Raw genomic sequence first — 121,896 nt, forward strand, 5'->3', positions numbered from 1 at the left:
ACTCCGTAAGGTTCTTGTTAGCCCACTCCTCAAGCCTATCCAGATCTTCCTGCAGAGTGGCTCTCCCTTCTGGAGTGTCTACTTTCCCCAATCATTTTGGTGTCATCTGCAAACTTCATCAGGCTGCACTTGATGCCGTTATCCAGACCACTTATAAAGATATAGAATAACATTGGGCCCAATATCGATCCCTGGGGGACTCCACTTGTGACAGGTTGCCACTTGGAAAAGGAGCCATTTATCACCGCCCTTCGGGTGCGGCCTGTCAGCCAGCTCCCCACCCACTGCACAGACCACTTGTCAAGGCTATAATGCATTAATTTCTCCAGGAGGAGACTGTGGGGACCATATCAAAGGCCTCAAAGAAGTCAGGTAGACAATGTCCACCACCCACCCCGTATCAACCAGGCAAGTCACTTTGTCATAGAAGGCCACCAGGTTTGTCAAGCACGATCTGCCTTTAGTGAAGCCATGTTGGCATTTCCCAATCACGTGCTTCATTTGACTTGTGATAGCCCCCAGGAAGATTCATTCCATAACTTTCCCAGGGATTGAAGTAAGGCTGATGGGCCTATAGTTCCCTGATCCTCCCTCGAGCCTTTCTTGTGGATAGGGGTAACATTTGCCTTCCTCCAGTCCTCTGGGACATCCCCCATTCTCTGTGACTTCTTGAAAATTATGGAGAGTGGCCTTGTGATGATGTCAGCCAGCTCTCTCAACACCCTTGGGTGGATGGTGTCAGGGCCCATTGATTTGTAGGGGTCAAGCTCCTGTAGTAATTCATGTACTAACTCTTCCTTCATTGATGGTGGGTCAGTGTTTGGATCAACCAGCAATTTCATTGCCAAAGCCTGGGACCCAACAGTGTTGGTAAAGACAGAGGTGAAGAAGGTGTTGAGGACCTCTGCCTTTTCAGCATCATTGGTGATTGACTCTCCTTTCCCGTGTAACAGTGGGCCTATGTTTTCCTTCTTTTTCTGTTTATGGTTGACATGTCTGAAGAAACCTTTCTTGTTATTTTTCACATCTGCAGCCAGTTTCAATTCAAGTTGGGCTTTTGCTTTTCTAACTGCATCTCTGCACACTCTGGCAATGCCCTTGTAGCTCTCAATGGATAATCCTCCACTTCTCCATCTCTGGTATGTTTTCCTTTTGGGTTTGAATAGACCCAGGAGGTTATGGTTGAGCCATGGGGGCCTCTTGCTCCTCTTACTTCCCTTTCCTTTGTAGGGGATAAATTGGCTTTGTGCTTTCAATAGAGTTCTTGAAGAATTCCCAGCTCTCACTAGCTCCTTTGTCTCCCCTGGAATCTTCCCATTGAATCCCTCCCAACTGAGCCCTGAGTGAACTGAAGTTTGCTCTTCTAAAGCCTAGAATCCTTGTCTTAGAGCTGACCTTCAGCACACTCAGCAGGATCCTGAACTCCACAATATTATGGTCACTGCAGCCAAGGCTGTCACTAACCAAGACGTTACAAAGCAGGCTTTCTCAGTTTGTGAATAGCAAGTCCAGCAGCGCCTCCTTCCTGGTTAGCACATCTCACATTTGTATCAGGAAACAGTCCTCTTACACATTCCAGGAACTTGGTGGATGACATGCAAGCTGCCGTATTGTTCTTCCAGCAGATGTCTGGGTAGTTGAAGTCACCCATCAGGACCAGGTTCTGTTGGCCAGAAGCTTGCTGGCCACTTTTATTATCTACACGAAGATTCTGTTTCAGTCTCCTGATTCCCTAAGAGAAACTTTTAATTTTAGTTCAGAAAATTATCATCAAGTAAGTTCTTGAGCAAGTTGTCAAGCTTACTTGTTAAATCTGAGCTTTCTAGGGTCGTCTTTTCTTGTACTCTGGGCTGGCAGGTTGTTGGAGTACTATAATAATGAATTATCCTTCATTTACAGCTATCTAATTATGTAAGTCACCGTTACATTTCAGATTCCTGACTCACAACTGCTTCAACACAAACTGTGTATTCTACTATCTAAAATAACATTGTGGAGAAAGTATATCTTATATATAAGGAAAACAGAAGAAGCACTCAGCAAACGGAAGGGAGATGGCTACAAAACAGCTATTTTAGGGCTGTGGTTCTTTAAGTTCTGTGAAATGTAAAGGGCTAAACTAATCAAAGTAGACTGAGAAAAATTTGTCAAAGAAGGGCAGTCCTGTACTTAGGAGAGTTAACAGAGCCCATAAAACAGCAGTTCGGTGGTTGCAATAATCACTACAATGTTCCAGCAACCATTTCCAAAGTGGTGCGTTGGAGTGAACTTGGCTGAAGCATTTACCCTTTTCTGGTTAATTCCAGCTCTTTGAAAAGTTCTTGAGGAACTTCATCAGAAAAGAGATTTTAAAAAGCGGTTAAGACAAGAGTCACAAAGTTTCCTTTTCAAAGGACTGCTTTTATAAAAAAGGACAGCAAATAGGATATTAGGCCCATTTCATGGGCTTCCAAAATTACGTTCCATACCATCAAAGGCCAGAAATCATCACAATTCCATGCAAAATCTGTCGCAGTGTACACCAGTTATAGCCCTTCAAGTCAGTGGAAAATCATAAGCAATATCTCTACTAAGATATGATCTGCACTATGGAAGAAATTGTATTTTCATTCTACTTCATCACCGTCTTCCTCTTTCTTTCAGACGGTGTCATATCCTCTCCAATCAACAGCTCTCCAAAGTTTGCTTGGCTGGTTTATTTTCCATCCTCCTAATCTTTCTTCCATTACTGACATCTACCTTAAGGTATGTTATAGTGACTAAAAGATAGGAGGAAATGACATAAAGACCCCCACTAATGCCAGCAATTTCACCTTCAGAAGGCGTAGCCCTTGTGGTTTCTTAAACTGGGAGGTTAAGCTTGAGGAACATATATGGGGAAGCCTGAGCGGCTGCTGAGTGAGCTAGATGGTGCAGCACTGAGGGGTGCATACATGGGTGGGCAGTTATCCTCGTGTCGCTTTCCAAATGCTTTCGCTGGGTTCCCCAGCCTGCTACTGAACAGAAAGCATCAAAAAGTGCATATTGAGCCATACAGAGAAGTTACTCAGAAATAAAAACACCTATGACAATTTACACCAGCTGAAAGATTTTGGTTTTTTTTAGTCTAGACTCACAAATGCAAGTTCAGAATTTGATATATATGTTAACGACATAGTATCTGATAAATTATTAATATATCTAATAAATTATTAGGTGCTTTTATGTAAGGTTATTCACAGTTATTTTTATACATGCACAAGATTGTTATGCCACATAAACCACCCTATTTTAGCAATTATGTATCTTAATATTTCCACGTACAAACCAGACGCTACATGGCACTATAATAAAAGATAATGCAACAAGGTCACAAAAATATTTAGAACTTCTACCTGGTTGGAAAAAAATAAAACAAAACAAAAAATGAATAGATATTTCTACTCTCAGAAACATTTATCTTAACAAAATTTAAGTCACTGCAGCACAAAGATGGTCACCTTAAATTTAAAAAAGAAATGTTCTGATGTTTTTCTAATAGCAAGAAGAAACACCCTCTGATCTCTGACTATTTAAATCTGTTAAATTCTGAGACGTCAAACAGTTCAAGAATTTACATGATAATGATTTGGTCAATGAAACAAGAGAAGGACTACATGTCGTACTAAAATGAATATTAAAAGTTAACCTACTATCCAAAATTCTGTGTACCTGGGCTTGATCACTCAATATTCACAATGACAGTGCTCCGGATTATTTAGATCCATAATTTTGTTCTATTATGAAAAAAGCAAATAATCCTCATCTGGTTTCAGACTTACAACATCCTTGCAACAAAATGCAAGTAAGGGACTGAGGCATAAAGGTTAACTGAGATTAATAGGAACCAAACACTGAAATACATCTGAAAATATGGGCCAGAGGAATGTGGCCCATATGGGCTTATGGGAATTTTCAAAATCAGCCCAGTAGCTTAACTGCCATCACAGTGGCTAAATTTGAACTTTTAAAAATGTCACCTTAACTGATTAGTCTCCATAGTAAAAGTAGTAGCAGAGCAGGGAACTAAACCTGGACCTTACTTTTCTGCAAAATGAGTATGAAACTTGGCTTTTGCCTGGTCTGCCTCTGATATTTACTAATGACTCAAATGAAGAGTTGATCAAAGTAGCTAAATTTGACAATGGTTTGATTTAAAATGATTGTTAGTTGTGGGAATTTTCAGTTCTGACTCTGAAAGGGAAAGTAAAGAGGAGATGAAGCTTGGCAAGCTGACGGCTGCTGGCCAAAACAAATTTACGTTCACACACTGATGGTCCATGAATGTGGTCCTTGGACAACAGATACTGTTGAAACCTCTGAGGAAGATGCTGGGGAATTGATCTGAATGCTATAATGAGTACATCTGCCCAGTTCCCTCAGCAGTAAAAATAAAGTTAGAAGAAGGACCAATTGAGAAACTTTAATGATAATGTAAGACAATGGTTTATGTTCAGTTTTGGTTTTGTCAGTTAAAGAGTTGGGAAAAAAAAAAGAATCAAGTAGGACAAATTATAGCAGGTGAACATAAAATAAATCTTCCATTTAAACATTATTTGTTTTTTCTTCAGATATATTTCTTGCTCAAAATTATTTTCCCAATAATTCTGGCAAATCTTGATCTCTAGATTACTCACAATGAGAAGTCAAAGGACACAAAGGCCAGATTTTCACACCATCAACTTTACGATTTGCTGTTCAAGAATATTTTCTATTATTCACTTATGTTTTGCTGTTTCCATAAAATTTCTGGTCAGCAAACGAATGGAGTCATGGGGATATTTATTGAATGCTAGCACAGACAAAGTGAAGTTTAAAAAACCTAATTAAAAAGTTGGGGAAGGATGAGTAAGGTACACAAAATTCACACAATTACAATGTGCAAATCAGCCTCCTCACTATCCCTCCTCCCCTCAATACTCAGAAGGACTTCTAGGACCACTCGGAATGTCAGAGCAATCAAAATGAATCAAATATAAAATACTGTTTTGCAGTCATACTTAGCAGTTGAAAATTACTGGCACAAGAATCAAGTGTTACGGCTGCATTTAAAGCGATGTTTGATGATGTTACAGCTGCTAACAGTGCACTCAGAGCTTTTTGTAAATTTTCTTGACTCTATTTGTATGGTCTTAGTTCTGCATTAAGCTCATATGGACCTAATAGAGCTGGCAAGAATTCCACAGGTTGAACTGTTCAGATGAGGTCATTTGCTCAAGATGGTTCATATTTTGCAAGAACAGATGATCTTATGAGATGATTCCATTACAGAGGTTAAAAGTCTCATGAGAAGGACAATAGGAAATACCTTTCTTTCTTTGTCCCCAAAATGCCATGCAGAAAGTACGCAATAATGTGAAGGAAGTCAAGGCAAGGAAAAGATAAGCAGAAGAACTTGCCTTCCCTTTCATTTCTCCCCCCACCTCTTATGCTTGCTATGTAACACTGCTGCAATTTCTCAATGGAAAGGCTTAATCTTTCTTTATAAATTGCTTTGGAATTCTGGTGGTATTAAAAAAATACACAAGGAGTCTGTAAGGGGGGGAGCATATGGAACAGGGTGGGTTGCAGCTCATGGGACGGCGGTTCCATGTGTACATTGTGCTTTACAGAGAATGGCACCAAACCTGTTTTGATTTTGAGGATGAGTTAAAACCTGAATCCAGTCAGCTCCCAGAACTGAGGTTTCCAGCACTATCTACAGAGGGAAAAAGAAAACTTTTTCTGTCCAGGTTAATAAATCAATCAATTTATACGTTATATATATGCGCAGAAAAGAGGCGGAAGGCATTTTATTTTCTTCTGAATGATCAAAGTGTTGGCCAATGTTATGGCCAGAGGCCAAAATAGACTGAAGATGGTTTGCTCCATTTTGCCTACTGCTGCATTCTTATCTTGGAATGACAGCAATTACTCTATGTATTTTTAACTGTACTCTTCCATTATGGCAATAAATGGTTATTTAAATGCCATCAGTTTCAAATTACTGCACTGGAAATACATCAGGGAAAAGTATCAAAGACAAAGAACTTTTAAATAAATCTCATCTCCCCACCTGCCATATGAAGCAATTTCTATGCCAGGTGGCAGATGTTTATGATGGTGCTTAAAAGAAGTAAAAATTAAATGGATCTCAAAACTTAATTGTTTTTTAGTGTAAAGGGCTCTCAATTAAAGGAATTTTATTTTATTTTATTTTATTGGTTAGAGATCCTATCAGAAATGACCTGAAAACTCAAAGATGTTTAACATAAAAGAGATGATAGAGAGATCAGAATCTCAAGCATTAAAGGAGAATCTTCTTTCCTCAACACAATTTGCTATATAATATCTCATAATCAGGCTATCATGACAGAGAACTCTTCATCCCTTCAATATAACACTTAGACAGCACATGTGGAATTTTCTTGATGTATGACATTTTATATAGGATAAAGATCAATCAGACATGTCTTTCTCAGATTTTCTGCAAGAAATATATTAGTAGAACACCATATTCAAAAATCCCTTTTGAAAACTGAGTATGTATCCGATTATCAATTTTAAAAGTGATCTTATAGATTATAAAGTACTTAAGTCCTCTTCGAATTAGAATAATTTCTTACCTGAAGAACTGTAATCTCCACAAGACAATTTTCACTGAACATTTTTCTTGCTGATGTCTCCTATGTAAAGATCAGCTATGTCTTTTTTTAGGGTATCTTACATTTGTAAACATGTTGCTATACTTGAAAGTGACCATTCACATTAAGCCTTTTATGAATCAATGCCGTATCTTACATTGGTCTGTGTCTGCTCTACTTCAGAAGCTGGTACAGAAATTATATGTAAGTAGCATGTATTTTTGTTCCACATGAATTCCCCAGGATAACAACACTGCCTCAGTTGAAGAAATGACAAAGGATTTATGTATTGTTCTTTTATTCATCCTCTGCATGAGCTTCTATAAAGTAGGTGTGGGCCTGAGTAAGAACCCCACATAAACCATATCAATAGATCTGCTGAATGAGAGAGGAATTCCAAGAGCTGGGTTACGGTACACATGCATTAATCTGAATCCTTGAGAAACCAAGATCTAGGGAAAAACAGTTTACCACCTCAGTAAGGGCGTGGCATACAGTAGCAGAAACCTGGAGAAAATAAATTCCTGAGAAGACAGCAAAAATATCCTGAAGTACTTTTACACCTGTAGGACAAGACAAAATACTTGTTTATGTTGTTGTAGCTCCAAAGAACTGGACAAACTGTCCTACACTAAAAAACAGCTCATATCAAAATTCAGGAGTGTATTCCTAGAAAAGGGCTGTATGTGACCTTCACTATAGGATGCCTATACCCTTTAGAATGCCTGGCCTCACTGATCTGAAGTATATGTTCTAGACTACAAAAGCTGATCTCCTGCTAAATTTTAAGCAATAAGCCTTTATTGCAAATACAGTTGTGACAGTTCTGCATAGGCAGAATGTTAGGCATTTTGACTGTGGAATGTTTATAAGACCACAAACTCTGTAGTACTAGGGTGCTGAAATTATAGTTTCTGTTCTGCAAGGGATATTCAAGTCAAGGAGTGCTTAAGGGTGGCACTGGTAACCCAGCACTACTGCTCTCAATGCTGCCAGGTAACATCATGGTCAGAGTTGATGGCATTACCCCTTTTCAAAAGCATGTGAATCCTTTCACTAGGAGAGACATCTTTTGCTCCTGAAAAGTCATTATATCTAACAGCAGTGGTTTTCACCAGTGTGTAAACTAGGCCCAGTATGCTGCTAGTGCCTTTCATTTCTTCATGAATGAGTTGCAGGTAGGCTTGTCTTGGATAGTATGAAATAAACAGCTCCTTAGGTAGCAAAGAGGTATAAATGTAAATAATTTATGAACATAAAATGTTATCATTATGGCTCTTCTATTATCATTTTGATGAATACAAAGATGGCACTTTTCCCAAGTTTCCTCAATTAAAACTACTCGATTAGCACCATACCACTGCTAATCAAGTCAACCAATATTGGTTCATTGCTCATTTAAAACCTAGTATGGAGGGAAGGGAGACAGGCTGTACTGTAGCTAGGGCTTCGAGGTACTACAGTAAAGGCACCTGCAATATGTTGCACTAAAAAAAATGGCAAACTAAGACACAGATATAGTGAAAGAAGAAATAAAGCACAAAGGGATACATGAGAGATTTAGTCAAAGATATTTCTGTGTTTCCAGCCATGCCATACTTCAAATGGTCCAGTTTGTGCATTGTCTTTCCAAAATTTTGAGTCACTTTTTTTTGAGCCACAGGAAGAAAATGTTTCACACAATCCAGAAAGGTCTATTATCCATCTTACAAAGCCATTCTGTGTTGTTTTTACTGCCTATTTTATGTAAGAAAAACCAGCCTTTCTCTGGTCTCTGTTCTAATATCTTCAGCAATGCCACAGAGGTGCGGGAAACTTGGAAGGGGGAGGGTTTTTAGGAGGTTGACCACTACACTCCACTTGGAAGTTCCAAATATATATAAATAACAAACTCACTATGTGTCTGTGTTCTTGTCTGAGACATGACCTTTTGTCTGAAACCCACTAATAGTGAACATATGTCACAGTAGAAAACTCTTTGGCACCCAAGTTATTTCAGTGCATCACAGTTAACAAATTGTAATTCCAGCTACATAGTTCCTCTGCTCATAATAAAGCAAATCTGTCAGAGAAAAAATAATCTTTCTTTCCCATAAAAAGACTCATAGTTAAAGCATATAAGATTATCATTATGCAAGCTCATTAGGCATACACAAGCTATAGTTCTCCCCGTACAACAGAAATTCATTGATAAAACAATGAAGTGAGCTAACACCCCCCCTAAATAAAGTTTCACCAGTAGCACTGTATGTTAATGGAGCTATTTCATTGTTAATGTGACTGACTGCTTATTGATTCTTGCAGTAATCCAGCAAGGGCTTCAGAGTACAATTTAGTTTGGAGAGCTACGGGTCCAACATCTATGCTCAATTACAACTTTCAGAAGGGTAGATCAATAAAATTTAAATTGCTTATGGTAATCACAACTTCAAATCATTGCGATCAGCATAAGCAATCTGCTGACCCCAGCCAAGCTCCTAAATTGAAACTTGTAATGAGTGGTCATTTAGTTTGGGTCCATTCATATTATTTTGGAGGCAGGTGATGAACAATTAAAGATCAGTCAGCACCTTCCTTACCCAGCATTCCCGTCTGAATTCCCAAAGTACTAATATGTAGTAACCCTAGGGTATAGGCCTTTGCACTTCTTTAATGGGTATTCTGTATGAATAAGCAATTATATTTTCTATTAAACAATTTCAGTGTAATTGAATTAGCAGTTATAATATTGCTCGGGCAAGCAGAAGCTTTCCTAGGGAAAAATTAAGTGATATTGGGTAATTCAAATTAATTTATAAGACTGAAAAATATAACCATTAAATGGAATTGTTCACCCTCCCAAAAAAATTACAATTAATGAGCATATTGTTTCAATGCATAAGTTTCCTAACAATTTGTTTTTTGGTCATAATAGCTTTTTCCCAGTTCATTATAAAAACCTGTCTATTATAATGAAAATTTCATAGGCTGTTTTCTTTGACAAAGCGGGTTGCAAGTTTAAACAAAGATAGCCTGCAGATTACTTTCACGATAAGGAGTCACCTTAGAATTACATTTTAATAAATCATTGACAATAAATCTTCTGCATTACAGCACTAGGGTTTAGAGAAGGAGGAAAAAAGGCAAATACAGAGAAAACGATCAATGAAAATCCCCTTCCGCCAATATGAGAATAGATTGACCAACTCTAATGTAAAGTTTGCTACACACAAAAATAAAAGCTCAAAAAGCTTTATTTTAAAAAGATGCAAAGCAAACAGCAATAAAGTCTGTACACAGACGCAGATTTAATTAACATATTAATTTATTAATACTCACCTAACAGCTTTTTGTAAATGGTCTGTATTCAGGGTAGAAGTCACTGAATATTTAAACTAGCTAACAGACACTGATTTTGGAATATTTTAATTAATAAAGTGCCGAACACACATGATTCTAGTTCATGAGATTACATGTTATTCACAAGCATTTGAAAAACTGATGTGCGTTTCTATTTGAGATGCACAAAACGTTACATGGGTTTTAGCACAAACAGTGCATTGCTTGAAGACTGTTTAAACTGGTTTAGTCATCCAACCAGGGAGGAATAACAATTCCCATATTTTTATTTAGAAGAAGAGGTCTTAAGACCAGGAGCATCTGGCCTTATCTCTTAATATGGCAAAATATCTCTTGCCATATTAACCAACAGTGCAAAATACACCTTAGCTATGCCAGTTTTTACACAGCTATACAGACAAAAATTTCAGTGGCGCATATTTTGGCAGGGGTGGAGAGATGAAATCTAAGATAAACTACTCAGACAGAAGACTTCTGTATGTGTTATGCAACACTTGGATGGTTTTCTGGGTCAAATCTACAAAAAAATTCTTCTGATCACAGACAAAGTCTAGCAATGTCCCTCACTAGCTTTCATAATCACAGTACCATGAAAGTAAAAGGCAAAAACTAGACACAGTAAGTTTGGAGTTCATGATTAAGCAGAATCCAGAATAAAAACCATGCCTCTGCGCGTGAGTCTGCGTGTTTGTTACACCAGAGAGGGCTTCTTCCCTCTGCCTGGCCTGTCATTTTATATGTAATGTAATGCTTCTTAAGAATATCAGTCTTCTTAAAAAGTATACTGATGTTTTATAGCCGCTCTTGTTTTGCAATACAAATGATATAATTACTTGTTTCTCGCTGGAAGGGGTCCAGTTCTTTTAGTTCATTTTTTAAATGCAAATCTTATTAAGCATTTTATCCTAAAATGGCTACTGCAAAGAGGGCCGTATGATCTCAGACAAAGATGGACAACACACCTCCAAAAATAAATACTAGGCAAGGAATGAAACCTGAATTAAAGCAGCATACCAAAAACTGAATTGATTACTTACTGAAATATGTTAACATGATGTAATGGGTAACTACTAAAATCAGATGTACAGTAATATTCCATGAATCACTGCTAGCTAGCCCAGAACGAACAAAGACATAATAAAGAGCTCTGTTCACCAAAAATCTCAAATTTTATAATAGCTCTGAAATGTTCTGTTTATATAGTATAACAAATTTCTCACCACCTACAGCTTCACATTTGTTACTGTGGACAGACTGCAAACTTTCTTACAGTGGTGAGCAAAGCTTTAACTCATTCCTGTGAGTAACTGCTCACTCGTTTGAGCTCACTAATGACACCCTACTCTTGAGCTGGAGACCACAACCACTCAGAAATTCCTGGCAGCAACTGAGCTTGAAATTAGATTCTCCTGACCCAAAAGCACAAGTCCTTACTATTTAACTTAGAGCAGATTCGCCATGACTTGTGCCCTATGAGACATGACAAATGACTGAACAGTTCTGATTCCATCCGTAAGAGGTCAGTAGTACTTGTAAGCTAGCCAACTCATTATGGAACTGCAGAAACGGGATTAATTAGTGTCCTAGCTTAGCTTCAATTATGGAACAATCCATATTCAAATTGCCTGCTGAATACGGTGGCCACTGCATGAGAATTCTGGAAATTTAAAGGTAATGACAGCATTGCATTTAGGAGAAGAAAAAAATGCAGCCCAATGACATTGCCAATGTAGGAACTGAAGTCCATCCTGTGCCCCTCACATAAATGCTTGCAGGTCAGGATGATGTCCATAGCCTCTCCAGCTCCACTGCTGGGAGAGGCAGGTTTACCCCTCTGTGAAAGAGAACTGGGCCGATGTTGTCCTGTTTGTTCCAGCACATGAAGTGCTCTTTCTGCAGTCCTGGAAATGTTGAAAGGAGAAAGTCCTTTCTCCCCTACTTCTCCTAATGTGTGAAGAGCACAGTGACAAGCAAGAGAGATATGAATAGGTAACAGAAGATTCATACATAGACAGGTCTGTCCAAAATGGATCAAAAAGGCAGAATTTTCAGCCTATATAACTAGCTCATAAATTAGTCTATAATTAGCCAAGGCTCATTGTCACCACACTAACAAACTCCTAACCTGTAAACTTACTTTGATTTTTTATGTCCTTCAGAAATCACAGCTGTCTTTCTCTTCCTGTAATTAGTAGATTTAAATATTTGAAGTCAAGATATATAGGGAATTCATAAATAATATGCATCCTTTCACTAGGTAGATCTTTAGGACTTTTTAAAATATACAAGCAATATGGCATTTTAAAGGTTTGTGAATTTCTTGAAAGGTGGCTGCAGAATTGGCCTGACAAATCCTTAATCCATTTATCCACAGAGTTAAAATGTAACATTTCTGTTTGAAAAGAATAGCAGAAATTACCTATTCCCTATGCGAGTACAGTGGAGAAACAAGCAGAATATTCAAGGCTGGGTTCTGATCCAAGTTGCATAGCTATATACCTGGGGTAGACTGATTCTAATAGTTATTTCAGATTTTCTGTAAAGAAAATTTTGATGACAGCTTTAGGCTTCCTATCAGCATTGTGTCTAAAAGGATCGATTTTCATGATATTTTTTATTTGCATACTTCCTTGTACTTGTTCACTTGTCAAGAATCCTGCAGTAACATCAGCATAACAGAATTCTTGAAGCAATTACCTACGAGTTGAAAGCCTTACATCATAACTAAAGACAGTGCACCTAAACCAGGTCTTAACCAACCAGGTTAAAAGGACAGTGTCATTACAACAATGTAAGAACATAATTTATTGTGTTTAGGGAACATCTGACAGTGAAAGATACAACTTGTGGTTCTGGCGCTATTGCAAAAATAAACATGTAATAGGATTGGCAGCTTATCAGAAATTCTTGTGGTTTGAATTAGGATGTCAGAAGAATATGAGCCTATTGACACCATATTCTGTTCTCCTGTACAGGTGGAAGAAAATGAAGGGAAGCAATAGACAAACCAAGAGACAGAATTTGGCCCCCTCTGTAAGGCTTAACCCTGAATCATGTGATTACTGTTAGCATGAATTAGCTGACCCATAATAGCTGTGAATTTGCATACTCTTGACCTGTGCAAAACTCAGAGAAATATTATTTCTCTTAAAATTCCCTCACTGAAATTTAAATTATTGTCACACTACTTTACATTTGCTTATAGGACAAATTTTCTCCAAAATATAACTATCAGGCTCAGCTGAAAACAGTAACCCTTTAAGAATGCAAGATCTGATTTGAATGGTTTAGCCTTAAAATTTGCTTTTTTACAAAGCTCTTCATTTCAGCAGAAACTTATGGATAATAAGGAGATGGTGAACAAAGAACTACCAGCTGATTGCCATAGAACAGGAACACTGCTAAACGTACATCAGTATCACTGGACCAAGTGGCATCTGCTAAATCCCCTGCAGCATGCAACCGGCTCCTGTGACATTGTCTTGCAGTTTGTGGTACTTAGTGTTCTACCTTAAGTCATCTTGGAGTCATCTGCATAATTAACAAAAAATTAAAAGGGAGGATCTTGTGCTCTCAGTTATAGAAAATAACTTGAAAGGACTGAAAAACTGGAGAAAAAAATATCCCATGTTGTGACCTTCCCACCCCCCTACCCCCACCCCCCTTTAAAGAAGTATGACATTGAAAATAGCAGAAATCTTTGGGTCACGCCAGTTTTTTTGTGGACAGAGGCTGGATTTCAGCCTCAAGACACTGCATCTGATAGCCCATCCCCTTGTATCTGCTCTATTAAAAACTACCCCATGGACAAATCATGATCCTAAGAGTTAGTTAAAAGTAACCTCAAACCTTTCACCCTTTCTGTACTCACAAAGTAATCTAAACCCAGCACATTAAGAGAGACATCAAAGAGTCCCCACTGGTTTTTGTAGGTGCAACTTCTGAGTCTCTCACTTCCTACTTTAAAGATAAGCCATGCAAAGACTTCATTCTGGCCTTTTGCCCCCAAAAGAGTTTTTACTGAAATGCGTGTTGCAGTAGAAAGATAAATAGTCAGAGTTACAGAAATCAATACAGCAAAATTCAATAAATAACAACAAACATCTACTGGACACGACCTAAACTTTTACTGTGAAAGAAGTTGTTTTACTTTCCTACACTTGTACAATACAGACACTTCTTTTGTACGTTTGCGTTCATAAAGAATATAACATCTTTCTGATTTTAAAGACTTGGGAAAAATGTGATGCATACATTCCATTGCCTTCTTCAGAAGCTCCTCAGATCACTGTCTAAGAGCTCTTTGGAACCAGAACCAGAAACTCAAACGATATTAAACTGCATCACACATATAAATTTAGATCTCAAATTCACTTTAAACTATGGATGCAAGCTACAAAATACAGATCCAGATCTCATTAGCCTCAAGGTCTGCAGCTATCTGAATCTGACATTTTGACTTGGAGCTGTTTCTACTAGGAGTCAGAAAAAAAAAATCTCATTTTCCATTTAGTCATTCCCAGCATGTTTTGCTTATGATTTTTTTCTTCACTCTGTCCCTGCACTAAGAAGCCATTGAACCATCTGTAGTATTCAGATAACAATTTTCTTTTAGCTGTAACTATATAATTCCACTAATGAGGGCTACCGGAGAGTCTGCTATCTTCCATTTCCAAAGACATTATTATAGTTTGATCTTTTGCATATGCAGGCATCACTCCACCTTATAGATGTGGTTAAACGTGTAAGAGACCATTTCTTAAAGAAACACTGTACTGGAGCAATGTATATAAACACCAAATGGCGTAACTACTGAGAAATACCATTTTAGAGAGTTTGAAACTGTTTACCAGATGACAGAATTTAGACAGCAGTTTTGGCTATAAGAAAATAATTTTAAAACAGTCTGGAAAAGTTAAAAAATATTTTGCTTTAAAATTTTTCAACCTACTGTTTAAACATTGTTTTCGCTTTAAAATCCACCAACATTTATTATTTCGTTTAAGAAATGAAGGAGTTAAACTCCATCTAAAAGAAATAGTACAGCTTACATGTCCCTTTAATTTCTCCTTTATAGTAGAAAACCCCAGATAAAATTCCTTTTGGTAATTAACCAACATTTGTTCCCATTTTTGAACTGAGATTATGAACCAAAAGACCACCTTTAGATCACACCCATCCAAAAAGGCCAAAAAGGCAGCATTACTAATCACAGCAATAGTTCAGACTCTCCAAAGGGCCAGACCTCAGACTTAGTTTAGGGAAGTCCCTAAGAACTTAATATGATCAAGATAATTGCTCAGCTAGTAGCTGGACAACCTTCAGACGGCCTTTTCAGGATTTGCACAGTGCTCCCTCTGCAGAAAGAAGGTGATGCAGGAACCTGCTTTGTAGCCTTCGCATAAGGGTCCTTGTGCCAGCACTCTACACTGAGTTCATGCTCACCTTCTTCTCAAATAATAATTATATGTTACATGTAAGAGATTCCTGATAACTCTTCATAATATGACCTGTCTGTGCCCTTTATAAGCAGGCAGCCTCTGCTGTCAGCCTCTGCTGGCACAATAGTCTCTCCATTCATGTCTGAAGTCCTCCAGCACAGAAGTGCCTTCTTAAATGGAGAGAGCATTTTGAAAATGCATTCCTCAGTTTGATGATGAAAAATGAATATGAAAATAAAAGAATTCCTGTCGTTTCCTTGTGTACAAGGCTCTCCTTGCAAAAATCAATCCGTGCCATTTTGGAACAGTATCACTAATGAAATTACCATAATCAAGAACTGCAACGGCATCGATCACTAAACGCAAAGGTAGTAACAGCCTTGAATGAGATTCTGATGCCACCGAAAACTTACAGAACCTGGCCAGGATTTCTCTCTCTATCATCAAATAATCCCACTGAAAAGCTAAACATCTCAAACTATAAGCAGGTCATAAATCCAAGGTCATGGTTCTACAAGACACTGGCCCCTAATAATGTAATAAAAATGTTATGCTATCCAGACCCAAAAAGAACTTGTCTTGCCAGTTCAGATTCATTCAAAAATTCATCCCAGTATACTTCCTGCCAGATCATCTATTCTCTACCCTACAACCAGAACAAAGCACAAAGCTGGCAGCAAATTGTGTGTTCTCATTATTTTGACAGAAATAGCACTAATCATAGCTTTGTGATGGATCCAGACCAAATTTTTAAAGACAGACGATTCAAAGATGCGCAGAGCCAGTATGGATGAAGTTGGAACTATGACCTCATTGACTTCGCTGAGACGATGTGTGATGTTAAACACAAAAAAATCTTACTTGGATTATGCCCAAACCACTCTGTAACTTCATCCATGAAGGAACATGAATCAATGATCCTTCTACACAGTTCGGTCATGCAACTGTGGATAAATTTGTACTAAATTTTCATATGCATCTCCTAGATTCACCTGTCAGGTGCCAGAGAGCTTAAATTGTGCAGTGTCAGTAAATGTGCATGTAATTATAGATGCAATGTTTTTGTCCAGCACACTTAAAAGCTTCACAGATTCAACCTGTCTCATTGTTCTTGGGAATTCCGGATGTCCAAACTTCCTAATTAATCATTCCATAGTTTTCACATATTTTCACTGTGTGAACCCATAATGACTTGCATAGCTGAGGCCCCTCAAACCCACATCTCAAGGTTATGCAGTAAGAGCTGTACCCCAGTTACCCTGATTTAAAGACAATGTGTGTGGATTCACTTGAAGGACCAGGACCAGATTGGGCAAAGCAAATAAAATGGAATAAGTAATTAAGAGAAGGATGTATCAAATGAGACCCTACAGGTATTTTCCATCTCCAAAGGCTAAAAGTCACACTCTTTATTCCCCCAATAAGATCTGAGGCAACAAAAAGCCTCCAAAGACCTCACTCTTTCGCTAATGTCCAAAATGGTCTTTGTTTGCGTAGAAACAACGTAGAAAGAAAGATATAAAAATAGGTTTAAATTAGCATATTGCCAAATTGGTCTACTGTAACAAGTGCTTTGAAGTCTGGCGTGCTGACTGATTCCCCACAGGAAGTTGAGTACTCTGAAAACAATTAAGAACAAAAAAGGGGCGGGGGGGAGGAGAGAGGGAGCAGGCAAGTACAGTAGTTAAATTAAGCAAAGTGAGCCTTGGAATAGTCAAGGGACTAAACAAGCCATCGAATCACTTAATAATAGCACTTCTTTAGCAGTGGAGATAGAAAACACCAACTGGATTTTTAGAAACTGAGACATTAAGGCTTGAAAAAGCAGAATGACAGAAGTTTAAATTAAATAAATGAAAATTACTTCAGAATATAATAGAAGGTAATAAGGCACCAAAACTGCCAGTAGTTATACTAGCTAATCCTGGTTTCTAAAACTGATCCTAATGTAAAAGCATTGTGCAATTTAAAAGTAATAAACATAATAATCCCTGCCATTTTACATAATAAATAAATCTTAACTACGTTTCCCATTTGTATAAAGCCTTGTGAAATGACACATTTGGTTGTTAAAAAAATCCAAATGTTTGTTTCGCAAGGACATTATGGTGATGCAGTGGAATATTTCTTGAGGGGGAAGGTTAAAATACATTTTATAGGCAGTACTGAGTAAACATAACTATATCTGAAAAACCGCACATGCCACACAAAGAAAGACCTTTCAGATTATACAATAAACATTTTACACTGTGGAATACCTTCTCTATAACGTTTTGTCTACACTGAAATGCCTAACTGCATGCTGAAAGATGGTTACTATTGCTATTATTATTAATGTTACAGTAGCAGGCAGGGGAACTACTCTATGATTAGCAATGGTACCTGTCCCAAAAAGCCTGTGATGTAGATAAGCAAAACAGGTAAAGGTTTCACCATCTGTGTTTTACCAAATAGGAATGAGGTGCAGGGAAGATTAAAGGCTTACTCCAATTAAGCAGTGAATCTCCAAGTAACTGATGGTTTCCAGATCAGGTGCCAAATTACTGGTCTAAGGGAACAGAAGGCTATGGTTCAGCTGGGACCTGAACCTACATCCTAGTCTTCCCTGTGCATGGCTTAGCGCAAACTAATCAGAAACGAATTCTGTTCCTTTGGACCCTCTCTTTACAAGCCTGTCCTACAGGCGCTCCCGTACCTCCAAGGTGTGGCACTCGAGAGGCATTACAGTAACGTAGCTCTCCATCTCACAGGAAGATACATCTCAAATGTGCACGACAGGGCCTTAAGCCTCAAGAACTTCACTGGCTTTTCCCCTGCTAACTTCTGCCCCGCAGAAGGTGCCTCTCTATTTTGGTCATCTTCACTACAAGAGTTAGGACACAGTTATACTAATTTTTAAAAACTTTGGTAACTAACTTTCAATAACAAGACTTCAGTAACTAACCTTTTTTGTTGCCAAGAAAAGTTGTGGAATCTCCACCTTAGGAGGTGTTCAAGACTCAGCTGGACAAGGCCCTGAGCTAGCTGACCTAACTGGATGTGCTCTGAGCAGGGGTGTTGGATGAGATGACGTCAGAGGTCCCTTCCAGTCTACATTACTTTACCATTCTTAATCGTTATGTATTTTTACTTCAGGTGTCTTCCTTGACATGCTAAAAGAGTAATTTCTTTCATACCCCACCCAACATATCCTACAGAAAAGAGTCCACATGTCCTCCAAGGTACAGAGGATTACTATAAAAGTGAACTCGATATTTCTACAAAGTACGTCTGCTGATAACATGTAAGTCTGTATCCCTTCTAAGTCTTTCTGAAGTCCTAAAGAGAGATAGGCATTTATTCTTTGTTCTCTTGCAACTCAAAGCCCGTACAGTATGCGAGAACTCTAAACACTGAGGTTGTAGGACAAGCCAGGAGACCTCAACAGCCTAAAGAATCACCTTTATTGTACAGTAACTGTTCTTTGAGAATGTGTTATTATGGATGCCACTATAGAAGATCAGTAAGCATTATCCTGTCAGAATAGCAGCTTTGAGAAAATCCAGCTGCCTTGAATACTGATTTGTGTTACTGTATTCCCAGATTTAGTAAGGAGAAGCTGGAGAGCTTAATACTGACATTCACACTTCTGGCCAAAGTAACATGTGTCAGAAAGAATAATTTGAAGTGGGAGATCTACAGAACTCTCGCAGAAGGGACTTCTGCACAGGTCTTGCTATCTTTTGGTTCCTCTCTGGACTATCTAACCACTACACAGACTTTAAAACAGCAATACTGTAAAATGAAAGAAAAACCAAGTAGTACTTCTCTGTAAGCAAAAAACTTTTCTAGACATAATCTAGAAAAGCTAAGTGAGAGGGAAACCTGTTCAAGATGAGGTTGGAGAGACTGTGGAGATTAAGTCTTGTTTTATGGATGAGACTCCATTCAAACTTTTCTTGGCTGCCTCTATCAAGAACCTTCTTCATTTTGAAAAGTACCTTCTAATTTTCATGTCTTATCTCAAGACTTCCTGGTCATCTCGGAACAACATTTTTGTAAAGAGCTCCAGTTTTTATCACAGACAATTATCAGGTGAGGAGAAAGGAGCAGGGTGTGATCTAGCCAGGGCTCTGTGAGGTTTGGTGGAAGAGATCTGAAAACAGAGTAGGAATCTAACACGCTTGCACTACTCAGTTCAAAAGCCACCACATGAATGCCACCATATCACCTTCAAGCTTGAAAATCACCTCAGCTGGAACTCTCCTTAGACCATATGAAATATGAGCATTTGTTTGCTACCATTCCTTTTATTGATTGTTCTCACCTTTTTATTATTTCCTCTTCTTTCTTTAATATTATGTATTAATATTGCAGTACCATCTATAGCAACAAATTAAAATTGCAGCCACCATCAGAAATATAATCCTGTTACACTAGGTTCTGTACAAATCTCACCAGTAATAAGATACAGTCCCCTGCTCAAAGTGGCAAAAAATATAGGTGGCGGAACAAAATCAAAGCAAAAAGAGGTAGCCCAGCTCATGTCACACATCAAAAGTAGAATAGGTTTCCTAATTCCAAGTCCAAGGTACCACATGACTTTAATTTTTTCTTTGGCACTTTGCATTTTGTCTCTGTCTCTTCTTCTCCTACCTTACAGCTGACCATTTATGCCTGTGAGTGTATGAGAGTGGCATGTGTGACTTACAACTCCAGTTGCAGTTATAAAACTTAGTTTTAATGAGCAAAGCAAGCAATTGCTACTCTTGGTCAGAGCTACCTGTAATCAGATTCTCACACTAACAAGTCCTTGCTAATGAAGGCCTATCTGACAGTTTTTGGTGCCTCCCTAATATAACTACATAAAACAGGCCCAGGAGTGGGCCAAGTGAGCCCACATGCCTGCAAAGAAACATCAAGTCCCACTGGATAAGGCTTCTTCGTTTACTAGAGTCAGTTACTGTCCTGATAGAGGGGGGAAAAAAAAAATAAATCAAGAGAGTTTCACTTTGGATGCATTCCTGGTCAGCACTAAACATCTTCCTGGGTAGCAAGTGAGAATATAGGAGACTTTAAATGCTTTCTTTGAAAGTAGAAAAATATATCTTTTAAGCAATCAAGCGTTAACTGTGAGAATTAAAAATATCTGTTCCATATGTTCAAGTCCCAAGTAAAGTAATATTAAGTATGTACAAGAAAGTTCAGGTAGGAAGAGCAAATGATTAAAATAAAAGTCCCTTGGGTGGAAACGCAAGAGTAGTGGACATAGATAAAGTACCAGGGAGAGGAGATGAAATACAAACAGGATGTGCTGTGGTGTCCAAATGAGACACATTACTAAAAAAAGTGTTGCATCATTAACCACTCCATCAACTGGCTCTGCCAGGACTGCAGTGGGCTTTCTATTGCCGACACCAAGTCCACTGACAGCACAGAGACCTTGGAGAATACGAGGATCTCAGATCAGCCTCTGGTATGTTTGATAGTCTCAATACTTCAAAACAGAGGAGGGAGAAAATTAATAATCAAAGAGAAACAGCAGTTATACTAGCAGCTGAAAAACAATTTCAGTTGCGTGATGGGTCTCTCAATACATGACTGAGGTTGGTATCTTCTGTACTGGTATCTCAATGGCCAGTTAGCCCCCAGTCTTCAGTGGATGTGATTTGTGTTGTCCACAAGTTGCATTGCTTCTGATGCTGGTGCAGGTCTCTAGAAGTCACCTAGTACTCTCAACAGAAAACATCCCAAGAGCCTTTCAATATCCCAGATCAATAGTTCTGACCAGAACCTGTACACTCAGACTAGAGTGCTGAATGCCACCAGTTTGCCCTGCAGCCCCTGCAAGCTGATCATCTTCAATGGCTCTAGCATCAGTCCCCTAATGATGAGCCCTGTCTGGCATCTATGGCATTCTTCAGTACACAGGCCACTGTGTGACCAATCACGGACTTTCTTGAGTAGCTCCAGGCTCCAGTTTTAAGCACTGTTGGAACTATTAATTCAGAGGGGGTGGTTCTAGATAAAAGAGAAGTTTGTATATGCCTAGTTAAATGTTATCTGTAGGTAAGTGCACAGAAAATCCATTGGGTCCATTTTAAAAAGAATTAATTGTAGCATTTTACGAAACAAAATATTTTGATTTCTCCAATCAGAGCAATTTTTTTTTAGTTTGTTTCAAAAAGTATTTTAAAAATATTTATTCAGATCTAAAAAAATTATTCAATTTTTAAATTACTGGTTTTAAAGGTTGCTGTAGAAAACACACAAGTTTTTCTATTCCACTGCAAAGCTCATCCATGTAAATTGTCAGACAAAATTCTTAGTAACTGAAAGAGTTAAAGTAAAAATACCTTTTAGCCTTACTTTGTGGATTACACAAACACAAATGTGGATTATTTACTTTGTGTGTTTTGGGTTTAGTCATATTCACTCTTTCATTTCCATGTCAGTGAAGTAGCCAATACCTCCTTTAGCATGGTTTATGCTTTCACACACAGAAAAAGCCACCAATGAGAATGAGAAAATCATGGTTAAAAATAGGATACTCTTGATTGCAATCCCACAGAGACTGGCAAAAGAACTTGGGGACACGATGCTCCTATTAGCCTGTTTGTTTTTAATTGACTAGATTTCAAGTTGACAGTGTCCCTTTTAGCAGCGTACAGAACAAAACAGCACCACATGGCCAGCAGGATCCATTTTAAAGCGGTGCTCTCTTATGTCCCCTGCTGAGGATTGCACCATATGAGCCATCAGTAACGCCAAGTCAAAGGCCAACCATCAATAAAGCTCTTGCTGCGATCAAGAATATGTAAACAATGGACCAGCCACTTCTAGTGGTAGTTACAGCAGAGTTAAAGCTGAAGTAGGGTGGCAACTACCTGACAGTTTTTTTTCCTCTGAGATTTTACAAAATATAATATTTTATCTGGACACTCTTGCTTGTAGTAAATATTTTAGTGCAGACTGTATTCTGCACGTACTTAATTAAACAAATAGAATATGATGGAGACTACTTGTCTAGATACAAAGCCTATGAAAGTCAGTGGGAACTTTTCCATTCAAATCACTGGTCTCTGAATTAGGTCTATAGTCAATACATTGTAACCCAGACACCATAGCGATGAGAACTAAATAAATAACATACAGATGTGTCCTCTCTCATTAAATACACTCTTAAAAGTACACTTTTATTAGCACAGTTCAACACATCTGGGCTAAGCTTCTCCTTGTAGATGTACATGTGCCTGGAGCTAAAAGTTCCTGCAATGGAAGTTCACTGACAACAGGTTATTATTTCAGAAGGGAAAGACCCATAGAATTTAACAGGGGTTGTTGCTTTTCTTCATCCTTCTTACATTCCTGCTATAGGATCGATTAAGCTTTCTGTTGGAAGGATTTACTTCTATGTATCCTGGAACAGTTTCCCTAAATCCTGTTAGCTTCATTTTGCAGGGTGGGTTTCTCCATAATTTGTGCACCTATAAGACTTAACTGGACAAATTAAGAAAATCATATAAACCCCTTTGCAAGGACATACTTTCTCTGACCTTAACCAACTGTTTGTTGCCACCCGTCCCTGTACATGACTCATCCCATTCTGTCACATTACTATTGACAAGGACATATAAAGCCACAAAAGAAGCTGATGGACATCCGCTCCAGAGCATTAGCTACCTTGCTCCATGCTTCTGAGATCTGACTGTGCCTTTTGACAGCTCTCTACGCACATTTCCCCATTTCTAGAATGAAACTGAACCTTTGCACTTTATTATTATTATTATTGTTCTCTTTCAGCAAAAAGGTAATTGGGCATGAAAAGTTCAAATCCATTAAATAAAAACTCAATTTAAAATATTTTCCAACCACCAAGCAAGGTCCTATTCATTATGCTGACACTGTACTCCACCTCTGTGCCAAGTGGATCACTCAGAGATGCCCCCCACCACTTTCCTGGCATTTTGTGTGACAAGTAAATCTGCTGTGCACACATTGCTTTATAGGGCATCCCAGTTTTATGTAAACACAAGCAACATTTTTTTACAGCACCTTTAAATTCCCAAGTTGAATTCTGTAACTATTAAGATACTTTCAAGTAAACTATTCATACTGTGTCTTTCCTCTGTATACTGTGGCAGACAGGCACAGCTTCTGAGTTTTATTTCTGCTTCTTTACTCACTTTAGCTTTTTGAACAGCCTCAGTCCTGTTCAGATTACCCTACTGCTAAATACAAACCATCAAATGTATTTACTTATCAAAAACAATAGCGGACAATTAAAATATAAATTGCATAGTTCTCTAGGAACCTCAGCAGAAGAATTCAGATGTCGCAGTTACCCGGTGCCTTATTAATTTAAAAAAGCAAAACAAAACATTCTAACGCTTCAGCCACGGGTTAAATACTCTGTTTTCACAAAGGCCACTTTTTCCATAAAGTTTAATTTTAGTACAATTTTACTGCACAGAGATGCTATTTTGCCTTAATATCCATTATAAATTTCTTCTTTAAAGCTAGCAAAATATTTTTCCCCTACCACTCAATCTGCCAGAGATGCAGAGCACAGCTATTTTATTCTTCACAGGCCCAGTCCTGAAACCTAATAAAAAAGCCAAAGAGGGACATCTAGTGGTACCATGCACGAAAGAAGGAAAAACCTACTGCCATGCCTATGGACCTGAGAGAATCGCTCGTTTCTCACCAGGAATGAAGAAAGGTTGAAGGGAAGACCAAAACTAAAGAACGGGAAAAGTCTGACCATTTTAATGTTTTCTAACACATAAGCACTTACACTGGTAATATACTTAACACTAAACTCCATTGGGCAACACAGAAAGATGAAGCAAAACAAAAGGAGAGCTAACAGTCATTCTTTTAAGTAAGTCCGATTCATCTGAAGAGTTGGATTCCGCAAAATGAACTGGCTCTAAACAAAAGAGACATAAACAAATGATGCTGCCACAGAACTCCAGACACAAAGAATGAAACTGCACCCTGGCTTTCACTTGCAGAACAATCCCAAGGAAAACCAAGAGGACCCGCGGAATTAATTTCATTTACCTTGAAAGTACACGGCTATATCATACTCCAACCGAGGGTTAAGCATCAACAGGAACTAAATCCCAGTTTGACAAAACCTCCAAATACTCACCCAATATAGGCAAATGATAAGATTTAGTGCTTGTCACTTGTATTAGTAGTGAACATTTCAGAATAATCATTATGAAGTCCTCGTGAAATATTAGTGGAATAAGCCAACTGCCAGCTAACAAGGCAGATCAGCAGCACTGGACACTTCTCCCAGCTGAAGACAAGGAGAGATTGACAGCAAACTCCAAACTGCAGGAGAGAGAACAGAAGAGCTGAGTAGCAGAAGCCATGTGGTCCCAGCTAACTTTAGTACCACAGAGTGTCTGTATTTGTAAAAAACTGCGTCTTTCTTATGAAAACACCCCTTAAGAGTACAGAAGGGACACCCACATGAAGAGTACTAAGTTGCCAGCCCTGCTCTCAGAAATGCAGCCTGTAAGACGGACCACACCTGCTCACAGGTTTGATGTGAAAATCGCATTGTAAACAACTTTGTGTTGTATAGCTACCTGGTATTAAATAAATGAGGCAGCCAGGCACGCTAGAACATAACTACAGGCTCGTTAAGGAAAACTGAGTTTTTAGTGTCACTTTCTATCAAAAGCGGAAGCAGATGAAGTTCTACCTTTATAGCAATTATATAGATGTCTCTTAGACACCTAGAAATTAACAATTTTAACCTACCTTGAGCACTTCTGTAGCAATTCCACATACACCAATCCCTACAGCTCCTCTGTAAAGTGAAGGTTAAAGAGACCTCAGATATTCTTCCAAGAAATGTGGGACAACCTACAGAGCTGAATCCTTTCTGCCCAGCTCCAGGCAAACTCACCCTTGCTCTGAAGGTCCTTTCTAATTTCCATGAACGTATTGCAGTGAAAAGGGATACTTTTTCACAAATTTGAAAACAAGTGTCATATATGATTTTCCATGCAAAAAAAAAAAACAAACATCCTCCCCAGTGCTGTAGGTGTTATGCCATTTTAGGGCAGTTTCATAGGCTGTTCTTCGTAGTCACACAATGTCACTCCTACTTCCCACAGCAGTGGCCTGTGTGCCACAGGTGCCGTAAGAGGCGACTGATTAAACAGAATTAGCTACCAATTGACTCAGCCCATGGGTCATCTCCATTCTGATTTGAGGTATTTATAATCCTATTTGCAGATATTTAATGACTGGATGGACGAGGAAAAACATTCTTAAAAATGAATTTATTTTAAATAGAGATAGTAAAGTGGGCTCATAAAATAAAACCATAGAAGCAGAAAGCTACCTGCCTCTCATAACGCTTCATCTACTAGTCTTCATCTAGTTTGCTGCTTGATGCTGTGCTAAGCTGTCATTAAAGTATTTCCCTCCTTTCAGTCCTCCCTTTCTGTTTTTTTCTTCCTTATTGTTTCTGCAGGACTGACACTACCTTCTGAATTTATTCCCCCTCACTGGACAACCAGTACCCATGAGACAAACACTCTTCCTTTTTTCTTTTATTTTTTTTAAAGACAGGTTTCTTGGAACTTCCTCTTCTTAAGCTCTCTCAGAAGTCCACCAGCACATATGAGATGTAAAATAAAAGAAAGATGCTGTCAGTGGCGATGCACCCAGGGATCTACCAGCAAAGAAGAACTAGATATAAAAGCATTCAGTTGTGAAGATTATGTAGCCACTGCTAAAATAATGTTGTTTAATGCATAAAAATAAATTACTTTTAAATGTGTTTCTATGAAAAAAGCAGCCACCTGGCATGCAGGTCAGTACTTGGAAATGCTGTGTCAAGAAATGGAGGGTGACTAGTTAATAGGACCCAGCCACCATTCCCCTGCCCATATTACAACTCAGTAGGCTTTGAAGAAAACGTGCTGGAGTTGTCATTTTCCACTCTTCTATAAACATTCACTTCAAGATGCTTCACTCCAGGCTAGCAAGGGATGCCCTACATAACTGTAGCACTACTTATAAATTTTATGACATAGGATCATGGTTACAACCTCATACATTGCAAGCATTTGTGCAGAATACAGTCCCACGTGTGCATATTCACATAACATATATTTCTAAGAATGCTTAATTAGCACTATTATGCAGAAAAAAACTTCAGGCATTATACCTCATATTTCTCACGCCTACTTTTAAAACAGAAGAGTAGTTATTTTTTTACATGTGGAAAGTGGCTTTAAATTTTTGGTTTTTCCAAGAGCGTACAGGAGTAAAGAGAAGAGTGCTTTGTAGGAGGAAAGCACTGTTTAAAATATTTCATATTCCTCCTTGCACTGCAATAATTTAATAACTGCCTCGATTAGAAAAAAAAAAAACAACGAACAAATCCAACAAAAAGAACCTCTGCTGTTCTTAAAGACTACATTTAGTGTGCATATATTCCAGAGAGAAACAATGTCACAGAAAGGAGTGAATCAATGCCTGTCTCCAAAAGTCTCTGAATGAAGATCACGCGTCTTCCCGGAAGTCATGCTGTGATTAAACTAACCTCAGCAGAAGGGCAGCCACTCCATGGCACATTTTCCACTAGAGGTCAGGCTGAAGGAGCTAATGATCTATGTTAGCCTTCAAAATCTATGAGTGGGAGTTACTAATCAAGATTTGGAAGTGTGAAAATCAGTATTTAATTAATACTGCTTTGCTTCACTTAAAGTGAATCACAGAGACGTATATTTCTAAGTGTCCAACAGCTGGAGGTATTTAGTCATGAGAGTATTTTAACGCATGTCAATACAACCTTTCACAGAGCACCTGATGTGCCATCTCAGTCAGCAGGACATGGTTTGGAAAAGAGAAAGGTTCTTCCTAAACTTCAGCCTTGAAATGAAAAACGTTAGTTTGAGTAATAACAGACAACATTCTAGTTACTTTTAAAATTTAGCTTTTAGAAAGGACATACAAGCATTTTACACCAAAAATCTAGACTGAATTTATCTCTGTAAATAACTAGAAAGAGGCACAGCTAAGCATAGCGTACCTGACCACAACAGGCTTGAAGCGACTAGAAAATTTTTCAAAACCCCAGAGTGATTTGAATCGGGAGCCTAAGCTTTTCTTTTCTTGTACTTTGGTGACTTATGCAATTCTATCACTTTCAGAAACTTCTTGAAATAAATACCTTGGAGGCAGTGAAGTTCAGATATATGCTTGCTTCTGAAAATTCAAGGAAACATTTAATGTATCATTTACAGTTTTAAACACCTGCTTTGTTGTGACAGGACACAAAGTCACGCTCAAATGGCAAGTCCTAGCTCAGAGCTCTTTGCCAGACACCAGCCCTCTTAACAACTCGCTGCCTTCAGTGCATCTCTCTGCAGCCGGGACAAAGTACTTTAGCCAAAGCCACGTACCTAGAGTTGAAAACTAAACTGAGGAATTGCTCACATGTTTACGCCTCTGAAAATGAAGCAGTCCATGAAATTCACTCAGAGATGAAATCAGCTAACTGGGTCAAACTATGTCAGCTAGCATTTTAAAGTACGTCATGGTCAACTATTAGGGATACTTCAAAGGTACACAAAGTACCTTGGAGAACTAAGAATATAAAACACCAGGAATAATTGGCAGAGAGAAGAAAACTTGTAGCTTCTCCAGTCACCTAAGATTAGTGGTGGGAATAACAGGCATAAAGAACAGAAATGAAGCCTAGATGTTGGTTTGACCTCTTTTTCTATGTCTCCCATTGACTAGCCTTTTCTGTACTTTCACCAGGTCAAAAGCAGCATACCTGCTGATAACTGCCAGTCGTTTCATCAGAGTTATAGACTTTGTTTAATCATTTTGAAACAGAACCTGATAATAGCAGTCCAGAATCCACATGTGCGTGTTTTAAAAGGTGAAAATTCAGTTTAGCCCAGTAATACTCTCAGCTAATGCACTCTTCTTCCTTTACTAGTTATCCTGAAAATAAGTTAACCTTTTAAAATTTACAGCTGTACAACAGGTACAGTATAGCTCTTTAAGGCATGGCCTGGAGAAATGCAAGACCACTCCAACACACTCGCACAGGGCTGGCAGCTGCAGTTTGACTGAAGCTGGTAAGGCAGATTTCCCAGACTGAGCACGTACCCCACTCAGATGCACAGATGGTATTTGTGGGAGCAAAGGAAAATAAAATATAGGTTTAAAATAAGCGCAGGAGAAAGACAGAATAATATTGAATCACTCCAGGTATTTCTAAGGGTTTACATTTTTCTGCTTCTCAGCACATGCGAGCGTATGTTCAGGGCTTTGAAACTACGGAACAAATGGAAGGGATTTAAAACTAGTTTTGTTTCAAATGTAAGATCACAGAAATAAAGACAGGCTCTGGGTATTTCTCTTCAGAATGTGCTTGCTGTACAGAAGCTTGATGCAAAAGGAGTTAAAAATGCTGTTCCTGAATATGCCTGGCAATGACAACTAGGCTTGACAAAAGAGCCTTTTTGGTGCTGAAGGACTCGCTCTGCTGCTGAATTTCAGATGGGTCCCTCTGCATGGTGGCTACTGTCGCATTGGTTTAAACGGACAGAAAGACACACAGCTGGAAAGAAGAGGCAAGCCACAAAGAAGTGAGGGAAATACAGCTTTAGATGCTGGTGTAACGATATAAGGAGGCAGAGTAGCCACAGTCAGATCAACCTGATTTGGCAACTTGACTCTGACGATTGGTTGGGGCCCCAAGCTCAAGGCCCCAGTCTGGCCCCTTCTCCCTCCATCACTAGTCCTTCTCAAGCTAGGAGGAGCTGATGGCCAATCTTACCTTATTAAAATTATACCATCCAAGTTAGCTGGTCTCAAGACTCCATGAAAAGCTAGCAGAGAAGGAACAGGAGGAAAACAGCACAGGTAGGAAGTGGTGTAGAAAGGTGTGAGGAGAAGAAACACAAAAGCCCATGTTTCCCATTGGAGACCCTGCTAACCCAGAGCTTGTGCTTACTCTGTCATCTCAGGAACTGAAGCTCCACAATGCTCTACTTTTAATTGTCCTCTCCTGAGCACCCTCCTCCTAGACGACCCAGCTATGCATTATTTTACTTGCTTGTTAGATTTAATTTCTGGTAAATCAACGTTAACTTCTTGATTTCAGGTCTCACCCTTGTTTAGTAGACATGACTTAAACACTATCCTTTAACTGCAATAAAAATCTCCCTTCTTTAGATTAAAGCAGTCTGTCTGTACCTTCCTGACTCCTCCTGCTACCCTTCTCAGTTACAGCCTAATATAACACTGCATGGACTTCCACTGGCTCATTCGCAACTATAAGTAGATAGGTAGGCCCTCCTGTGGTATGCCTTGTGGTACTACATTCACTTCTCCCATGCAAAAAGAAGAGAAAAACAGAACCTTTGGCATACAGACGCAACAGAGAGAAGTCTCCAGTTCCTCTCTGGGCTATCTCTCAGCAGCACAGCTTCTACGGTAGGAAAGTAAACCAAATGTGTTGCACTCTGACTTCTGCCATTAAAACTTAACAACAACCAGCACGTTGAATATAAAGACTCTTCTTGGTGATTTTTTTATCTTGAAATCTTGTGCTATTATTTAAGCCACACCTACAAAAGCAAGCAAACAAACCAAAAAAGACCAGGAAGAGTCTTTAAAGAAAATATTTCAAACTAACACATCATATAAAGATATAAACAAAGAGCAAAACTTTCTAACAGCAACATCTTTATGAAAGTATGCAAACTAATTATATATTCACATCTGAATTACTTGATATATACATTTGCAAGTGTCACTCATTTTATGCTGAATTTATTAAAAAATTTAAAAAACTTCTACAGAGAGTCTACACTTAAATTCAGTCACAAAACCTATGTTTGGAGTAACTTCAACACAAATAATTACTTCAAATTTTCACCAGTGTCACTAAACAGAGTCGAGCCCAAATACTTTTTTTTTCTTTTTAATCTAGTCAACTGAGAGTAATGGAGCTGCAACGGTTTGGGTTTTTTAATCCCGAAGTGGATTATACAAAGAACAATTTCATCAAAGATTTTTTACAACAAGCCTAGCGTTACTGGTTACATCTTATTATTAAGGTAAGCATTCTTCAAAGAACTGTATGATTGGAATCTCTTCCAGATACATAGTGACACGCTATTTGCTGGCTGCAGTGAGAAGAGTCAAAATGAAAACAAAAAATACAAACGTGCTTTTTTCCCCTCATCTTTATTGATTTAGACTCGAGCTACAGCCAAAAATAGTGCATCTGTAGAAAATTACCACACATGCTATCAATACAGCATCATCGCACGTTTAGAATCATAAGCACTTGACAAATCGCAAAGGGAACATTCAATCTAACATTTTGACAACGCAGCCCATGAATAGCAAATACAGGAAGAAGGATTTTTTTCCTGCAAAAAGAAATATTTCTGAACAGGAATGAAAAGCCTCTGTTAAAAAATGAATTCCAGTCAGCATGGAAAACTCATGCTGGCTCATTCAAGACATCAACATACACGGCTGGGAACTTTGTGTGGAATGTCACATGGTACACAGAAGCTACAACTCTGCTACAGGTACAACGCCGTCTTCAGCACTTTGTACGCCATCGAGATGGTCACTGCATACCCAACTGCCCAAGACAAACCTCTGCCAGGCTGGGGAAGCGGGATCAAGTATGCAAAGGTGTGAGCAATCCTAGCCCCGGCGAAGATCCTGAAATGCAGCAAGGCTGTGTACAGCTCAGGGCCACTGAGAGCATACAGCAGTCCAATGCCAAGAAACGGGACAATATTTTCAAGGTCATTCAGGTGGCCTCTGAGAAAACAAGCAAAGTTGTTTTACGGTGTTAGATTTTGTTGAATAAACCACTTCAAGCATCATTATTTTTCAGCACCTTCAGATCACGCTACTGCTAAGGCCCTAGCACAACTGCTGGCTTCCTCTGCAGTGGGGACTTGATTCAGCTACTGAAATTATTTCGGCATGTTCACCTGACATCACTCTAGTCTCTCCTGCCGCACCCACATTTTTAAGCTTCTGATCTGCTGTATGAAAGGTCTTAGTTTTTCCACAGCATCTTGGTAATATTAGGGACTTACATGAGGTATATGAGTGCACCTAGGTGTGCAAGAGCGCAAGGAAAGGCAGGGAAGAAGACAGATAGCAGCTGGAATTTTCTTGTTGCTTCTCTCAACTGAACATCAATTCACTGGATGACTATGGCTGCAACTACTAGACTTCATGGCCCAGATGGTCTATTCCAATCCCATAAACTCAGTTTGCAGTCTCCATAAAGAAAATATGAAATATCATATATATGAAACATTCTATCAAATCTTCATGAAGTTCAATTATCCTGAAGAATGTTATTTTTGAGCATCTAACAGGTATGACAGTTACACTTTTAGTTCATTTTCTTCTCTACTAAGTACTCAAATAGCTGAAAAATGTTTGAAATTTTGAAACCATAATATAATTTACTAAAAATGTGTTGAGACTGAACTCCAGATCTTGAAGTATTCTTTCATGCCTCTTCCTAAACCTTCCCTGCTCCCTTTACCTCTTTAAATAAATTACACTTCCAGCCAAATTTACTGATTGAAAAAATGTCCTAAGCCTTACTAATTATGTCAAATTTCACAGCCAACTAGAATCAAAACATGGTGCTGTTTTGCAGCTGTTTTCTGAACTCATTAATCATTACATATCCTCCAGCTTTTTTTCCCCCAAAGTAGTACATTGAAGAAAGTAATGTCTTTTCTATACCCACAAACCTAACAAATTCCAATCACTTATATAGAAGAGAATACATTCTGAATACATTCTTTTTATATAGCAGAATCTATGTGGCGTTATCTGCTGCCATGAAGCTTGCAAAAGTGTTGTAGTTTAACCCCAGCTGGCAACTAAGCCCAACAGAGCCGCTCATTCACTCCCCCCTGGTGGGATGGGGGAGCGAATCAGAAGAGTAAAAGTGAGAAAACTCCTAGGTTGAGATAGAGACAGTTTAATAGGTAAAGCAAAAGTCATGCATGCAAGCAAAGCAAAACAATTAATTCCTTCACTCCTTCCCATCAGCAGGCAGGTGTTCAGCCATCTCCAGGAAAGCAGGGCTCCATCACGTGTAACAGTTACTTGGGAAGACTAAGTGCTATAACTCTGAATGCTCCCGCCCCTCCCCTTCTTCTCCTGCCAGCTTCAGATGCTGAGCATGATGTCATATGGTGTGGAATATCCCTTTGGTCAGTTGGGGTCAGCTGTCTTGGCTGTGTGCCCTCCCCGCTTCTTGTGCACCCCCAGCCCACTTGCTGGTGGGGTGGCGTGAGGAGCAGAAAAGGCCTTGACTGTGTGTAAGCGCTGCTCAGCAGTAACTAAAACATCCCTGTGTTATTGACACTGTTTTCAGCACAAATCCAAAACACAGCCCCACACCAGCTACTCTGAAGAAAATTAACTCTACCCCAGCACAAAAAGAAAATACAGTAAACTTCCATTAAGAACCGTTGTTGGGAGGAAAAAATGGATGCTGCAACCCCAGTGGAGTACCTGGAACCAAGCTGACTTACTAGGTCTCAGGAAGTCTGAACAACTCTGCAAAACAGCGGCACAGGATTTATAATTCAGTGTTTTAAAAAACTAATCTGAGTAAATGACTCAGTGAGGTAGCTGTCATTTCTCTAATGTAGTAATTTGAGTTAAAAGGGCATCTGGTCGTGAAGTTAGTATTGACTTAGTTATCCTCTTAGAATTTACAAATAGAAATGAATTACTCCTCACCAGAAAGTGCCCATTTTTATATAACAACCAGCAAATCAAAAAAACTAACAACTCCCTGTACCACTCAGGGGAAGAAAAGGAAAGTTCAGAGCATCTTTACAGCCCACTGAGATTAGACTCTTCTTTCTGAGATTTTAATCCAGGAGAGACATACAGAAATATACTAGTCTTCATGGAACCAGAGTCATCTACATTTGCAAGGACGCACTGTTCTGAAATCAGAGCTGATACTTATTTTCAAGATCTTCCCTATTGGTTTAAATGAAAACAGTTCGTTCACATTCAAGCTTCTGGTACGAAAATCTATATAGCAAATAAACTGTTAGCTTCATTAAGGAATAATGATATGGAAAGCATTCCATTAAAGCTTTGCTTGTTAGCACAGGTGTATCAAATCTCTAAAGTTATGATTTTGGTAACTGAAAATTTTGTCATCAGATAAATAAAATTAAATAAGCTGCAACATTTAGCCCACGGAAATACAGCTTACATTCTGCAAAACAAAATACATGCACCACAGTTTGCACGCTGCCATACTGTTAATAGCATTCTTCCAGAAGGCTGGTCAACTTCCCTGTACAATTGACTCATCAGTGAGTAACCCTGATTCAATCCAGCAAAAAGAGCACAGGCTTTGACTCCCATTCGGTAAGATTTGCCACGTTAATGCCCTCATTACAACTCCAGAGTTCTAGGACTTCAGCATGGTGTTACTCCTCTTCCCTGTTATTTCCTCTACACTTTAGGAAAAGGTGCAACTATTGCAACTGGTGATCAAATTATATAGAAAGCTGATTTACACTTAATGTACACTGCTTCATACTAAATCAACGTATGGTCATATTTTACAACCTTCTCACCACTTCCCCCACGCATACAGGATACTATCCAAGAGTTCACTATTATAACCAGACAATGACTTACTTTTAGTACGCATGCTGACAATTTGAATGTGGAATGGTTTGTTCATTTAGACGAATTAATCTATTAGATTATTACATAAAGCAAGATACACACAGGCTTGCCAAAAAGGATGGGGTGAAATTAATTCCTTGATTTAGTATTATTCTGCTATTTAAAATACTTTTTAAAGGCTCCTATGCATTACCTGCGTACACGTTCGACATCCGGATCAGTCCGCAGATATTTTTTAGCATTCTCACCTTTACCAAATGATGCTGTATCTTCTGCGTTGGCAAATGCCTATTTCAAATATAAACACACAAGAGACATTAGAAGCTAGGATGTTTCTTCTAGTCGAGGCAGCGTGCTATAAAGGTCAGTCTTTTTACTAATACCTCTATAACTTCACATAACTTACCCGAAGTCAGATGCACAGGGAATAATATATTGTTCACTGCATTACCATTTTCTTGAGTCTACCCTGTATGTAGCTTGTGTGCTGACAACTTAATGTACTTTACACAGGTAGATAAAGCCTTCTTGTAAGATGGACAAGCATGGCAGATGACTGACACTCAGTCTGAAGTAATGCCAGTGGGCTGAAGGAACGTTAAGGACCTGGAAGGTAGAACTACTCTCTGTACTGCCTAAGTCTCTTTTTTACCATTCTTGACAAATTACCTGAAAGCCCTTTTGGAACCCTTCCTTCCTTCCTTCTTCAGAAGTCTACATAGCAACAGCATCTAAGAAACTCATCCCATCCCCATTTATGACCAAATAAGTTTCTCCCTTTCCTCTTATGTACAAATTTTTCCACTTACATGACCTGTTATTACCTCCAAATACTTTTTGAAAACAACATTTAACTCTTAGCGCAGACTGTAGTAGATCTCTCCGTGCTGACACATGGCAACACATGTGTAGGGGAATAGACAGGGATCGGCGACCGGAAGATCACGGGATGTGACGGAAAGATAGACTCCTCCCCATAGGAGTGGCAGGAACAGGAAGCGCAAGAGCTATATAAGCGTGTGACGCAGCTAAATAAACGGACATTTTGTATCCATCATATTGATGTCTGTGCATCACTGTCCCCAGGGTGGGTAGAGCCCTGTGTCCCGGAGATATGCGGCCCAAGATAAGTTCTCCCATAGAAGCGTACAGCTACACACATGCATTCTGTGGGCTGTTCAGGCTATGCAGGCTTAAGTCAAGAAAACATTTTGATTTTAGGAGAGCTACACGATTGCTTTCTTAGGCAGCCTTGATCCCTTTCCGTGAAATATCCTTGGCCTAAAAATTCTGGAGACACGTTAACAGTATCAGCATCAGCAACACTTTATCTTCTCTTGCTCTACCACCTGCTTTCCTCCATGTTTTCTTAATATTTTAAAGACTTTTTTTATATTAAATAGGAAATAAAAATTACTTTACTAATTTGTCTGTTGATAATATTACTGTCCATCGTAAGAAAACCAAGGACTCCAAATTAATGAAAAGTCTATCATCACCTGCACACATATGGATCATAATATGGGATGTGCATCAATACAGGACTCCATTGGATCTACATATAGGACCAATACAGCTGACACGGTTTCACAAGAGCAAAAGGATGTAAGGTTACAACACAGGCACCTGGGTCCTATTTTGAACGTACAAGACAGGCTGTGTGTTCTACTATACTCAATTTTCAGCTGTGCCAAAGACCTAGGAGCTATCAGAAACCAGCAGTAGCTCAAATGTGGTGCTATTAGGAGTTCAGGAGCAACAAAACAGTTCAGCTGGGTTCTCTTGCACCCAGCAGGAACTAAAAGCAGCAATTCAATTAAGGGACTGCAGCAAAATCCTTGAAGCATACACCATCTTGCAGAAGCAGATCTCACAAGAATAGCCATATGGGGCAAACTCAGGGCTCTTTCAGCCCAAGACCAAGTGTTACCAACAGTGGCCATGAGCAGATGCCTAGAGAAGACCAAGAACAGGTCAAACATAACATGATGCTTCCCATGAGCACGCTCTCCTAAGCTAGATGCAGCTTCTGCAGTATTTAGTAAACCTCAATGGTTTCTTGTGTGAGAAAAAATGACTGATGAAGTGGATCTTTCACATACTTTTCTAGCCTACACATCAATCCATATAAATTTGCAGCCTCTCATTCTAGAAAAAAAAAATTTTTTTTTAGATAATGACCTACCTGCAATGGGAAGGGTAAAATAATTAGGGAGTGTAAAGAGCTTTAGTATTACTGGATGAAAGGGTTATAGCTGCACAGAAATCCACTTCATATCCCCTATTCTGACCCTACTAGTTGGTTATTCATATAACATGGCTCCATATCACATTTTACTTACTTTATAAATTGGGTACCATAGACACCAGCTTTCTGCAGAAGACAGTGGAAATTACAGTTATTAAAAACTCTTATTTAAAAATAATAGAAATGTTTTAGAAGGGTAAGGTAAGTCAAATGCAACTGTAGGACACAGTCTCATAATTAGGTTAAAGATGTCATCCATTTAGAGATCAACAAAGCACCAACGTGCCAAACTCAGGATACTGTTAGAGGAGCAAGGAGGAAGAAAAGGAACGGCACCAGCATTTGAAAGCTAAAAAGAAAAGAAACACCTGCGATAGCTCTGTATTTCAATATGAATTTCGATCTATTCTACCAGACAGTATTCCCAGTTTCTTACCTTTCTTGTGATTCTGAAGTATGCTGTTATAAGGCTCATTAGCATCATTTTCAGAAGAACAATGGTTGCATAAGTAGCATAAGCCCGGAAGGCTTCATTGTCAATTAACTGGGTCAATTTAGCCATTTCTTCACTTCTCACTGACGACCTTTAACAAAACATTAAAGTTAGGCTAAAATCACCGCAATTCAAAGTTCTGTCAAAAAGATTGTCAGAAAAGCCTTTTTTTAAGCATCACTGCAATGACAGCACAATTTTACCACTCTGAAAAGTTTATTTTCAAACAAATTTATTTTCATTTAATATTTCACTTCCATTATATCTGCTTATTAAACTGTCAAAAATATAAACCACCAAAATATTTAATGTAATTGCAGAAACAAAATTTAGTCACAGAATCAGTACACTTTTAAAATAACACAAGTAGTTAGACCATTTTTAGACCAATTTATCTGAACTTGTGAATTTCCCTAAGTAGTTACCAGGATAAAAAGAGTTTGATCACATACTATACCTGCTATAGTGTTTAAAGAGGAAAGTTAGTATTGCCTACCTTTTTTTTTTTTTTCTGGTAAAATGACACAATTGTAATTGCAGTTCAGCTTTCAAACTAACCAGTATCTTCCCACCCAGCAATAACTTGTCATCAAACTGAGTTAAACACGCATTTTTCTCCTTTGAGACCTTGCTCTTAAAAATTGCTTTTAGCATGATTCACGGGCAAAGATTAAGTTGGAATGACAAAAAGCAGAAAACTATTTATGCTTTTATCATGGGAGGTTTAAGCTAATGAACTCTCTCTCCAATGAGACCATATCAAACCCACAATGCTATGGAGGTGGTACCTGTTATCAACACCATGAAGTTAAGAATGTGATGAGGACTGAATGCACATAAAACAAAAAGCATATCCCCGTGCACATTCAATTTGTGCTCTGCATGGAGCAAGGCTTTTGCCTCATCAAGTGTTTCAATCGTGCAGTTAGTGGGTAGGAATGCATAAAACTAGTATGTCTTAGCTTCACTCAAGACTGAAATAGATGTATTTTTTGTTATAGTTAACTTCGTTATTTCCTATTATATCGTTTTAACAACAGTAATAAAAAGTCAATAACAACTTGATTACAGCTCTAACAATCTCTCATCTTGCTTTCAGCACAGAGTCATTGACAGCTATAGCCACACAAAGGCAACTGGACTAGATGAGAGCAGTAGACGACTATTGCTCTGAAGGCACATCCTTGGTGGGGAGGTGGGCAGGATGGAGGTAAGCAGCCGTTTGCTCACTGAAACAGATGTAGCCTTGTCTGGACCTGTCTGGCTGCGGTAATGGGATTTTGCTCTCTCTTTTATCCTTTCCAAAACAGTACTTGGCTCACCAGGCCAAGCACTGGGTCTGTGGATTACAGGAAATTCAGTGTAACTTTCCTTCCTCTCACTTCACAGTAAAGCAGTTCTCAAGATAATCAGCAATTTAGCAAAGATTTTTCTCAGCAGTTTCACACAACAAAAAGAAAGGAAATCTGTGGCTTTAGAGCATTTTTCCTTACTGGGTTTTAAAATAATTTAATATATATATATTTATATATATTAGAAAATATATCCAAGAACTATGCAAAGTCATGAGACACTGTTCACCAGTGTCCCTGTGTGCCTCCCGCTGGAACTACACCACGTTTATCTATTTTCCCAACTAGCAGCGTTGGCCTTCACAAACTCTCATAAAGCCCAGGTCTCGCCTTCACCACGAAAAGGAAAGATCAAAACCTTAACGAAGAATTCATAGTTTTAACACCAGCAGAAAAGCCAAAATAAACCCCACATACTAGAAGAGCACTAGAAGAGCTTGGAGGGATATAAGACTACAAACAGTCTGATCTGCAAATGTCATACCTCTCCGTGGCGGGAATGCGAGACCCGGGCCTGGTAAGTGCGCAAGTCTAGATACCGCGTGAAGGGCCTTAAAAGGAAAATGGGTAAAGACAGGTCAGCCGCTGCGCCCCGGGCGGGAGCACAGCCACGCTCACGTCCCCACGCCGCCCGACCGTGCAGCTGCCATCAGCAGTATCAGCACCGGGACCGGCTTTTTGTCCTTCGTGTGTTACAACGAGACTTTTCAAAGCACGCTTAAACCACTGCCGACCGCCCGGCGAGGCCCCGCGGCCCGCCGCAAACTCCGCTTCCGAACGAGCGGGTCCAGCAGCCGGGTGCGGCCGCCACCGCCGCTCCCTCGCCCGGGCCCCGCGCTGATGGGGGCGGCGCGGCCCGCCCGCACGCCGCCCTCCCTTCACGCTTCCCGGTGGGGGCGGACGGACCCGCGCAGCAGGAGAGCCCCGGCCCCGGGGGGCGCTGCCCCCGCCGCGGGCACCGCGCCGCCACACCCCCCTCACCCCACCCGGCAGCCCGGAGGGAAACCCCGCCGCGTCCCGCGGAGCGGCCCCGGCCCCGGCCCCGCGGCCCCCTCACCGCTCCCCGCCGAGGGTTTCGCGCCCCGGAAGGCGGCGAGGGGTGACGGGGCGGGGGAAGGCGGGAGAAGGGGCCCGTCCGCTCCCGCCCGTCCGCGGGGGCTGCCATGCCGCAGCGCCCACGCACCTCGCCCGCTTCCCCTCGGAGCGCGCACACCGCGGCCGGCCCCGCTCCTCCCGGCCGGTCGCGGCGCCTCCGGGCCGCCCGCCCCGGGGCCTGGCCCCGCCTCGCCTCGCCTCGCCCCCTCGGGCGCGGAGGCGGGCCCGGCCCGGCTCGCCGCCGGGGATGGCGGCCTCTACCCCACTCGCGGGGCCGATGTTCCCCGCGGGCCGCCGCCTTCGGGGCCGGTGTCCTGGTGGGCCGAGCGCCGGTTGGGCCGCGGTGGCTCAGCTGGGGCAGGCAGGGTGCGGGGCCAGGCCCCAGCAAGCGTTACCTGGGAGGAGAAGAAAGAAAACCAGGGAAAAGAACAAGCAAGAAAAAGCCCTCCTGTCTGAACACCCCTGGACTTTGAGACAGAGGGAAACCGGAGATTGTGACCGAGCCACGCTTCGTTAGGGACACCCCGTGTCCAGCGATTGCACACACTACCAAGTGGGCTCAAAGCTTACCTGAAAAACTATGTAAAGCACCTAAAGCCTCAGTGCTTTGGGATCCTACATTGTTTTGGTGGATCTGAACTTTTACCAAAGGAAAAAAAATACAAAACGCCTGCATTGCCAGGCCATCAGTGCTGTTCCAGTCAATATGCATCATGTTGCTTTGCAAAGCATAACAGAAAATAAAGGAACTTCAGCGCTGGCCACAGACTTCTACTGGCGTGCTAGGAGGTGGTGAAAGGAGGAAACCTGCTGCCACTGCTTCTTCAGAGAAAATTATGCTATTCCCACAGCACTCCTCACAACTCTGGAGCAATGCTTGTGACTAAGCAGCTCACGATAAACAAGGCTGAAGAAACCAGAGATAACTCTACTCAGGTGCCCAGTAAAGATTTCAGAAATAATCCTAAAGATGCGTACAAATTCAGAAAGGGATACCATTTTTAAAGCTGCATCATTATGGAAAAGCTAGTCTTAGGGTACATATATTCAGCGTTCATTGATGTTACTTCTGTGCTTCATGTCACGTTAAATACCTGTGTGTGCAGACCTGTGTGACTCATTAACTATCAAACACAGCAAAACTTGTTTGAGCAAGGCCTGCAGTATCAGAACTGAGAACTGTTCTTAAACAAGGGTAGAAGCTGGGTTCAACAACCTTTGTTGTCGTTAAGGACACAGCAAATACTCGCATGAACATGGATGCATCCAGGGAATGGATTTATTTTTAAAAAATGGAGGCATTTCTGCAGCTCATAATTACTTCCAGGCAGGAATTTCATCTTCATAAATTTTTTGTACAACATCTAACATGTAACATGACCAAACCACATAGTGTAATTAGGACTATTGCAATAAAACTATAATTATTTTCTATTACTTTTTTTTTTTTTTTGCTTGGCATACTAATCTTTAAACAAAGCCCATTTAAAAGAAGGTAAACCTATTAAGTTAACAGAGTTAAACTAAACCTACATTATTATACTTGAGAGGAACAGCTGGTAATTGATTTATATGCAGTTCTCAGAACTAGACCTGGAAACACCAGAAAGCCATTTTCATTAGTTGTAGGTAGGATATAAAGAGAAGCAGAAATGCAGCTAGAAATTATACAAAAATCACCCTTTACTTTGGATTTCGCATTCCTGTTTTACAGATTCTGGAAATTTAGATTGATTTATGTGATCTTAAAAAACACTTATGAAACTGGGAAAACTTACACGTTCCCAGTCTGAATTCTGAGGCCAACATCTTATTAATTTTTTCCCACCATCATTGAATTCCCCTAATTCTAAGGAAGGCACAGAAAGAAGATATGAGGAAGGGAGGGAAAAGAGGAGGGAAAGATGAAAGATAAAGAAAAAAGAAAAAGTGAAAGAAAAAAAAAAGAAGAGGAAGGGGAAAGGAAATTAAAAACAAAAGGAAAAATTGAAAGAAAATAAGGGAAGAGAAAAGACAAAAATAAAAAAGGAATTAAGAGAAATGATAAAAAGAAAACAAAATTAGAAAGGAAAGACAGAAGTGAAAGAAAGGGAAAGAAAAAGAAAAGAAACAAGAAGAGAAGCCAATATTTCTTGCAGACCCTGAACCACTTTAGAGTGGGAAGGAGTCTAAATAGAGTGCAAGACCAGGGCCATAGTCAGTAAAGCAGAAGTAAACTTGAGCTCAAGGTCTATTTTCTTCTCAAAGTTCAGTAGCAGCATAAAGTGCCTGTACAACATTTGAAAACTGCTGTGATCTAAGTGAGGTTAGATACATAACTGTGGTGATAGTTGCTCCTGAGGGGCCCATTCTCACAGTCCTTACTCATGTGAATTGTCCCTTTGATGCTAATAGGATTACTCTTGTAAATCAGGGACGCCATATCAGTCCGATGCCCAGGGTTATACTGATCATGAAGGGCTTGATCTTGCAAACCTCATTCATGTGAGCAACCCTTTTTCATGACAATTTTCCCATTGACTTGAAGAACTATCCATATAGCCAGAGACAGTAGAATCAGGACACAAATTTAGGGTCAGCATAAAAGTAGGAATGCAAGAGTTTTTCATTTAACCTCCAGCAAGGAATAGATACTCCCGAAGAAGGCCAGATAAGTGCAATCATTCTCTTTTGACTGCAGGGAAGGCAAGGGAGAGGCATATATTGATCAGCCTTGTTCCATCCTGTCTCCTCCTATGGCTCCATTTATCCACCATAATTAGAGTGGTGAAGAAGGCACCAACAATACATTCTCACCACACCTGAAGCTTCTGTTCACCACCCCCTTGCTAACATAAATGAGTTGTTTCCTCAAATAGCTCTTCTGTAAAATCGACAAATTGTGCCTCCTGCATTAAATCAACCAAGGATTTACAGAGTAAAAAAAAATCATGAACACTGAGTTTCAGTTCATATTTTAACTTAAATTCTGAAATACTGTTTGCATGCCAAAAGAAGAGTGTTACAAAAATGTTTAGTGTAACGGACCAGAGTCAGTTTTTGTGCTACTCCATTAAAACCTACACCCTCTGGTTAGAAAGCACTTCTGCTGTATTAGATGTTGACACCTATGTAATCTCGCTGTGATTCACATGCTTCTGCTTCAGAGGATTTCAAGCTGCTGTCTTCTTTCTCTGGGAAACTGCTTCAAAAACAGCAAGAAAGGATCTTTCTTCAGTTAGGAATGCTTCCTGCTGGGTATAGCTCAGTGAAGGGTTCCCTGGCATAAGCTGCCATTTGGTTGAGCTTCTAACTCCAAAACAGCTGTGTCCACCTGTCCGTCTCTTTTATTCAGGCCACTGTTTGGAGGAAGACAGTTCTCAGTAGTGGAATGTAGGTTGTTTGAAAAATTCCAGTTCCTCGCTTATGAGGCGGAAACGATAGTATGTAATTTTAAGTGACCAGTCACATTGGGTGGTGATGAACAAGCAGTGAGAGAAGGTGAAAGGAGATAGTCTCCACACAGCACAAGAATGGTCATATCTGCTGATTGTCTGCTCAGTTATACATCATTAATACATGATTCAAAAATCGCACAAAGCTCATTTGCTGGTCATTTAAAGAGACAATGAGTAAGGTTATTCTCTAAAGTTGCTTACTGTCTTCCATCAAGTAGCACCATTGCTACAAGGCATATGCACGGGGGGGGATCAAAAGCTGTGATGTGGACATATCATAAGAAATACTTCAACACATGAAAAATGTCTGTAAACTCTTGCCCTGCACAGCTTGATATTCCAGTTGAGGCACAACTCAGAAAGGGATCGGCGGGCACCTAGGTAAACCTTTTCAGTAGGTCTGTGTATGAGCACATCATGAACCATTTTTCGCCTTGATTCCTCTTTCAGTGCACATGAATACTCCAGCAGTGGTCTCGCTTCTGAAAATACATCTGCAGCACAGAACCAGCTTTGCAGCTGAAAGTAACGCATATGCGGTGAGGTGTTTAAAGTCCTGTGCAGTACTGAAGGGAAAAGGGCATTAACCTCAGCTTTTATGGTGCTATTTGATCTGTACAATTGTTTTGATTAGGAAAGCAAGATATTGTGTGTCATTAAAGGCCCTGAGAGAGTCAATGTCATTATAATGCTCAGATGTACTAATAAAACAGATTTTGCCAACACCATAGTAAGTTACTTTTAAACTAATCCAGTGAGAAGAGTTATTTGTTAAGCATTATCAAATACAGCTTGCAGAACAAAATCTGATCCTTTAAAATAACACTAAAGTAGCAGACAGAGAAAAATATTCATTATAAAAGCAGAGAGGTTATCAAGTTTCATTTCACAGATTGAACAGAAAGGAGACAAAGAATAGAGAGCAAAATGAGTTTTAAGACATTGAGGTTTCAACCATTAATAGAAGAGTCAGTAAAGTTTTCCTTGTTATACTACTGCTCTGATCTAGTGGCACAAGAAAATCACAAAGCTGGAAACCAAACTGGAAAGTTTCTTGCTACAGTGCCACTCCAAATGCACATAGAAGGCTTACAGTCAATTTAAGTGAGCGACTGAGGAGAGACAGAGATGATTAGAAGTATCTAGCAAGAAGTTACCAAGGTATCTCTGCAGACAAGAGATTCCTAGAAGTAAACAAGCAAAAGCTTTACGGATACTGGAGATACCTGTAGACATACAGACCTGGTATGTCTATAGACAAATAGGTAAAGTTATAAAGTTAACTTTTAAAGTGCTCCCAAATCATACCGTGAGGTTTTTGTACTTGTGTAGATGTAGGTATTTATGTAAGGCAGTGAAGGAGCTAGGCCCTGTGGATTGAAGCAAGCTCATTTTCCCATGGGGGTACTAAACTGCTCTGTGATGTTCTGAACCTTTGGTCACTGTTAATCTTAACTGGATTCATTTAACAGTTGAATGTCAGTAGGCTAAATGGTCCTGTCGCTCATTATTGGTCATCTAAAATTGGAGTTTCTTAACACATAGTATATATATCACTGGTGGGATGTGAGCCATGTTTCGCTAATAGAGCAGCTTCTCTGGCAGTTTGGAGATGCTTATGAGAGCTGAAAGCAGACAAGGAGAGGTGTACTCCTGCGCAGGTGGTTATTTTTGAGGAACAACCATCTGGAAGAAAGAACCTAAGTGTTGCATGTAAGCAAGATATTGATCAGTAGTAATCACCTGTCCTGTCAACTGGCATTTGTCACTGATCCAGGTGGGTGGGATTCTGTAGAAGTGCTAGATCGGAGGATGTAGGGAGAGGAAACAAATGCCCCAGCTTTTGGGTGTCTGTTGTCATCCTGCAGGAAACGAAGGCTGGAGATTCCTGCCTTCAGCAATTCATCTGTCTGCAACTCACAGCTTGGAAGAAGTTGTGTAATGAATGCAGAGCGAGTACATTCTGTTCCTTGAGGAATGAGTGCCCAAAGTGTGCTTGTCTGGGAGTTAAATTTGTGTGTGAGTTGTTATGTAAGGGTTAAGAGGCAAACTGTGTAGTCAGTGTGAGGCAAACATCGTTGTTTTAAAAATCAATTATCTGCAATTATAGGGCCTACTCCAACAGTACCATTGCAGTATGCAGAGCCCTGCCAGGTAGCACAGCTATTTTTATTAGCAGCCTCCCCTCCCCCAGCTCTCTGTATGGAGCCAAGTTTAGAGTCAGCAAAATGACTTGGAACCAGCACATTTTATCCCCAACAGGCCAACCAACCACAATTAAACTGTATTACCATACATTGGGCTTTAAAGGGGATCCTTTACTGCAGTATATAAAAGGCTGTAAGGAGAGACAGAGAGGGAAAGGAGAAGACAAACATTTCACATGTAATGGGTTAAAGTCCTCCCTGATGTAAGTCCATTGACTTCAGTTGGCTAGGGATGAATACAGACAATTCAATATTTAACAATCAGCAACTTTTGCTTAGTTGGCAAGAAATGTACAATTTAAGGTCCAGAGCCTTCCCTGTGCTCTTTCTGTCTTCCTGAATCTTCACTCGGCTGTGGTAGCTCTCTGCTAACAGGGACGATGGTCTGCAGGGTTGGCTGCTGGGTATTTTCTGCTGTGCTGCAAGATTACTCCTCATGCTTTTATGGTGCAGCAGTAGACTTTAATAGTCACCTGAGACAATTATTCAGATACTGTATTGTATGCTAAGATTGCTTTTGAACAGCTGCAGAAATGCTTAGCAGAGACACACTCCCTAAAGCCCTGGATGGGAAATAAAAACAAACCACACAGCAAGACAAGAGTCTGCATCTTGCTCTGTCTTTTAGCTTGTAAAAAAGGAGTTGTGTAAGTGATTTAAAAGTTAATTGGGACAGGGACCATTTTTCATTTAGTGGTCCGTATAATGCCCAGTAATAATAGGCTACAAATTCATATTCAGTCACTACCCAAACACAAATCCTCTTTGGGCAGAGTTGTGACCCAGTGTATGGTGCTTTGCCAGGCAATGCTCATTAAAAAGATAAAGAGGTGATAAGATAGGGATGCAATTATTCTCTCTAGTAGTGATGATGTTCTTTGGTGCAATCCCATTTGCAAAGAGCATAACAAAATCCTTGGGTAGAAATGGGCAATTTTCTTTCTCATAGCTTCAACCTTGCCATTCTGATGAGCACTATGCCTTAACAAAAATACCATTTCTTTTTTTCCCCTCAAGCCATGATAACCATGGTTTCTCTGTTACACTCTGTTGCAACTAATTCATTTCCCTGCCATTGCAATTCTAACTAGTCCTGGTGAAAATCTTTTGGCTGATATAACACGTTGTGGCTTAGCTTGACATTCTATGTTGTTTTAAGTCTCACCGTACAAAGAGATATTCGTCTGCACTGTCTATTTAGCTTGAATAAAGAGTGCTCGTAAACACATAAAATTTTATGGAATCTCTTAATAGCTATCTGGTCATCAAATCCTGCCCCCAGCTCTGGACTCAGGAGGATCTGGCAGTACAGCAGAGGGAGAGAAGTACTTTTGCTTAGTTTGGTCTCTGAGAACAATCCCTGCTTCTTTTTTTTCTGCAGATGGGCAGTTAGCGGGGGCTCGGTAGGGTTTGCTAACCCACTCCTCCATTGTATCATAACAACTTTTCTCTTAAGACACAGTTTGAACATTTCCTCAGTATTTTCTCCCAGGATGACCCTGCAGGCAAATTCAAGCTGGGACAATATTTTCTACTAAATACAGTGTGTGTTATGTTGGGAATTTAGTGGCTGAAAGACTGCTTGTTCACTTTTACTGATGCGCGCTTCAGTGAAGTTGCAGTTGATTTATAGCTGGATAAGCACAATCAGAATCAGACCGTTGCTGCTCATTTCTGTGGGAGCAGGACTGGGCCTTACGTGCTCTTGTGCTCATTATATGCCTCAGTATCAAGTCTCACAGCTTTGATTCATAGAGTCCTCTTTAATTTGGTACATGCAGGCTTCCAGACTAGATCACATAACAGCAGGATAACAATCCTCAGGAGAGCATTTCAGTTGAGAAATTCATGAAGAGGGTGACTTTGCTGCTTACTTTCAATGACACTTGTGGAATAGGAAGGAGAAGTGAATGAAATGGAATCGCCAGCCTGTTTCAAAATGTATGCTCTCTTATACAGCGGATGACAAATAGCACCCTCAATAACCTAGTTCTGGTAGCTGTGCGAGTTCTTGTTGGGTTGTTGTTTTTTCCCCCACTGTAATCTGTCTTTTTACATTTAAGGCAAGGTTTTCTTACCTGTGTGCACTGCACACAGGAGCTCTGAAATAGTCCCTTATGCCCTTCTGCAGAGAAGGTATCCACAGGCCTTGCCTGGGGTGGAGGTAAGTAGGAGGAACACAGCCTCTTTCTGCCATGTGGCAGGAAAGGCATTGTATTCACCCCTTTCCTCCTATCTGCAGCGCTCTGACCAGGGGTGTTGAATTCAGAACGGGAGAGAAGTCATGACACTGTGAGCTGGTACAGACCTAGGGCAGGTCACTTCCTCATGGAGCAAAACCAGGTTTCTTCCTGCTGCTTTTCTGAGCCATGAAAAATCCCTCCTTATATGGGAAGGATTTCAAGGCAATAACCTTGCCTTCTTTCAGTGGGAATGAGCCACTCTCCTGTTGGCTAAGGCATTTTACTGTATAATTGGGTATAGTGAAGCTGAGAGAAAAATACATCCTTAACAGTAGCTATAGTGAGTCGTCTGTATATATATATGTATAAAATGACTGTAGGAGCTCTGCAGTAAAAGAGGATGAGAAAGTGTTCCTAAAAGGAAAATAATCAGCTTCCCGCATTAAGGACAGCACAATTTTGCCCCTTTCCGTGGAAGATTGGCTTCCCAGTCTGGTAGCTACACTAAGAGTACTGGGAACTGAGCTCTTGATGCTCTTCATCCCATCCTTATTTCTACACAGATGCATATTTGCAAGTGAATATATCTTATTATTGGCCTCTAACAGTAGCAGGAACTGTCTTTGTAGAAGAAAAATTACTTTCTTGTGAGGCTCAATAAGGGATTTTGGTGGCATTACACATTAAAGAGAGAGTTGTTGACTGTATCCTAAGAACAGAACAAAGTGAAGGTACTTGACATACATCCTCTTCTTAGTCCATGTCATATTGCCCTGGCAAAAGTGTCCCAGAGTATGCAGATCATGAGCTAGACTTTTAGCTCTAATGAAGTAAAGAAGCTACAGGAAGCTACAAACTTGATGATCCATATAGTGTGAAGGAGCATGGAACGCAAAAGACAAAATGAACCATAGAGACCGATGTTCTTAATGCTACTGGGAGGTGTCCTTCAAAGTAACTTGCCTTCCAAAAAACCCGGGGTTGGAATGCAGTAAGAGAAAGGATGTGATGCATGTTAAGAGACAGGAAAATTGTGGTAAAGTTGCTTCACTACTACTAGTGAGATTGCATGACTGCTATCAGATAAACCAAGTTTGGATGGGTATGTATTTGGACACTGCAATCCAACAGAGACCCAGGTAGTAATGCATCCTGATTTCAGAATTAGTTCCTTTGCTTTGGTGGGTTTTCATTCCGCGTTCACTGCTTCTTTGAAAAGAGTTATTTTGCCATGCATTTAATTTCACTGCCTCAGGATTCTGTATATGTGCACTCAGACTGTTAGTATTTGTGGCAGTATGCTTGAAAATGGTGCTTTTAGTAGTAAAAAGTAGTCATATGGGTGCAGATCCAATCATTTACTGCCTTGACCGGGGAATTAATTTGTTTCTGTTTCATCAGGTGATCTCACTGACAACAGTTGTACAAAATTTATTCATGCCTGTTACATATTTTCTTCCTGAAACTTTATAGACCATTTGAGCTCAGAGAAATCATCTAGCAAACAGAAATTTTTCAAAGCCTCCTTTAACCCTTTTTAGGGACTTCATGTGTGCATATATTTTTAGGTTTTGTGCTGTACTGTTTAGACTCAGAAAGGGATCATAAAGAATAATGGCCTTGCTCAGGTGTGCACAGTATGGAGCACTGTACATACATACAGTTACGCTGAGGCAGTTATGCAGTAGTTCATGAGATACAACAAGCACAAGTTGATTCAATAATAATAATAATAGTATGGTCCATATTGGCCAAATTCCATTTGTAATGCTTTGTACTGAGTAGAGAGAGTTACCTGATTAATCAGACAACTAAAGCTGAGGACGGGCAGGCAAATGACAGTCTTCCTAAAAGGGCAGATAATACCTAGTATGTTGCTTCCCTGCTACCATATCCCAGGGACAGGAATAGAAAGGCTTGTTATACCCACCTCAACAATGACCTGAATGAACTACAAGAAGGGGTGAGAGAATAACCAGTCAATAATGACAACTCAGTTCTTGGATCCTCCTGTGAAGCCTGACAAAAATGCTGCTGCAACAGTCACATACTGTCATTTGCTGGGAAGTGAACTAAGGTCCTGAACTTGTTTCAACAGCCAACTGAACAATTAATTGTCAGATGATGACTTCTGGTCACTAGCCATCCTGACATTATGATAGCAGGGATGAAGATTTGATGCTCCACTTCTACTTCGGGCTTCATAAATGTCTCTGTGTGCAGTAGCTTCTGGTCCTTCTGATTGTGATCCAAAATCTACCAAAGTCAATGAAAAGACCAACTATTTTAGATCTTTGTGTTCAGTAAATGTTAAATACCCTTTTCCAGAAAATGGTATCTAAAGTCAGTGAAGTTCAGGTCTGAATCACACATGGTCCTTCTAGCTCCATGTTGTCTGGACTTTGGTGACCCAGAATCCAACAACTGTCTCACCTCAATAGCTCTGTTGAAGCCTGTTGCTGAGTACCACACCCAGGTGTTCACAGAGTGGTTTTTATCACAAGCATCTGTTTTAACACTTAATCCATCCTTATCAATGGGCCGTCTTTTGAAGAGGAGGCTTCAGATGATGTGCTCACACTAGGATGGAAGCCAAGTTCTGTCCTCCTTTCCGCTGAAACTGACTGTTCTTCCTAGGCAAGGGTGCAGAACTTTATAACCGTTACACAAGGAACTTGTTAACAGAGTTAAGTGACTACCCCAAGTTTGGGCGTGTAGGTTTTTACCATCCTTCTTTCATTTTTCTCGGCTTTTAGCACTGCACTGCATGACACACTCAGTCACTTCATTGCCTTCCCAGGCTACAGCAGTCAAAGTCAATGGCTGTTCAGCAGCATAAATGGGCCCCTTTATCCGCTCTGCATAATCTTATGACCCAAGGGCAGATTTTAGCCCCATATATTTAAATTATGTATATATTCACCATTACTCTTAGTTCATGTTTTCTCTACATCTTTCATGAAGTTACTTCAGTCATTTAATTCTGAATTTTCAGGTGCACTGTTTAATATTTAGGCTCTAAAATGCCTTTCTGAAATTGTGCCCGCTCTGCTTTTGAAGCCAGTTCGGGGACTCTTATCACTCCTCCTTACCACTCAGTATTCCCTCTATTCTTCACATGACAAGGCAGATAAATTGATATTAATGCTACATAAGTGAGGTCAAGGGCACATTACAGTGGCCTAATTTGCCTGAATGCAGTCTTTCTGCTATTGGCCTTCCACAGAAGGTCCTGTTAAACTCTATGGACATTCCATTCAATCAGTGCAGGTTTCCTTTCTTTACCAGATTTTACTGAATAAACAAGCCACCTAGAAAGTTTCATGACCTTTTATGATAAATTCAGAAACATGTAAAATATGACTATTGCTAATGGGCTATTACTCACTTGAAGTCAAGTCCTTTGACTATCATTCTTGCAGAAATAAGAGTAGTTGACTTGTTTCTGTCACTGCAGTAGACCTGATCCAAACCCTATCAAAGCCAACAGATATTTTTTTTCTAACTTGTGGGGTATGGCTCGCACTCAGCTTAAGTGTCTCACAAAGATTTCAATTATTTTTATGCTTTTGAAAAATAAGCCCAGTCACACCTCCTTTAAACCTGAATTTTCCCAGTGATAAAGAAGGTTCATGGAGTAGATCTTGAACGAGTAAGGACTATATGCAGTTTAACTCTCACAAGTGCAGAGAATGATAGCAACTTCCTAAGAACTTTACCCTACAACAGCTAGAGATAACTTATCAGAATAAACACTGATGGGACAAAGTTTCCATCTAGTGAGTCCATGACAGCGAGGAATCTCAACATCTCTTACAAAGCAGCAAACTTAGATTTTCACTTCTGTACTTTCGTGCAATAGTTTTAACAAAGAATACTGGTTGGCTCCCTGTGTAAATTCCTTAGAGAATCAAAGTTCATTGTATAACACTGGAAGGAAGGAAAATAGTATTGTGTTGTAATGTCTTTCTGCAGAATGAGTGGTGGTTAAAATGTATTAGCCAGGGGTTTTCTTAGAGTCTTTTATCAGTTTGATTTACGTATAGGCATTGATGGAGGATTAGGACTGGTTGTAATGAAACATGGTTTAATTTCTCCACTTTAGTTGTGTCATCAGTTCTCTAAATGTAGCATGCTTTATTAAAAATAACATGAGTACTGTTATTTGATATTTTACTGGAGCAGTAGCTACATGTTCCAGGCTAAACACATGCTTTAAAAGCGTAAAATAAAAGTCAGACCTGTCACAACACCTAAAAGTGGATATATATGCTTACATGAGCAATCATATTAATGTCAATATTATTAATTGACATTAATATGCACAACATACATTAATGCATTAATGTATATTGTGCACAAATTTAGACATGACCGTAACTCATTGCAAGATTCAGGCTTACATAGGAGCAGTAGTAAATTTTTTTAACTTTTACTACTAGTTTAACAAGCAATAAGAGAGGGTGGTGGGAAGATCCAGAGGTTAAGCTCTGTACGTGCTGAGGCCTGATTATGTACTGCGTAACCTAGTGATGATTCCTGTTACATTTGTGGAAATACCTGTAAGAAACTACAGAGCGATTTGGGTAGAAAGAGTTCAGGTATTCATGGAAGCTCCCTGTGTGGGCCTTATGGGGGCTGGGTGAGTTGAACTTCTCCCACAGTGCTTCCTTATGACCTGCAGGTATTGACCTACGCAATTCAGCTTTGTTGATTCTTGTGATCATGTTGCAAGTTCTTTGACACTTGATGTTCTTCCTGAAATCCAAATCCTTCAGGCAGGTGAATCTGTGAGAATTTCTCTTGGTAATCCTTTGTGCTAATAGTGGAGGGAGTTAAGAAATGTGGCCGAGTACAGCCCTAAAACTCAAGCCAGCAGAACACATAACACTGAGGAACAATGCTTTAATTTAAAAAAGGAAAATGCATTACAAATATTTTCACTTATAGACTTTGCTTTTTTTAGACCTGAATATTTTTTTTTTTAATTGGTTTACTTCCTGAATCTGTTACTTTGGATTTAGCTTGGGTCAAAGCTAAACTGGCAACTGTTTCCCCTCATTTTTATCTTTATATTCTCTATTAAAAGAATATTTTAAAAACTGCAAACTCTTCAAGGCCTACTTTTTCTGGTCAATAGAGAGTGCCCTCACATCACATTGCTCGTAACGGAAATTAATTGTATCGTGCCTGTAGACCTTGGAGCAATTTTGTAGATATTAGATTCTTAGACATCTGTGGTGTTTTATTATTGATTAAAGAATGAGAGGAGATCTCATGGCTTAAGACCTTGTGCTGGGATTTATGAATTACTTTTTTCCTATGTGACCCTTGGCAGGTCATTGAATCTGTCTTTCAGTTTGCCATCCATGAAGCGGGGAATAACGATGATTTTCTGCTGCTGCTCTTTGTCCATCATGCCTACTTAAATAGTTCGCTCTTTGGAACAGGTCTTGTTACTTGCTGGTGCAAAGAAATCTCATTCTGAGTTAGGATCCAGAGCTGTAATACAAATAATTAATATCAGCATTAAACAGTCAAAGGTATTACATCCCAGATGCATTTGGCCTGAGGCCCACATAGTTCTTAAAATGATGGATTTTTAATTGATTATTTTGGAATGAGACCTTTTCTCAGAGTAGCTAAATCGCTTAAGACCCACGCACGCTAGCTATATTTAGAGGCGAGGAGGTGGCAAAGTAATTCTTAAAGTGCTCTGTTTCTAATAACCCAGGTGAGTGACAGTCTGTGAGCGCTGCCTCTTTTAAAACAAACATGACTCACAGCCCCCAGGCGGCAAGCATGTGCAGGTTAGAAATTGTATTGAACTGTCCACATTCAACAATAATCTACAGCCATAATCGTAAACATTTCATTTAATAATTTCAGGTTAGTACAAGAGGGTAGGCATGCTAATGGCTTGGCATCTGTAATAACAAAATGCAAAAAGACCATGTAAAATCTGTGTAAGGGGTTTAAGGTGAGTCTGGAGTAAACAAGGCAATATTTTCATCCCACAGCCCTCCTCAATGCATCTACAAAGCAGAGATGTAACTGGAGTATCAGGCATTGTTATGAATTCTGCATAAACTACAAGAATAAGATAATGTCCAGAGTCCAAACCAAAGGCAAAATGTATATGGCCTTCTAGATGCATTGATGTTTAATATCCGTTGAAATGGACCTCCACATATGTGGCTGTTTCCCAGGCATTTCTTGTCCAAAACAATTACTAACACCCATGAATGATCTTGCTCTCAGAGAGCATACCTGGTGAAATGAAGCTATGTCCTCAGAGACTGCCAGGGAGGTGCAAGGGAGAGTGAGTACCACCCTAGCCTTTTCACATCTCTGACCAAAGCTAAAAATAAGCAGCAAAATGGGGAGAAGCTGGTCTCCCAGTGGGAAAAGAATACTGCTTTATGTCACTTTTGTTCCTGAGGACAATGGGCCCAAGCAATTCTTATTTTGTGTCCTAAGCTTGTCACTGACCTTGGCATCCAGCTGCATAGCACTGCTTTCTCTGAGATTACCCAAGGCAAGCTCATCTCGGGGAATCTAAGAAGGTATTGCCAGGAACTCCCACTGATGCAACAACTTTCATCACAAGCTGCAAAGTTAAAAGCACACTTTAGTCTTAACTGCAATAACAACACTTGGCCAGGCTCTGGAATAGCTACATCTTTGTTCCAGCAGAGTCTCATTAAAGAAGTTAATGGCTACACAAAAAACGAAGCCAGTTCTAACTACTTACCTTTTTAAGGTAGTTTCACTAGAAATTAGATATAGTCCTCCTTGTCCCAAATCACTGCCTCTTTTTTAGTAGTTCCCATGTTTCATTTCCCAGAATTTGCATTCAATGGGCATGAAGCGACATTTTTATGTGGTTTGCCAGTTAATGCAATACATGTAACAACACTGAAAACAGGTTAGGTCGAAGACACAATGCAGAGGTTTTGGTTGACAATTTCCTCACCTCCTTGCTTCCTTTAGAGGAAACACAATATTGATTTTGTACTTGCCTCCTAGTTCTGTTTCACTGCATTTAACCCAGTGACAAGGGAGAACTAGGCATAATATCTGCTTAACAGCAAGAACACACCCAGCTCTTCCACTGTTAGTGAAAACTCCTCACGTCAGAAAATCTGGTAAACATTGCTCAGTGGTTTTGCACCAGACTAGGAATCAGTGCATTTTAAAACGTCTTCTTCACGTGGACTTGAGGGAGCCTGACAGCTCTGGAAAATAAAGGCTCAGCACCATGTAGCAAGGACTTGGTAGTGGAAGCTGTTCAGTGTCCTCCCGCCTATCTGCAAATGTGCCTTCAACTCTGACCCCCTTTTACTGGGTGGTTTCTTATGTAATCCTTTGTCTTTTTAAGATTTATGTGCATAAATAACTGTATAATACTTCTATATAATCTCTTCCATTAGTGTAAATAGGCTTCCAACCTCTGAAACTACCAGGGTATACCAGATACAAGGTTCATCTGGTTCATGGGCATCTTATACAAGCTAAGATCACCTTAATAAAAATACAGGAAGACTGAGAATTAGTAATATCTGCAACATGTAGTGCTTTATGTAATATCTCTTTTACTGGCAGTATTTCGTTGAAGTTATTGCATAAGATTGAGATTCTGTTCTACTTTCAGAAGTTCCTTTATTTCCACATCACTACAGTTAACTATTTGTGTGCGGCTAACCAAATTGAACTACTCATTGTCTTTGTCAGTTTGGGCTGGTCAGTTTACAGTCACTATCTGAAGTATAAAATGTAACATCTTTCCCAAATATTTGTTCCTCAAAATTAATAATTCCATGTATAATTTTCATTGTCTGTGTAAATATCCAGTCCGTTTTTGTTATCTTATCAAGTTCTTGGCTTCCAAGAGAAATTAATTTTGAAGTCCAATTATATGCTGTGTAAAAAGGTATTGTTTTTTCAGGGTTGGATTTTCTTCTTCCTAATGGCATTGAATTGAATTTGTCTTCTGATTCTGTATTATGAGGCAGTGAGAAAATAACCTCCCTATATCTTAGTTACTGATACGCACTTTCAGGATTATCCTCATGGTTTTATGGTGCAGCAGTAGACTTTAATAGTCACCTGAGACAATTATTCAGATACTGTATTGTACGCTAAGATAGCTTTTGAACAGCTGCAGAAATGCTTAGCAGAGACACACTCCCTAAAGCCCTGGATGGGAAATAAAAACAAACAAACCACAACAGCAAGACAAAAGTCTACATCTTGCTCTGTCTTTTAGCTTGTAAAAAAAGGAGTTGTGTAAGTGGTTTAAAAGTTAATTGGGACAGGGGCCATTTTTCAGTCTCTCTGCCCAGGATTCAGTTTTATTAATGTATGTAGAAAAAGTATAATATTCACGGTGACCTTTTCTCCTAAACCCAGGATTCTTTCAGTGCCTGTTTACTCCCTTCAAGTTTCTACTGAATAGGGTGTTGCCCTGGGTTGTAGCTTCTCTTTCCTACAAGAACTTGCTTCATTTGTCTGCCCCCACGATACATAACTTTTCTCCTGAAATTGTATCCCATATAAACCATTAGCCTAATCAGTCCAACTCTTGAGGAAGCTGATAAATCAACAGTAATCTAAACCCCAGCCTCCGTTCAAGTGCCAGCCTGTGTCAAAGGGCTTTGGAGTTCATGCCATTCTGTGTAATGAGGTCTGCACTGGGAGGACAGGGAAAATGCGCCTTGATAGCTGATGAACGTTGGAGTCTCTTTCTCCTGAGAAGGACTGTGATTTTCTTGCATTTCAGTAAAATGCTTAAAAGCTAATTTAGTCAGTGTGTTGGTGGTGGTTAGATGTGGATGCTTGACCACTAAAAACTGAACTGGCAAGCTACACGCTCCTTTCTCCTTAAAGTCACTTAAGAGAAGGGGAAATGATTATCTAGAGTGAGCTGTCAACCTTTATGCCAGCTTTCCTCCTGATATGATTTATAAAACAGCTAAGATAACCTCTGGGGGGGAGCTTTGCAATGGAAATAGCAAGTGATTTTTATTCTAATGAACATAACACTGTCACAAGTTTAAAGTTCAAATCTGAGGTACGAAGGTTTGGGGGAAAAAAAGAGCCCGTAAAATATGAATGTGACAGCGTATGTGTTCATTGCCTGCACTATGTATGAAACAGGAGAAATAGGCAAACTTTATTTTTCTAATGAGGTTTAAAATATTTTTCAGTCTTTATCAGGCAAAAGTTCCTCGATACTGGTTGTTTTTTTGTTGCGGTTTTTTTTTTGCTTCACACTCCCCTGTTGAGAGGAGGCATTTTTCTCAGAGCAAGTTGTGCACCCTTTGGTCCTTCAGCATTGCAAAATGTACTGTCACAATTGGCACTCGTTAAATAAGGCTTTGTTGGTAGCTGCAGCCAGCAGGCAGAAGGCTGAATGGACTACAGGAATTTAAACTCCTGGAGAGGGCTTGTCCTGACCAGCATTTAGAAACACCAAATGGGGATTTTTTTGAGAACTTACTTCTTCTCACTCTGTTAAAAAAAAAAAAAAAAGAAAGAAAGGAAAAGAACGAATCACATTACTGGGTATCCAACAGCTTTCATTTATATCTAGATTACTTCAGAACTGCTGTAAAAAATAAAAATAGACCCTTTTCTAGAAATTCTTTCCCGGAGAAAAAAAAAAAAGTTAGAATGTCTATAAATCAATGGCAGGTTAACCTGTCCCTGAACTTGCCCAGCATATTTCTTATGACGAGAGCTGTATGAATGCAATTTAGATAGTCAGTGAACCATAGTATCTGCAGGTTTGCTGGGGCTGATAGCTTTTCATTGTCTGGTCAATATCTTTCTGTCTCAAGGCTAGAGTTGCACTAGATCCTTGCTATTAGCTGATGTAGAAGGACTCAGCTGAGTGGAAAAAATACAGTGATCTAAAACTTTTAACAAAGCTGTAATAAAACTTAGAATAATTTTGCTTATTAGCCTCATTTTCTGAAGGTATCTCTCACTTTGAAGCCTTGTATTAGTAGCTCTCATGTTGTACTAGCTTCTGGGTGCACTGCCTTGTTGGAAATGGTGTGGTGGTGTCCCGTAGCGTTCAAGAAATCTGTGTTGGACTCTTCCTCAGTGACCCAGCCACTTCCATCCAGGTACAGAAGGGGACACTGTGCATGTGGCAAACTCCTGCTCAGTGGAAGCGTGGAACTTTTCAGCGAGACATCAGCTGAATGCTTATGACCTGGAAGCAATATTGAATGTATCCTGAAGAAAACGCCTTCTGCTGGTTTGGTAGGGTTTGTGTGAGTTGTACAGAAGGTGTTCACAGCCAGTAAGAATACATACATGCCACTGCCATGCATTTGCTTGCTGTGAAGTCCTGCCATGATGAAGTTCCATTACTAGCAGCAATATTAAGTTGGATCCCGCTTATTTCTCCTTCTTACACATAAGCTGTGGACTTGCAAACAGGTACCCAATAGCCTGAAGGCATAAAGAGTTAAAAATGAGGAAGCATAGAGCTAAATTATGTTCTCCAATGTGGCACATGATTGTAGCTCACTTTGTCGTGTTGCGAAAACTAGAATATAGTCTAACCTATTTTCAAAAAAACAAAAACATGCTTGGGCAGTATTTTCTTAAGCCTTACCTGCTTAAGTAACTGATGGGACAGATGGTAGATAAAAGAAAGCTGGATCTCCAGGAAACCCCAATGTCCTTTTTGAATTTTTGAAAAAAAAAAAAGGAAAATGAATAGATCCTATAATACTCCAGCTGTTCCCAAATGATAGACACCACCACAGCATTAGGAGGTTAGTATTTACTCTGGGAACCTGGCTGCATATGGGCAGGGAGCAGCAGCCAGGTGACAAGTACCCTGTCCCTCTGTAGCACAAAATGCACACCGAGTGGGGACAATGTAGCTTGATATTTCTTTACACAGTAATGTCTCCTGAGGTATGATCAGCACAGGTTTGGATTAGGGAATGCAAAAGCTCAGTATCACAGCTTGTTGAAAAATCAGGAAAACACTGGGAAATCTTTCTCTTTGTTATTTAACAAAGTTTGAATTTCCACAGGGGAAATGAAAGCAGTAATTCCTGATAAATACCAAGCTTAATATCAAAAAACTTTGAAGGTAATGAAAATAAGCATCCTGTCTGTTTTTCATTAGCAGGTGACTGAAGCCTTTTTGGGTCTCTTATTGGCACAGAGAGATGCTAAACGCAGTATTTTGCCACCATCATGGGATGATTTATCTACAGAATATAATTTTTTATGACACTGTTATACCTCAAGTGGTAAATAAGGCCTTGCCTATGCTCCAAAATTGTGCCACTTTAAACATACCACCGTAGTTAGAGTAATACAACCCATAGGTTGTTGTTACAGCCCTGTAAAACAGCATTCAGTCACGTAGTCGTCCCTGTATAGCAAGGGGAGCTATCTGTGGTGATTTTCTATTGCATTGCATTTTGAAGTTTTTATTGGTGTTACAGTAACAGTGAAAAGAAAAAAGGCAACCAAAATGTTATGCTGGGAGAGGTCTTGAGTGCAGATAAGGCCCAAATCAGAAAGACTGTGAGCAGCTTCAGGTACAGACCATGTTTTCCTATGGCCACGGATAATGGTAGCACATTATGGGCTGTGTTAAATATCATTAATGATGACAAGACTGTGGCAAAAAAATTTCACTGAGGCAGGAAAATGTAAGGTTCCTGACAGTAGCATCAGCAGCCTTACCGCTGAGCACAGAATTTCTCAGGATCCAGCTCTTGTGCAGAATAAGACCATTTTATGTCTGCTAACTGTCAGAAGTCACAGTGTCACCATGTTACGAAGCCGCTCCTGAGGGCTGAATAGAAGTCTGTGCCATTGTAAAAAAATTGCTAAATATCTTGCAATACTTGGAGTATAGTATTTGTTTTCTGACTTCAAATAGGCAGTGAAAAACAATTCTTGCCAAGGGTTTCTGATAAGGATTACAGTTGGGTAAGCTTTTTTTTCGTGTCTGATTTTGGAAAAATGAGAGTCACTTAAATTAATTGCCTTTTTGCAAGGCAGAACTATTTAGAGAACATCTGCCTGGAAAAATTCTGTGGGTTCAGGACAGAAGTTATTCTCTCAACAGAATGCTCAGTACCGGTGACAGAGAGGCTTCAGTGTACCCCACACATCAAGCCCATGATCTCATTATCACGCTGCTGTATATTTTATAAAGGTGCTTTTTTTCCCCCCTCCCATGTTAAATTCGGAGTCGCTTTGATTTCATTCATATGTAAATAGAGCCATGATTTAGGATCTTAGTGTCTCCTCTGATCTTATTTAGGATTCTTCGTTTCTATATTTGGTCCTGCTGTTGATTTGCAAGCGGGCCACAAATTCTCTGTATCATAAATGACCCATTTCTAGTGTGGCAAATAACATTCCCTGCCTATCTGACAGAAACGTGCCAGACTTAATTAGCAACAGACCATGTTTTCAAAAGTGACTATTTGGAGACATCCTGTGAAAACTGAAACTCTTGAAGACTCGCAGGTTGAGCCTCTGAATGCACATTCACACTTTAAAATTCACAAATAAGTTGTTGAAAAACAGTTGGTGCTCTGATAAGATGCATTTTAAACACACTTCTATATATCATAGCAAATATATTAATGGCTACCTTCATATACATATTCTGAAACCTAATGCTTTCCCTTATTCAATGCCAAACACTTGAAATCCTACCTAATCTTCATTGATATATTCCATTTTCTCTCACAGAGAAGGGCAAACTCTGCCAGACCTACTGAGGTTTACCTGCAAAATCCAGAGGTGAAACACACTATGGACCATGAGAAGAAAGAAGTTTTAAAGTCTTAAAACTTTATATTCAAGCTTAGATCTGCTCAGGATTTTACAACTCCATGAAAGCATGCTTGTGTGACTGCCAAAATCTTTCACTGTGAAAAATGTGTGTTGTGATTTCATCACCAAACTGGAAGCAGCAGCCACTTGCACAGCACACACAAGTGCTATACAGCTGTTTTCATGATGGATCTCTTGCTTGCTGACCTGATTTCAACTGGTGTCAACTCAACACAACACTGTAAACTTCTTTGGATGATTAGGAAACATTCCTCTGAACTATGCGAACAAACATGAGCTGCAAGCACTGTGTTGGCAGATTATTTTACAAATGTAACGTATCTGCAGTAGGACTATGTAACTATGCTATTTTTTTCTTCTGTCAGCTGCCTGAATATTAACAGATAGTTGCAACCATATTAAACATCTCCCTGCTATTTTTTTTTTCAGGTGGAATCATGATTCTTTTGGAAGGAGCCAGACCAAGTCATGTGCTCTATCAACCAGAAGTAAATGTAAGAACCAATCTGAGTTCGGTGTTTATTTTGATGTAGTGAGGTAATCTGGGAGGCATAAACTCATTGCAAGTCTTCCGTGAAATGTGAACTTGAAATTATGGAAAGCCACTGGAACCAAGCTTATCCCATGAAACACTTGCCAAATAAGCTAAATATCTGTCTGTATTTAGTAACTGTATATTCCTCTGAAATCTGCGTTTTGTATGCCCTGGAAGGATTGTTGGATTTGTAGCACCAGCATCTTCAGAAGATTCCCCTTGCACAGGGCATTGTCCATCCCCTCCCTGTTCCTAAGTGCGTGCCAACTGCAGGCAGCAACTACATCCATTTTTGCTGGTTTTAGTGCTTCTGGCCAGAAGCTGCTGGAGCTCTAGGCACTGGAACACGGAGGAGGAAAACTCCATTTCCCAACTGTCCCAGCTAACCTCCACCTAGCCTGCAGGGTGGAGAGAGTTAAAACAAAAAAATCATAATTCAACTTCATAGAGTTAGTCAGTATTTTGAACCTGTGTTTGTGGCAGCTTTGGAAGAAGACCCCAACGTTTTTAAGTTCTCATTGATGGAAACACCCATGCTGGCGTGTGTTACAGCTGTTCCAAAGTCCAGCTGTTGGCCTGAGGATCCCAGCCCTGGTAGATGATTAAAGAGATGTAGACACTGGAGCATCTGTCACTCCTGACTTGAAGGCAGTCCAGCCAGCAGGCTGCCGTGGGAGTGGCGGACAGCAAGGCAGGCAAGTGTTGCACGAGTCTGGCCTGATAAGCATGCATCTGCCGGATTTTTGCTAATCTGAACCCATGTAATGTAATTGTTCAATTTTTAGAGAACTGGCATATTCTAAGAAAAATACATTCTCGCCAGCGTCTGTTTTTTCACATCTTTCTTTGCCTCTCCATTCCCCCCAAAGAAAAGATGGCAGAACTGTGGAAAGGGAGAATGAAGAAAAAGGTAGTGGTAACAAAAAGGAGTCTGGTAACAGACTGAAGAGGAATAATGATACAGAAATCTCAGTTCCTGCTGCTCTCTGCACAGGAATAATAAGAGTTTGCTGGGATAGAAAAAAGTAAACAGAGGCCAGGTTAAATTGGAGATAAGTATAAATAGCAGCAGGGTGGAAGAATGGAGAGGATGGGGCAGAGATTATAGCAAAAGAAAAAAGGTGGAGCCTGGAAGGAAAAGGTGGAAACCAACCTGATTTCCTTAGCTTAACACTTGGGGTTAGTAGCAGTCTGTAGCCCTACCCCACTACTTCATTCACTCCACAGTTTCCACACTCTGCACAAAGTAAAGCTGAGTTTTACAGAAACTGTCATTTCAGGGCAGTTATCCCCAGAGTAAATCCATGGTGGCTTTGAGATTATTAACAAATTTTATTTTTTAATTAAAGACTATTCACAACCCAGGAAAAAAAAAAAAAGACTGAACAGATTTCAACAGGTCACCCAAAGTTTAACACTTACTATTTTTAAAGTACTTGTCTTAAAGTCTTACTGCTCTCTTAAGTATGTTTGTGGCATTTTGTTTGGGAAGGGAGACTGAAGGGGATTGTGTATAGCAGATAGAGAGATACCGTGGTAGTAAAAATTAAATGTAATCTTTACTAAAGGTCTGTTTGCAAGATGCTGAGGTATTGGTTCCTTTTAGATGTGTGCAGACTGATCTCTTGGGCCACTTCCAGACATTTTAGTATTAAAACCTGAGGTCTTCCCTCCAAAATTGACGCCCATTGTTACACATAGAGAAAGGCAAGAATTTTAAGGATATGGCTGTATCATTGTTAAACAGCATAGCCCATGTGGTCGCCTTGTGCATTGCATGGCACCTAGGCTTCTCCTTCACCATTCCAACTCAGCCAGAGGAACTGGGGGAGGAAATTAGGATGTCCCTTTGCTTTTCTTTTCCTGCCAGATTCTGGTGTGATAACCAAAACCTGGTTTGCATTCCTCCACCTTCATCTCTTCTGCCACAAATACAATAACTTGATGTACATCTCACTAAGAGATTTTTGTATCTAAGATCTTCAAAAAGTCTGTCAAGGAGAAAGCAATAGGGGGGAAAGCTGAGAAACTCAAATGTGGGTTTAGGTCAATGTGCAGTATGAATGTGACAAAACTTTACTGATGTATAAATGCTTATGAATCTAATTGTAAAATGCGAGCACCTAATACCAAATTTATTTCATTATTATTCCCTCTCTGTCTTTCTTTTTGAGTTTAGCCTTTCTTCCTGTAACAGTATCAATTATTTTTCAATAGTGTCTTGCATCCCACTCTTTCTCATCTCTTTCTCAGTACTACCCTTTTCTCTGCTAAATCATCAAAGATATTTTTGTTCTTTTACCTATTGTGGCAGAGTCTGTAAACACAATCTTACAAAGAGAATTTCTAAGTATAAGCATTTGTGATGCATTTGCACTAAAAGCTTTGAATTGCTATCTTTGATAAAGCTATTTGGTCTGATTATATTGTTTTGGAATTGCACATTCAAGCGCACCTCTCTAAAAAAAATGATTTTTTCAAAATGTAGTATATTGCATGTCTCAGAATGGGGGAGGATTATTTTTAAATACTGTGTAATCCATGTAAGTAATTGTATTTCTATCCTGAAATTCACACACCAGCAATTAAGAGTGAAATTTAAAGTTGACTTTTTAAAAACCAACAACTCCTAATCTTAAAGATGTATCAAATATAAACAGAGTTAATAATAATTATTCTGGTTTTCATTCTTTTAAATTGCGTCCATTCTTTGAAGACTGTACAGACAGATATTGCAGGCGGTTCTTGTATTGAACACAACAAGCATTCTGTGTGAGCGCTGAATAGTGGGTGTAACAGCTGTTGATGGTTGTAGTATATTTTTTAAGCAGGAATTGAAAACAATATTTCCAAATACAAATTCAGATCTCTTTGGCTGGAATTTAGGTGGGAGTAACTATACTTTTGGAAATTCAGTGATGTCTTTAAACTGCCATAAGTAGTCAGGAAAAAGTGTATTCAGGTCAGATCAAATAGCAGAGGCCCAGAAGTACAGCCTGCTATAAAGTTACACAACGTATTGATCTCAGCATTTGAGGCATGGGCAAACCTTCCCTTCATAAACCTTTGCAGCTGAAGACATCACTACCCTGGGACAGACATCACAGCACCCAACAGTTCCATCAGTGGAAAAGATTATATGAGCCTTTTTAATCCGTTTCAGTCAAAATCAGTCAGGTTAAACAATAACTGAAGTTGAAAAAGTTAATCCACTATGTTTAGGTTGAAGTTAATTATCAGGGCTTTTTACCTGTCATGTTCAACGGCGAGACATCCAGAGGAATTAAGTACAGATGCTGCACACACTTACATGTTAACAAAATACATTTCCTTACTCTCACACATCATCAGTGCAAGCCATTGAACATACTCTGAGTCTCGTAATGTCCATTGATTTTCAAAAGCACCTTCTTGTCAGATCTGAGCACCCTCTACTGAGAGTGTCAGTGCACCTTTAAAATCATGCTTCTGCAATAATGATTCCTTAGCCATGTCCTTTTTTTTTTTTTTTTTAATAGCAACATACTATTTTCACTCTCTACTAACTTGGTATCTGGTGTCCCTCTCCTTTTTCTATGTATTGATGGCTTTAAAACAGGGAACTGAACTGCTTTTAATAAAAAAGCATGCTTTGTTTGAAATGATAGCTAAATCACTTATAACATGCAACAGACACTAACCTGTCTTGTCTCCAGCAATAAATCAGTAGCATATATGATGCCTTATCATATTAAAAGACAACTACGGGTGCTTTATTATAAGCTGTACAGTGGTTTAAAACTCTGAAGGCCAGAGATCAAATGAGGGTTTCCTTCTCTTTTTGCCTCCATACAGTGTACTCCACCTCTCCATTGCATCTCTTTGAAGGACCGTAGGAAGAAAGCACTAGATGGATTCAGTGACAGCATTTTAGTGAAACTCATAAGCGATCAGGTGATGAGTTGTGTTGTGTTGAAATCTGGAGGCATCAGTGCCAGAAGGCTGGTGTCTGAGTACATCCCGTGCCTTTCCATGGGCATCAGGCAGCCATAGCTTTTGCGGGTTGATGTGATGACTTGGGGGGCTGAGCACTTCTTATAAGACTAACCATTCTCGCATTGAGACTCATATTTGGACCAAGGATTCTGCCTTTTGCTAAGGTTCCTGTGTGCTAGTGGACTAACATGTGGAGGCTGTAAAAATCCTAGCGGCAGAAACGGTGAGATCTAAGCCTCTATGCAGCCCTTTTCTCAAACTCTGGTACAAGGGTACTGGGAAAAGGAACAACAGGGGAGAAAGATGGAGAGATTATGATCTGTGCCACTGACTGAACACGGTGTGTTATCCCAAACACTGGCTGACTTCCTCGGAAACTAAATAAAACTGTTTATGTGACCTGCTGCTGCACACAGACTATGCTTTCAGAAGCTGTGCATGGAATTCCACAGAATTATTACTAAAATATTGAGCGTTTGTCATCTGCGTTTGAAAATTAGGACTCAGAAGAGCTGATTGCAGCAAAAGGTGTACACGTTTCTCTGCAGACCAGTATGCTTCAAACATACATATGGTGAGGGTGGGAGGCCTTTAGTGAATTCTATGGTCTCACTATGCCATACAGGGAGAAGACAAGCAAAAAGAAGGCTGATTATTAGGATGCGTATACATCTACATCTAAACATGTGGAAGTAACATGATACAATCCTCCTCAGCAAGAGGGAAACTCCTGATGACATGCCTATTTCAAATTAGGGATGAGCCTTATTCCCAGGGGTTTTAGATCTAGGATTCTTATTCAGGCTCATTTTTCTCCACAAAGGTTTCAAAAGACTGGAGAAAATCAAGTAAGAGCTCAGCCTGGATTGTATTGTCTGTAGCATCCTAAGAGACCTTTGGTTTCTTATTTCCATAAATAAAAGTACAACTGAGCTACTTATTACCCTTCCTTATGCTGGATTAGGTACTAGGAGTAACATTTTGTACTACTTGTCGTTTGCTAATTCGGTGTGCTGGGACATCAGTCAAAGGTCATTACGATAGTTAAATGCAGGTGACACAGACACCCTGACATAGCTGTGTGCCAGAGGAAAAAAAGCAGCAGCATGTGGCTTCTCACTTTAGAAGAAATATGTGGCTTCCACATTGAATGTCAAACATAACAGAAAGTTTCAAGAACTGCCTGCACTTGGGAGGTCACATCAATATCCAAACTTGCCCAGACCTGTTTAGACTCATGGTTTCAGTTCAGATCCACGTCTAGAAGATGTATCCTGAAACTCTTAGCAAAAAAAAAATTAAAAATACCTGTGTTTGGATCATGCTTGGTACAAATTTTCAACCTGTCTGTCTTTACTGCAAGAATAAAAGCTAATTTTGAAACAGTTCTACTGTATATATCCTCCGATTAGGAGTGTTACTTCAGTTTCACTCTTTTTAGGCAAATTGCTGACAATGGAGGACATTATACCCAGTACTCCAGACATGCTGTCATCAGTGCTGAGCAGAGTGGAAGGATCACCTCTCTTGACCTGCTGGCAATGCTGACATCTTTCATAAAGACTGACTCCATTAAAAAAAAAAATTAATATGAAAATATTGTCCATTACTAGGAGAAACTTTCAATTCTGCCAGTTTCTCCCTTAACCACACCACATGAGGTTCTGTAGACAGGGTCTGCAGTAACTCACAGAGTTTTCAGCTTGTGGATATTCAAGTTTGCAGCTGAATAAATAAAGTTATGTTACATTCTTTCCTGTACCAGTTTACAAGGCTGAAATGTGTATGAATGGATGGGGGAAATAAAAATAGTTTTAAGATGGCTATCGGGAACTTTCTGTTAACAGCTTTTATGTGATCATCTGTTTATGAGAATTTCATATGGACAGATTATCTGGAATTCATATGACCATTGACCCATCCCATGAAAATTTGTGAGATTCCAAATATTATTTTGTGGGCAAAACTGAAAACAATCAAGTATTTTTTTTTAGCTTTGTAAAAGGATGCCTGCTCTAGCATTCAGCACTCTTTTTCTACCATTCTCCTAGATCCAGTGTGCCAAACTCCTTTTCTCAGGAAGTGTTTTCTCACCCCTGTCTGTTGAGGACTCTCTATGTTATAGACAAAATCAACTATTCATTGACATAGAGCCTTGAATTTGCTGCTCCCCAAATTCAGGAGAGCAGCCCTAATCTCTAGGTTACAAAGTCAGCGTCCCTACAGCTCATAAAGCTTTACACAATGTGTTACAGCTCCAACAGGAGAGATTAAGAGACTATCTGGGCACTGCAGTGGTTGGAAAGCTCTTCAGTGAGGTGGGAGATCTACTGTCAGTCCCCTGTTCTGATGAATATTTGCTTCTAAAAAAGATGCTGATATTTTTTCATGGCTTCTCTGAAACCAGTTACATTGGGTCAGGGATGAATTTAGAGCAGAAACTCCACAATCACATAGTACTTATATATGTGTTTTAGAATACTAACCAGTCTACTAAATGGACTAGAATATAAATGAACTGTCACTATGGGAGAATAGTTGAAATCATCTTGGAGGTACAGATAATATTGTCTCAACTGTGAACCCTGCTTTAGAATCTCATTTCAGTCTGTACCTAAAAATCTATATGTCAAAAGAAAATATCCCAAGTGCCATCTACAAACTGTAACATGACACAAAAAAACCATCTTTCTATATGATAGAGCTACTTCTAATTTTCCCATTAGACCAAACAACATCATAAAGAATATCTGTCAGCAACATGATATAAAACCATACCATACATCGTGAAAAATAATTGCAATTCAATTACTCCTGAATTATAAAACCGTCAACTAGGTGCAATAAGACAAGAGCCTTAGAATGTATGAAAAACTGCTTAGCATAGATAATTATATATGTTTGAACAAAGTCCCTAAAATAAAACATGCAGTTTGAAGGAATGGGGTAATCATGCCAAAATAATTCTCACTTATAGCAAAGGTTTGAGGATCAGCAATTCTAAAACCATCTCCCTGAAAAAAAAAATTATAAAAGTAAATTAGCAAACCATTCTCACTCATAGAGGGCAAACACAGCAACTGGGTAAGAAACTACTTTCTTTCCCTCTGTTATCTTCTTGCTTAGATTCTGCTTGGCAAAGTATTTAATGTTCCTGCTCTGCATCACAGAATGGTTGAGGTTGGAAGGCATCTCTGGCAATTGTCTAGTCCACTCCACCTGCTCAAAGCAGTGACCTACAGCAGGTTGCTCAGCACTCTGTCCGGTTGGGTTTTGGATATCTCTAAGGGTAGAGACTCCGAAATCTCTCTACACAACATGTTCTGGTGTTTGACAACCCCATAAGTTTTTACATGTGTTTAAATTTAGTTTCCTGTGTTTCAGTTTGTGTCCATTGCCTCTCATCCTGTAACCGAGCACCACTGAAAAAAGCCTGACTCTGTCCTCTTTGCACCATCCTTTCAGGTATTAATATGTCATATGCATTAATAAGATCCCACCCGAGCCTTCTCTTCTCCAGGCTGAACAGTTCCAGCTCTCTCAGCCTCTCCTCATATGTGAGATGCTTCAGTCCCCTGGTCATCTTCATGACCTTTCACTGGACTCGCTCTAGTACGTCCGTGTCTTGTACTTGTCCTTGCGCTTGCTTAGGTACTGTGGAAAAAGCTACGGAAGTTTTGCTTCCTGTCAGTTCTGCCCTTTAGCCACACCCCCTGCTTGAATAGGAGAAAGAGAGAGAAGAACATTTCACTGGGAAAAAAGTAGGACTTGGGGAGAAATGGCTGCAGCAGTCTTTTGTAGGACAAGCAGAGAAAAAGCTTTTTGCAGAGGAGGTCCTGTCTGCACTCTTCACAGGGACCTCCTGGGCCTTCTCGAGAGATGGATTTGGTTGTTGGTATGTTACCTTTTGGCAGAATGAAGAAGGAAATGGCTTTCCCACATGATTTTTAATTATGACTATGCAAGGAAAAATAAACAAATATACTTCTCAAAATATAGCTTTACCCTAAACTAAAATCTCACATTGGTCACGCACTTTCACAGACAAAAGTTGCCATAGAACAAGATAGACATTACATCTACCCTGCAGCAAGACAGAACCGGGCTAAGGTTCCTGGTTACATCTGACTAAAGTATGGAAAGTTTTGCAAGAATACTTACCAAAGGGAGAATAAAATTTTTCAAAGATGATGTGGTACCATAGTCCCAGAGCTTCCCAGAGAATTTCTTACATAAGCAGCAATTTTAATAACTAGTTATTTAATAGATGTTATTTTTTCTGCCTTTGAAGTGTACTTTTATAATGTTTAACAGATGTTTATAAAGTATAAAACAGTTCTATTTGAGTAGATTTGCTAATCTATCAGATTTCACAAATAGGCTTTCTCAACCTCCTGATGACTACATTTCAGTTTCTTAATTGACCTTTTACGTTATTTACAGAGCACTTGGGTTTTGTGTGTATTTGTTCTTCTGGTATGTAGTCAGACAAATATTAGTCAGCTTTTTTACTGATGCTGGTGAGGTTCTTCAGAAGCATCATATACAGGTTTCAAATGCATGAACTCCAAAAGAAGCACCATCGTATTCTATCCCAGTTTTGATTCAAGACTATCTGCACAGCAGGCAGAGTATTCTGATACTGCAGTGCAGAAATTGCTAAAATGGTTGTCTGAAGCAAGTTTTTAAATAGAAGAAGTTCCATTTTTCCCCCATGAAATAGGACATAGGACACAGGAAATAAGACACTGTCCAAAGTGACACCTAAAGATAGAAAAAGAAAAAAGAAAGGTGACAGAAAAAGGCAAAGTTCATACTGGAAGTTAAATCTATTTTTTTTTAATATGAACCTTTGCTTTACCCCTTCTACAATTAAACTCCGTCCTCACAGCCATTTTGAAGTCCTGTGAAGCACCATCACAAGTGGCAGGTCATCTCCAACCTGTATAAGACCACGGCTTCCAGCCCTTGTTTCTGATGCCTCAAAAGACTTGTAATTAGCATTTGTTGATTTTTCCCCTACTATGGATGGAACTGCGGGGAAGGAAAAAAAAGAGAGAATGATATACCTAGTATCAGAGTGCCTGATGCTTTCTCTGAGGCCACACATTGCCCTAGATGAAAGCAGGCATGAACAGTACCTGCAGAAAGCAATGGTTAGCTGCCCTTGCTGAAGGACATCCTGCAGGCATGAAACTTGGTCTGCTGGCTGCTATTATGTGTTAAATTGAGCATTTCTCATATGCATAAGAGAAGCAAATTAAAGTGGTGATTCTGAAAAGCATGAAGTCTAGTCTTAGCTTGTGCTTTCACCACATCTGTTTTTTTCTGTCACTAGCCTTGTAACTCTTCTGATTAGTCAACTAGAGGTGTAGCAAGGCACATGGTTCCAGAAGCATTCCTCCAAACTTGTCTTTGCAGCATCTTCCTGCTTTCTCCCTTCCTGTCATCCAGCTTTGAGCTGTCTGTCTTTACTGTGGCTGCCTGCTCAACCTACCACCTTGGACCTGTGTTTATACCATCATGCAGCAAACCCCAGGCACTTTTGTGCCTGTTTGGCAATGCTCTTCCCCAGAGCTTTTGCTCTGCCTTTCTAAGGTCGTTGAAATTGCAGCCCTGAGCTCAGCGGTCATTGAGTCAGCCTCTCAACCCATGCAAGTTAATGGGAATCCTGGTGCTAACTAGAAAGATTAGACCCATGTAAGTTTTTATTTACAGTGTCAAAATTGTTGCATTGCACTGTCAATCTGCCCGTGTCAATTATGCTTCACCCCCCGATATTTAGCAGGAACCACAGCTGCTGCTATGATGAAGGGTGACACCTCTTACACATTCTTTAAAAGAGTAAGAGTAAAGCTGAATTAAATTTGCTAAAACATGAGAGAGACTGACCCTTCTAGAACATAAGCAGAGGTCTAGAGCCACTACTGCCTTTTAGCTAGAGCACAACAACTGTTGTGCTGGACACTGAATTTCAGTCTTTTCAATTTCAATAAACTACCCCTGTAATAAAAACACTGACAACAACTGTCACTTGTCAGAGAAAATTAGGAGAAAAATTCAGTTCCAACCTGTCCAACTCAATTCATTGCCTAATGCTAATTTATACATTCCAGTATGGGTAGAAGTAACCTCTGCCTTGGTTGATAGGCTATCAAATAGCAACTCTTTTATTAATGGCTAGACCTCTGGTGAGCTGACACTATCACATTAGAGTAAGTATTTTTATAAACCTGTCTCCAAGATCTGACTGTCCCATTTTGAGAGCTATCCTTTAAAGAAGATTTGTTTAAAAAAAATAGACAAAATCCTTACTGGCAGGCAGAGGTACTGCCAGAAAAAGGGGTGGATTTTGAAATAGCAGTTATTTGGTGCAGCCAGTTTCTAGCTGCTTCAGTACATATATACTCTACATATGTTAATACAAATAATAGAGTTTTTCATCAGGCATTATGCAGTCCTACTACTTTGTATGTTAAGAATAAGCCAAGTGAATGCCAGGTGATTCAGCCAGAATTCACCTAAAACCACCTATAATTGCTGTAGAAGTGATTAAAAAAATAAATCAAGAAAGATCATATTGTTATATGAAGTTGTATATTGTCCTAGCATTGAGCATGTTAACTCATGTACTGATTGTGATCTGTGACTATCAGAACCAACACACCCATATTAGTCACATGCAAAGACAATCAAAAGTAACAATGAAAATCATCCCCCTCCTGCTTTCTATGGCATTTATAAGGCTCAGCAAATTAGTTCCTTTCCCTAGCTTGTAACCCAAAATCAGGGTAAGTGAAATCACATGGGAACTAAGATACAGCCATCCCACCTCGTAACCCTGCTGCATAGTTCCCATGCTATGATTCACTTTGAATTGCTAGTGCCCATGAGAACAGGTAAACTTTGCACTCTTTTAAGAGAACTAATTTGTACGAAAAGAGACTATTTTACATAGAAATCTTTATAGGAGCAGGAGTATATTTATCCTGATGTTTTCTATCTGATTGCAACATAAGGTCATATTTCTTTAAAAAAAAAAGGAAAAGATCATTTTCTATGTGAACAGTTAGATAAGACTAGCTTCATGCAACAGAAGATATATGTACCTTTTAGTCAAAAAAAAATCATCTCTCCTGTGTTGATTTGGGATTGGCTTAATTGGGCTTTGATGGAAAAGCTAAGCTGTTGCAAGTGATTTCTAGTTTGGATTTCTCTGGTTAATTCATCTAAATGAAGACCATTTTAGGTATCATAGATCAGAAAACGAGTTGTTCTTGGCATGCTACAAATCACAGCTGTTTTCATCCCTAACTGGACGTCTCTGAAAACTATAAGTTCTTTGGTGTTTCCATTCCTGCTTTAGACTCGTACCATGTTAAAAAAGAATATTTCAGAATTATTTTAGGGAGCAATCTATTGCTATTTAAATTTAAGCTTCAAAGCTTCTAGGCTCTGTGTGTGAATCACGGTTGCTTTAGAAACAAGCCAGAGAAGTAAACCAAAACTTGACAGCAACATTGAGTTTTGGGGGATTTTTTTGAGGTAATCTTGGAATCTATCTTTATCCATACTGGCTATATACTATTGTGCACCTGTTTTGGGATATAGGAGTTCTCATATGCTAAATAGATCTGAAGAGGTAAAATTTGAGTAGTTATATGGACAGATGGAAACAAACAGCAGAGCAAGGTCTCAAAAAATGCCATCAGAGGCATTAAGAGCTCTATTTAGAGAAGCAAGCCTGATTTACCACTGCTTTGTAACATGTGTATCCGTTTGCGTTTGTGCAAAATAAATGCAGAATGCTTCTCATTCTTAGTTGGGAGTATTTTGAACAGGTAGGTGTTAGTGATCTTAATGAGCTCCACAAAATGGAGAGACTGATCTGGGAAATCTGCAAACTTCTCTGTAGCTAAGGTAGCAGGACCATTATAAAGCACTCTACATTTGGCTCTTCCTAATTTCTTTTCAAGCTGGGGATTGCTTTTGGTTGATATGAGAGAGCATATCATAACGGGCAGGGGCATAGATCATGCATTGTATCTGTGCCGCAGTATTTGGCTAGAGAAACAGTTCTGGTTTAAGTTGCTTTTGGATTGCTTTTTTTCCTTTGCTAATACATTCAACTTACTTTCTTTTAAAATTTGCTTTTCTAACTTAAATATAGTAGCATTACTTATTTTTATAATTAACATTACCTGAATTTCAACCAAAAATAACAAGAAATGTAATAATGATATTGTTAACCTTAAAAAACCCCAACTTTATCTCTACTTGCAGTTTTTCACTTGCTGCCTAATTAAAGTATCAGATTATTTTGACCAAATTATTTTCTTGATCTATTATTTGAATTCTGCTTTCCTGTGTATTTAAACTTTTATCTTTAATACACAGATAGAGTTGTGCATACTGTATTGGAGTCACGTAATTTAATAGGTAATATAATTCTGGGGAAAAATTGTTTTCACCCCCAAATAGACTAATGAAATAAACAGATTGAGTTCCTGAGCACTGCTAAATTGATATAGCTCTTTGATTTTTTTTTTTTTTTAATACTCTTTGATCCTATATATAATGTCACAAAAGTGACAGGTGCCCTAAAAAATTGTAGTAGTGAAGTGTGGAATTCAAAGCAAGAGTCTTACCAGTTTGCTAATTACAGTGGAGGGGAACAGAAGTATACCTGTAACACAAGCTGCTCTACTCAGTCGTACTCAAAAAAGACAAGCATGCCTGGTGCAAACAGAACAGAGATGGAAGAGAAGAAACCTTTGAACCACACGGCTGGCCAGGAGCGAAGACTGTCACCTGGGAGAAGTAACTGTGCTGGAAACCTCTCTCAATCTGAGAAGAAGCTCCAAGAGGCTATCTGTGTGCTGCTGGTGGAGCTGTGTGAGCGATTCACATTCTTTGGCATTGTCTGCAACATGATCCTCTTCTGCACTGTCAAACTTGGCTATCGCAACTACCAGGCAGCTATTGTCAATATGTGCTTTGTAGGTACCTCCATGTTGACGCCAGTACTGGCTGGCTGGCTTGCTGAAAGCCTTGTGGGGAGGATCAAGCTTGTGTGCATCTGCATGTTTCTGCATTTCCTAGGTAGGTGATACCCTGGTGACAAATGTTTAGTAATTCTGTTGCAGAAATTTATTATTGAGCATTGTGTTTGAAATCTAAAAATTTTATCCAGCCTTGTGGCCACCTTCTTTAACAGCTAATTGCTTAGTTTCTCCTCTACAAAATGCACTGCAGTATCTTTGCCAATGTACTTGTGTGTCTTCGAACAAGGCTAAGGAACATTTGCATGTGCACCTTGTGGGTGGTTGATGCACAAACTTGACTCCACTAAAGTGGCTTAGCTTTTCAGAATGCAGATGCTCAAGTCTTAAAATTGGTCCCTTTAACAAGTGTCTAAGGTTATCAGGTGTTTGGGGCAAACGTGAGGCTTTAGTTGGAGAGATAGTTTGAGAGAGCTTGGAAACTGTTTCCCAGCTCTTGGTACTAAGATTTTGTTGTATATTAAGGTATATGACTGTTGTACTGGGACAAGAGGGAAAGATGTATTTACGCACATACCAGTATAAACAAACTTTGCCTTAAGAGAGAGGCTCTATCCTAATACCTGTATTGAGAGCCTGCTTTCTGTTAGTACATTCTGAATCTTCCCCACATGTTATTCTGGAGATCTTTTACATAAAAACACTGTTCAAGCTAAGTATGACTGTTCTGTAGCAATTAATGCATCTCGCAACTGGTGGTTATTCTGTCAACATAAACCAAGCTGACAGAAATACTTCTTACTTGGCCCAGTTGTTGAGCATAAGCAAGTCTGATTTCCGCAATAGCCAGCTGCATTATTTAGACATGCAAAAAAAAGTAAGAAAAAAATCCGAATCACTCCTGAAGTGTTCTTGAGCTGATTGCAAAACCATTTTGCAAGCAGCCTGGAAGAATGATTGCTGTTATGTTCCACTGTTTCTACCATGGGCTTCTGGTTTGGAATCTCCTGCCATTTGTCCTTTCAATGACTATCTTAAAGTAGAAGACTGGTGACGCAAACAGAATTTCATGTATTTGGGTATTGTTTTAACCAGAACTTTTTTTTTTTTTGAGATAGATCATTAAATATTCCTGACGTTAGGATTTGATGCACAGTTGTAGTCTTACTCATGGCTAACATTGGTGGTGTTGATACATTGATATATTTTGAGTTTAGTCTACAATTACAACTTGGAGAACCTGTAGCTGATTAAATCTGAAAGACTTGCTTTGCAGACTGGTGGTGGTAAACTCAATTCCTGGCAGTGCTTCTATAGGTAAAGTTTCTGAAAATTATGTCTTTTCCATGAAGCTGCAGCAGAAGAAAAGAGAATATTTTCCAGAAAGGTTTTGAGAATTTATTTGTTAAATTATGATTCTCATTACAATTTTGGGGTTTAAAGAAGTTACGAAAAAGGCTATACTCCATCATGTGGGGGTTGGTTTGTTGTTGCTGTTGTTGGTCAGTGGTTCATCAGGTGCAGTTACATGTTTTAACTGGTGCCCTCTGGGAAGTGGAGAGCTACTGCCCTCTATGCCCAGGCAATGGGGAGGGCCAGTGAGAGAAGCTGTTTCCAGACTGAGCTCTTCAGCTGATTGAAGAACCTGAACACTTACAAGCATTTTAGAGAAAGATTGCTTTCTTGGAGGCCCTTAGTGGTCTTGCCTCACCTATAGATATATATAGTGACATCCAGAAAGTTCTGCCTCTCTACAGAATTAAGAATCCCTGTCTTTGCACTCCTCTATTGTGTTATCTTTGATTTTTCATCTGTTCAACATAACTGCTTAAAAAATATTTAAGTCTTATTCATCACTCTGACTCTAATCCATTTCAAAAGACAATTTTCTTTCCAATTCCAGGCACAGCCCTGTTACCTGTTGTGGCATTCCCCTTTGAAGATATTTACATTGACAGACGACATATTCTTCATACGCTAACCAAAAGGGAGCAGAAAATAATATTCTACTTTGCACTACTCACAGCTAGTCTGGGAATAGGAGGCATAAGAGCTATAGTTTGTCCATTAAGTGCGTACAACCTTGAGGACTGTGGACCAAAGGAACTTCTTTCTTTTTTCAACTGGTTGGTAACTTAATGTCTGCTACACATCTGTTGGGGGGTGATAGAGCATTGCCTTGAAATTCACTGCTGACTTACAAAGCAGATTCTATGGATGGTGGGTTTCATGTTTTGTTTTTAACTGCAAAATATTTAGGTTTTGGAAGAGTTTCCAAGAATTTCTGTAAAAACTTTTACTAAATTTTTCTTTTTGCTGGGACCAGTTGGTGATCATCTATTTTGGACTCTTACAGAAATCTTCAGTCAGAATTAGGATGAACTGATTTACCCAAATGCTCACAGACTTGATACCCTAGTTGGAATATGTTGTTCTAATATCATTTGGGTTTTCACCTTTAACATGGTTACACCTTTAGGATATTTTGCTGTTACTCCCTAAATAACAGTAGCAAAATCCAATTATATATTAGAATTTACATCAGAGTAAATATTTAGCAAGGACGGGTAGCAATAGAATCTGCTAATTTGTTGGCACCAGATAAACTGCTTGACATTTCTGTACCAGTTTGAATATTTTAAAGTTTTTAAGAAAACTTTGAGGAGAAATTGCTCCTAAAATGGTTCTTAAAATTCAAAACTTTTTCATATTAACTATTTGTCCCTCTCAGTGTGTCAGAGAGGTAATTTTTTATTATGTTTACCACTTCTGTAGCAGCATACAGGGTGTTATATACATTCACCTGTACCTTTTGGTTAAACTGTGGAGTAAGGATCAAAGAAGTCACAGTGGGAACCTCCAGATTCCTGCTCTGAGGTGGGGTGAAGTAAGTCCTAAACTGCCCCCTTTTCTCTTCTTTCCCTGTACATGCACAGTTATTAGAATCAAAACTGAGCACATTTGCATATTGACAATGCAGTGTTGAAGAATCACTTAAGATCTTAGTGAATCAGCGCTCTCTTCCTTTGGGAATGGCTTTCCTGGCTATTCTTTTTTCCTCCAATTATGTTAATATCAAAGAGTTTTGAATTAAATCCAAACTTCAATGAATAAGGCAGCTTTAGCAAAGGTGGATGAGACTGGTTCCTTAGAGCAGATTCTGCTCCTTGACCTGCCCATAGGAGAGAAGAAAAAAAAAAATCCTTCTTTTTTACTCTATTCTGAGTTTTAATCCTTAATTAGCAACATGATTTTGATTAAATAAGACTCTGGGGGATTAAGACTAGAGAGCAATCAGTTGTTCTGAAAGATAGCTCTGGAGAATTTATTGTACTGTGGTCTTAGCTATTCAGAATTTTGTTTAATCAAAGTGACATTTCTCAGTGTTGATTACAAAGGAGACATAATACGAATAAAACGTTCCTTGGGGGGAATCCAAATGGGTCAGTTCTTGGGACTTTGGAAATATCAAGAAAGGCACATGTGCGATTAAAAAAAAAATTTACTTTTTGCAGTAGCATTGAAGGAGGGGCTATTTGATTGCAATCTTAGGATTTCAAAAATTCTTAGTGGTCTTAATCTCATTAAAACCTCTCAGAATATAATAATTTTCTCTTGGTAGGTGCTTGTCACAGGATTGGATTTTAAAATAATATAAAATGAGATGGTTGTATACTCTTGGTGAATGAGAGTGTGTTCTTAGCCAAGTTCTATTTAAACAATCAGAATTATTGGATTAAAGATTGGGTTAAAAGACCCTGTAATTACCTGTTGTCTAGTTCAATCCTTGAAGAAGATTGCTTTGCACATCTAGAGCCTGGTTCTAGCCCCTAGTATGGACTACGAGTCTGACCTTTTAAATAAACAGAATATACCAATGTTAAGCGAAGAAGGGAATTGGATTCTGCTGGACTAAGTTTCCCTAAGGACTTCAGCTTTCCTAAGGTGAAGGTTATGGACTGGTACTATTTTTGCAGCAGGAGAAGTAAATTCTGTCTATGGGGGCAGAGAATGAGAGCAAAGGGTACAATCCAGACTAGGGATGAGAGTTAGCAGTGTTGTGTCTTGTCTAACTGATCTGCTGTAAAAAAAAAAAAAAGACGCAGAGAACATGGAACCAGTAGCCTTCCCCTTCCCCTTCCCCACCCTTTGGGGTTCCACCACCACTACCACCTTGTCTTTGCAGAGAACTCAGTAGTGCTCCCGAAAAAAATTTACCACTTCCTACAGAGCTGTAGTACAGAAAAATATATAGCTTGGATACTGGTCCACACATGGAATATCTGGGTCTGAGTTTAGATAAATCAAAACTTAAATTGTGAGAGCTAAGCATGCTTAAAAAAATAAAAGCAAATAATACTTCAAGTGACAGGAAACCTAGTGACTCTACAAAATCAAAAAAAGTGACAAAATAAATTTTAGAATATTTTCATATTTTACTTGATCTCAGATTGTTTCAGTAGGTTCATCTCAATTGTTACATTAAGTAAAAACTTTCTGAATACTGTATAAACAGTTTGCTTAAATAAGAAGTCACCTGGATGTTACTTCTTTAAAGTTGACACAATGAATACATTTCTGTAAAATGTTGTAATAAGATGATTAGGTCTTTATGGGTGTATCACAATAACATTTAGGTTTGTACCTGGACTACATTCTTGAAATGAACCTCCCTAGTTGTGATTTGTCTCTGATTGTGAGGAGACCTCGGAGTGCTGAAGCTCCAGGAATGAGCTGCTCCCTGCAAAATTGGACGTGATAGTCACTATGACATACTTAACTAATTCAGCTGTGCCTTACTGGGGTCTTTGAGACATTTTATGTAATGCAAGTCCAAATATTGCAGAATTAGGTAGCTGTGGTATATGAATAGCCAGCGAGATGTGTTTCTGTTTGTGTAGGTTCTGATCTGCTGCTGTCAGTATGATATGAGCAAATCCCAAAATTCTGATGTGTGCATGGAGGTTAGTTTATATTTCTTGTTTAGTCCATAGGGATCCTAAAATACATTGATTTTTTTTTTTTTTTCCTTCTCATTTCTGCAAGAGGACAGGAGCGTTACATTTCAGTCTTACAGTACTTTGCTATACGGTGGTGCAAAACAAAAGCACTCTCCTGCACTCGAGGGTTTTCGTTGGAGGTTCCTACTTCCAGTGGAACAGTTGTAGTAGTCGTGAAGAGTGTCAGGACTTCAGGTAGCTCAGGCACGCTTCCTTAGAAAGTTTGGAAAACAGCTACTGGAACTATTAACTTAAAAATTGTCAGTCAGAAATTGTTTCAAAGCTTCTGCACAAATTCTAGCTGACCCAGTTGGTAACTGTATTTTTTTTTTTTTAATGCTTTCATTTAACTGGGTGTGTACAAGATTCCTCCAACTATACCTTCATCACAGAATAACATAATTCCAAAGTGCCTAGAGACTGCTTTCAGTGGAGGGGAGAAGTCCGTGATTCTGACGAGTATCATTTCCTGAAAATGTAAATTAATTAAAGGAAACAGTAATTGGTTTGGCACTTTGGACATACAACTAGTGGTGTGCTATCTGCATCTGATAGTATGTGATTTTCATTTGAATATCTTCCGTGCGTAGAAGGGGCTCAGCACTTCCTTGGGAAGCACCTCTAATGCCAAAAGTAGTCTCAGAGCAAATTATGTTGGGGAACCTCCTTATCAGGATATTTCCAAGACCCAATAAGAATTCAAGCTGAGCCTCGCAACTAATGGAAAAGCCATCCCTTCTGATAAATCAAGTTCTAATATTTCTTAAACAAGGGACGGTGGCATTAAGACATTTCTCTCTTACGCTTAAAGTAGGTGATTTGATTATATTATATAAACAAAACTTATGTTGTCAGATATTAAATGTGTAAATGTTGATGTATTTAATTAGTTTGATCCACAAGAATATTTCTAGTACTAGATTGATAATTTATTCTGCTCTACTGCCTCAGTACAGTTACTCTAATCATACACCTCTTGGAGCTGAGAAGTCCAAGTGAAATTTGATGTTAATTGCTGTGTCAGTGTATGCATGGTACTGATGCTGTCCATGTTTACTATACTTACCATGCCTTTCAATGTAGTGTTTTAATCTAAAGGCCTTATGTTATTCAGCCTCTCCACTATTCTCTCTCTTGTCTGTGTGTACTAGGTTTTATTGGCTGATTAACTTAAATTCAGCAGTTGTCTTTGTCAGCATTTCTTATATCCAGCAGTCTGTGGCCAGGAACCTTGGTTTCCTTATCCCATTTGTGTCCGTGCTTATGGCTATGATCACAATACACATGGTGCGTGGTGAAATGATATACAAACCCAAAACAGGTAAGAGGCAACTATATCTTGGGAAACATGTTCAGAGATTATTTTCACGGAAGGGATCAACTTACATATCTAGACAAGTTCTTCCACAGCACTGCCCTGCTTGATTGAGAGATACTTGGGTTTTGGTTCTACAAGGTCTGCGTGTAAGAGGCAACATCCATCCTCTGTAAAGATAGACTTGGAGATTCTGGATAGGCTGAAAAAGTGGAAAAAAGTCTCTGGTAAACTTGCGTATGTTTCCTGTCATGTCAAGACATGTGTCAAAGCATTTGCCTGTGCAGGAAGAGGTATCATATGCATGCTGCTGGTGGACTTCATTTTGCCAATTGGTTCAACCTATGCCCAATGTGGTTTAGTCCATTAAAGCAGGGTTTATGCCTAGGCTAAGGCACAAAGTGTGCTTGTGCTTTCTCCCTTAAGTCTGTACCATTGCTTCGCCTGAACTCTCACCTCAGCAGCCAAGCAGCATGGTTAGTCAGCTAAACAGGAATATGCGCTAGTAGCAAAGTTGTTATAGAATAGGTTTATCTTGCAGAGTGTCTGATGTTTATTGTTATTTCAACATGCTTATACAACATCAAGAAAAACTGTGGAGATATTTCAAAAAAGTAGTTCTTATGCTTCTGTGGCCTCACGAGTTAGTACCTGAGCTCTTTAAAATGCTTTGATGGCAACTGCCCCTCTGCATTGACCAAGCACAGAAATGTCAGTGGAGCCTAGGTGACTTGAATGTGGCTGTAAATGCCCAAACCTTGCTATTCTTTTTCCAATAGAACCCAGAAACTGAAAGCAAGTTGTCATTTCAGTCTTTTTGTTATAAATATGAACTAAACAAAAATATACTAGCAGTGAGGGAACGAATGCATAAATCAAGTACCTGGGAATATCATAGTGAGGACCTCACTAGAGAGGTTTATTCAAAACAAATACAGCCAAAGAAATGTGTGTCCATCCCACCCCCCGCCCCCCATGCCCCAAAAATGTCACAATAATACGTGACTGAGGTGTCCAAAGGCTAGCATCAAATTGGCTCGCTGCTTATGGAGAGAATGGTGGCCAGCTGGCTTGCCAGGGCTCACTACAGGTTTATAACCTGTCAAGGTAAAAAGATTTATTAGTATCCATCCCCAAGATGGACTATTTCATATGGACTAAATATGTTGTTTACTGTCTAACTAGTTTAATTCTACTAAGTGGAATAACATACATTTGAAGACTATCTCTATCTTGGCCATCAACAAAACTAGCAGATTTTTTTGTTGTTTCAAATGTTGTTCTCTGTGAGCGTTGTTTGATTTATCATATATTTTCCAAGTCTTTACAGAATGCCAATCTCTAATATCTGCAAAGTTTTTTTATATATAGTTTATAATATACTTTGTACCTTCCACTGAAATTATGAAATTGGAAGTTCTTCAGAAGTGTAATTCGAATCCATAGGTGACCTCAAATGATTTGTATATATGCTGCCTTTTTTAATTTTAAGGTAACTCTTCAAATATGGATCATGCATTCAATTATGTTTAGCTGTCAAGCATGGACTTAATTTGCATTTCTTCCCACTGCTATAATTTTGAGGACTGGCAGGTGACCAGAGATGAGGAAAAAATGTCTATCTCCCATCTAGGGTGTAATTGTAGACTTTTTGTAATTAAGTAGCATAGATATTCATGATAAGATCAAGGTCAAAGTAGCAGAACATTACAGCCAAGGACTGAAGTATAAAGGAGAAGGAAAATTGCCTTCTGAAAGTTGCAATTTAACGTCAATTTAGATAGATTTTATTTTTTAAGAAATCATTGGAAATACAAGTATAGAGTATATGTTGTTGGTCTACACAGTGTATACGGATATAAATATTTATGCTTTTAAACATGTCTTTTACTAGCTGGTCAGATTTGTAATCTGAAGAATTCACCACTACGGAGTTCTGTGGGGTTTACCTGTTTTCTTATAAAGTATCTTGCATTCCCAAGCTGGAAGCTAACAGTTTTATCCTCGTTTTAGTTCCATTGCCTCTGAGTCTGAGAACCAAATTAGCAATTCCTGAACCCAGTAACCGGTGGGCAGGTTTTAATATGCCAAATACTAGACTGGAAACCTCTCCCACAGGATGTTACCTGGAAGTCCTGAGATAATATTTCTGGCTTTGAAATGCATCAGTGAAAATTCTTTTATTGCACCAGCCCTCTTTTCAGCTCCTTTTCCTTCTCACTTCACTACTACCCTCCCCTTGCTGGACTTCAGCAGGTATGCAATATTTCATTACTGTCTTGAATTAAAAACTAACTCCCAAAGTGATTTGTCTTGCCTTGTTTATTTTGGCAGCAAGTAAAAATACACCAATGTGTCTGATTGTTTGCAGACAGTTCCCTGTTGACGACTTTTGGGGTAATTGCTAGTGCACTGAAAATGTGCTACATCCGATATCGCTACTTTAGTGGAGGTGTGACAAACTGGCTAGATCACGCCAAGGAAAACTATGGTGGTCGGTACAGTGAGACTCAGGTGGAAAGCACAAAGTCGCTTGCCAGGCTCTTCCCATTGTTTGCTTTCCAAATTCTATACAGAACGTGTATTATGCAGGTGGGTACACAGCTTTTAAACAAAAAAATCTTGAAAAATACTGTGACATGTTTACCACTATGCTTCTAGGCATGTTTGTTTAACTGTTGCTTTACCAGCAGATCAACCTTGCAGAGTAGTTTTAATTACCTGAGAATATACTTTGTTACATCCTCTCATCTCATCAAATAGGACTCAGGACTCTGAAGGAACTTGTTTGTAGTGCTACAGTCCTGTGTTCCTCACACTGGTGTGTTACAATTATCAGACTGAGGCTCAGCATTCTTTTGAAAAAATTTTCTAATTTCTTAAATGTTCACTCACTTTTTGGGAGAGGTGGAAAAATCTTTATTTGCTCTTTTGTTGCATATTTCCCTTACTCTTTTGGTGGGATTGCGTGGGTAGTGTACCTACACTGGAAATGGGTGGGTTTCCATTTGTGGAAAGAAACAGTCCTTTCACAGCCTCTCAGTCAGGCTACATGGTATGTTATATAAATGTAAATGTGTCAAGAAGCTACTTAATCTGACATGATTCCTTCAGATTAATTTCCGTCTGGATGATCCTGGCTAAGCAGGAGTTTTGAGGTAGCTTACCCCATGGCAACTGGCATAACAAATTTATGACCTGTCTTAGAAATTCATTTTTACTTATTTGTGTTAAAATGCTGCTCAAGGAAATTTTTACAAATATGTAATGTATACTGCTTTATTGACACTCCCTCTCGCCATCATTCTACATTCCCATCCATTTGCCTCATTCTTTCTCCTCTTCCCTCCTGGCCCTTCCGAAAGAACAAAAAAATCCCAAGCAAAATAAAAACCCCACTCTAAACCAACAATTGCACACATATGACTGAGGCTGTGCATTAGCGATCAGATGGAAATGAACCAGGTATCATTAATCAGAGTTGTAATAATCAGGTATATATCTAGAAAAGATGAAAGTATTTGCACTGCTGAAAGAGATGACTTATTGGAAATTCTGCTGAAGCAATAAGTTTAAGGCTCTTTCTTAGACTAGGCAATAGAACAGTGTCTTTTTTAAAAAAGATTAATAGTATTTTCTCCATATTATTAAGCTAACAGCTTTCAGTGCCTGTGATTCATGTTGATGATATTTTAATTCCTATTAAGAAGTCAATTCTGATTTGCAATAGGCAGTGGAAAAGAGGAACCAACAAAATTTGGCTAAATTCTGATCTTTCGTAGTTCTGTTGCCATTTATTCACCCTTTTACAATTTATATCTTCTTTTGGAGCTGGAATGTAGGTGAAAAATATTTTTATTAAGAGCTAGCATTTGAGTAAATCTTTAGCACTGAACAGACTCCTAGTGAGTAGGGTTGAGTATAATCATTGATAAGAAACCCTAGATGAGCTCAGTTACTAATTAGCCATTAATTTTCAGGCAGCTATTCAGTAATATTCTACCTGGATTTGTCATTGCCAGTTGTGTTGAAGAGCCATGCAGAATACTGCAGGAATCCAGAACTCTCTAAAAACAGAAATAAAGAAAACAGTTCTACATCCAGCTCTGTCATGACTGTACTTTGTGAACTGCTCAAGTTACCTCTTTTGCCTTTCCCAACAGTCTGTAAAATGGGGTGAACTATAACTCCTAGCTGCACATGAAGTTGCAAAATTGCAATGCCTAATTAATCAAGCTTCCTCAAAAAAACCAACCAAACAAACAAAAAAACAACCAAAAAACAACCTGAAAAATCTGTTGGTAGAAGCCATTGCAGTTTGTCTGGGTTCTGTTGGTTTGTTTTGTTTTTAAACAAACTCAAAAGATCTTCTGCAGAGCCTCACACAAGCGGAAGAAATTATTTGTTCTTGAAGTGAGAGACAGTCTTAAAAATCTACTTAATTTCATACCCTGATGACTGCTGGTGGTGGGTTGCTTATCTGATTATTTGTTTTCTTACAGTTTTGATTCCCAGAAGTAAAAAGAAGCCCTTTATATGGCAGCTGTCAGTCACATTAAGCTGGTTCAAAGACTGTGGCCAAATCTTCCTTCCCTGTAGCTTTTAAAGCCATGTGCTGGCAAGAATGTCTTAAAAATTACTCTCCACCTTGAGCACACAATCAGAAGTTTAAAATAACTCTGCGTCCTGCTATTCTAAAATTCTGTTCAGTTAGGCACTGTCTATGAAGAAGTAGTGTCTAAAGTATTGGGCAGAACCATTTAGTAATTGGCAGATAGCTCTAACTAGGAATGATCAAATAAGTTAATGGGCTGCTGCTTAGATTTGTTAAACTGAGGAGCAAATGAAATAGAAGGAAGATGTTACCTTCTGGCAGAGAATGAGAATGTCACTATCTGAAAGGCTTTCATCATGAATGATTGTTCCTTTTGGCCAGAAGGTATTTGGTTTACTGTGACTTTTTCAGAAGTAAAAGAGTTGGAGAATTTTCCAAATACAGTAAAAAGTCTTATTCATGAAAGGTAACTGGTATACTAGGGGTTTTTTTTTTTTTACGTTTAAAAGGGAGTTTTTATTTTTCAATACAGATTCCTTCAGGCTATTATCTCCAAACCATGAATTCCAACCTGAACTTCAGTGGATTTGTCTTGCCAGTTGCAGCAATGAATGTGATAAGCATTGTGCCGCTACTGATTCTTGTTCCTATTTTGGAGTGCATTAACTCGCGTCTTTTTAGTTCCAAGGACACTGGATATTCTCCAGCAATTTACATTGGTATGTATAAAGTTCATGTGTTTATAGAGTTTTGATATGTATTGTGTTTTTGAAAGAGAAACTGCAGAAGGTGAAGGATGATCCTATACGATTATTTCTGACTATAAATATTAAGATGGACTTGTTTTGGGGTGACTCTGAGGTGAATATGTTTCAAACAAATTTTTGAAAAGCCTGTCCTGAAAAAATATATTAGCTATAAAGAAAAAATTGATAGCTTTTGTTTAGGACAAAGATTGAGGCTTTTCTGATGAATAAAAAATTTTGAGACACACAAATAACTAGGAGTCATCTTACAGAACTGGTGAGAGAAATGGTACTAACCATTTAGGCTTGAGACTTGCTCTAACTTGGTTCTCTTCTATGTGTTTGTTTATCCATTAACTGTTGGAAAGTTAATTTACTTTGGAGGTCTTTTCTGGGGATGGGAAGGTCCTTCAATTGTTGTCTAATACTGGAGAGATGTTCTGTTGCTCAAAATTATGAGTTTGGATTTAAATAATTAGGTTATGAATGAAGGCTTTGTTTTTCTTACATTTTTATGCTATAACTGTATCAACATCAGGACTCCAGCTTGTAAGAGTGAAATTGTATTACCACTAGTACAGTTCATTCCAGTTTCACTTCAAGTGAAATAAAAGTGTCTGGTCTAATTCTGTGTCTGCAATAGGTGTTTTTAGAACTGGTGAGCAAAATAAAAAAAAAATGCAGACAACTATGTAAAATAATTGATGCATATCACTGGACTTCTGTTCCCATGGAGCTGGCTGAACATTTCTCCAGGTTACTTGGAGAGGTACAGCTTTCCTCTCTAGCACTAGAATTTTCATTTGAATATTTGGTGTGGGATAATTGTCCAGGTGACTATTAATCTTAATTATTAAAATCCTAAACTGAAACATACCTTCCTGTACACTCACTTAAAGCAAAGAGGCATCTACAGAGGTGAAGTATTATCTCTTTCTCACGGAGGTGGTACAAAGAAGTCTCCTTTATTGTGAGTCCCATCGTTTTCAACAGTAAGTGTTGTAAACTCAGGCTTGCAGATCGGCGCTCATTTTGGAGAAACTATATCCTAGAAGTAATGATGGCTGTAGTAAGGGTTGGGCCTCCTTCCATTTTGGGTGGGGGGGGTTTTGTTAGTTTTTTGTTAATTACCTCCTACCCCCAAAACTCTTATGTTCTGTGATCTGGAGGGACCCTCTGCAACCCTCTTCTGATATAAGGTACATCTAGTACCACCAGAAAAGCCATTCTGTATTCACTTAAAACTATTCCCTTTCATAGATGCTATCATAAAACTTCCTACATTTTTTTTTAATCTTCCAGCCTGCATTACAAACCTCAGACAAAAATATTTATAAACGACTATTTTCTCAGTGTGCTACTATTAATTCAGTGCCCCATGGCAAGCAGCACAGTGAGTACTGACACACAGAGAAGTATTAATCTGACTAAATTAGCCTAATTAAGAGTGTTATTAAGTTTTATACAAACCAGATGCATATAACGCAGCAGGTTGCAATTACCCTAGTTTTTAAAATAACATCTGCATTAAAACACAAAAAGCACATTCAGATAATAATTTTCCTTAAAACCATGGAAATTTCAAGTTAGTATTAATGTTCTGTCCTGTTACGTTGAACAGCAGTAAAATATATGCAGTGGTTTGTTCTTAATAGCTTCATTTATTAAAATAGCCTCCTGTTAGGGGTGATAAATTACCTGAGGCATAAAAATACCTGTGAGTACAGGCGATGGCTTTAGATATCCAAGTATATGACTGCACCTGCAAATAAGGTAGTCCTCTAAGTGCTAATATTTTTGCCAACAGTTAATTAGGTTCACAATTATTTTCAGGAACAAAATGGAAAGTATAAATAGTCTGTTGGTGTTAAGCCAGCCTATAACTATATTTTAATTCAAGTCTTGTAGGAGGAAGAAATAGAAATAGTTTTCTGGAAGTTTTCCATTTGTTAAGAATAACACTTTTCAAGGACAAACCATATAGACAATATTGAACTGAAATATCTGATTGCTCTGTAATAAGGATCTACATGAAAACTAATCTGTGTTACTTTGTCTGTAGTTGTTGGTTTATTTGTAAATTAGGTATGATCTAAAAAACCATTAAAATCTTAAAGTGAATTTAGATTGTGTCCCAAATATATTGAGGATCTAGATCTCTTTACGAAAAACATGGGTATTTTGTGAACTTAGAGGTTTTTCCAATTTCATAGCGCTTTTTAAAACATATTTTATGCCACTTAATTTAGTCAATACTATAGAAGATTCAGCAGAGAACTGAAGGTGTGTGTCTGCTGGGTAGTTGCCCATCAGCTGCAGGCAGAAGGCTCTAGCTGAAGTACCTGAGCCAAAGAAGCTCTTGCTCTAATATTCTTAGTGCCTGAGACTAGCTCTCCATACAGTACACAAAAGCAAGCCCCCAGTCCAATGTCTATTTTGGGTGACTTAGGAGTTGGTGATGAGCATTTCTCCCTAAAAGATGATCCAGTTTGAAGAAGTATTAATTTCAGGAAAGCTTTTTGACCTGTTTTACTCAAGATATGAGATTAGGTAATCACAAAGGTCCAATACAACCTTAGTCTCTAGGCAATATAAACTACCTTGTCCTAGAATCAGCCCTGAGTGTTCCTAAACCAGCGTGTTCTCCTATAAAACCAAAGCCTCAGGTGATCATTCCAAACTCTGTTTTAAAGAGGACTAAAGAGAGAAGTGGTAGGAGGAAAACGAGGTCTCCACATCTCTGTTTCTTCCTCTGCCACATAATGGCTTGAAATAAATATTACAATTGTTGGGCATTCAGAGGTTACTTTTTCTGAAATGTTTTGGCTTTTAGTAAGTAAAATGCTTAAAATATAGCACTGTGTGGTGGTAATATGCTGCTTGAAGTTTCTTTAGTACTAACATAACCTTTCACTAGAAGACCTCTTGCTTTGGTAGATTACAAGAAGCTCCTTGAAAGCTTACTACCTGGCCTTGATAAGGTGCATTGGCTAGAAAATGCTGTTCAATTCACGCTCATCAACAATTTTCAAGCAATTCAAATGAAATTCAAAAATTTAATTGATGCTCTTTATTAAGCACTAGAGGGGCTTTAATAGCAAAGAAATCTTCCAGGCCTTTAGGTTAGGTGGAAGGGAGGGTATTTAAAGTTCTGAAAATGCAGGAAACCTGTGCTGGTGTGGAAGGGTGTGGGAGTTTGCTGCTGAGAGAAGAAACACAAGTGCATGCAAAAACATGATAAGGCTGAGGCCATTTAGCTCTATGAGTTTTCTGCCTGTTCTGTCCTGGCACCCAAAGAGACAAACTCTATATGTATTATAAATATAAAATTAAACAAAAGCCTTTGAAAGTTGACATCAAATCTAGTAAGTGTAACAATTTCCAGTCATGAAGTGAGATGAGGGGAAGCAGTGCATGGTCCAGGTATTTGAGTCAAAGCTGTCAAAAGAAATCAAATTCTCACACCTGTACTTACATTACAGCTTAGAAGTGCTGAGCAATCACAAGCTTAGTCAAAATCAATGGGATTGATTGGGAAGTATAAATGTTTCAGGTTCAGGAGACTTAGTTGAAAACTTTGCATTCTTTGTGTTTTTCTTTTTTGAGAGGCTACAACCATTTCATACAGTCAGCATCAAGAAATATAAAATACTACATTTAAATAGTATCCTCTATGCAGTGTGTGGTGAAGTGTGCAGTATTTAAAATACATGTGAGTTTATTAGAAGATTTTTCTTGCATTATGAGGCTAAACATACAGGGTTTGGTTTTTTTTCCCAACCTGTGTGCTTGTGCAGTCCTTGTAATTGTGCCTTACCACTGAGACAGGCAGTAAGACTCCATGCATTGCATGTGCAGTAATATATTGAAATGTATTATGGATCATGCAGTGATACTTCTTCAGGACAACTGAAGAAAGCAGAAGGCAACTGTAGTCCAATGGTGTATGTGTACACACTTAGAAAGCTGGAGATGATCTCTTCAGTAATGCAGCTCATCTCATGCTAAAACATTAAACAGTCCAGCAAATGCGCTATCCAACAAACTTTCAAAAGTAGGTCAGGAGAACTCTGTAGTGGAGGGAAAGGGGCAAATGTAGGAATGCTTGATCTCCTGAGGTGTGATATGCACTGCTGATCTTTTTCTCTCCCATCTACCATGGCCTGCAGCCTTAGAAGTCCAGTATTTCAACTCCCTGCACTATTTCTTTTTATATAGAAGACAAAGGGGTAAAACATATGGTGTATGTGTATATTTCAGAATCTTACTGCTGCTTGAATAGGAGCATTTCCCCTGCTTGGTAGTCTTTTTGCCACCCAATCTCTTGTGATATCTTGAAGGGCTCCCACCTTTTCTTTCTCTCCTCCTTTCTTACCTCCCCAATCTTAAAAATAAATAAACTCTTCTTTGACTTTGTTATTCAGAAAAGTTTTTCTCTCATTTACTCTGCATCCCTAAATTCTTTCTGTGTTGAGCTGGTGACCCTTTCCCATGTATTTAGAGTTAGGCTTGTCCACGTTTATGTCCAGAGAGGACATACTGGGGAGGGGGAGGAAGAGGGGAAGCTTCTTTTGCATTGCCTGGGACTCTGCTTCATTCTAAATACATGATAATCCCATAACTACAACCTTGGTGAATGCCCTCTGTGCTCTTTACCCAGTTGTAGGTCAGTTATCTGCTGCACTTTCAGTGATGATTGCTGGCTTCTCTGAAATACACCGAAAGCACTTCCCTCCGGTGGAGCAAACGCTTTCCGAGGAGGTTCTCCTGGTCTCCTCCATGCCTTGCTTCCACTTAGCTCCTCAGTACATCCTCCTTGGAGTGGCTGAAGCTTTGGTAACTCCGTCCTGTAAGTAAAGTCTAATAAGCTAAAGTGAGAATGTCCTGATTTGCAGACAATTATATCAGCTTCCTAAAAATAATTGCTGTCATCTGATATTTTATCCCTGGCTCTCTTCCACGGGCTTAATGAGCAGATCTGTGCTTTACCTGCTTCAGAGTGGCATAATTTGTCTTGCTGGCTCAGTGAGCAATGACGTTGTTCCAGATTAACTGTAAGGTGACACAGCCTGGTCAGGTCCACTGTTTGGCAGGGGGATGATCGGCGTGGTGGGACTCTAGGCTTGAATGTGTGGCTGGTCTTGAAGCTGAACCTGCTTTAGGCAAGGGCTGGACTGGATGAGCTCCTGAGGTCCCTTTTGACCTGAAATCTTCTGTGATGATTTCCTTAAGAAGGGAAAAATACACACATGACAGCTGAGCTCTGGTTATGATCTATGAGCACTTTTTAGGCCACAGTCAAAGCAAGGTGAAACAATCTCACTTAACCCTTTTCATTTGTGGACCCAGCTAATAGAATTATTATGCGTTTTTCACTGATGCAGAGCATATGCAGGAGGGTAACACAATTCAACTGACAGGCTATCCTGGAGATTATTGTAGGCAGATGCAAGATTTTTGTTTGTCCTCCAGTTGGGAGTCATGCGAATATGCCTGCACAGAGCATCATGCCTTAGCTTGTGGCATGGAGCCAGAGATACGCACTCCTGTTTTGTGGAGCACAGGCAGAGCTTAGCTCACTGCTGCCATCTGTAAATTATGTAGATAGTCTTGATTGTGAGTCTGAACCTCCTCGCCCTTCCATAATTTACCTTTCCACATCTTCACTGACATTCCTGAGGCTTATTTTCTTCTGAGGAGCATGCAGAGTGCTTACCAGTGTTTTACCCTGCAGAGCTTAAAAAAAGAGTTAGCATTACAAAAATAATCTAATCAACATTCACTTAAAGAGACACAAGTAAAGTAATTGACTAGCTGATCTCTGCAGGCATTTAATTCTACAGGTTGAGTGTCTATTGTTCCAGTACAACCCCAGATATGTTCAGATTTTTATTTAAGAGAAGAGAATAACTTTAGTGTCTCAGCTTCATTCTTACACTCTAAGACTACTGAAAGCTGTGGGTCACGGTCTGTCACTAAAAAGGTAATTTTCCCTAGTTTTAAATACTTAGCACTTTCATAATGCCTCTTCATCCGATAAGCTCTCAAGTACTTAACTGAGACAGGTTTCTAGGCAGGTAATGTGGTTTCTAGGTTACAGGCTAAGTGTAACTGGAAACTGTGACCTTCTCTGTTTAGCTTAACAAAAACAAAGGTTAGGAGGTGGCTTGTTTATAGTCTTCTCATGCAGAAACACGAGAAGAATATTGCTGGTAGAATAAGGCTTTTTAATCTAGCACAGTGGGACACAACAGAAGTCCAATAACTGGAAGATGACGTTGGCCTTTAGAAAAGAACTAAAGCTCTGTCTTGGGGGGGGGTGGGGGAGTGCGGGAGGTGGCGAAGCGGTGTTGGGGGTTTTTGGAGTTCTTCTGGTTGGTTGTTTTTTTTAAAATCTTTTTAAAAGATTGTCATTAGAATTTCTTAGGAAGAAAAGTGTCTTCCACATTTAAATAAAGATTAAGCATCTTGCTAAGAGCTGCAGTTAGAGGTGTGATTCAAGAACCCAGACAAATGGGACTAAGTCTGAATTTGAGACTTGCATGTAGAAAACTAAAGGTACTAATAGTACATTACCACTGGAGCTGATGGGGACACAGGCCTCCTTTTACTTGCCCACACGTAGGAGTCTGGCACCATTTGTCATGGAGTATCTAGGCTATGTGTGCGAGGCAAGGAGGCTCTTTACGGTACCTGTGTGGCCTCCAGCTGCTGCTGGAGAAGAGCGTCATGTTCCCATAGGTCTTGCACCTTATCGGACAGCCACATGCAGATGGCTGGGATGCACTAGAGCATTTCAGGCAGCACTGGGCATCTGTATTCAGGCTATTGAACTGAGCTCTGGGTTTCTACTTCAATTTGAACTGAATTGCTGTTCAGGAACCATTCAGTGGATCTCCATGGATAGTAATGACAGCCTAGACACTTAAATAGTTGTTTCATCTTTCCTGACATTTTACTGCCTTAGTTATGCAGAAGGTCAAATTCAATTATCATAATAATTTACTTGACCTGAAAGTACATGATCCAAGTTGAAGACAGAAATGTTCACACTTGTAATTAGAGGGAAGAGAGGAGATATCTCATTTCTGAAGTGCTTGGTTAGAGGAGCTAGATTTGGCATATTGAACTTTTTATCTACATTTGAGCCCTGATACTTACAGTTGTGTTTATACAATCTTTTTCGTTATCTTGTTGATAGGAATTTTATATAATCATCTGCTTCAGGTGGCATGAGCATCTCTTAAAATAATATCAGCATTTATCACTGAGGTAGTCTTTAAAAAATAAAATTAAAAAATGATAAAATAATTGCTCTCCTGTACAGTGTCAGAATGCAAGATCTCATAGGTTTCTGACAGCTTGAATTTGTAAGCCTAGCTTGGTTCAAACTAGGAAATTACTATTCTAAAGCCCAGTGATTTAAAAAAAAAACCAACACAAAAAACAACCAAACACACACTCGCCTCCACCCCCTGAAAACAAACGAACAAAAAAACCCAACCAAACAAAAAACCTTCCACAAAATCCCCCCAAAATAGCACTACAGAAAAAAACCCAAATCGACTTGGTTCTGTGGGGCAATATTAGTAGGTATTTGCCCCCACAGGGCATGGGATTTCTGGTGATGGGTAGCCAGCCTGCTGGCCACAGCAGCTGTGTTACACTGCCAGTGTCCAAGCCATCTGGTGCACTGTAACGGCTTTGCCCTACAAAGGGTTAGAAGATTTGAAGTGTTTGAAGTGCTGCAAGAGTATCATCTGCCCATCAAGATGTTTCAAAGCACTTAGAAATGGGAAGCTTGGTAAGAAACAGCTCTGTTAGCTAAAGAATATATTGGGGATCACTTCACCCACCGATGAAATGCAATAGTCTCCAGGGTGAAACGCAGCAGCTGTTTAATAGTTCACAGCAGCACTGTGGGAGAAAAGAGGAACAGAGTATGCAACTGAAACAGCGGGGTAATTTAGGTAAGTAGGATGCAATTACCCACGTGGAATTTGGCCAAGATGCATGTTTTGCACCCCTGCTTTTAAAAGGGAGGAATAACCAAAAACTTTTTAGGCTCTTAGCAATTCAAATTAGCTAGGACACTGACTGTACAATGTTTCAGACTGTACTGTTGCATCTACAGATGGTGTCCTGGGCTCACCTGCTTTATCTTGCCCTCAGGCTTTTGGTTCCTGTTGTGCATGAGGAGAAAACGCTGCCCATGATAATTTTTTTTGTTTGTTTTCTTTAATAAGTTTCTAAAGCTCTCATTTGGACATCCAAATTAAAAAGGGTGGAAAATGGTGATTGCAAAGTTTCATTTGTATTCAGAGTTGCTTCAGGCAACTCAGCATCCAAATAGGATCCTGTGCTGACAAATTTCTCAAGCTGGAGGTCATTCAAACTCAACTAATAAAGCAGGATGGGAGACGCTGGGGCTTAGATCAAGTGTGGATGAGGGCTCAAGGTGTAAAATTAGGAAACAAGAGGTTTTGATAATCAGGGAAAGTTACTCAAAAAGAACAGCTATCTTAAAGGCTCACTGTTACTCTGGCCTAGTTTAGCCAAATTACAACTGGTGGGATTATGCTACAACAGCATGCTGCAGCTCCCCCTCGCCACCAAAGGTGTTGCTTCTCCTGGCAAGAAAGTGAAGAATGATGTCTTAAAAATTAGTCGGTGTTTCTGGGGGTTGCTTTCTGGCGGAGAGGAGCATTGTCCAGCCTTAAGTTAAGGTAACTGTCCAAGTTAAGACAGAGCTCTGGATTTTGGAAGTATTTACTAGTGGCTGCGCTGCATTGGCTCTGGCCTAGGAGGTCCCACTGTTCTGCAGTTAAATATCACATCTGCTGTCTTCACACTTGCTGAATGTGGTGGTATTTCTCTTGGTTTCTATGCCTGAGGTTTTAAAAGGTGAAAACAGCTGTCTGGGTGAAAGATTTTTACGTACTTGTGGAATATTGATAGTTGTATGTGGGATAGTTTGTTACAGAGATACATTTAAATGATTTAGGTAATCCTTTGTTAATAGGGTATATACTGACACGTCTGATTTGCCCTTCTACAGCAAGTACATTCTCTGTGTAAAATATGGAAAGTCCCTATTAGAGATAGTTTGGATTTTTTTTTCTGTCTTATCTATCTTCTACCATCATTTACTTTTTTTTTTTTTTTAACCTGTAACTGTATCTGCTTCTTTTCTAAGGTTCTTTACTTTCATTCCGGCTTGTGCCAGAAAGAATTAGAGGGATTTCCATGCATTTTTTAACTCTCTTTAATGGAGCTGGCTGCTTCATGGGAGCTTTCTTTGTTCAGACAGCCCACGCAGGCACTCAAGGTAAGAATATGCTCATGACCAGTGTTTCTGAGCGGTTTTCTATTATCAATTTCGAGAATTAGGCAGCAGAATTGAAGGGGGTGCCAAAGTTTTATTGATTTGCTCTCACAATTAAGATGGAATTAAGATAGGAAATAGCCTTCCAGCTGTATTCATCCAATTTTAATGAGTCATCTTAGTTTTGATAGTTGGAGTAATTAGAGGGTGGCTTCTTGCAGGAAGCCCTCACCTCCAGTCTCTATACTTCCGTTCTGGAAGACAAGAAAATAAATTGTCTAAGCAGCACCTTTTATGTTCCTGAAGAAGTACGTTCATGTTAGCCATGCTCACATGGAAGCTTCTGGCCATGAGAGCAAGATTAGTGCTTCAAAGAAGGGAGAACATGCCTTTCTTTCTCTTCCATGAAGTCGTAGGGGAAAGGAGGTTGGGTTGCATGTTTCAAAGCTGTCTAGGGAACTTGCTCTTCTAGACTCACTAATTCTCTCTTGCCTTCTTTATGCTTCTCTCTTTGTCCAGCTACTGGAAGAAACAGATTCTGTGGCAATATGGTCTCACTATGGTTTTACCTTTTCGCAGATGAATACTGCAATTCCCAGAGAACTTACTGTTTCAAAATGAGTTATATCTGATTTGGCCTGTTGAGGGGTATTTAGTGTAAGCCCTGAACAGGAGATTTTTTCTGGGTTGCTGGCTTTGAAGATAGCCCAAGATTTTCTTCAAGTCTTTTTTCCTTTGCTGATGAATCTTTGTTCAATATAGAAAAGACTTGTTTCATAAGTAAGTTTAAAAAGTAAAGTACTTGAGTTCCTGAACTGAAGGACAGGGACCCCTTTGTTCACCTATCTGAAATAGTTCCACTTGGTGAAGCACTACTTCTAAAGATGCTTTACATTTATAAGCTTCGTTGTTACTGTGTTACAGAGAACTGCTCTCTTACAGAGCACGACTGCTGGCCCTAGTGCATGACACCATTGCAAGTTACCACAGCTGCAGGATTTTGTAACTGCTCGTGGTTAAGTTTTGAGTTCTTCTCTTTGCTACATAAAGAACTACATAACTTGAAAATAAGGGGAAGTGGGGTTTTGTCGAAGCACAACAAGAAATTTTAATTCCTACTTGCAAGATCTGAAAAAATGAATGGTTCTTTGACATGCAGTGCTGTTTTTAAGTTGACAATTCAATTAAAATTTTATTATGAAGTATAAAAACATCCCCTAAAGATGGGTAACAACCAGGAATGCTTACCCAAATGAATCAGGCAAAGAACTATTAAGTACCAAGGCATCCAGTGTGGAGAGCAGAGCTCCTTGAATGTCCCCCTGTGGAACAGAATTCTTTTCTTTTCATTGGGAATATAGGTTCAATGTAACTAACATTTCAAGAAAGACTGTGTTTCTGACTTTTTTTTCTTCCCCTCCCCCCAAAAGTATGGAAATTAATAATTTTTATAAGGTTGAAATATTTTGTTTTAGTAAAATTGACATAATTTACTGCAATTTGAATATAATTAAATTTTTATAAAGTAATTAGCGTAATGTCAGTATCAAAACATTTTGACTATGTTGTGCCACTATGAATGTAATTTATTCTTTTATAGAATATTTTTATGCAAAGTGAACTCCAGAGGTCTCTTCCAACCCCTACCATTCTGTGATAGAGCAAATCAATTTTTGCATTTGATTTGCAATTCAGAAGGTTTTTGTCTCATTTTATATCAGGGTGATTTATTCTTTTTCTGTAAGTCTGTATTTAATTGATTCAAAAAAGATAATGTTCACTTCTTGCAGAAATAATGTTTTATCAGAGCCTTCAAATTCTTATCCTGGCTGGGACCAAAAAGCCTGAACTCTCAAAATTCTCCACAGACTGAAGTTGCCATGTTCTAAGCCTTTTTGCTCAAGACTTTTGAGCAAACTGAAAAAGTTTCCTTGCTAAAACACTCCTCACTTCTATGAAGTTGGGCGGCAAACCTCTTTCCTTAGCTTTATAAAAGAAAAGGTATAACTTCTGTCTTTATTCAACTTTGTCAGACCTGCCATTCCTGTAGATGGAATTGACCACACCATTATCATGAGCAAAAGTCACCCTTAAATTTCCAAGGGATTCAGTAGCAGTCTGTATTCAGATTAAGGTGCTGTAATGGGGCTGAATAAGCCCCTAAACAGGGGGAGTCCTCTGCAGAACTTGAAAAGCTTTAGGGAAGATATAGTGAAATATGTTTAATATTTGCTCTTGTTGCTCTAGTTAGAAGTGTCAGAGATTACTTTCGCTATTAGCATGTAAACAACATATTATTGGGGTCTCTTATTTTATTTCTAAAAACAAGTGGAATCTCACTGGCTTTCTCTTTCCCAGTGTTCCCTGCTTGAATGAGATTATCCCAAGTTACCACAATTTATGCTATTCACAGCTTGTAAATAATGGAGATATTGCTGTGTCTGCATTTGTGTTATAACGCGTCAGGCTGAAGACTTGGAGTATTCCTCTACTCATCCCAGCCAGACTTTTGTCCTGCTGACTCATAAATCAAAGGAGGCTTGGGATCGGACTTCTGGAGCCTGGTGTAGACTGTAACAAAACCAAAGAGGCATTTAGACTTGGTTTTGTTTTTCTTCTAGTTTGATAGGGAATGATACGTACACAATTCTTTTGTTCCATCTGTATTTCTTCCAGACTCTTCCATTGTGCTTCTTAGAGCTTATGATGAAAAGCTTATGATCAGTAGAATAATAATTTTTTAATTTATAAAACCTAATGGTTACATATTGAACCCTCTAAAGTGACAGTGCTTCAGGGAATAAAATTGTGGCCTTTCTTAGGTCAAACTAAGGTCAAATGACACAAATTAAGCTCTCATTACTCACATTTGGTATTTTTTTCAGCTCTGTTTAAAAAGCTTGTGAAACATGTGGTATCTGGACAATTTATGGAACTGGGGGTAAACCAAACCATCCAGAACTTCCCCCCACCGTAAAAAGCTGAACTAATGTTTTTTATATTGGAAGACCAAAGTTCTTTCTCTTTTGCTGAAAGAAGATGATAGTGTTTATGGATGTGCTTTGGAAGATTTAACAAGGCTTAGTGTGGGACTCTTGGGCTTATGGGTGTTCTTGTCTTGTCCCATGATTCGTGTTTCACTAAAACCTGAGCCAAGGCTATTTCTGGTTCTCCCATCTCTAAGCAATGAGATCATGTTTACCATGAAGCAATTCAGGGTACAGTGAAGTAGATCCTCCAGTATGTATTTTGAAGTGCTGAAGCACAGAGGGTGTTGACAAAATTTAAACATTTTTATATCCTATTTCATGTCACTAGTTTAGAATTTTATTTGGGTTTTTATTGGCAAAGTTGATCAGATATCAGTCACAGTCAAAGCTGCATTAATCATTTTTAACGCATCTATGGAGGATGGTGTGAATATGATAAAATAAGACTTTTTTTAAAAATCTGACGAGTGCAAACAGATGACGGGTGACAGTGATATTTTCAGTACAAGCTGGGAAACTGCTTGCTTTTGGATCTCTTACCTCTCCTAACATTTTAACGGAAGAAGATGCAAGACAAAACCTGTCCTCCTATGCCAATCATTTCAGAATACATTTATCTAAAAATATTAATGTAAATATGTAAGAAAGAAAGAAAGAAAAAAAGGTCACAGGAAGGAAACTGCCCCAGACACACATTCCTGCTTGTATTTAGAGAACTGGGGGGTGGGTTAGGTGGGGGCCGTGTGTGTGGTTTTTTTGGTTAGGTTTGTTGGGTTTTTTTTGGGTTTTGGGTGGTCTTTTGGTGGGGCTTTTGTGGTTGTTGGGTTTCAGGGTTTTTTTTGTTGGTTTTTTATTTTTCCCAGTTTGGAGCCCTGTGTGATTCTAAATACCAAAGACGATAAAACTAAAGGATATTTCTTGCAGTCCAGATGGTGGTGTCCACTGGTGCCTACGTAGCTAATAAGGATTAGAGGCAGACTGAGACTTTAATTTGGATATGATTAAACACTAACTATAAGCCCAGCAACTTGATGAAATGATGGTAGGCAATACAATCCTTTTCTAAGATATGAATTAGATTTTTCTATAATCATAGTCTAGGTTGCAGGACAGCTGTCAAAATGCAGGAATCATACAGAACAGACTAACTTCTGGCATGTGACTCTTGCTTTGTCTTCTGTGTTTCCCCAAAACTAAGATATGATGGTGATGTTTAGTAAAGAAACTGAAGACCTTCCTGTGCAACTTTGGGCTGTGTTATGGAACCATTGAGAGCTCCAAGAGTGCCCTCGTAGTAGTAGATACCTTGTGCACACGGGTATATGTCAAAGACTGCTTTACAGCTGTTTCCACATCATCTTTGATGGCTAGTGTTGCCAGCAGTTTGTCACTGTCAGTCATCCACCAGAAGCAGCCCAGGAAAGTGTTTTTGTCTGGGTCCTAATCCCTGCTTCACCTACTTTCCTGCCTATGTTGGTAGGATCAGGTGTTTTCTTCTGGTGTTTTATAATATTCCTGCTTCTTCTACTACCTGAGCATTTTTGAAGCAAAATCCATAGGACTGCAAAATGTCAGTGAAAGTTTACCAGGCACTTTATCTCCATGATGTATGGTATAGCAGGCTTGAGGAGCTGACTCTGCCCAGACTTAATCGTCTAATTTGTTCTAAATTTGCCATAAAATGCATAACTGATTCACCTCTAACCAATAAGAAAAGGCTTTTTAAAATATACACAGCTGAAGAAAACTTCTGCTTCTCTGTGGTGATTCATGCTACAAAGTATTTCCATTGTTGGAATAAAAATGGAAATCAGGAGCTTGTTGTAGAAAGTTAATTCCCAGTGAGCAATTATCTATGTGACAAACCAACCTTGTAATTGGTACTTCTGTTGGCAATCTCCATAGAAAAGTAAAGGATTGACAGAACCCAAAGGCAGTGTCTTTTGGGGGAGAGTGAATTGTTAGCATATTGCATCCTGATTCAAGGATGAGAAAGTGCTGGACTCTTCAAACACAGTAGTGCCCAGGTTGTCTTACTCCAGCAAAAACAAACTGGCCCAATAAGTTCCTGACGTTCATGGCTGAGAGTAAAATCCTGAAAGTATGAACCCCAAACCCAGCCGGTGGAGGGTGCTGGAGTCTGCAGACAGCTTGTGGAAGGTGTTAGTGGGGTAAGTGGTGGAAGTGTCTAAAGGGAGTTTTGCTGCCTGAAACACATGGTTGATGTTTTAACACCGATGGCTCTTCTCCCAAGGCTTCCTGCCAGCAGAGGATTCTTTGTGTAGTGAGTGTAAGTAGAAGTAAATGTAGTCCAGGTTTGTCCCCTCTTTCAAGGAAAACCAACTTCCATTTAAAAAGGAAAAAGAATTTAAAAAGAAAAAAAAGTGGGAAATAAGTATTTTTGGCTGAAAATAGGAAATGCTTACATTAATCTTTGCTGTATCCACGGATGAAAATGTTATCCTACTACCAATATGCAGTCTGGATATCTGTAGGACTGCTGCCACCCTTCTCTCGCTGTACGGAAAGGCACTTCTGGCAAACCTTGTTTCCCCTCACTGAAAGGAAGAGAAAGCCTTGCACCTACCCCTTGCTTTGGGTAGAGCAGTAAACCAGAGAGAGAGAGGGAGGGAGGGAGAACACTATGGGAGCTGGAGTCTTACCATGCCCAATCTAATTTTGGCCTTGCCTATGCTGTTGCTCATTTCTAATACAGGATTTTCCAAATTTGTCTCGTTATCCTGGCCTCACTTTTTAAACACTGGCAATCGCTAAAAGAAGCAGGGAAGAGTCAGAGCAATGATCTTTGACCCAGGACATGGAGGAGACCAGCGGTGAAGTGGGGGCAGAACTCGTCCTGCTTGCTGGGCTGCCCTCCTGCTGGCACTCCCATTTCCAACACTTCACTATGGTGCCTTTGCTTGCGTTAGACAGTTTGAATGGTCCATTTTACTCTGCTCTCTTAGAAGCTGCTAAATTCCTCCTTTTCTTAAAAAAAAATTTGTGTTGCTTGGTGCTATTTTTTAAGTACATATTTTCTGTTCAGGTTTCATTGTAAATGCCATTCCATTAGGAAGCTCCTGCTGCTCATATAGTTACCCTAGCCAATGTAAATAACCCAGCAGACAGTGTGAACTCTGCTTTGACAAGCTGTAGCACCGAACCCCATGCATGCTTTCTCTTTCATCAGATACACGTGCACTCTCCGTGACTCCCATTGGCCACTGGGGGATGTGAAATGAAAAACTACCTGATTGTGAATTATGACAGTAAAAGTTTATAAGCTACTAAAATGAAGTTATAGCACCTAGGAGCTCAGTCAACTGACACTGTTAAATGATACGTTTTAAAACTCGCTCTGAGATAATGCTACAAAAGGAACCACACACGCAGAGGTGATGTGGTGCTGCTCTGTGACAGGCAGGAAGGTAACGTGGCACGGAGCAAGCTGCGGAGAAGTTAGGGAGAACCGCTGCGCTGATGGTAGTTGTTATCTGTTAATCCAGGAGAGCTAAAGGTAACTGCTTGGAAAAGAAATGTGTTTACAACTCTAAGATGTGGAGGAAGGAGAAAAATGTAAACATATACGTGGGGTGGGGTGGGGTGTAGTCCTTTGACTGCTGGCCCTCCTGGGCTGTGGAACTGCTCTTCCTCTCTGATTAGAAAATTTTGACAAGCAAAGAATGGTATTGGATGGCTAAAGATGGCACTAGTGGCCAAAAGATTGGTTAAGGCTATCAGGTTTGTGCAGCACAGCTATGGCAAAGAAGGCTGTTTTTCCTCCTCTCCCTTTAGGTTATTCAAGCGGTGAATAGCCACTCTATTTTAGATGGGTAGGATTTGATTCCAGACTTTGAGGGAGCAAAGAAAGGCAACTTTGGGCACATTGGTGCTGGTGTTTTAATTCAGATCAGGAGTGTGCCTTTGGTCTGAATGTCCTGATTTTCTCTGGTTTGTATCACAGAGTGATTTTGGAGACAAAAAAACTGCATTCCTTTTGGATGGAACTAAACAAAAAAAAATGCTCCTGCCTGATGTGTTCCAGCTGTTAGTGGGAACTGGTCTGATGTGAACCTCCCTCAGCTGTGTATAGTGTAGACATCATGTTCCCAGCACCAGCAGTTTCATGCTCTGTATTTGCTCCTATTGCACTTCACTACTTGCTAATGACGACAGTCTCTCTTTCTTCTTCAAAGGCAACAAATATCCTGTGTTCCCAAATAATGTAAAAGGCTGTTACAACACTGTAGAGCTCTCTTTGATATTCTGTATCTACTGTAACTTCTTTTTCACCTTGGTTTATGTTTTTGCGTTAGTTGATTATGGTACTTCAGGTGCTGATTGTCTTCAGATGCAGACTGACTGGGGCTGGCTTTCTTTTTAAGCATCTTGATTTCCATAGTTATTTACTACCTGAGCTTCTTTGCAGACTGATCGCAATGGATCAAATGCATTGAAAGCAATACAGTTGCAAACTGAAGCACACAAGAATACAGGCAGGGAAGGCTCTGGGTGTATATAGGTGGTACTGTCCTCTGCTGAATGGCGTTTAAGCTGCCAAAATGTCCCGGATGCTATTGCCAAAAGCCTCGGTAGAAAAAGGTCTGATTCATGCAAATAAATGCCATGTGCAAGGCAAGGACACACAGCAGACTCACAGCTAAAGGCAGCTCTAAAGAAAGGTAAAGTAAAATGCCAGGTAGCATCTTAGTAATGGAGCACCATCCAAGGCAAATGCTTTTTATCCATGTTTGTGGGTTTTTTTTTTCTTAAGAAGATCCTACTAAAAGCATGAGATGTGAATAAGAATTTCTACAGACCCCCTTAATTCTAGCTCTTTCTAAAATTTTCACATTTGACATTCATTTAGCTGTGTGCACAGGATAATAGAGAGGGAAGATGGCCCAATCATTATAGTAATAGCTGCGCAGAGCTAGGTTTTCCAGTACACTTCAGGCCTGTTAGGAATGTTCTTTAGTTTCTCTAGATCTCTATTGACTGTCTGCAAAGCAAGAGCAAAGTACACTGTAGACTCAAAAAACCATAGATGCTGTGAGAATGAAGTCTGTATAAATAGCTGCAGGGGGGGTTCAAAGCACCTGCTGTGACTGTGTCTTACACAAAGTTATCTTCGTGTCTTTCATATGAGCCACGTCTCATCCTGCAAGGCAAACTAATTCTGCTTCAAATGTCTGCTTTGCCAGGCAACTGGTTTCCACACTTGCTGCATGAAGGTAAATTGGAGAGATTCTTCTTCTTCTTGGCTTCCTTAATGATGGTGAACACCCTGGGGTTCTGGGCGATTGCACACAGGTATGTGTGAGAAGATGAAAGCTTGATGTTTCATTTGTAGACATGGGTAGAAATTCTTGCAAAACCTGTAAACTAGTGTGTAATAAAGAATTGGTAGTGATAGATCGTATGTATTCTTCAGGGTTCACACGTTAGTATTTTTCATCTGCTTGAGGAGAGAGATTTCACAGTAAAAATTATGTGGTGAGGTTAAACAAAAAAAAAATCCCCAGACTGATGTAATTAGCCTTAAATATTTAAGGGGTCATCTTAATATAAAAAAATGCCTTGAAGAAAGAAGAGTATCCTATTCTTTACAGAAGGATGTAGATATGTTGGCATGGGGTTTAGATCACAGCACCAAATATCTCAGTCATGGAACTGACCTCCACTGCACTTGGCTTTCTATCAATATATAGAAAACATTGCTGTTGTCTGAATGAGCTTACGTCTTTAGTGTAGGATAGTAGCTGAAGGGGTTGCAAGAAAACAGCAGACAGCTAGTGGTGAATGCTGTATGCAGTGGTTTCAACAGAATACCCCTGAAATATTTTTCTGGTGCTATACTGGGCAGTGAGATGAAAGCAACTTTCTGATGGAGACAATGGAATTGCTCAGTTAGCCCCCACACAGGAAGTGATTTTATGCCACTTTAATGAATGCCTGTGTATTTCCTGTAAAATGCAAGGAACTCACAACTGCAATCCCCTTTTACTTCCAGGGTGGTTTGAAAGTTGGCCTGCCTCCTCTATTCTGGAACATTTAATCACAGCTAACTTTCTGTTGTCAGTGTTATAAGTAATATTTGTAGTCAGGAGCAGGGAGGGAAGCAACCTGTGTCACCACGAGTGGGGAGGGCCATGTGTGAGTGGCATTCTGTCTTAGACGTTGGGCTGCAGTTCTATGGAAATCCTTCAGAAACCTTCATGAAGTAGTGATTTGATAATGACAGTAATAGAAAATTTCCAAGGGCAGTGTACTTCTAGAACTCTTGAGAAAAATACTGCTTTTTCTTTTACATATAGCGCTAACCTTACAGCACCAAAGATTACCACAGCGTCTTGTCAATTATTTCAGTGTAACCTGAGACACAAGTGTCCATTTATTCCAGTGGCTAGTTCTTGATTTGCTTCTTTTAAATGTGATTGAGTCACGATTAGGAATGTTTCTCCTGCGGGTACTTTGTCATCTTTTTATAAAATGGGATTTTATTCTTCTGTAAAATGAACTTTTCATTTGTGACATTCACTGCTGAAAACTAACAGGTTTTGGTTGTCAAAAAATGGCCATAAAATTGGGTTAAACTCAAGAAATAATTTTGCCACAAATTAACATATTTTTATGAGGAAATTTGTTGACCTCCACTCTTCCTAAACAGAAAAAAAAATTTCAAATTGATATTTCACTCCAAAACCAACATACCTCATTTTTCAATAAGACAACCAAAACTGACATGAAATATGGGGGGGGGGGGGTTGAAGTCAAATGTAATTGTTTAATTTTGTGTTGAATAAGAATTCTCCCAGAGGGGAGAAGAAAAGGGGGACTGATCAGATAAACACTGATTTAGGGGTGTGCAGAAATCAGGATTTAAAACCCAGAATTAGAAAAAAAATATACTAAAATTTCTCTGAGGAAAAAGCATGCTTCTTTTTAAAATTTATTAAAATGACACAGTATACCTATACAGTATACCTATTATTAATACCTGCATCCTGTTTGGCACTTTTCATCCTGAAATTCTGAAAGGTTCTAGGAAAGCGCGTATCACTTTTTTTTTTTTTGTTTACTTTTTTTTTTCACTTAGAAGCCCAGGACTCAAAAGGCACTGTAACTTGCAAAATATTACCTAATAAACAATGGGTGAAACTAATCTCAGAAAGGATGATTATTTTAGTATGAGTGTTTTAGTATTTTCCTTCCCTATCCTCCCTCCCAGATACAACAATCTGAATCAGGAATACACCAATGAATTCAGAGGAAATCTTCCTGAAGAAAAGCTTTTGAAGCATGAAAAAGCCATCAAGCATTATGATAGTGTCCTGGAAAGTTCTCCCATTTTGTCTTCTATGGAGAAAACCTGATAAAATTTCACCACTAAATTTTGATTTTGTTACCAATCAGCTTTCTAATGATAAATTACCTGGTGTACTTAAGTGAAACTGCCAGTGTATTTATGAATTATCTTAGGAATAATAGTGTTATTTATAAGACTACAAAATAGCAGTCATCATAGGCTTTGGCCTTGTAGGATGCTGCACTGTCGTAATGCATGTTGAGGACAATGAGAGCTCACTGCTTGGCATGGATGATGGAGAGAGGCTTTTAATCTCTACAGGGAAACAGATAGATATCCACATGTATTTGTACTTAGTAATGGTTCAAACTTAATAAACTCACGTATACCTTTGTTCAGCAAACTATTTTGTGACAGTATCATTTACAAATAATTTTGGAGTCTGGTATTGGCTGGCTGATACTTGCAAAGGTGAGAGACTCGTGTGCTATTCTTAGCTCTGCTACTTATCTGCTATCCAGCCTTCAGCAAGTTGCTTTTTACCTTAGTTTCCCCATCAGTGAAATGGACACAGCTACACTAACCGTCTTTGCAAATTGCTTTGAGATCTACAAAAAATACACTAGAAACTATATACCAGTAATAAGTTCATAAAGTATGTCATGACAGATTGATGCTGAGGCATCTTGTCTTTTATTTCACATAAGCAACGTGCGATTTGTCATTCCTAAAAGGTGATACACAGAAAATTGCTAGTAGGAGAACTGGACACTAGAATTTATTCAGATCAAAATTACTAATTGTAGCTCAGTTGAAGAGGGTGAAGGGAATTAGGACTTCTTGTCCTAATTGGGAAGGGGTAGATGCAGTTGGAAATGGGAGAAAAATTATTAGTAAAATGTATTCCACTTTAAAGATCTAAACAGTGTTAAACACTCGCCAAACTGGCTAACTTGTGTTTTGCGAACAATGCTAACCTAGCACTTAACGTTATTTCTTTTTAAGTCGTATTTCTAAAAAGAGTGAGAATAGAATTAGCGGCTTTATGTGATAAGGAAACTTACTGAACCCAAAACCTAAAGGATTGCTTTGATATCAAGATGTTCGTATTAGAAGTGGTAGTCAAGCCAGAATGCTTGCTAGGTATGAGAAATGCTCTACCACAGCAGAAACTACATTAAAGGAATATAATGAGCTGAAGTGACACAGAGGGTGTAGTTTGTGAGCTGAAATTATGAAAGAGCCAGTAAAGGAAATAATCTCTCCACCGTTAACCATATTTAATGCTGTAACTTTGGTTTGGGTGTTGCAGGAGGGGGAGCAAAATGTAGTAAACACATCTAAGAAGTAGAAAGGAAGGCGGTCAGGAGCTGTTAGTTTGATCTAACTTGCATTCTAGGTTCTGTCGTTTTGGGTTTTGGTTTTGTTTTGGTTTCTTTTTTTTAAATTAAAAGAGAATATTTAAAGTCATGCGATAAAAGGAAAATTGAATAAAATGTAACACAGATATATCGAAGGTAGATTCGTGTAATAAGGATTCTTTTTCTAAACAAAACGTAGTAGAGATGATCTGCCTTGCTTTCAGTAAAGCATTTGACATATGTCGTGTGGGAAATAACTTGTGAAGATGGAGATCAGGGTCAGCAGAAGAGCTACAGGGTGGCTGGGGGACCTGTTAAAGCCCAGATGGCAACAGATATTGTAGAAAGGGTACCCATCTGGAAGAGTTTTTTGTGGAACTTGTTTAATGTTTTCCTTCATGGTAAAACAGAATGTGACCCTAGGATGCACTGGTGGAGATGGAGGAAGTATATCTTCATACAAGTTCATCTGAAATGGTCATCCGTGTCAAAGTTGTGCTTTCTGACTAACGTGTGATGTCATGGTGGAGCTGAGTGTACAACTCCCAGTTTGCCCTGTAAGAAGTTGGGGGGGGGCAGAAGGCTGTCTGCTTGCCTTGCTCTGGCTCTTGCCCTGCCAGCAAGAGACAGCCTCTTTCTCCAAAGGTGACTGCATAAGCTGGGCTGGGGCTGGGGCTGTGAGGCAGCAAAAGGCTGAAGCACCTAGTCTCCAAGGGCAGTGAAGAGTAGGAGACAGATTGATTTCCACATATATGAGTAAATCTGTCCATCCTACCTGACAGTTATTTGCTTGTATGGTATTATTTCTAAATGGTGTTTGTATTGCAGTAAAACCAGCTTTAAGCCACAGAAGCTCCCAGTTTCTTTCCATAAAGAAAAAGTGAGAAATCCTTGAATACTTCACTTGACCTTTGTCTTGGCACAGAAAAGCTGCAAAGATGCTGGCTGGAGTCTTCTGACAAGAGGTATGTGGTTGCTGTCAATGCATTTGAGAGTTATGCACAAAAAGGTATGTAATAAAAGTGTAAAATCTAAGAATTGAGCCACTGAGTATAATTGGGCTGGAGACACTTTTAGCCCATAACAATAATTAAAAAAAAAAACCCTGCAAAAATAACAGCAGTTTGGAACCATTTACATCAAGAACAGGAGAATAAGAAGCCTAACTTTCTTTTAAGAGGAAGTGTTTCCTCTGGTGCACGCTCAGGCTGAATGACCTCAAACTTGCTAAGACACCACCAACACTGCCCCCCCTCTTTCTTTTTTTTTAATTTCTTCCTCAGAAATCAAAATGTGACAACAGATGACAGCAGAGAACAGAATGCAGCTATTGCAGTTTAATTGACGAAGATCATTCTGCAAGAAAAAGAGGTTTAGTTAACTCCCTGGACAGGACCTCTCTGTCATGCAATCATGCAAGAAAGGCTTTCAGCCATGGAGGAGGAGGCACTTGGGCAGCCTTTGTGGAGAGGTTATATGGAAGATATGAGTTAGAATGGACTTTGGGATGAATAAGTGACTACTGAAAGCTCTGGCTTCTTCACATGGACTAGAGGAAGGCTTTTTCTATCAGATTTAGTTTGGAATTTGGCTTTTTGGATGGATAGCAAAAGATAAAGGGGTACTGATTCCTGGATTTCGACTTATTTCAGTTGGTGGTGCAGAGGAAGCTATATGCAAGAGTCTATCAATCATGCTCACTGTTATGACAGAGCAATTTAGCAGTTATACCCAACAGACAGGGATGCTTCTTGAACTACAGCATCTGGGACTCCATACAAAGCTAATGGAATCCTTTGTACTTTGAGAGTACCCCCTAAATTTTATAAATCTTGTACCAGCACACGGTCAAATTAGTGTAAAGGACTCTGTAGGTTTAGTCTTGGCTTTAAAAGAAGCTATTTTTCACATCTGGTTTAATACATTAGAAAAAATGAGGGGATAGGAAAAATAGATGTGTGTGTATATGAAATAATGTGATAAGCAGCTGGAAAATGTTAGAGTAGCCACCTTTTGTTCAGCATTTTATTGGTCTGTGGCAGTTTTCATGGGAGATAACAAAGCATTCAGATCTGATTGCCTGTTTGAGATCACCTGTTGACGTTGCTTTGCACAATTCAAATCTAAGATATGCGTGTTTTAATCCTCACCATAAAGGATTATTGTTTTGAAATTTACTGGGGGAAAAATTGCCTCCTAAGTGAGGTTAGGAGTGACCAGAAACATCCCAGTTCAGTTTTATAGTTTGAATACCGCTGAAATTTTCTAAATCTTGTCCCAGCACACAGTGAAATTAGTATAAAGGACTCTGTAGATTCAGTCTTGACTTTGAAGGAAGCTGCTTTTGTGCCATCCACCTGCTCTGGTTCATAACTATTTGAGTAGCTGCTGTGCTCAGTGGAGGTCATTAATGACCTTGAATAGCCATACGTATTGCTGATTGCTGCTGGTACAGTTTTGGGGTTTTTTAAGGGTTAAATGTGTGTGGTTTACTGTATTCATGTATGCACATACAAAAAATACGAGTTCCATCCCAGACATTTAAGCACCTTAGTTAAGTCTAAATGCATGGGACACCATTTTGAGTGAGGAAGGGTGAAGAAAGCTTGCTAGAGAGGATTAAGATCTCCATCTGTTAAGTTTGCACTGATGATAAAACACATGCTCCCAGTTGGAACAAGATGCATTAAAAGAGCAATTTCACTTCTACTGCCTAGCAACAATGTCATTGAGCACCTGCAATAGTTTAAACATTAAGCATAATTGGCTTTGCTTGACATAAATCTGTAGTTTTGTAAATAAGAGCAGTTGAGTTTCTATGTAATACCAATTAGCTTATAAGGAATGCTTTGTTTGCTGAAGCCTGCAGCTTTGCTGAGGAAAGAGGGAGTTGTTAAGACTCAGCAGTAGTAGTCAGAAGGTAGAACCCAGATCAGACATTACATAGGCTTTGAGTGTCCTTGTGCAAGTTATTTAATCTGTTTCAGTCAGGTTCCCTAGGCATGAAAGGAAGGGTAACATTCAGAAGTCTTTTTTTGGTAAAGAACCCTGAGTGTGCCTGATTAAAATACCTTGGAGGGAATTTTACAGCTTTAAACTGAGCTGTCTGGGTCCGTGCTGGATTTCTTTTCCCTTTTTTTTTTTTAGTTGGAGCTACTATTACGTCTTGAAAAGTCTTGTAAATTTTCTAGAATTGCTTCCTTTCTGCCAATGATGGAAGAAAGGTGTGTGACTCACTTGACGTGAAAATCAGTCTTGTTCAGCTTCTGTGGGAACTCTGAGTTGGAGAGAGGAGGTAGGAGAATGCCTTCCTTGTGAACCTAGAGCAGAACTGCAGAGCAGAACTAAAGCTTTTAGACTTCAGCTTGGTGTCCGTTTGCTATAACAGGTGCTAGATTGGCCTTGGCAAGGGAAAATACAGCTACCTTCCAGAGGATGTTTTGAAAGTCTGCTTTTATTTAATCTTTAAAAAAAAAAATTCACAAGTTTCCCCATCATGTCTCTGATCTGAATAGAATAAAAATGACCTTTTCCTTTCTATCTACTTGGTTTCTAGAAAGTCTCACTATGGAAGTAATAATCTGTTGGTGTAGTACTTTAAATTACTCTAGTTTCAGTCTGTGTAACTGTAAATATAGATTTCCTTGATTCAAAGATGGTTGACGTCTAAACCCTATGCAGTCTATTAGTACTGGTGCTGTCTCTTTAAAGCTAGATAATCAGTTCTAATAATCAGTGGTAGTAATACTGACAGGAACTGCTCTGACAATTATTTTTTCAGTGTTTTGAAGATACTTCATCTCTGCAGAGTACTGGATAATGCACCCTAAGACTACCAAACTGTAGATACAGTCCACACGTTTTTTGGGGGATACATGCTCTCAGAAACAAAATTAGCAGAAACTATTTAAAAATATTGTATGACCAGCATCTTTTCCTATTTTGTTTGTTTGGTTTTTTTGGTTTGTTTTTTTTTGGTGGTGGTGGGGCTTGGTTTGGTTTGGTTGGGTTTTTGTTGTTGTTGTTGTGGTTTGGTTATTTTTTTTTTTCCAGATTAAATAAAAAATGTAGAGTAGGTATATCTACGGTTTGCCTGGGGGAAGCCAGCCACCTTTCCAAGTACCAGGACTTTGTGTAGGGCCAAAATAGGCTCATTTGAATTATCTAATACACTTCTGAGAAAAAGCACAGGTCTAGAAAATATTGCAGATGTTAACTTTATATTTTGAGGGTTAGGCTTCTTTCCTGTTAATATGGGAAATGCCTGTTCAAGTGCTTGCTCTACCACATCTGGAGCAGCTGAATTTAGAACAGAGGTTTTGCAACTGAGCCTTCTATACCCAGCAGAGTGTACTAACTGGACGAAGACAGAATGTAGGTGTGCATATTTTCTGGATACTCTTTTTATTATTTAAATATATATATGTGTGTTCTTTTTCCTTTCAGATCAGAAGAAATGATTTGAAACCTGAAACGCTTAACAAAAAAGCCAAAAATCCCGACCACTGGGGCGGGGGGGGGGGGAGGGGAGGGTGGGTCACGGAACCAAAAATAAAACCTTAAAGAAGTTGGTGTTTGTCCTGCCTGCTTTGTAGCCTGGTAAAAAGCATCGTTTTGAAAAGAGATCCTGAATGCTTTCATTGTCATGTCATATGAACTTCAGAAGCAAGATCACTGATGAGGTTGGGGATAGTAGTTATAGTAGCACTTAGTAAAAAGGCACAGCAAGCTATCCCAGCTTTGTTTTTCAGTTGGTCGATGAATACGATATGAAGATACTGACTATTTAGCTGGCAGAAAGAGGCAATCTTTGATACCAAGCAAAATGATAAGTTCAAAACAAACGTTGAATAGTAAACCAAAGGTTGCAAGAGGATGCTGCTTGAAAGCGAATCCAGCATTGTATGCAATTCTGAATGTCTTTACCTTGGCTTATAGAGTTTTCCTATTGTCTTGAGATTGTTCCTTTTTAAAATATTCAGGTGAAAAACCTGAAAGATTTTAATATCATGCTGACAGACGATAACCCCCTCAACAAGCTTTGTCACTGTAAAGAGCTGTCATTTAGTGGAAATGCTCCTTGAGCCTAAGCTGTTTGTAAACTAAACTTTAATAGTGAAAATACTGTGTAAAGCCTTTAGCAGCAAAAAGTTCTGCCTTAGGTATTCTGTGAAAAAGAGCTAGGGAATGTCTGTGACTTTAAGGGAGAAATTTCATTGCAGAGATCCAAGTGCAGAAATTATGTGGGTCTCACAAAAATAAGCAAATAGTTTCACGAACAGAGAGAGCAGCAAATGATACTAAGAGGGGAGGAAGGTGATGACTACCTATTTGAAAATGGTGTTGCTTCATTATAGAAGAGCTTTCGATTGCTGGGGGTAGGAAATTCATGTTTATGAGAATATGCAAGAGTGGATGAGGGTCTCGTCTGTTCGATTGCATAGATGTTAAAAAGAGTAAATACAGTGGCAGCGAGCGCACACCTAAAGTACATATTTCTTGTATTTAAAAAAACAAATTACCAGAAAGAGGGTACTTTTGTAGTTCTGGCTGAAATTGTTGAAGGGTATAACTTAGTAAATCAGGTGCTGCTTTCTTCTTCGGTTCCAATGTGAATTACCAGTCAAATGATTCTTGCCTTTGCAAAGTTTTTCCGTCTGATTAATAGCTAAAGTGGACTGTTCTCTGCTTGGGTATTTAAAATAGCAGCCCGTGTTGTAGTAAGGGTTAACTAAATCATGGTGATTTTGGTTTTGTTCTTTCCCCCAGTTAGCATTTCCAAGCTATCTGCCTATGCACTCAGCAATTGTTACGCCTACCTTTCGACATTCTGTAGAAAACAATATTTTCACTTTCTTCGAGCCTTTTTAAGATGCAGTGAGTTCCAAATAATCACTTGCGCAGATGCTCATAAATGCTTTTTGTGAGACACTTGTGCAGTTCCTACACAGGCTCAGGCATGTAGAGCCTTCAGAAATGCTCAGAGAGAGTGGCCCAATTTAAATTATCTATTGAATGCTGAAACACAAATTGCACATGAAATCCCCAAGCTTCAAGGGTCTCTGGCAGGTCACATCCTACCAGTCACTCAAACATTTAGTCAGTGCTACCCCCATGCACCTATGAAACTGAGGCTGTTTGACACCTCTGAGAATATTTCTCATGTTAGATCTGTTGTAAATGAGCACATGGTCCAGAATAATTAATGGTAACACTTCAGTCCTTTTTTGACAGAGTTGTGTTTCTTATGCAGTTTGTGCTGGTCTGTCTATTTAACTGCAGTCAGCCATGCCTGAAAGACAGGAAAGAACAAGACGGACAAGTGTGTCAGTGAGTGAACCTCTTTTCTGTAATTAGAAATGCACAGGGAATAAATTATTCTCTAATTCAAGCTGTCCAGCTCACACTAATAATAACAACCCAAGAAGCAATCTGTTTATAAAAATTAAAACTGAATTTGTGAGACTCTTTAGTGCAAGACAGGATTTACTGTGTAGTCTTGTTCCAGTTTATCATGCTTAAAGGGCTCTATCAAGGCATTATGAGTGTTTCAGGCTGGACTACACAGCGATTTCATGCGTGCATTTTCTATCATGCAAGATTAGCTAAAACTTAATCCGAGATAATTTAGCAACTCTGGGCCAAATTCTTCACTGCTAAATTAATGCCTGATAAGGAACAAATGCCATAGAAAAAAGGTATGAGCAAACTTGGCCTAAGCCATTTCTTTTTTCTTCTGTGGACACCTTTTAATACTTCTCCATCCAATTGTTGTCCAGCTTGCATGGGCAAGACCTTTTCTGTGGAGGCACCAGGGAGGACCCTAGTAATGGCTTAATATGGGGTTTTTGTTTACCTAAGTGTAATTCCTATGAGTCTGGTAATTCTTTGTAAACACTAATGGGGCTTAGTTGTATCTCCAATGGCTAAAGGTTCAATTTAAATTACTCCGTAGTGGGCCTTACAACTTTCAAACCACAATAATATTAAAATTGGAGGAATCGGACTGATTCTGAAGGGTCTGTCTTACTATCACAGCCATAAGACTATATGCTAAACTCTTCCTTCTCTGGGTTGTAGGGCAAAGAGAGTGGATGGGACCTTGATCGGGTCTCAAAATGTTTGGCTCAATGGATTTTAACTGTTTCTTGATTTCCACACACACACCCCCCCCCATTGTTTTTTTTCCTAAACTTACATAGGCCTTAATTATGGCTAACTTCTAATTGTAGCACCTGATTAAGGTGCAAAATGCTGAGTGCTGGAGAGCGCAGAGCACTCTCACTTGACTTCAGCTTGGAGTCAAGTGGAGATGTAATGTCTTGAGAGTGGAGGAGGTGCCAGAGAACTAGCTCACAACGAGTCTGAAAATGAGAGTGCACAGTCTCCATTTTAAACCTGGGAAAGTAATCAGGTCTTGGGATTAGATATGTTACTTATCCTCCTTTAGAGCCAAAAGTTATAAAGAAACTGCTCAGAATTTGAACAGCTGTCATAAAGCATCCCTGACATTTTTAAGCAATCTCAGATCTTTGGATGAAGAGCCATGATAGTAACTCTTATTTTTGGAAGGCTGAAACGTACACAATGAATTCTCTCTGTCAGACAACATGCTGCAAAAGAGAGTGTTGACTACAAGAAGTCAGCCTAACAGGTAACAATTTTATATTATTATTGTGAAATCTCAGCAAATCACTTTATTAATTTTATTCTTCATACAAAGCGTATGTATTATGGTCAGTTGCTGATCTGAAAGTATAGATGAGATCCAGGGGAGAGAACAAAAGCTATCTAGGTTTTCTGGCGCATTTGTGTATATACATCACTTCAAACCGAGTAGAACAAGCTTGAAGAGTCACTGGCCAGTAACTCAGAGTACCTAATTAATTTAATTGCAAACCATGAAATTCTCAATTTATTATTCAAATATATTCATGCACTTCCCTCCCCCAGGGCTCTCCCCCTAAAAAAAACCTGCCTTTTCAGTGCAGCTCTGTTTTGTGAACATCTGAAATCCGAACAAAAGAATATCCACAGTGTGTCAGACCAGTCATCCTTCTAATGGTGTGTGAAGGGAAAAGATACAGAGCAAAACACAAAACCCTTCTGGTAAACCCTTCCAGGCATCCACGCTGAAGGAGTTATCCTTAGTTCTGCCTTTCTGTTTGTACCAATAGCTTGTGTAACTAATCAGAATACTAATAATAACTGAATGTAATACTAACTGCCAGTTTAGCATGTTCTAGTGAAATGTGTGATTTAGGTACTTGTTTTCAGTTTATATTTGGTTTTAGTATCTCTCTGGTAGTGCTTGTGCTCTTCAAAAAGCAAGGCGTAAAAAACATGCAAGTCCAAGGTGAAGTCAGCTGTGGCCCAGACCCTTCACTGATCTGCCTTCTACAAGTGGTAAGAAGGGGAGAAAGGATGGAAGAGAAAGAATAAACTCACAAATCCCCTTCACAGAGTGCAAACTCTTCAAATGCTGTTTTGTATGATCAACTGCTGCCCTTCCTATAGCTTTGTAGTTCAACATCTAACATCACTGAGCTGTGCTAATAAAAGGAGGTGGGGACAGAGGAGGGATCTGGTGCTTTTTGTGGTGCGACCTTTCGTTAAAAGTGTGAAACAATTCATGAGCTATCAGAGCTTGAATTTTCTAAGTCCGCAAAATAGGCATAAGGTTGATTTGAAATTTGCTTTTGAATCTATTAGTAGGAAATTCCTTCCATTTTAAAATAGGATGATCTCTTTCTTTTTTAACACAGTAACCAAGCCACTTGGTCCTTCCTTGATGGCAGAATTGGCTTTTGGTCACGTGACAAAATAAATAAAAATGAGTTGATGCTAACACCTCGGCTACCTACACCTTCAAGTGAACTTAAACCTCTCATATGACCTGACCTCAAAAGAAGGATGTGTAGAAGTAGTCTTCCTGGTGTATTTTGGGGTTTGTTTTGGTTTTCCTTTGCTTTCTCCAGCTTTCATCCCACCAGTGCCCTCAAAGCTTTGATATGAAGAGCACCCCATGGCGTTACAGGCATTCCCTTGTTATTTCGGCTCTTCTGGATGCTTTTGACTGGCAGCTGCTCGGCGGCCTTGAACTGGCATCCCTGCTCCTGCTCACCTTTCCTCTCACTGGATACGGCACGAGGGTCTTTTCCATTTGCCCCGTTGCATGCCACGCTCTAATCCAGGCTTCCTGCACATCTCCTTAGAAGTAATTCTGCTTTCCCGGCTCCCTCTGAGGATGTGTCAGCCAGCCTCGCTCCGTGTTGCATTATTAAGCATCAAGTAGACACCAAGCGAGCCTGGTGGAACGTGTATTCAAAGAGTGTTTCTCTCTCAGCATGTGTGATCTGCTGTTCCCCTGCTCTCCAGTTTGCTCCCGCACGTGCAGGCGTGCGTGTGTGTGTGCGTGTCTGCGTGCGTTGGGGATTTGATTACTGTGGGAATCATCGCTACCTGTGTTCTTGCACACTCCCTGCTCTCTGTCAGATCTGCTGGTTTTGTAACTGCCAGGTAGATGGTTTCTGTGTTGCATTTGAGGAACAGTGGGGACATCCAGTGGTCACATGGGTTGTAATTAATTACTCCCAAGCCCGTCAGTAAGATCAAATTTCCAAGCATTCTTGTTTTCTCAGCATTTGACTTGTTTTTCATCGTAGCTCATTATGCTGTAAAGTGCCTGACAGAAGGTTGGGATGACTTCTTTCTCTTGTCTTTTTTTTTTTTTTTTTTTCCTTTCCCCCTATGTGATGTTGCTTCATATCTATCAACAGCTGAAATCAGGAGATTGAGTGTCTCTCAGAAGAATATCTGGGGATATCTTTTAATTGCTTTTCAAATGGAGAATTTGAAGAAAGAGTAAGGAAAATATTAGCTGTTATTCTGAACGCATAACACTGGAATAACTGGTAAATAAATGTTACTGCTAGAGGTGACAAAGATTTTTTTTTTTAATTGATTGCAAATAATCAGAACTTATTTTTTTTTCTACAACCTTTTCACACTACCTCATGCATAATTCATGTGTACCTTGGTTCATCTGGAGTCAGTTATGAGACTGAGAGGAGCCATCTCCTTACCTTTTCTGAACCTGGCAGTGATCAGATTCAGTCACTGCTCATCAGGTGAGCAGAATCTCCCATTTTTCTGATCGAGTGGGCTTTTCTGGAATAATTTGGACTGGGATAGATTTTAAAATAAATTAATAATAATTAAAAAAAAAGACCTGATCTGTGGTTGTCATAATATAGAATAACATCAACCAATTCTAGACCTTTACATCAGAGGATGGAAGATGGCTCTTGCCTTGCCCAGTCTAATGACCGCTTGTTGTGTGATCGTGCAGAGGAGTCAACTGTCTTTTGCCCACATAGTAACTCCAGAAATTGCACTAGCCCATTTTCTGGTTAGTAGTATCAGAACAGCAAAATGTCTGTCAGCTGTGAATCAGTATAGCCAGCTTTGCTCCCCAGTTCTCTTCAGAAATATAGAAAAAGAGTATGAAACCTCCAGGGATCCAGAGAGCACATAAAAATCTAACCTAATTTATTGTTTTTTTTCTTTAGAAAAAAAAAATTATGATAATTTTATGTACTGTTACTATAATCCACCTAATGTTACTATAGTCCATCTGATAATGGAAACACATCCCTTTCTTTTCTTTTTTTTTTTTTTTTGTTATTGTCAAACTACAAGTTAATTTAAACAATATGATTGTTTCTCTGCTGTTTTTTCTTTGCACATTGAGATTGAATGAGATGAGAATTTTAATTTGTGGAAGCCATGGGAGAAATTCTAGTAAAGGTCACTGGCCTAATCATAAAATGTCTGTAAAATTTTCATGATCCTTTAATGGAAAGCTATTGGATAATTTCTCATGGAAAAGATCTAGCTCTGTAATAAAGCCTTTCAAAGGAACATTGCAACTTTGGTACAGCTCTCAGCAGCTCTTTTCCCCAGGTTTGCGTGTCGTACCTTGGTGGCAGTGACCAGTAAAAATGCCTTAAATATTTGGAAAAAAATATGATGAACAAGCACGAATGAAGTAAGAGAAAAGTAATGGAATTTAAACATTACCTGGATGGGAGTGTGACAATTTCAATGAGGAAAATTCTTATAAAGGAAAAATATTTGTATAAAATGCATTTGTCATCTGAACAAGCTATATCGAATTATCTCCACTTTATCTGTGAAATGATAACTGGATTGTTCCAGTGTATCATGATGGTTAAATTTCAACAAATCCTGATTTTTGCCTGTGTGGTGGAGATGGTGGGAATACCAGACTGGAAAAGCTGTGGTTTCTCCCATTTTCTGTCCTTCTTTTCTGGTATTTTCCCATGCAGATTCATCTTCAATCCCTGCTTCAAAAATTTGGATAAACGTAAGGTAAATAACGGGTGTGACTGAATCTAAGTGAGAAGTGAGCACTTACATACCCTAATTTCTAAAACCAAGTTTATCTTTAGGCCAGCCCTGTGCCTTTTATTGTCTGGTGGAAATCTTCCAAATATTGAATAATTCTTCCTGATACTGAGTTTTGACACAAACTAATTTCGAAGGGCTGAATAAATGTTATGTGCATGGTTTTTGCATGTTGCTGACAGTGCAGTATTGACCGTTCTTGTTATTTCCTTAAAATAAAAAGGAATTCTAGGACATTTGAGGGGGTGCTGAGGAAAACTCAGGGCTGTGCATCCTGCGTAGTGGGCCATTAATCAGCTCAGTAGCAGAGCTGAGACTACACGGCAGCTCACCTGTTTCCTCCTCCACTTCTTTCTGGAGGGAGCTACTGCTTCTACTTAATGTCTCCAAACAACCTACAGTAATATGCATTTGAAGTTATGCCAAAGGGAAGTGTAGCAGTGTTTGACAGTAGCGGATATTGTGAAGATAGGGGTGGGTTTTTTGTTTGTTTTTTCATTTCTTGAGATGAGCCTTTCCGTTTTTGCTTGAAGTTTTGCTTGATTAATGCATTCATTAAAGAGGAGTGACGGTAATGATTAAACAAAAACATCTTTAAAATGCAGAGTTCATTTCAACCCATTTGGTTTTGTTGCACACAAATTGGATTGGCATTGCATCCTGCGCAGCAGGTACTCCACTTGAAATCAAAGACAGATGCTTTTATAGGATTAGAAAGGATATCTTGAGGGGTGGAGGAAGAGATTGAGGTTGGGGGCTTTTTTTGCTTATTCTTGTACTTTTTAGTAATAATGGTAAATGAATAATGCTAATACTGCTGTTTTGTCTGCCTTGAGTACCAATAATATTGTTTGCTTACAATTAAAAGGAAATAAAAGCTCCATTGTAACTTGAATTGTTAATAAATCAAGAATACTTAATTGAGATTCTTTCCCTCATAAATAGCTAATGACACGAGTCTGCTTGAATTTTAATGCTAAATACCTCTGAATGAAAATATTTGACTGCTGAGTCATGCCAGGCAGCCACATTAATTTTTATTATTTTTTTAAAAATCATTTGGCAGTCTACATTTCTTTTAAGATCTTCCCAAATCTCTTAACCTAGCCTCTGCCTAAATAGAAACCTGGTGCGGGAGCTGCAGCTTGCAGGGGATTGTAGTTGGTTAGAATAAATACAGTTGAAGCATGTCTCTTGAATGGGAGATCTCAAAGGCTGAGCTGTGTGCAGAACTGCTGAAGGAGCTGGTCTTCCTCAAATGCACCGCAGCCAGTTGACTAAGGAAGCAAAGAAGGGGACAGGTCTAGGGTCACTTCCATGACTCCGGCAGTACCTTCCAGTTAAAATGCCCAGTTTGGCTGCCCTTTAGGAGGTGGGATCTACCAGAGTATTGAGCACCCTGTGAAAACTGAGTCTGGGTGAAATTTCTTGAGCACTCAGACCCCATTTGTCAGCAAACTACAATCCAGCATTTGCCACAAACCATTTTGAGATTTTGTTGAGAAAAATTGTCATATCATCACGTTGGCTTTGAGGCTCCTCAGTTGGAGTACCTTCCCAGTATTCTGCTGTGCCTAATAATCCAGTACTTCTGCACAATATAGCCTTTCTGATAGCAGCTACTGTAGCTTGCACTGTTTGCTACTTTCCAGGTAACCATTCCACTTCACATATATGGCTTTACAAAATGTTTCTTATTTAATCTCTTTTTAAAAACATAATTCAAATAGCTTCTTCTGCCTCTTGACACTATGAAGCATCAAAAACATTGGGTTTCCCCACTGAAAATATATTTTTTAAATAAAACTGTATTATCTTAAGTTAAATCTTAGCCTGACCTGTACAGAAGAGAGTTGAAAGGAGGAGCAGCTTGCTGAGAATATTCACTTTTTTTTAGTGTCACTGTTAATTTCCTTTAGTGTGTCCAACGCTTCAGAGAACGTCTGGGGCTCACTTCTCTGTATGTTGTTCAAATACAACAGATGGAGTGTCTCTAACCCAGGAACTTGATGCCTTTGGAATCAATGAAGAAATGAATACTGAGAAACAAGAGAGAAATATCACGTATTCCAAGCAATTAAAATTTTTCTTCAGCTAACGTCTTTTGATAACATCATTTAATGTCGTTTGAGTTCCATCTCAGCTGTTGGTGGATAATAGGAGTTCTAGATCATGAGAATCATGGTTGCCATGGACTTGTGTTCAGGGTTTAATACCTGGTTGTGTTTTGCTGCCTGGCTTCACTTCAAGTCTTTTGTGAGGGTCTGAGTGAGCCCAGTAAGGTTTGCATGAACTGTGGTGTGACCTATGGGATTTTTCAACCATAAAGTCCTAAAATTGCCATAAAGGTTTTGTTTATTCTTTTTGTTTGGTTGGTTTTTGTTTGATTGTTTTTTTACCTTTCCTACATTTTATGTATAAAGTGTATGGTTTACAGAAGCTAAGAGCTACATTTAGATTTTGATGATCATACCATAGTAAGGTGTGGTGTTTCGTTATTCATGACTTGACTTCTGCAGAAAAATACTGATGTCCAGGAATCTGCAAGTTATAATTTTTGCCCCAGACCTTTACCTGACTTTGCTTTCAAAACTGATCTTTACTGCAGATTTAACCATGTATTTTTCTTCTACTTTTCAAGATTTGCCTAGCATTAATTTTCTCCTTCTGTGTTCAATATGAATTCCTAGACTGATACAGTCAATTCTCAATGGGGTGGTTCTAGTTTCATTTGATTTTCAGAATAAAGTATCTTAACCTATATAGTTCACATACCCTGGACCAAGGGTATAAATCAATAAGCTTCTGTTGCACATTTTTTCTTGTCCTACTTAAGAAATAAACTTTGGCATTTAACTACGTGCAGGGTAATAACTGTCTCTTTCAAATTACTCTTCCATTCCAGTCTTAAATCAGCCTACAGATTGCAGAGGAAGATGTTCATTCCTGAAAATGAATAGGCATCGGGAAAGCAAAAATATAGGTCAGGATTTGTAGAGGTATTTTTTCTAATCCTAATATTTTTGTGTAAGTCAGTTTGCTTTTTTCTGCCCCCATTATTAGTATATAAGCTCTTTAAATGGCTGAGACTTTCAAGAAGAACTCGGTAATGAATGTTTGCTTTCCATGATGCATTCTTTTAAATTCATGAACGGAAAAACAGTTTGCTTACTCAAGAAGAGTATCCCCATTGAAGAAAGATGTGGTGTTTATCATTCAGCAATCAACTTAATTGCCTTCCATTATGAAATTGGCTGGGATTTTTGGGTTTCCGCCACAACAGTTTTTAATAGCACAAATGAATTTTTCATAGAATGAGAATGAAAATAAGTTCAAAAATTATGAATTCAAAGATACACTTTTCCACTGTGCATTCTTCCTGTACTCCTGCTGGATATCGAGTCATATGTTGTTATTGCTTGCAGAAGACCCATCCAGATGGGAAGTCCTCCTATTTTATATTAGCAGAATCCGTAAGAGGAAGCCAGAAACAGGGAAGTGGAGGCAACTCTGCAATCTTCCAAAATCAAATACAAGAGGCGTGTGATCAACCTCACATGAGCACTTCAAGTTTTACATCTTACTGTGTTCAGTAGGAGCTGAGGTATCTGTATAATCGTACTACTGCGAGCCTCGTCCCTGATCCACAAAACTTTTTAATGCTTATTTTCTCATTATAGGGGGGAGTATGCAACAGGTCAGAGAGTTGCCTTCCTCTCATCTTGGAAATTATGGCCACTTCAGATCCACAACTGAGAAATGACACACTGTGTGTGTGGTTGTAGGAATGCAGATAGACAGATTTGGGGGAGTTTCTTTCTCAGAAATGCTTTCCTCCTTTCCCTTCATTCTTTCTGCTTCCCTCTACTTGAGAGCTATGTGGTTCCTCTTAGGTTGGTCTGAGCCCTTAATAACTCCAAAAATTAAATCTGAGAGGACAGCAGAAGCAACAGAAGCAGTATGGGGGCTTTCCTAAAGGCACTGCTTTGTGAAGAGATGTCACTAGGTATCTGAAAAAATTTTTTTATGAACTGGGGTTTTTTGAACACAAAATGTGTAGCTCTTTCTACGTGTCTGATGATAAAGCAGTAGGACCCCTTTCCTCATAGGTATAAAGATAACTTCTGCTATTATAGAGGGTTTTGCATATTGGAAGAAAATCTACATTAGTTTATGACAATTTAACTGTGACCAGTTGATGTTTGATTGTATCATAGCTATTTCATTTAAAAAATAATTGTAAAGCACCCCTTAAATTTCCATTCTAGAAAACAAATTTTGGTTAACTGTTGTATTTTGCTGTAGGATCTGGTATTCATAAACAGCATTTCATTACACGTCATCTATTGTTTTCTCAGTCTTTCTCTGC

At 39.2% G+C, this 121,896-nt stretch overlaps 2 protein-coding genes across 3 annotated transcripts; one reads left to right on the forward strand and one right to left on the reverse strand.

The window, feature by feature from the left end:
• Nucleotides 1–30,389: 30,389 nt before the first annotated feature.
• Nucleotides 30,390–39,500, reverse strand: MGST1 (microsomal glutathione S-transferase 1). 2 transcript variants are annotated; one of them, XM_075114944.1, is made up of 5 exons: nt 39,394–39,500; nt 38,695–38,761; nt 36,802–36,949; nt 34,311–34,405; nt 30,390–31,240 (listed from the first exon to the last, which is right to left on the reverse strand). In XM_075114944.1, exons 3-5 carry the CDS (start codon nt 36,925–36,927, stop codon nt 30,994–30,996), a joined length of 468 nt encoding a protein of 155 aa, XP_074971045.1. In that variant the 5' UTR covers nt 36,928–36,949; nt 38,695–38,761; nt 39,394–39,500; the 3' UTR covers nt 30,390–30,993. The 2 variants fall into 2 exon arrangements, with proteins under 2 accessions (XP_074971045.1, XP_074971055.1); XM_075114954.1 differs by having other exon boundaries at nt 39,268–39,456.
• Nucleotides 39,501–43,260: 3,760 nt separating this feature from the next.
• On the forward strand, nt 43,261–107,006 carry SLC15A5 (solute carrier family 15 member 5). The gene is made up of 13 exons (XM_075114967.1): nt 43,261–43,281; nt 60,414–60,478; nt 64,354–64,452; nt 67,879–67,959; nt 73,160–73,596; nt 75,400–75,622; nt 79,648–79,817; nt 82,183–82,403; nt 84,899–85,085; nt 89,773–89,961; nt 94,309–94,440; nt 102,632–102,740; nt 104,659–107,006. Exons 5-13 carry the CDS (start codon nt 73,227–73,229, stop codon nt 104,801–104,803), a joined length of 1,746 nt encoding a protein of 581 aa, XP_074971068.1. The 5' UTR covers nt 43,261–43,281; nt 60,414–60,478; nt 64,354–64,452; nt 67,879–67,959; nt 73,160–73,226; the 3' UTR covers nt 104,804–107,006.
• Nucleotides 107,007–121,896: the final 14,890 nt, after the last annotated feature.

The sequence above is a fragment of the Phalacrocorax aristotelis genome, chromosome 1, assembly GCF_949628215.1.
Source record: "Phalacrocorax aristotelis chromosome 1, bGulAri2.1, whole genome shotgun sequence".
In the NCBI taxonomy this organism is placed as follows: Eukaryota; Metazoa; Chordata; class Aves; order Suliformes; family Phalacrocoracidae; genus Phalacrocorax; species Phalacrocorax aristotelis.

What these genes read in the sequence shown, in the direction of transcription:
- MGST1 (XM_075114944.1), bottom strand. Translation starts at nt 36,927, where the DNA reads ATGGCTAAATTGACCCAGTTAATTGACAATGAAGCCTTCCGGGCTTAT. An exon ending in ACTTCAGAATCACAAGAAAG is followed by an intron (nt 34,406 to 36,801) that starts GTAAGAAACTGG and finishes TATTTGAAATAG; the next exon opens with GCATTTGCCAACGCAGAAGA. An exon ending in GATGTCGAACGTGTACGCAG is followed by an intron (nt 31,241 to 34,310) that starts GTAATGCATAGG and finishes TTGTTTTCTCAG; the next exon opens with AGGCCACCTGAATGACCTTG.
- SLC15A5 (XM_075114967.1), top strand. Translation starts at nt 73,227, where the DNA reads ATGCCTGGTGCAAACAGAACAGAGATGGAAGAGAAGAAACCTTTGAAC. An exon ending in GATATACAAACCCAAAACAG is followed by an intron (nt 79,818 to 82,182) that starts GTAAGAGGCAAC and finishes GATTGTTTGCAG; the next exon opens with ACAGTTCCCTGTTGACGACT. An exon ending in TTCTGGGCGATTGCACACAG is followed by an intron (nt 102,741 to 104,658) that starts GTATGTGTGAGA and finishes CCTCCCTCCCAG; the next exon opens with ATACAACAATCTGAATCAGG.